This window comes from Dipodomys spectabilis, unplaced genomic scaffold, assembly GCF_019054845.1.
Source record: "Dipodomys spectabilis isolate Male_0828 unplaced genomic scaffold, ASM1905484v1 ptg000063l, whole genome shotgun sequence".
Lineage (NCBI taxonomy): Eukaryota > Metazoa > Chordata > Mammalia > Rodentia > Heteromyidae > Dipodomys > Dipodomys spectabilis.
In genome coordinates this window covers 5487868-5632046 of record NW_024870740.1, presented here as the reverse complement: position 1 = coordinate 5632046, position 144179 = coordinate 5487868, and the positions used below count along the sequence as shown (strand labels likewise).

Below are 144179 nucleotides of genomic sequence, written 5' to 3'. Positions count from 1 at the left end.
ATATAACAAGTAAGTCTAAAGTGTGTTGTCCCAGAACAAAACATTGTATTCAGCCTTTCATGCCTTCAGTCCAGGTGGAAACCAAAATAACATCATTTAAAGTCATCTTGTAATATTTTCAAAGCCCTTTCTCTGAGCCTTGTCTCTATTTTTTTTTTTTTTTTTGATTTCACACTGGATCCAACATTCGTTCAGGAAGTTCTTCATGCCCCCTGAAGTTTGAATTATAAAATAACTATTATTGTTACATTTTGGCATAATGTTGATGATGCTAGGCACATCACTGATTATATGACTGTACAATTTCAAACTAGTAAGTGATGAACAACTTACTTTAAAACTCCATTTACTAAATATACACTGTTCATTGCTGGAAATAAGGAGACTTTATTAAATTAAAGCACTTGACACCCTATAAACATCATGGAGTGAGGCAAAGAAACATGTTTTTAAGTCAAACATGAGCAGCTTTATATCTTCCACTCTATAGTTTCATAGGTTTCCAGCTGTCTCAGACCAAACTGTCTATAAGATGTTCATTTGGAGGTGACCATCTTTACTTTCGTTCTCAAAGCAGCAAAAAAGGGTGGGTCAGATCAGTATTATTATTATCTGCCATCTTTTCTTGGAGAACCCCAAGAGCTTTTATGAGAATTCTTTCTCTGAGGAAAGAAGGGTGACCAGATTATCTTCCACCCTTATCTCATTTCCCTATATATAGGACTATCCATTACTGCTGAACTTGCTTCCACCCACCTCAGCCCTTGACTCCTATGCAGCCTGTTGCTCCATCACCCCAAGGATAAACATACTGAACATACTGTTTGATCATACTGAAGCTGAGGGAAAATGTAAAGAGGAGGCACATGTTACGAGTCCCCGCAGTAAAACCACACAGCACAGCATTTCTTATGGCTAAAAAAAGGTCAGTTGCTAGCATAGCTGCACACAAGAATATCACACTCTACATCCAGTATTTGGAAAATGTGAAGAGAATGGCCTTATTTTTATTAGTTATCTCTTCATTTATCTAGGAAACGAAGTACAGCCAATAGGCCCCTTTGTAAAGTGGCTCCAACTTCCTCTCTTCAGCCCTTATTTTATTCTCTGTTCCCTCTAGCACTTAAAGAGCAATATAGACCTCTAGTTCACAAAGAACTACTAGTAAGTTGGCTGTATTTGAGTCAAATTTAATTGAGGTTTTATTTGTTTATTTATACACTCACAAGATATTTATTGGTAGGATGCCAGAGACTGGTAAAGATAATACCATAAACGTAAGAAAATCCTTGCCTGTAGATCCTCAAGACTCTACATCTCTAGAAGAAAGGAGGCAGTAAGCATTAGTTCTAACCAGCTCTGGTGATGCTGTGCTCTCTCAGGGGTTCCTGACTTTTAGAACATGACTTTCCCTGAAAAAATATGACTTTATCTGACTCTGGAAGGGCAAGTATCAGTGTACAATGCAGTTGGTAGGGTGAGAGGGACTAGGAAACAAGCAATCTGAGCAGAAGAAACAGGGAACAAATGAAAGCTATTGAACATGTCATGAAACAGCTGGTCAGCCAGCACAGTTACAGCTTGTTATGTGGTGGATGATGCTGGGAATGGGAAGTAGAGACTGAAACTACTTTTGGAAGGGACTTAAGAGCCATACTTGGTCTTATAGATAGATTTGATCACTTTACGTTATTTTTAAGAGTACTTATTCTGAATGTATTGTACAGAATAGATGAAGAAGGGGACAGAAGAAGGAAGCCATGGAAAACAGCTGTTGGATCCTAGTGTAGATTTAAAGATTGCATTCAGACTTTCAAGAGAAACAGAGAACAGAAGGAATGATGACTTTAAGGATGGCAGCCAGGTATCTGTTTGGGTAATTGAATAGACAGAAGTGCTGTTTGTGATGACAGAGAGCACAGAGGATGGAGCACTGCTCCCTAGCTGAAGGTGACAGGTTGTGGATTTATGCAATGTAAAGCACTGAAGGGAAGATAAGTACCAGTGGTACCATTGACAGTTGTGCAGCCTGTGGTTATGGATTTCAAGATGGAGGCTGAGCTTAAAATATAGTTTGTGAAGGGCTGGGAAGGTGGCTCAGTGGTAGAGTGCTTGCCTTGCATGCATGAGGCCCTGGGTTCGATTCCTCAGCACCACACAAGCAGGAAAAAAAAAGCTGGAAGTGGCACTGTGGCTCAAGTGGTAGAGTGCTAGCCTTGAGCTGAAGAGCTTACAGTGCCCAGGCCCAGAGTTCAGGCCCCACAATCGGACCAAAAAAAAATATATATATATCTATATATAGTTTGTGAATCCTCTGGGTATTTGAAATTGTTGTGGAGGTTAACAATCTGCTTGGGTCAAAATGAGGCAGAGATAGCCTCACCTTGAGGCCAGAGTGGCAGACCAAAGAAAAGGAGATGGGGTGGTGAGATTGAGAGAAGTTTTTGACAAGTGCTGAACACAAAGTAGCAAAAGGCAGAGGCAAGGCAGAATGAGATGCTTGATTGAACGGGAGCCAAGTGACAAAAAGAATGAAACAGAAAATTTAAAAAAGGAGAGACCAGAGAGTGAAGAGATGGGTCTGACCGTTCCTTGCTTGTATCTGAACAGGTAATGGTGCTTGTTCCCCTTACAGCTTTCAGGTCCTGTCAAGACACATTAAGACATACTGTGAGGAAGGTAGGTAAGAATGAGGTTCAAAGAAAGAAAGAAAATCACTAAGAAAGAATGAACCTTGATTTCAAGGTGTCTGGAGCATTGCTTGTTTTTCTTTTCCATTCATTTTCCCTCTTTCATTGAGAAGAATAGAAGAATCACTTTCTTGCTGCATAAAGTATGTGGGTTTCCAAAGAGGGAAAATCTCTTGAATGAGCACACAAGAAGGAAACATGATGCACAACACACAATTACATTTCCCGAAAAGTGTGCTTTTCTTATTGCCAGAGCATGTTTAGAGGGCTTGTGCCTTTGGACCTATCCTTTTATGTTTATCAATGTGTCTTCTAGCTCACTGCATTATTTGGGGTATGTTGACTACCATATCATATAATTTTCACTTGTCTCATAAAAAGAGACCTCATTGTGTTATAGGCATATTGGAATATTTAGGAATGATGGAAATAATTGCTCTGTATTTTAGTTCCCATCATGCAGTTTAGTCCTCAAAGATTTTGTTTCTTAATTTTGGCCTAAAGAGAATTCTTCCCATTATAGAGACAAGAAAAACTGAGATATAGGGCTCAAGTGACTGAGAGGCAATAACCACCAATAAGTGAGTTAGCTTGCAGAACTTCAAAAGGAGAAGCTCTGACAAAAAAAATTCTGGGTTCATATACTCTATCCTCATGATTAAGTACTAGATAAAAACAAGGACTAGAATGTTTAAGAGTTGGATTTTTTTGAATCAGTCTGTTCAAAATACCCTGTAGATACTGTCTTGTCTAGTGTCTGTATTTGATGGACCATTGGCTATTTATGCAAATACATGATTAAATTAGACCAAAGGAAATCTGGTAGGTTTTTTTTCCTCACAAAATGAACATCTTTTTTTATTATCTGTTCTTATCAGTTAAATTGTTGTTTGCTTTTTATGTTTGTTTGTCAGTTGTGGGGCTTGAACTCAGGGCCTGGGTGCTGTCCCTGAGCTCTTTTGTTCAAGGCTAGTGCTCTACTGCTTTGAGCCACAGCTCCATCCACTTCCGGTTTTTATTGAGTGGTTAATTGAGTGGTTAATTGGAGATAACAGTCTCATGGGGACTCCACACCCCCCCCCCCCTTGCTGGATTCAACCTTCGATCTTCAGATCTTAGATTCCTGAGTAGCTATGGTTACAGGCGTGAGCCACTGGAGTCAGGCTGATGCTGGTTTTTGTTGTTGTTTTTTTTAAAGCATCTTTTTCTGTAGTTAAAATCAATATTTTATTTATTTATTTAATGATCTTTAAGTAGTTGTACAAAGGGGTTTCAATTCAACATGTCAGTTTATAAGTAAAATGCATCTTGATCAGTATCCTTCAATCAGCATTTTCAATAAAAACAATTGTCCAAATTATGTGAGTTTACAAAATTACCTGAACTCTAGTTTTTATGAAACTTAGACTTTCAAAAAATTCATGATGTAAAAAATCCCTTTAGGGGTCAAACTTATAGCACTGGGTTCAATACTCAGGTCTTTCCTACCCCCATGCTCAAAGAAATATATAAGCAGAAAACCAAACCCCAAACCAGAAGCCCTTTTAGTTTACCCATCGAATGGAGTCTAAAAATAATCAGTTCTATTGTCTATTGCACCCTTTCTGTTTCTTGAGAATTTAGCAAGCCTAGGGTCCTGTTTTATTCTTCCTTTGCCCCACTTGCTGTGGATACTGTGATAGTCGAGTACTTTATAGTTTTCTGGTAATGCTTTTGTTGTTGTTGTTGTCAGTTGTGGGGCTTGAACTTGGGTTATCCCTGGGCTGTTTATTTTTCTAAATTTTATTGTAAAAGTGATGTACAGAAGGGTTACTGTTACATAAGTCAGGTTCCTCGAGCTGTTTAGCTTAAGGCTAGCACACTACCACTTTGAGCCACAGTGCCACTTGCAGTTTTCTGGTGGCAGGGTTATTCTTGTTATTAATAAATGCACCCTATACATTAAGTATAGATGTTCTAACTTTTCCTAAATAAACTATAGTTTAAGCATCTTTAACAAATACAAAGATTTTAAAGACTCATTGTTAAGAAATACAAGGATTTAGTATTTCAAACTGTGAAATTATTATAGTTAAAATTGTAGTTTGATGTCTTGCCAAAGCAGCTATTATGTTATCCATTTCAGTGATAAAGTCTTAAAGCATTTGACTTTTTCCTAAATGGTATAAATGATGCAGGATAAATGTAAAGAGCTTATTTTAATTTTACAACTTGGATTTGGGGTCTGGATACTATAAATTTTTGACTTCTCTAATTTGTTATTATTAAAGCAGGTATTAGTTATTATCACACAGTAATGTTAGAATCAGGAATATACCTGGAATATCATAGGTGCTAGAAAAAGTTTATGATGTTGCATTTTTTAATTTCACACACACAAAAGAAATATCTGGGAGGCTGCTAACTGGCACTTTCCAGATGAAAGCAATTTCTAGCAAGCAGCAAAAACTGGCAGTGATGCTTATCCCTAAATCTCAATTTCAAGCTTCACAGGCCAATTTTACATTTTAGCTTCAGTTGAATCTAAAGGAGCTTATACATTTGTGACACTTGGTAGATTGCTCTTTTGTTGGAGGTGCTGACTTTTTACAAGAGCAGTACATTCATAAATTTAAAAAAAAGTTTTACAAAATGTTAGGCAACTACCTTAGTTCTGGTAATTGTCATTACACAAGGTATGGTAATAGCTATCATCATTGTAGTTGAGAAATTGCAATACACGGATGTGAAAATTTAAATAACAATATAAAGTATTATGGTATTTTATATATGATTTCATTTGACTTTATCATGGTATGTTAGGAAATTTAACTGAAGTAAATAAAGATTAATTTGGTCATTTCATGCCTTATATATGTTCCAACTTCATCCAAATGTAAATATGGTAATCCAGGGCATAGAGTTAGATTTCTATTCAGGTGATCTGAAGCTACTATTAATCCCAAGATGAACAATTAAGTTGCATTTTTTACTAGTCTTTCTAGGAGGATATTATATTATACACTTTCTCATTTCTTGAGAAAGAACAGTTAAATTTTCATTACTTCTTTTTTACTTATTCCAACTGGATTTTATTCATACATTTTTATGTCTCTGTGTACTTGACATGATAGGACGTGTCTAAATTAGTCATCTAATTTGAATGCTGTAATTATGTGCACAGAGTTTGAGTGGAGTACTTTTGCATATTATGTATGTATGTGAGTATTTTCTCAGTGGATTTCAGAAGTACATGCTTAATATCTCAGAGCCCAAAACCTACTTCTGTTTACCAATAACACAGAGAGCAGAATATATGTATTTTTAGACCTAATCAATTAAAAATTGACATATAACTATTTACTACAGCTTTTTCCCAGAATAGTGTCAGTTGTTGTGCCTGAATTACTGGTTAGAAGCAAATTGCTTTGTTTTGCTAAATAAAAAATATTGGTGCTTTGAAGTATAGTACTATCATGAAGTCCTATAAATAATTATACATTTGGCCATTTTGCTCTAAATGTACACTTTCAGCTTGAATGTTTTATAGACCATTCAATATCTCCAAAGTAGAATTGAAACTAAGCAGTTTGAAGTTTTAATAAAAGGATGCAATATGGCTAGAGGTGTGACTCAATTGCAGAATACCTGCCTAGCAAGAGTGAGGCCCTGAGTTCAGCTCCCAGTACCACCACAAAGAATGCAATATGGCAACAGCTTTTTAGACTTTGTGTTGGGAAATTTGTAACAGGATTACTTAACAGTGTGAGAAAAATAAAACACTGATGTATTAAGCGTATACTTAATGATTTATGCTTCTGCAGCTCTTAATCTCTCCAACCAGCTGAATTATTGGCTAATAGTAACATGTCAAAACCTGAATTATTATAGATCTTTTAATAAATATTCAGTAGCATTTTCTCAAAACTGTTCTCCTAGATCCAATTTATAATAAGCAGCCCAGTGCTGGTGATGAGCGTGCTACCTTCACACTGTTTGTAGCCACAGGCCGTTTGGCACTTGGACCCTTCTCTCATGTGTTTTCCACAGCTCCACATATCCTGAAAACTGTCAGCCAGGGATAGAAATAAGCCTTTTACATCTCCACAATTACATAGAGAATAAAAGGCACCTCACTCTTTTTCTTTTTCCCCACACATGCCAGTGCCTGTGGTCAGATAATCTTCATTTGTGAGTCATATACCTTTTTATATTGTGTAATACATGAAATAACTCTCCATGGTAAAGAATTTTCTAGTCCAAGATGTCCATGGAGAAATTCTTCTCTAGAAGATGGATAATATCTGTTCAGTTTCTTTGTATGTTTTATGCAAATGGAAATGTGGTATAAGTTGTGGTGAAAGAATTGCTGTGTTCAATACAATTCTATATTCTATATCCTCTAAGTTCTGAGAAGAGTGAACACTATGACACAGTTGTTGCTTCCTGGAGTTTACACTCTCTTGTCAAAAATGACTGGAGAAAGATACTCCTATTCTCTGTATTGCATGTTATAGTTAGAGGAAATAATAGTAGATTTCACTGGCTTAATATTGGGAAATATCTGGATGGCATCATGTTCTCTGTTTAGATGGAATATCAATCTTTTGTGGGTGAAATGTCTCATTTTCTCTTGATAATCAGGAATAGGTCCCATTCACTCTCTTCTTACCTTTCATTTCCACTGGTATTAATTTGAAATGCCAGCAAAGGAGAGGAATTGCCATAAAAGGTATTCGTTTATTTATTTATTTGCTTTTTTGTCTTATTTGCTTTTATACCTTGAGGTATAAAACTATATGCATAAAATCTATATGAACTATACAACCCACTGATGTTTTTCCAGCTTGCAGGAAGCTGTCAGCACAGTGCAGCTTTAGGATTGTTCCCCTTCCAGAAAGACCCCTGGAGCTTGTTTACATTCAGTCCTCCTTCCCACCCTCCAGCCCCAGGCAACTACTAACCTTTAGTTTTGCTTTTTTTGTCTCACTTTCTGTCTCTGTACTTTCCCCTTCTAAAACATCTCTGGTTCACTTTGGGATTTTAAACTTTACCAGCAAAAATGTAGTTAGGTATCTTTTTTTTCAAGGTCAGCTTCACATTGTTCATTTTTTGTATTTCCAGTATTGTGCATGTGCTATACTGCAGGGCTGGATATATGTAAGGTGAAGAGATTGCAGCCAAAGTTTGTAATGTGACTTAGTGCTAGAATGCTTGCCTAGTGTGTATGACGCCATGGGTTTGATTCCTCGATACTACATAAAAAAATAAACAAAAAAAATCTAAAAATATTAAAAAAGAAAATTGCAGCCAAGGAGAAGATAAGCATATATTTCCTGTAGCATCCACATTAAAGAAGGTTCTTTCAGCTTCTTTTCTGTGTTGATGATGTTAGCCACCCTAGTGTACTCCTTATCCCATGAGTCTATGAAAACTGAGGTCACATATATGTCTACATGATATAGAAAATCTACAAAAGGGTCCAATCTGGAGAACTCACCAACTGTCTTCAGGTCAAATGTCTTTCAGAATTCAACTTTTAAAAAAGCAATACAGTTCATATGTTATATTACCAATATCTGGAAATGACACAGTCATCTTCATAGAACAATATTTTACATTTAGGTGTCCAGAGAAAACCTAATTGCATGTTGATTCCAGACAGTTCTTTTTTTAATTTGGAGCAAGTTCATTTGGTAGCAAAATAAACTGAATTTTTTTTTAAAAAAAATTATCTTTAGCTCTTTAAAGGAGTTTCCATTCAAACTTAAATATTATTTAGTGCTTCAAACCTACAGATTAAAAAAAGTTCATGGACCAGTCTCAGTGTATCCTAGGATATTACATTTCAATTAATTGTTCCACTCCCTTTCCAGCTCTCCACCTGTGCATCCTCTCTGCCACATACTTTATGAAGGTAAAGCATAGATGTAATTGTCTTCCTTTCTTCCTTTTATCTTTTCCTTCATTTCTTTTCTTTTCTCCCTTCCTTCCATTCTTTTTTCCTTCCCTTCCCTTTCCTTTCTCCCCCCTTCCCTCTTTCCCCCTTCTCTTTCTTTCCCTCCCTTCCTTTTCTTTCATTCCTTCGTTTGTTTGTTCCTTCCTTCCTTCGTTCCTTCCTTCCTTCCTTCTTTCCTTCTTTCTTTCTTTTTCAAGTTAATTTCTCATTAGCCTTGACAAAATGCCAAATCAGCTATTCAGTTTGGTGGATAAAGGCCAGGTATGGATGTATTCTGCTCAGCCAGGTTTCTAGTTTGTGGTTTCACCTCCCTTCTTTTTGTCAGTCATGGGCCTTGAACTCTGGGCCTGGGTGCTGTCCCTCAGCTTTTCAGCTCAAGGCTAGCACTCTACTACTTGAGCCACAGTGCCACTTCTGGTTTTCTGGTGGTTTATTGAAGATAAGAGTCTCACGGACTTTCCTGCCCGGGCTGGCTTTGAACCTCAACCCTCAGATCTCAGTCTCCTGAGTAGCTAGGATTATAGGCACGAGCCACCTTCACCTGGCTTCATCTCCCTTCTATAGGCCTGGATTGCAGCCATGTAAATATACTTGAGGGCAAGGTCTCTAAAAGAATAAGATAGTTTGTTGGTTCAAATGTATATCCATAAAGAAAAATTCAAAGATAGCAATGTTGGGTATCATTTTAGATAGGGTTACCAAATTTGTGCTTGATAACAAAATCCAATCTTAGTCTGTAAAAATAGTCACAGAAGGAGGCTGGGCTGGGAAGGGAGGTGAAGGGTAAACAAAGGAGGAGGCTGCAATGCTTGGTAAGAAATGTATGCATTATCCTGCCCATGTAATTGTAACCCCTCTGTACAGTATGTTCTCAAATAAAATAAAATAAAATTTAAAAAAAAAAAAAGAAAAATTCAAATAGTATTTTAAATAGTGAAATATATCAAGTAGTGATGTCTGATATTATTCCAAGTGTAAAATAAAAGGACAATGATCATTTTTCTCCAAATGTCTTACATTTGGATTATAAGGAGTCTCTTCTGGATTATAAGGAAAAGAAAGAAAGGAAGGAAGAAAGGAAGGAAGAAAATTTCTTAGGTGAAAGTATTTTTCCTTTTACTGTGATCCCAATTTACTTTTATTATGCCAAAGAATGTATTATAAATATTTCATACACACATGCAATGCAATTTTATCATATCTACTATATCCCTTCCTCTTGTCTCCTTATTGACCCTTGCTTCTCTTTTATGATTATACTTTAGTTTCTTAGCTCTAAATTCTATGTATGAGAGAAAACATATGTTATTTGTCTTTTTTCAGTCCTGCCTATTTTACCAAACATGATGAGCTTCTGTTCCACTATTTTCCTGCAAATGACACAATTTGAATCTTTTGGTTTAAAGACAAACTTACAAAGCAACAAAGAAATCATCTTATAAATATGTTAGAAAGAAAGAAAAAACATTTGAATACTTATTTTGGGGTTCATTTCACCTAACATAAACTTATTTGACCTTTTCTGCTTGTCTCAGACATATACTAGTTATTGCAAATAAGTCCCGTCCCCACGGTATAACCCCTGCTTTCATTGTATTTGATGTTGGTATAATTTGTGGAAGGGAAGGGCAAAAACAAACCGTTTAAGTAGGGATACTGGTGGACCCATGACAACAATGAGATGTACAAGTCGTTATGTTGAAAAACAAACTTTACAACTTTGACTGGGCGGGGGCAAGGTGGGGGCATGGGAAGGGATGGGAAAGGGAAACAAAGGAGGAGGCAACAATGTTTAATAAGAAATGTACTCATTACCTTGCCCATGTAAATGTAACCCCTCTGTACGGTATTTTCACAAGAAAAAAATTTAAAAAATAAATAAATAAAAGACAAAAAAAAAAAATAGTCACAGAAAAGGATGAAAATCAGAAAAGAGAATATTAGAGAAATGTTCCTGAGGTAACTAAAGATGCTTAGGTAGGGACATGATGAAAATGTGTGTTTTCTAGTGGACTTACAATGCAGAAGTAGGGTGCTTGCTCAAGGCAAGGCACTGAAAGGCACAGCTTTCTCTTGTGTCATTTTCTCTCCTACTTCTCAATGTTAGATTGTTGAACTTGTCCTCTTTTGGTGTTGTACCTGTCTTCTCTTGCCAAGTGTCTTCCTAAGTTTGCATACATTTCTTCTTGCTACTACTTTTCCTATTTAATACGCTAACAGGCCACAGGAGCCCATTTTGTTACTATGGTACCCTGTCTTCATCTAAATCACCCTCTACCACCACTTCAATCCATGCTGGTGATGTTCTATAAAGCAGTAGTTCATCATGCTGGCTGCACATAGGCATCTCTAGGGAGGCTTGAAACTTACTGATACTCCACAGTCTATTCCCCTTACCACTCTCCAGCCCAGTAATTCTAACTAAAGTGCCCTCTGATAGGCCATTGACCTTGATTTTTTTTTTAAAAAGCTTGGAGGGATGCAGCCAGTGCTGTTAACCACCAGTTTGGAGGCCATGTCTTTGTGCTATAGGTAGCTATTGTGGGAAGAGGAGCAGGAAAATATTTCCTCATTCCTCTGTTTACTTTTGATTTCAGCTCAGTCTGGTAAGTGGCACCTATTCTCAGCTAGTTGCTGTGATTTCTCCCACCTTGGGCTTGTGTTCTCATCTGTAGATCCCAGGCAACCACGTGATCTCTGCAATGAGCTACAATTCCAGAGGAAGCCTGTACTTAGCTCCTCGGGAGGAACCTTGGCTACCAAGTCATGATTTCTTTCCTTAAGCTTTCTTTCTTACACCCTAGCATCTCCATTTTTCCTTTATATAACTCTCTGAAAACCCACACACACCTGCTGTTAGTCTGCTTGAAATTCAATAAAATGACACAGGGGAAGCAGTTCCAATTCTCAGGGCCAGTTCACTCTTCGTTCATGGAAAGATGGATGGTAGAGACTTTGCTGGGAGCTATTGTATGGAATAGAAGTTTCCAGAATTAGTGGAAGATGGGAGGGCACTATCCTAATTAAACTACAATCTATTCTATTATTTTCTGTTCTTTTCTATACCAATGGTCTCTAACAGCCTTCCTTACACATTACTAACTCTACAGGGTTGGCAGATATTCATTTGGATGGCTACCTTGTAAAGGTCTTTTTTTCCCTGAAATTCTTCTTCTGACTTCTATGGTCACAATGTGTGTATGTTTTCCAAAGAGTAAGACAGGGGCTTCCGGGTGTGCCACACTATCCTACAGTTTATGCAGAAGCTGAGAGTGTAATATGAATAATTTTACAATACCCTCTGGACTCTGTTGCTTTATTACTAAGGTGTGTGTGTGTGTGTGTGTGTGTGTGTGTGTGTGTGTGTGTGTGTATACGTACACACACACACACAAAGCTCATCCCTGGGCATTATTGCTCACTGCTTCAGTCACAGCTCCACTTTCCCACTGGTGGTTAATTGGAGATAAGAGTCTTACAGGCTTTACTTCCAAGCTGGTTTCAAATTCTGATTCTCAGATCTCAGTCTCCTGAATAGCTAGTATTGCAGGCATGAGCCACTGGCACCCAACAAAAGACAATAGTTTTTACTTTCACTAGTGAAAAAATTTATGTGAGGTGAGGTGATTTTGATATCAATAAATATGTTTGTGGGTAAGGTAAGGGAGAGCACAAAAATGGTAGAATGTGGAACCAAGGATGGACAAATGTAGCAGTGATACTCACTAGACACTGTGTTGAAAATGAAGTATATAACTTGGGCTGGGGGTGGTGGGAGGGAAAAACTGGGAAAGAATAATGGAAGATATGACACTGTTGAAAAAGAAATTTACTCATTACCTGACTTATATAACTGTAACCCCTCTCTACATCACCTTTACAATTACAATTTAAAAAGAAAGTACAAAAAAATGAGTGTATAGAGCTATTTTAAGATAATCCAATGTGAAAATTATGTAATAATTCTGTTATCCAAAAGCATAAAGAAATTCTTTACAAACTTCTTTTTGATAAGATTTGCTTCAATGCTGACTTTCTTCAATCTAATGGAATCAATTTATAGAAGTTCAGTTTCTGTGTCAGCTTCCCATGGGCACAGACATTGCCCAAAGCAAACTACGTCCTGCAGTTGTCCTATTGTGTGGTAAGAAATGCAGCTTTTCTGCTTGTCAGGCCTCAATGCCTACAGTATGTGAACATTTCCAAGGCTTCTTGTGGTACAGGCCAATAATGAATTACTGTATTCATCTTGCATGCATTTATTGACTACCTAGTATATGCTAGGCACCAGAATAGGTAGTAAATATAGAAACAAAAAAGTTATCTACTGTTACTGGGCAGAGACACCCACATAAGCAAGTATAGGTTCTAAGCAAAGAACAAAACACATTCAATTCATGTGACTGGGACATTAAGAAGAATCCTCCAGAGAAGGTGGCATTTAAGATGAAATATGTACAAGACAAAGAAGGCTGGCAAGAATTATGACCAGCCTGGATAAAAGAAGACTCAGTCAACAAGAGGCCAGGACAGAGAATTGAATGTGGGTGCTTGTTTTGGTATCTGGTAAACTGGAACCAGAAGGGTGAACCAGAACCAAGTCAGCACAAGCAGCATGATGACTTGATGCTAAATATTGTTCCTGGGCTTCCCTTCTGCCCCTATCCAAACCCAGATTAGGCTTCACAGCCTGTGAGTACAGTCTTAATCCACTGATTAAAATGTTTGTGAATAGTGATTATTTGCAGTCCTAGTCTTCATCTAGTGACATGGAATGAGACCCAAGACTATTAAGCCTCTAGGGGACTTGGATACAGGGAGTTCATTGACCAACCTTTGAGAAAGATTTTATCTAAGGACTGTGCCATTATTTTAATCCCATTTAATTCTCTCAAGAACCCTGTGAGAGAAATTTATTTTTCCTAGATTACTGATTAGGAAGCATGCTCTGTGTAATTAAGCGTTGGGACCAAGGTCACACAGCTGGTTATGGTTGGCAAAATAATTGTCTCCATTTTGTAGCTCATCCTGCTTGTATGTAAATAATAATAATAATAAAAAGCCCTGAAAATTTCAGAAAACCTCTCTACGATAATGTGTCCTATAAATGAAAATAATCCATTTCACAAGTCAAGTGCTTAAGATGTTCCACCCTGGGGTAAAATCGAAGATGCTCATTTTTGCTCACTTTTCTCTTTTCTAAGAAAAATTGAATTTTGTTCCTCAATGCTAGAATTTTAAGTCCTAGGAGAAAATATTTATATTTCAAAAAAAGATACTGTTTTTTTCTGAATCTCCTTTTGCTGTTTTTTTTTCCCCACCAGAAGTTCAGAGGGTTTAGGGGTAGCATATTTTTATCACCCACAGACCTAGAAACCCAACCATTATGCATCACAGAGAATTATCATGCTTTCAGTTACCATGAATCATTTATTTCTTAAGTGGCTCTTGAATGAAGAGTTACAAAATGATGTTGTGGGGGTGGAGGAGAGTTGCTGAATGAAAAGCATACTAATAATTAGGAGTCTTGTTTAAAAGCTGTCTTGAAAATACATGTGCTTCAATAAACTGCCTTTCCCCATCAGAATGTGTGAGGAAGGTTACAGCTTAACTTTCTTCGGTTAATCTGGAAGAAATGGTTTCATTATAAAGTATTGCTTGGTCTGTCTTTGGGAAGGCATTTCCCCTAGATAATAGGTAGAGAGAAAGAACATGTGAAAAAACAAAAAGATTCTCCTAGAGTAGCATATCCACTGTTGGGCCCCTTGCATTTAGCAAGCAAAAAGATTGCAGGGAGCTCTACCCAAGTCCTCCAGAACCCCGCGCTATCACTCATCCTGGGCTCCAGGCTAAGAATGCCTGTCTCTGTCAGGCAAGGAGCTTAAGTAAGATTACCAGAAGTAATGGAGGGGCTGCTTTCCCCCTTGAAGCCTGACTGTTCTGGCCTGTAAAATTACATGGGAGAGCCAGGCCTTTTTGTTTATAGACCCCAGCATGTTTGTCATACTATAGAATGTTGCTTGGATTATTTCAGAACATTCACAGGAATGGTCTTTCCTGAGGTTATTTTCCTCAGCAACAATCAAATTCAATGTGGGGCTGACAGACCTGAGAGGGTGACCTCTTGTGTTCAGATTTTCCCAGGCAGACAGTATGTCGCTCAGTATTGGTGATCAGTCTCATTCTCATCACTTGTGGTGGGCTTAGGGCCTCCTCTGGAGGTACTGCATAAGACAAGGCAGATCATATCATGAGAGCAACATTTCCTCCCATCTGTGCCTATAGTTGATTCATAGAGAAAGAGGAACTTTGGTAACAACCTGAAAGGGAAAAGAAAATGATAAATGGTTAACTACAGTTTCAAGTATGGTCAATTTGTGAGTTGCTTTTTACATTGTCCATAGCCATGAAACATTGATCTGTGCATCCTAAAATAAATTCTGTTCTATAGTAGTATTAATATACCATGTGTTATGGATATGTATCAATTTCTGGACTGTCTCACCACTCTCAGGCCTTCTTTAAATGAAGTGTGCCACATAGTGTTCCTTAAGAGCTACCTACATCCTTGATGCATAGCTGATCAACTAAAGGTAGGAAGGATTTGAGCTAAGTATACAGTCAGTTCTGGTTTTGTGTAGTTAGTATTGATTGTGACAAAATGTTATGTACTGTTTGCGTACTATTTTCTCCACTTGTTGCTTTGAGGACAATGTTTGACGCTGACTGCCTCAAGAGATAGGCAATGGTTTTGAGATCAGTTAGGGGTTAAGAGATCAGTTATTAAATCACATTGCATAGCTATCTAGCCTAGGTAAAATGGGGCATGTCATTGACTTGAAAAATTATTTTCCGTGATTTTTCTGAATGAGGTAGGGGGATTAATTTATGACATTGTTTTAGTTTGTTGGAGCAGTTCTGCAGTGAGATACAATTTTGAACCAAGCCAACATTTCTATATCTACTGAGGAATATCAACAGCTAGTAGTCAGTCAGTTGACATTTTAAAACTCGCTCTCTTTGAGATGTGAATATTCTACAGATTTGTAGACTCTGTCATATTTAACATAATTAGAGATGAAATTATATTTAGAGCGAATATCTTTCTCTGGAGCCTCTTTATAAAAAGTGAAATAGTCGCTTGAATTATCATAAACTGATTAATTTCTTTTCAAACAAGCACCCAAACTAATGCAGTCAAGGTGCTTGCTTTATTCTGTGACCAAGGATACAGCTATAAAAATCTTATCGACCAAGTTTGCTGTTGTTGAGGTTTCATAGAACCCTTCCATTTACCAAGGCCTTCCATGAATTATTCATTCATGTATGTGTATTCTCAACTAGATAATATAGGAAAAGAACTCTACACACATTTTTTGAGTTCCCCTTTGTGCCTGACACAAAGTGAATGTTTTCACAATGATATTCCAACTCTACATGTGTAAATAGTAATCTACTGTCAAGCTCACTGCTTATCTCATCATCTTATCTCTTCCTGTGGTCTTTGCCTTTCTGCTGCCCATTTAGTAAGCCCCAAAAGTAAAACAGGAAATAACTGTGATTTCTCCGCATCCTTTGAGGTCTATACATTTTATCTGTTAAATATTGAATGTGCCTTTTAATTTTAAATCCCTTTGCCATCATCTGGATGACATATGGTCCTATGCTATTTTTTGAACTCTCCTAGCTAGTCTACATTCTTCCAGATTTGGCCAGAACTCTGTTCTTCCCTGGTGCCAGGGAAAGAACTTTCTAATGTGCAGCCTTGCTTTTCCACTCTAAAATATTACATTGGGTTCTTTAAACATGGATTCCAAGAGTTTTAACTCTTAGCATGGGATACCGAAGTCTTTTACTATCTATCTGGTCTCTAATGTGGTCTCTAATGGACAGTCAGCTTAGTTTCTGACACTCTTCCCCATATTCTGTGTTCTACTTGTGCAACTGTATCAGTGTATCAGAGTTCCTCAGGTGTAGAATGAGGCTTTTTGCATTAACTATGCCCTTGAGATTCTCAAAATAAATTAACTCCTGCTGCACTCTTCAGTTATCCCCTGCTCTGAAAAGCTGATCCATACTGCACAACTACCCTTTACCAATCTGACCATGTTATCATCTGCATGACATATGGATATTACCATAAATACCTATCAGAGAGACTTTCATACACTACTATAATTGCCTGGTTAGACTATGAGTTCTTTGATGATAGACATTTCTAAATATTTATTTCCCAAGGTTTAGCATTGAAGTTAGTGTATAATCACCAACAAAATATGTGAGAACTTGAGCAAGTCAAACATCATATTTCTTCCATTGTTCTCATCTAAGTAGTAAAATTTGGTTCATAGAGTTCCTTGTGACATATCACCCAATTACTATATAGAAAACATCAATATAATGCCTGTTACACAATAAGAGCTCCATAGTATTTTCTAGTTTCATTTTTTTAATTGTATTATCTTTAAGTAGAATGAAGAGGAGTTCCACATATCAGTTTATGAGTACACTGCATCTTAATTATTGTCACCCCTGCTTTTACTTAGTTCATATTGGGATTAAAATATGCTGCAGCCAGCAGTAATGTATTTTCATTGCTGAATATAATTATATTGTATCAATATATCAATGTTCCACAATTAAGTCTCCCACTGGTAGATATTTGAATTTTGTCATTCTTCAATTATAAATCTAATACTAAGAATAGGCGAAAACAAAAAATAAGGATTAACAAACTTTTGCTATAAGTGACCAGGTAGTCCAAATTCAGGCTTTGCAGAACATATATGATTCTGTTAGCGTTATTCTTTTTGAAATAATTCTTTAAAAAAGAAAAAACTAACCAGGGGCGCTGATGGCTCATGTCTGTAATTCTAACTACTCAGGAAGCTGAGATCTGAGGAGTGTGGTTCAAAGCCAGCCCAGGCAGGAAAGTCCATGGGACTCTTATCTCTGATTAACCACCAGAAAACCGGAAGTAGTAGTATGGCTCAAGTGGTAGAGTGCTCGCCTTGAGCTGAAGAGCTTAGGGACAGCTCCCAGGCCCAGAGTTCAAACCCTACACCCAACAAAAAAAAGAGAGAGAGAGAGAGAGAGAGAGAGAGAGAGAAAGGTTCTTAGCTTATGCATAGTTTATAGTAAGCCCTGTTCTCAGATATGCACCTAAGAGAGGAATTATTAGACATCAGTTATGAATACGATTCATTTAAGCAGGCAATGGGAAACTATTTTCTGTATCATTATACCAGTTTATCCTCCTATAAACAGTATGAGAGAATTCTCAACATACCTCACCCACATCATAACCTGTTATAATTATGATTTTTTTATTACTTGTCTTGTAGATAAAAAAAGATGGTATCATATTATGGGCCTCAATTTTTATTTCTTCAATTATCGATGAGATGGAGAATCTTTTCCTATAATCATGAGTGTTATGCTTCCTATTCTGTGAAATGCTTATTTGTATTGTTTGCCTATTTTTTGTATTTTTATTATTATAAAAATAGGATCTTTTATATATTTTAGTGACTATTCCACTGTTATTATGTTTCAAATATTTTTCCCTTGCTTTTGTAACCTGTTTTTGTGTCTTTTGTGTTGTGTCTTTTGTCCAAATACCAGTTGACTATTATCCAAAATGCTTGGGACCAGATCTTGGGGTTTTTTGGGATTGGGAATATTTGCATACACTTTCTCAGCTGAAATTTTAAAATCTAAATGTCACATTGGTGCTCAAGAAATTTCAGATTTGGAAGCATTTTGGACTTGAGCTTTTCAGCTAGTGTTATTCAGCTTTATGTGATTACAAATAATATATCCTGATATCCCCAAGTTTACCGTTTTAGAGTATGCAATTCAGGGACTTCTTAAAAATATATTCACAAGGTATATCTTAATTTTAATTTTAGTAGTTGCCTTGCTTATATCTTATTTTCCTTTGTATGGGTTTCTTTTGGTAGGAGGTTAGGGGAGGAAGTATCCATCCTGGGGCTTAAGCTGAGGATTGGAGCACTCTTCTTAGCCTTTTTTGCTCAAGGCTAGAGCTCTACCTTTTGAGACACAGCTGTACTTCCAGCTTTTTTAGTGTTTAATTGGGAGTAAGAGTTTCACAGACTTACCTGCACAGGCTGATTTTGAACTGCAATCCTCAGATCTTAGCCTCCTGAGTAACTGGGATTGCAGACACGAACCAATAGTACTTGCCTCTTTTGTTTTAAGAAATCCTTACTCTGGAAGCTGAGGCTGGAAGATTTCAAATCCAAGGCCACTCTGGGCTACATAGTAAGACCCTGTCCCAAAAAAAAAAGAAAACAAAATAAAGCAAAAAGCCTAACGTTCCTTCTGATTCTAAACTTCTAAGAGGTTTTCCACATTGGTTTCTCAGAGTTTTATGGTTTTACCTTTTAAATCTTAATATTTAGTTTACCTAAAATTAATGTTTATGGATGATTCAAAGTATGATCTAATAATTACATTTCATTAACCAGTTACTCTAGTATTTGTTGATAATGTTCAAGCATTGTAAATGATATTAATTGTTGTTCTCAGTCTAAGATATATGGATACTTGAAAATAGGATTAACATAGTATGTACCAATTATATGCTAAACAAATTAAATAACAAATTAAATAACCATATATAAAATAAATAAATATTTGAACATAACATACATTTGTTTCCTCCTTACATAACTGTGAAAACAAAAACAAGGAAGTGGTGCTGTGGCTCAAGTGGTAGAGCACTAGCCTTGAGCTGAAGAGCTGAGGAACAGCGCCCAGGCCCAGAGTTCAAGCCCCACAACTGACACACACACACAAAAAAAAGTTGGACTGAACTACCTTATAATAATCCCCCCTTAAAATAAGAAAATAAACTAGATGATGTTTCAAAAGTTACTCTAAATTCTGATTTAGAGTTTATATTCATTATTAAATAAGGCAAGATTCTGTTCTCCAATTAATCTATAAAAGCCAACCACAATAAAAATATTATGGACTCATTAGAACCAATAGAATTATATATATAAAAGATCATAAACAAAGAAAAACACCCATAGACCAAAACATATGTCATAATGTTAAACACTCAAGATCTTCAAATACTCAGGTTTGCTTGACTGTATTAACAATTCAGTTTCAAAAATTAGAAACTTATTCCAACCAAACAGGCCTCAAGTTTGTTGCACATCATTCTTCTAGTTTACAGGGAGTTGAGATGGGAATTTTCACCCCACTTCAACTCTGTAAGGATGTCTCATGTGTCCTTTCACATGAAGAGAAAAATAGGTCTTCACATAGTCCCATGTATTCCTCTCTGGTGTTCAACTCCCTCACATAGAGATGAATAGGGTTATTGGTTATTTTCCCTAAGCAGATACCACAGTGGGCCATAGGCTCTTGTGGACTTCCAGACTGAGTGTGGAATGGACTCCTACTCTAGTAATGGGCACTCTTGATCACAGAACACAATGTGTATTTCAATGTACCTTAATGCTTCTAGGAGTTACTTAACTATTTTGTTCTTCTTGTCACTTCACTCTTGTTTTCTTTCTGGGGTGCTTTCTTTTTTTTTTTTTTTTTTTTTTTTCTGTATTGGCCACTAGTCAAGATGGTTGATGAAGCTTAATTTTGTGAAATCTCCAGAATGGCTTGTTAATCCTTACTTTACATTTCACTGAGTACTGTACCGTGTAGTTTCCTTCTGTTCACCCGAGGAAGAGAAAATGGCTACATTAAGCAATAATGTGATGAATTTAGTGTCTAGCCTGAAGAACTACCATTTGCTTCTAATTGGCACATGGAGCACAAAATCAGCCCTGAATTCCTCAGAACTATTCCAAGCAAAGGCCTAGCAGCCATCCCTAAGTTGCTCAGAGATATTCTTAGATTCTTTTAAAGTACCTTTGTCAATGTGAAAATTATTCTCATTTACATATTTCTTGCCAATTACTGTATCTTATTTGACTCTGGCACTTTGAACCAAATTTCTTAAGATTAGCTGTTCACATTGATCTGCAAAAAAAAGAAAAAAGAAGTAGATTTAATTAACAAGTATTTTTGCTAGATTTCCATTTACTTTAGTTGTGCTTTTATCACTGTACATTTCCTTTAACAGAAAGAGTTGATTAAAGGAAAATAATGTCAAAGCCTTGTTTGCACTTGAAAAATGACTCCCATTCCTAGCACACATCTAGTTCTTTTAAATCCTGTGAGCAGGTAGGTCAGTGAGAAGAAAAGCTTTCAAATAATATGATCATACAGAAGTCCAATTGTTACTTCTAACAGACAACTTAGAAAAGAAAGAAACCCTCAACTGATTGCTGAAAAGTACTAAAACTTTCTGCATTCTGGATACTAGTTATGAAATACCGCCCACACAGAAAAAGTCCCTTATTGAAATAAAAAGTTAGCATCACTTGTTTTTTGGAGAATGTTTAAAATTCATTCTTCAAGTTGATTTTTTTCCCTCTTTCTTACTTTCTTTTTTTTTTTTTTGCCAGTCGTGGGGCTTGAACTCTGGGCCTAGGTGCTATCACTTAGCTCTTCAGCTTAAGATTAACACTCTACCACTTGAGCCACAGTGCCACTTCCAGCCTTTTCTGCTTAATGTGGGGCTGAGGAATCTTTATCCAAGGCCTCAAGCATGCAAGGCAAGCATTCTACCACTGAGCCAGCTTCCCAGCCCCAACGATCAGAATTTCAACCTCACATTGAAAGGAAAAACTTACTCTGTCTGCAGGAAGATGGAATAGACATACTTTTCCCTGTCCCTCTTATTAAATACAACTAAAACTGCCACACATTAGATATAAACAAATATGAGATTATGAAAGGTGAAAAATGGCAGCAGACCATCTGGGGAGCTCTAGAAACAATATAATGGTGTGTTAGCTGGATTTCCTTTCTGCCTCATATATCCTAGATTTGGAAACATCAATAAGAGCAGACTGAACAAATAATAGTAAGCAAGCAAGCAACGAAGAAATGAAAATCTGGTTTCTCTAGACACCAGAAATTGCATGGCATGCCATGGCATAGCAAAACAGAAAGCTTTTAAATAAAAATTGATGTGCTCTAATGTACTCAGCACAAGCTCATTGGGAAACCTAGACTCTCGCTTCTCTCAGGCTGCAGTCTCCCCAGCCTTCCTCAATGGATAGAATCACAGAAGGCTGAGTCCTGGGTAGTAACTAACACCTCCATTATCAATTCCCGGTAAGTAAACACCAGCATTTCATAAGCCTGGATTTCAACTCCCACTTCCAGGGCCCACCCACTGGGGTGTTGTCACATAGAAAGCAGTCACATGATTCCTGGCTTAATGTAGACCCAAATTCCTACCTGTTCAGTCGGAATCCTTCCTTAGGTATCTGAAAAGGTACAGACAGGAATCTGATTTTGCCCTTACTTGACAATAACAATATAATCCTTTCTTCCCTTGCTGGAGTTGCTATCAGAAGATACAACTAAAATAAGGTTAAATAATATGCAAAGTCCCATAACATGAGAGAGAAAAAAAATGGCCAGCCCATTGGGTGCCAGTGGCTCACACCTGTAATCCTAGTTACTCAGGAGGCTGAGATATGAGGATCATGGTTCAAAGCCAGCCCGGGCAGGAAAAGCCGTAAAACTCTTATCTCCAATAAGAAAACCAGAAGTGATGCTGTGGTTCAAGTGGTAGAGTGCTAGCCTTGAGCACAGAGAGGCTCGAGGACAGCGTCCAGGCCCTGAGTTTGAGCCCTGGGATGGAAAAAAAAAAAGTCCTCTTATTTTAATAAAAAGATAACTATTCCAAGAACCAGGAAGATCTCAACTTTAATGAGGAAGGAAGGGGATGCAATTAAAAGCAGTCAATGTAAAAAAATGTTTCTTTGAACAACTGATGTTTTGTTGTTGTTGTTTTATGCCAGCTCTGAGGCTTAAACTCAGGGCCTGGGCTGTGTCACTAAGCCTATCTGTGCTCAAGGCTACCACTCTAGCTCTTGAGCCACAGCGCCACTCCTGGCTTTTCTGTTGGAATCAAACCCAGGGCTTCATGCATGCTAGGCAAGCACTCTACCACTAAACCATGTTCCCAGCCCTTCTTTGAACAATTGTGAATGTGGTAGACGCCGACAAAAAGACAGAAACTTCCGCAGATAGAAGAACATAGTAGACACTCTAGAATGAAAAAAAATGCAGTGACCAAAGTAAAAATCTCAATAGGCTGAATGGCAGAATGGAAGAGATAGAGAAAACAATCAGTAAACCTTGGATAGTAAAATCATAGTTGTTCAATTCTGAACAGCAGAGAGAAAAATCTACATATTATTAGAATTCCATAAAGAAGGAGGAAGATGGAGAGGCTGAAATAGTACTTGAGTAAAGCTTAGCACGTTTGATAAAAGACAAGTAGACACAAGAAGTAGAATACAGTAGACTGAATAATATCCCCCAAAGATAGCCACAACCTAATCCCCAATACAGAACGTATTGCCTTGCATGGCAAAGGGACCTTGCAGAGATGATTAACATATAGATTTTGAGATAAAAAGAATACCTGGCTTTATCTTAAAGGGTCCCAGTGTAATCAGAAGAGTATCTTGGCTTATCTAAATGGGTCCTAACATAATCAAAATTCTGATAAAAAGGAACAGAAAGACCAGAAAGCATGAGATATTAGCGGGAGACAAGGCAATATGACTCATGCTTACCAGCCAAGATGCACAGCGAGCTTCTAAAAACTAGAAAAGTCAAGACAATGAATTCTTCTCTAGTGCTTTCAGGTGGGATACAAAGGGCCTTTACACCATCAAATACCCCTTTGTACATCACTTTACAATAAGATTTAAATTAAAAAGAAGGATTTGGTACAAGTTTCAAGTGTTTATAAGAATAGTCTGTTAAGGAAAGTGACAATACCCTCCAAAATGAAGAAGAAATCAAGATACTTTCTGATGAAGACAGTAAAGGAGTTTGTCACAGTGAATTTCTCTAAAGGAATTGCTAAAAGAGATACACTAAACAAGAAGAAAATAATCTTAGAAAATCAAGAAACAAGAAAACACAGTGAATACAAGTATGACTTAAGACAATAGACTTCCCTTCTTGAGTTTTCTAAATTTTACTTGAGAGTTGACACTGTTGTAACTGTTCTGATATAGTTCTAAACAAATGTAGAAGAAAGGTTTAAACAAATCAAATGGAGGAGGAGAAAGAGACAAAAGGGTATTGAGGTTTCTATATTCCACTCACAGTTTTAGCTATGAGAGCTGTAGACAGTGATAAATTTTGTACATACTGAAATACCTAGAGCAGCTTCTAAAAATGTATATTTGGAATCATTATAGATAATTAAATGGAATCTTAAACAATGTTCAAGTTATTTCAGACGCCATCAGAAAATAAAGCAATGAAAAATAGAACCAATAGTAGATAAAACTATAAGAAATGTTTATAAAATACTGAAATTACTTAATGGTAAAGGACCTAATCCTTTCCTAAGGCTGGGAAGAAGAAGATACGGTCTAAGGCTGGAAGAAAGTGTACTCATTCACCCTACCTGAGCACTATTCATCTGGAAGTTCTATCTGACCCAATAAGACAAGAAAAAGAGACAAAAACACAGATTGGAAAAACAAGGATAAAATTATCCTTCTTATCAAATAATTGTCTAAGCACAGAATCCCTGTGATTCTACAAAATAAATCCTAAAACTACGAAGTGGAATTCAGTAGAATCACTAGATTTGAGGCAAACATACAGAAATCAGTAGTAGTCTTGTTTAGTACAATTGAGTACATAAACATAAAATTAAAAATACAGCCGGGCGCTGGTGGCTCACGCCTGTAATCCTAGCTACTCAGGAGGCTGAGATCTGAGGATCGCGGTTCAAAGCCAGCCCGGGCAAGAAAGACCGTGAGACTCCTATCTCCAATAAACCACCAGAAAACCGGAAGTGGCGCTGTAGCTCAAGTGGTAGAGCGCTCGCCTTGAGCTGAAGAGCTGAGGGACAGCACCCAGGCCCAGAGTTCAAGCCCCACGACCGACAAAAAAAAAAAAAAAAAAAATTAAAAATACAATACCAACTCTGAGAGTGAACCCTAATGTAAACTACAACTTTGTTGATAATTATATATCAGTATGTGCTTAACAGTTGTGACAAATGTACTGATGTGGCGTAGGATTTTGAATGAGGTAGATTGTGGGCTGTATGTTGGGAGAGGCCATGGAATATATAAGGAACTATGTTGTTTTTGCTTAATTTTTCTGTGAACCCAAAACTCTGCTTAAACATTCTTAAACCTACTTAAAGGAGAGAAATGCAGTATAGTAACCCTAAAACAATGCGTAGGTGTAAAATTAACAAAAAGGGCTTGTGTTTGAAAAACACAAAAACAAAATTCTGATGAAACTTGGTGCTTTCATGGATGAGTAGACTCAACATAGTAAAAATACTTATTCTTCCAAAGCTGCCCTACTGGTTTAAGACAATTTCTGAAAGTATAAGGAGAAGTAGGAAGAAGAAAGGGAGGAAATATGGTCAATGTACATTATTTATATATATGTATGTATGTATGTATGTGAAAATGCCATAATGAATTCCCTTTGTACAGTCCAACAAATTGCACACATTAAGTAAATAAATAAATACCTATTTGGCTGACCACTAAAAAGAAAATTTCTGTCAAATATCAGCAAGAAGTTTAGGGTTTTTTTTTTGTAAGAATAGTTAAAATTATTCCATAATGCATACAAAAAGATGGGAGGTAGTATAATTTAAACAATTTAGGAACCGGGTGCAATGCCTCATGCCTATAATTCTAATTACTTGGGAGGCAGAAATAGGAGAATTATGGTTCAATCAGCCCAGAAAAAAAAAAATTAGGAAGACACTATCTCAAAGAACAAGTTGGGAATAATGGCTCACATTTGAAATCCCAACTACACAGAAGACATAGATAGGAAGATCATAATCTGAGGTGGGCCTTGAGCTAAAATCATGAGACCCTATCTGAAAATGAGTAAAACAAAAAGAGCTCAAGGTATGGCTCAAGTAGTATACTTCCTACCTAGAAAGCCCAAGGCCTTGGTTCAAACTCTAGTAGCACCAAAAAATATTTTTGAAAAAGAAGGATAAGTGGCAAGAATAAATCTATATGATTACAAAACATATCACTACACCAATCAAGATTCTGTGGCTAACCATCAGATCAGTGGAATAGGATAGATAAAGCAGAATAGATTCACATAAATATGCCCAGACATATTTTTGGCAAAAATACAGAAGTACTTCTATGACAGACTAAAATAGCAAAGGAAATACTGATAAATAGGACTTCATCAAAATGAAATTTATTACTTTGAGAAAGTCCTCTTTATGAGTTTGTGAAGCTAAGCTATAGAGTGGGAGAACATATTTACAAAAACTACATCCAACAAAGGATTAGAAAAAATTCAACTAAAAGCGATTAGAAAATAAGCATGGGTTCAGGATGTAGTTTAGTGTTAGAATGCCTGCCAGGCTCAAGGCCTGAGGTTTGAAACCCTGTACAAAAGAGGGAGGGAGGGAAGAAGTAGGAGAGGATAGGAAGGGAATAGAAAAATGGCATAGATATTTGATTGAGGACCATATACAGATCCTGTGGCATCTCTACATGGCCCACTTAATGTTGAATAGTAGACTACATTTTTTAGTTTATATTCGTATCCTATATTTAAACATTCTCAGATATTTAAAAATGCAGGAGCTTCAATAAATCAGAAAATCTGCCAACATGGGGTTCATGTTTAAGATTTACAAATATTTACAAATTTACAAAATTACAAATTTACAAATTTAAGATTTACAAATATTTGGGACTGCTCTTAGATGAGGCATAATTGCCACAGTCCTAACCAACCATTCCTTACTGTCTCCCAGATACTATAGCCACCCATCAGCTTTGTACCTTTGCACAACACTGTTGTTTTCTCAACACAAAGGGAAATGTTTTTACCTATCTCACCTATCTAACTTCACTTGAGCCAGGGACTCAACCCCTGCCCCCACCAGCATTTGACGTTATGATACTATGAAAGCTGACTTCTGGGACCATTTTCTTCTTCCCACTTGCACAAGCAGGGCTCCTTCAAGGTTCATACGGTCCTTCTGATCTTTTTAGTAACAACCAATTGCTTCAATTTTTGTTTTTAATACAAGCCACATTTATTTCAAATAGCTTTTAGATGCTACTCTTGCTATCTTAGTGCTTTGTATGGATATATTCTTCTTGATCATAAACTACTTAAAGTAATTTCTCTGAGAGCCTCCATTATTAGTGAATTTGCCATTGTTGAGCTTAAGACCTCCATAAAATTAAAGGGACTGAAATCACTAGTCTATTGAAGCTCTTCATTGAAATAATGTAGGCTTACATGAAATTGATTGTCTCCTTTGACATTTCTTAATCTTCCTTCATCATTCTTATAATTACTTTAACATTCCTAACTGAAGACTTTGTAGTTGTTTATATTAGGTGTTAGCTGGGGGCTTCTGGATTCATTTTGTTTCCAGGCATGTAATATGTATAGTAAAAGGAAATGTTTTTCTTCTGCAGCTGGTTTCAATTTTATCACTCAAAGCTGCCTTGGTCTTCTCCTAAGGGATCCAAATTGGAGTCTCTCCTGAGTCTCATAAGCTCAGTCTGAAGTAGTTAACCAAGCAGGAAATGAATGTAAAGGACATCATTGAATGAACTTACTGTGAGGAATAATTATTCATATTTGATATACTTTCTAGTATGTAGCACTGTTACAGAGTACACACTAAAAAGTGAACCCATTATCTTTGAGCTGATGGTATTGTAAACTGTAGTGTTCCAATTAGAAATGGGATTCTTTTTGTGATTATGTAGATAACAGAAGGCTGCCTTGTTTGGACAAGTGTTGAGACTGAAGTATGATTGAAAATTCCACACATAGGAGGACCAAGCCCATAATTGCCTTCCATTTTCTACTTGGCTTTCACATTAGCTTTTAAGCTCATCAAAAGTGAGGGATGAAGTCAAGGAATGGTAAGGCCAGTTAGGATCAAATCTGTGTCCTGCTTTACATGCTACCTGTAGCTATTAATCTGCACTATCTCTGTTAGGAGAGGAGACTTGAGAGGGCCTGAGAACTCAGCTGGGTCTTGACTAAGGTTTCCCTGGATCTAGGGTTTCAGCACTTCGTAGATGAAAGTGCTGCTGTGGGCATAACTCCTGCATTTATACAACAAGAAAGAAGATAAGTGAGTGAGTGAAAGAGTGCAAAATAGAGCAAAGGGTGAGAGTTCAGGAGCTTTGTTCAGCATTCTGTCTCACTGCTCCTACCACTAGCTGTGTTGACCTTGAACAAATAATTCACCATCTAATAAATACTTTAGTATTATAAATTGTAGTGTTACAGTATTCATCATCTGTAATTCATCACTTTAATGTTGTCTCATAGCATTGTTTTTGTATGAAAAGTGTAGGCAGTAGAACCTGGTACATTGTCGAAAGGTGATGGATAAGACAAATACATAAGAAGCTTGCTGTCTCCTGCACCCTACTCATTAGGTACCAACAACTTCACTAAATATCAGTAGCTCCTCATTGTAGGGTTGTTATTTTTAATTTGTCAACTTCTCTTTTTATTTTGTACCTCCATAGTGGTCTGAAACAACCTATTTCTTAGTGTAAGAAATCAGGATCCTGGGAGGCAATCTAGAAGGATATAAAGATAGGCAGTAAGGGCCACATTTGTGTTTGGGACCCTTGCCAACTTGCGTTTTCAGATGGAGAACCTATTTCTATCCTGAGATGTTTAATTCAGCCTTGTCTATGTGTTATACTCAAATAGCTGCTCATTTTCCAACTACATCTGTTCATGAATACAGTAGGAACACTCTCTCTTCTTCCTCAGGCCTGGAGAAGAAAACCTTCCAAGTATAGTGAAATTGATTGACCTCAATTCTTCTTAGATCCTATTTCTTTAAAAAATGTCACTAATAATGGATTTCATTGTTTGGGTTTTGGTGTTTTGGGGGAGGGGTTGCAGTTGATTTAAGTAAATGAAAGTTTAAACCATCTTGTCTCAGGTGCATGGAACATGAGAAATAATATGCAGTTGAATAATTTGGACCCAGAACGTAGAAGCAAACACTTTTTTTTGTTTTTTTCCTGTGTTAAGTGGTTTGTTGAGTGCACTTGTGAATGATCCTGTAAGGAGAAATATTTTTGAGGTCAGCATTTTCTTTGATCCTGTTCTATTCATGTAATAGGATTGTCAAGGGCCAGGTAGGAATGGTAATGCCAAAATCCAACAACAGTGGTCTTACTTTCAAGGTGGTGCACTTTGAGCTCTGACAGGACTCTTCTGACTGGATCTGGAGATGTGGGAGAAGCAGCAGAAGATGCTGTGGGAAGAATGATTGTTGCTGAGGAGGGAAAGTGACAGAATGAGCACAAGACATGGGGGAAAGGCTTAGTGGCTTTAGGAAGAGCAGAATGGTGCATGGATTTATTCTTTCAGCAGCTCCTGACACTGTCTAGTGGAACTTGGATCAAGAAAGTATATTTCTTTGTCCTACTTCTTGAAACCACTGCCTCCTTCATTTTTGTTCAAGGTTCTACCTTGTCACACATACCTGACTTTCTTACCAGCTTGTAAAAGGGAAACTAGGAAAAAGAGTTTAGAAGAGGCAAACTTTACCTTTCACCTTTTCTGATTTCTCTATTTACTTCATTTCTTTTTATCTCTGTGGGGAAGAGAGATCCATGTAGGGAAAATGCAAATCCTTTTGTCTTCTTTATCTTCCTCTCCATCTCCCCCATAAACAAGACTCTTCCTTCCCCATGCTGATGGGATGTGTGTGTGTGTGTGTGTGTGTGTGTGTGTGTGTGTGTGTGTGTGTGTGTGTGTGTGTGTAAAATGGGTGATTCAGACTCTGATAGGTTGAGAAACTGTAGCTGGATGCTTGGGTCTAGATGACCTAAAATTATGATTAGGAAGATCAGAAGATTCCATTGGTCTAAATTACCTGTGTAACTTGAGGGGAATGGTGAGGCTGGAGACTTGAGGAGAGTGACAGAAGGGATGGCAGTGATCATGATGCATTGTACTCAGAAACTGACACATCAAATTGAAACCTGTTTGTAGAATCACCTAAAGATAATAAAAATAAGCAAATAATAAAATAAAATGAGCTGTGGTCTAAAGAACTAGCTTTAGTGTAATAACAAAACAGTAAATACTGACTGAAGAGGTCAGAAAGTCTGCCTAAGTATCAGAAAATGACTCTGAACCAGATAAGTGGGAAAGTGGAAGACATCACGACCCCAGCAGATCTCACAGTTTATTAGCAACCAGAGTACAAATCATAAAATCCTGTGTTAGTGAAATGAACTAGCAGGATCTCAATGCCCTCTCAGATCAATTATTTGATCTGGCAAGGTTTATTTAAGAACTTGTAGAACATAGGTAGGTCTGTCTTTGTCTCTAACAAATGAACACATTTTGCTTTTCAATATAACTTGAACATTTTTTCACATCTATACTCCAGAATTTTGAATTATTGACTCAATTACTCTTTTGTTTATAAGACATTGTCCTCATCAATATGGTGTGTTTTTTATATCCAACACACTCCTTTCTGATTTCTAAATATACAGAAAAGTAAACATCAGTGGTAGATGAAATTAGAATCAATATCTCTTCATACCCAGTTCAATTAATATTTTTCTAGAAAAGACACCACATCCCTATAGAATGTTTATTGCTGTTTGCAGTTCATTTTCTATAATCTCACTGAAGAGTAATGTAAGCAGGAAATCTCCTAAAGGAAAAAGAAGTAGAGAATATTGGAATCTGAAGGTACAAATCCCCAGTCAGGAGATAGTAACCCTTCTTATAAGTCACTCAATTGGCTGAGCCTGATACTTTCTCAACTGACAAATTAACTTGGTATTTCTCAATTGAACTTTTGAAAGTTCTCAAGTCAATGTGTCTCAAACTTGAATGGGCATAGAAATTATCTGGAAATAAAAATATTGTATATGCTGAATCAGTAGATATGGTTTGGAGTCTTGGATTTGCTTTTCTACCAAGATCCTGGGTTGTGTTTCTGGTCCATAGACCACAAGTTGTTTAGCAGGCTCTGCACAATCTCTGTGCTCAACTTCTATTAACTCTACAATTCTTTGACTGTGCAACCATCTGACGTTTCAGAAAATGCAGGCGAGTTTCACCAAACATTTCTACCATGGTATTAGCTAGTTTCATTCTTCATAATCATCTCCATCAAAACCCCTTTAGGTACCTAATTATGCATAACAGTTTCACATGCTTTACAAAAAGAATTAAATCGATTTGGTCCCTGCTTTATCAGACTTGGCAACCTATGATAGAGAAATATTTATAGAGACAGTAATAAATATTGAAGCATTAATAAATACTGACTAACATCCAGACAGAGCACATTAAAATAAAAATGGGTATGTTTTTAGCATGGGCCCTAGGTTATTTATTTTCATGCAGCTTGTGTTCCTTTTAAAATCTAGAGAACTAAAACGTTGTCCTATCATTTTTACAGAAAAAAATGTTTTGTTTCTATTTTATAGGTGGGAGGGGGCTGGTCAGTTTTTGAGGCTGCTTTTGTTGTTGTTTGATTTACTTTGGGTTCACTAATTTCAAAAGAAATGTCAGACTGAGCACTAATGACTCCTAGCTATTCAGGAGACTGAGATCTTAGGATCAAAATTTGAATTCAGCCCAGAAAGATACATTCAAGAGACTCTTTACCTCCAGGTAATCAGCAAAAACGCTAAAAATGGAGCTGTGGCTCAAGCAATAGAGTGCTAGCCTTGAAGGAAAAAAAAAAAAACCTAAGCAAGAATGCAAGTTCAAGCACCAGTACTGGCACAAAAACAAAAACCAAACAAAAAGAGAAATAACAGCCCCATATTCCTGACCCTGTCCTTATACAAGTCCCCTAACCTGACATGGAGGTATGCAGCCATGAGTGTGTATAACAAGCTCAGTAAATTACCCTCAGTGCTTCCTGACCAAGAACTCAGACCATCAGTGACTCTCATGCTATCTTAGGAAGCTGAAGACAGTGAGCTGACCTGTTATCTCTGAGTCATGGGCTGTTGGGTGATGTGTAGGAAGGAACTGATGAGACCAGAGGTTGGAGTTTGGTTCTCTTTCTTCTGTGAATGCTTTCATTTGCTGAACTGACTGACCCAAGGACTTAGCTGTGTGAGTGGAGAAAGAGGTGAGATCAGTGGCCATTGTCATCATTTTCTTCTGACAGCAGATGAGGTTTGGTTCCTGGAGGTGAGGCCACCAACCTGCTGGAGATAGTATTCACCTGCCTCAGTGGTATCCTTGATTATCAGAGTGATATGAGGAGGGCTCCATTTATTGATTTATTCTAACTCAGCAAGAGCTAAAAGAATTGCCACATATCTAGAAAATGTTCATATCTAATCAAGAGTTTCTGATTCAAATATTAACCGTGAAATTAAAGGACCTTGCTTTGCACATTTTTCATCCAGGAGAGCACACATAATTAGTGGTGATTGTATGTGTGCTCAGATATACAGAAATGCAGACAAAGCTATATATTCATGCTATTAGGATATAGCTATGTACATGTGTGAGTGGCACTGTGGAAGCTGGTATACTTGGGTTTAAAACTGCCTTTACCACTTAGTGACTGTTAATTCTCTTTTCTAAGCTTCCTCTTCCTAACTGTGGAAGCAGCATAACAGTTGTGTGGATCCCATGGAATGCTTGGGGGAGAAGGGAGTAGGACACCAGGATAGATGGACTGGGTAAGCCAGTGTTTACCCATAAGTGAGGCCTTGTAACTGACTGATCTTCATTATTATGGTAAAAAGTGGCATACAGAACACACCTGAAATTGTTTGGGTAAAAAAGTAGGGGGAAGGGAGGGCTAGGATTCTGAATTTGCTATTTTTAATGCTACTTCATATGCACGTCTTTGTACGGAAGGTTGTGTCTGGGTTAATGAAATGTCACACCTTGTTTATTAGGAATAAAGCTGTTATGGAGACACAGCTTTTGATTAGGCTCATCCCCATCCTTTCATTCTGTAATTTAGCACCAGCTTTTGTTTTCCTTTTTAATAAAATCATATTTAAGGAGTAAAGACAATCTACTTAAAGGAGATACCAAACCATGAATAATTATTAAAATAGGAAGTTAAACTTGTTTTAAAAGCCACAAATGGCAGTACTATTTTGCATCGGTGTCTCACAATGTATATCCATGGCATATGGAATTTTGTAAGCCGAATTAAACACACTAATCCACTGGGTGCCTTGCAGAGGCAAATGAGAATAAAATGTGTAGTGTGGAGGTTATAATCTGGGAGTAAGGGCACTTACTGGGAGGGAAGCAGTAAATAGAATCTGAAACCTGCTAACTGCATCATAAGAATGCAAGGCCTTACACAGCTGGGAGAAATCTGAAGAAACCAAAACGAGCCATTTACAGTGGGAAGCCAGTTCTATGTGAAAAACCCAAGGGAGATTCTTAACCTCTGAATCCTGTTCACTCTGGCTTTTCACTGAGTTCTGAGACTTCCATGCCAGTGAACAGACACTAAGCCATCTTGGCTTAGATGTAGCAGAGGCTTACCACAGTTATTTCCCAGATATGTGGCACGCACAAATCATCTGGGAATCTTGCAGATTTTCATTTGCAGTTCTCAGACCTGCATTTGTAGCCAGTCTTCAGCGGCATGCAGGTAAAACTGTTGGCCCAGTGAACATAATTTGGGTAATATGTGTATAAAGCACTCTTTCCCCAACTGTGCCTTTTTCTGATTGATACGTCCTGACTTTCTGTCCTCTGTGCCTTAACTCCACTGTACTCACAATCCACTGCTCCTCCTCCCCATTTCCGCTGTCTGTTACCCCCTCTACTTCTCCTTTCCTGCTTACCCAATTTATGTTCCATGATATCTCTTTACAATCACTACTCCTTTGCTCCTTTCTCTCTTTCCTCATTATACTTAACTGGCAAAACCTCCACCCTATAAAACTCACTTCCAGCTACACTCTGTGGCTTCACCTCTGGTGGTAGAAAGGCTGCAGGACCTCTTTAGGCTACCATGCTAACTACTAACTCCCTTGTCCTGTCAGCCCTCCCTCTCCTCTCCTGGAACACTTCATGCTCCTGCTTTGTACATCAAATATCTCTTTCTCCATCCTTACTCAGTGGTAATTTGAGTATTTTCCTCTTTGTGTCACAACTTAGAAGTGAACTTCCTCTGTGGCTTGTCCTGGATCTGCCCACATATCTGTGTGTGCCCAGTGTTCACAGATGCACTGGATTTGCTCTGGCTCCACATCTGGCAATGTTATCATTGGGCACATGACATGCCTCCCTACCTTCACATCTCCACTCAATTAGTGATGTCTTTCCTGGGATCCCACTCAGCAAGCGTAAGGCCCGTAGCCCCACACTGCCTCCAGTTGTTTTCTTCAATGATCATTGAAGCTGCTCTGCCAGATGAGTGATTTGTCTTCCCCTCTACCAGACAGCTTCCTGAGGTCAGGGGATTTTGTCTGGCTTAGTATCAAAAACCCATGTAGAATAGTGATGATCCATGAGGATGCTCCTTGATTGATGATAGAATAAGAAATGTGGTTATATTAGAACAGAACCAGAAATAGACACTTAGGATAAAACTACCTACCAATATAAATACTTTAAAAAACCCCTCTGGTCCTTTTTGAATAGACAGGTCTATTCAAATAGGGAATTCCCTATTTGGGGATTTTTGAAACCTAAATATGCTGAACTAAAGAGGTTGTTGAGCCCACCAGGTCCTTCAGAGATCAGAAGAGAAAATACGCAATATCATATTCATTCAAAAATTCTTGTCCCTTGTCTCATTAAATGCACCCTAGGGAAGTCACTAGTTTAAGCCATGGTTTAACCAACGTACATTGCTCTGGGATCTGGAGTTTTACGATCTTCTTTTGGGACATTGGCAAGAGCTGTAACTTAGTATTTAATAGTTCCCTGGGCTAGGTAAGCTTAAGTCAGAATAATTGTAGGAAAAGAGATGTCTATTATGTGATCTATATCTGATTCCATGTGAGTCTATTGTTATGAAAACAACCACATGGCTTTAAGATGGTGATAAAATATTCTGAGAAGTCACAAAATGGAAGTGGTTGCTTGAGAATGTGCCATGCTGGTTGGTCTCAAGGACACAAAGTTGAGCATTTAGTCCCCTGGACATAATGGAGAAAGTCGAAAATATCTACAGGAAAGTGTAGCTATCTTTATTTTTAGTTTATTCTGAAGAAATTTGCATTTTCTTACATCATCAGGTTCACTAACATTGCCAATCAAGGTTTTGTGCAAGCACTGATCCAGGAGAAGAGCAGAGGGTATTGTTGGTATTAAGTAGGATGACTGACCTTCCACAGGACCAAGAATGCAGCGGATGCTCAATATATGCACGTTTTATCTCTCTCTGCCTCATCTATGTCATCTCTGTGGGTCCCCACTCACTCTGGTGTTTTTAAGCCTAAAATAGAAGTTAGGAAATAAATGTTGTTGTGTTTCACCAAGTCACATTCATTTTAGACTAGCAATTCTAAACCTGGGGGTGGTATTTTGCTGCTTGGGTGACATTTGTCAAATATGGTGACATTTTGGGATTGTCACAATTTAGTGTGAGGGTTGCTAGTCACTTTAACAAAATTATGCAGCCCTAAACAGCATGTTTTAGGACACCAACTTTTCAGTGTTCTTAGAGTTTATTTCTTCATGGACTCTAAATAAAAGAGAGTGTTGGGAAGATGTGACAGACCATGACCATAGTTGGGACAAGAGATTGGCAGCTACAAGTCCTATATAAAATATTAATTTCTATACTCATTGTTTAGTTTCTTTTTAAAAATGCAAAATGGGGGCTGGGAAGGTAGCTCAGTGGTAGAGTGCTTGCCTTGCATGCATGAGGCCCTGGGCTCGATTCCTCAGTACCACATAAACAGAAAAGGTCAGAAGTGGCGCTGTGGCTCAAGTGGTAGAACGCTAGCCTTAAGCTGAAGAGTTGAGGGACAGCACCCAGGCCCAGAGTTCAGGCCCCATGACCAATCAAAAAAAAATGCAATATGGCCAGACATTAGTGGCTCACACCTGTAATCCTAGCTACTCAGAGGCTGGGATATGAGGATCATAGTTTAAAGTCAGCCCAGGCAAAAAAAAAAAAAAAAAAAAAGTCCATAAGACTCTTATCTCTAATCAAGCACCAAAAAAAATGTGGAAGTAGGGCTGTGGCTCAAGTGGTAGAGCATTAGCCTGGAGCAAAAAAATGCTCTGAAACAGGCCTGAGTTCAAGCCCCAGGACCACCCCCACACACAGATATAAAAATGCAATATGGCAGAGACATGGAGTGCTCAATATAGAGGTAAAGATGATGAGTGGTGATGTTGGACATGTTCGAGGTACCTATCAAACTGTGTCAGGGACTTAAGTTTTATTCCAAGAATTGTGCAGAAATACATGGATAGGTCCTTCAGAACAAAGCCATCATGCTTTCTTCTGTACCATGTTCACAACCTGTACAGACTTCTGTTATTCTTTTTCTCTTTGTATAGTATTTATTTGGAACATGGTCTCTGAAACTGGCCTTAACCATTTTTGCCTTTTGTGTATCTTTTGTACTATATATGTAGCTTTATCATCGACTGTTTATTGAACAGACTGAGCAGTGTTCTTTGGTTTTTTGGTTTTTTTTTTTATTGTGAAAATACCATACAGAGCGGTTTACAATTACATGAGTAAGGTAATGAGTACATTTCTTATCAAGCATTGTTGCCTCCTCCTTTGTTTCCCCTTCCCATCCCTTCCCATCCTTCCCCACCTCCCTCATCCCCCCTCCCCCACCCCCGCCACCAAAGTTGTAAAGTTGTTTTTCAACATAACATCTTGTACATCTCATTGTTGCAATGGGTCTACCTGTATCCCTATTTAAACAATTTGTTTTTTCCCTTCCCCTCCACAAATTATACCAACATCAAATACAGTGAAAGCAGCAGTTATACCGTGGAGGAGGGACATACAAAGCAACAAAGAAATCATCTTATAAGTATGTTAGAAACAATTGCAAGAAAGACTCAGCAGTGTTTTGAACACCAGCAACATCTCACCACTGTTATGTCTCCACTTTTGAATTGGTGCCATTCTCAAGTACTTATTTTTGAAGCAGTTGTTTAGAGCTTGAAATTTACCACTTTGGTTTTGTAAATGTTGGGTTTTCTGACTGGTTTGGAGACCTTCCAGAACCCACACTGTAGCTGCTGAGCAGCAGTGCTAAGCAGCTCAGCAGAGGTGGGGTGGTAGGGAGTGGGGTGAGGGGATTCCCAGCCAAAGGCGAAGAGGAGAGAGTTTCCAGTGTCTGGCTACAAGCCCACTTCTAGCAAATGGGATTTTTACCATTTCCTTGTTTCTTCTGTTGTGTAACTTCTCTCACTTTCTACTGCACTTTTCTCTCGGTGCTCCCATCCAAGGGCTCTTGGACCATCTGGGCAGAGTCCATAGGATAGGGTAGATTGGTTTGAAGCCGCATGGTCTTGGAACCCTGGTCTTGCTAACCACTGAGGGGTCCAGCTCAGGGAAGGACTCACTCTGCTTGTTGACAGCTTTACTGTTTCTCATTGCTCTTTCAAACTTTGCTTGTCATTTCTTTTTCTCTAAACTTTGTAAGAAATAAATAAATTGAAAGTTACTTTGGCTTGTCTGACTACATCTTCTAAAAAAATTCAGACCAGGTTTTTGAGTCATTCCTTTACTAGCCACACTTATATACTTTACATAGTATATTTTAAGATGTCTACTTTAGAGACACTATTCTATAAAAGCAGAATTTTAGACTTGAGATTCCATTTCTCCAACTTGAATCACACCTCCTCTTGGAGGAAGTGATCTTTATAAGAGATATAATTTTATTTTTAAGCTTAAGGAATCATGTTAAAAATATGGGAGCTATATTGCCGAATTGAGTCTGACATTTATGACATGGTTTTCTGTGCATCCTCATATTTACTGAAAGGCTATTATCTTCTTAGGTGTGCAGCCATCTTGCTTTGCCTATCTTCAAGGGTCAATATTTGAGGTCTATGGTTGTGGCACTAATAATAATTCATAGTTGTTGACAGACTCTAAAAAAGAAATAGAAGGGAGCAATGACTAATAAGCAAGAGTATCTTTAATTATACCCATATTTCATGCCATCATTTTTCTTTTCCCACATATATAAAATTTAGGATAATATGTAGGTCTATGATTATTTAACTTTGCCTTTAAATATTCTGCTCTCATTATTAAAATGCTAAAGACTAAACAGTTTGGTATCAATTGTTTTCTTTATTTACCAAAACTTAAATAAACAATGAGCTAATAATTTTTTGCTTAATGTTTGCAGTTTTAATTTGGCACAGATTTTCTTATAATGTCTCATTTGTGTTTTCTTTCCAGAGGACATATCTTATTTCGGAAGTGGAGCACAACTTCCTGCCTGGGAACAGCTGATTGTAAGGTAGATCTCTATTATTATCTGTTATTATTATCTATTAATGCTCATCAAAGCAGGATTCTAGCTGAACCTTGTGTACAGCTGTCAGTTTTTCATTTGGGAATACTGAATTGTGGGTCTACAGACACATAGCTGTCAAACTGAATATCCTCCAGTAATGAGCTAGTCCCATTATGAGTTTGATTCTTTTGCCATAAATTCTGCATTAATTTTTCACTGTAGTGACAAACACCTGCAAGAGACCATTTAAGGGGTAAAGACTCATTGGCTTGTGGTTTCAGAGCTTGATTCAGTCCCATATCAGACAGCTCCCACTGGGGGCCCAACGTGAAGTAGAACATTATGACTAAAGAACAAGAGGGAACAAAGCTGCTCACCTAACAACACCCACAAAGCAGAGAGACATGGAAAGGAATGGTTCAGGAACAAGAAATGCCCTTCAAATACATCTCCAAGCCAGGCACTGGTGGTTTATGCTTATGATACTATCTACAACTATCTACTCAGGGAGTTGACATATGGGGATCATGATTTGAAGCCAACCAGGGCAGAAAAGTTCATGAGACTTTTTTTTTGTGGGCAGTGGCTGCTGCTGCTGCTGCTGCTGCTGCTGCTGCTGCTGCTGCTGCTGCTGCTTCTGCTGCTGCTGCTGCTGCTTCTTCTTCTTCTTCTCCTCCTCCTCCTCCTCCTCCTCCTCCTCCCCCTCCTCCTCCTCCTCCTCCTCCTCTTCCTCTTCCTCTTCCTCCTCCTCCTCCTCCTCCTCCTCCTCCTCCTCCTCCTCCTCCTCCTCCTCCTCCTCCTCCTCCTCTTCTTCTTCTTCTTCTTCTTCTTCTTCTTCTTCTTCTTCTTCTTCTTCTTCTTCTTCTTCTTCTTCTTCTTCTCCTTCTCCTTCTCCTTCTCCTTCTCCTTCTCCTTCTCCTTCTCCTTCTCCTTCTCCTTCTCCTCCTCTTCCTTCTCCTCCTCCTCCTCCTCCTCCTCCTCCTCCTTCTCCTCCTCCACCTTCTTCTTCCCCTCTCCTCCTCCTCCTCCTCCTTCTTTTTCTTCTTTCCCTCCTTTCTCTCCTTCCCCTCCTCCCCCTCACCCCCTCCTCCTCATCCTCCTCTTTCTCCTTCTCCTCCTCTTCCTTCAAGAGGACTATTTTCTATTACTAGTTTGATGGCTTTTATGATGTTCTTGACAGTTCTTTATATTTAAGGGTATGTTATTTTGTGCAGATGTCAGTATCTGAATTCTTTTATCTAAAGTCAGAGATTAATATCTTTTATTTATCAATAAGTGTGACATACAGGTACTATATTAAAAGTCATATATCATAATTAGTGGAAGGTTTAATCAATTCAAAAATAACCCAAAACACAATGCAAACATTGAATGGATCTTGTTTTTTTTATTCAGTCTGCTATTCTTTTTTTGATTGGAGAATTGAGTTCATTAATGCTTAGAGAGATATATCATGTTTCCTGCCATTTTCTTGATTTCTTGTGTTTCATTTTTTTCCTCTCCCAGTGTTTACTAAATTGATCTTCTAGTGATTTTTGTCTGATGTGTTTCTTAGATTTTGATTGTTTTCTTCCAATTATATTCCTCCCTTTAGAATTCTTTGAAATGCTGGTTTAGTGCTCATCAATTCCTCCAATTTTTGTTTGTCATAGAAGATTTTGTTTTCACCATCTAATATAAATGATAACTTTGCTGGGTAGATCATCTGGTTGGCAGTTATTGATCTTTAGTGCTTGGATTATACAATTCCAGGCTCTCCTTGCATTAAGGGTTTGTGTGGCGAGGGCTGCAGTGATTCTGATTTCCTTCATATTGTAATATAGCTCCTTCTTTAATTTTGAGACTTTTAAAATCAGTTCCTTGCTATTCACATCTAATGTTTTGACTATGATGGATCTAGAAGTGTTTCTTCTTGGATGAGACTCATTTCTAATTAGCCACCAAAAGCTGGAAATGAGGGTCAAGTGATAGAGCTCAAGCCTTAGGCAAAAATGCTCAAGGACAATGCCCAAGTCCTAAGTTCAAGCCCCAGGACTGGTGCATGTGCGCGCACGCGCACACACACACACACACACACACACACATACACACATACACACACACATTCCCAGGTGACATAGTGTAAGTAAGAGCTATCTCCTAATAGCACATTCTGCTATATATGCATTGATAATGTTAGTACCTTCCTGATTCAATTGCTTCTCACAAATTCTCCCAGTTGGTGACCAAGCCTCTAATACACAAACCTCCAGGGGTGGGGGCAGACATTTCATATTCAGACCATAATAGAGATGAAGACTCTAGCAAGTGTGCCGCCTTACAACATGGTGCCTCCCTCTGGTCAGGGACAGGCACAGAGCTGGCTCTTTTTTTTTTTTTTTAATATTTTTTATTGTAAAGATACTATACAGAGAGTTGCAGTTACATGAGTAAGGTAATGAGTTCATTTCCTATCGAGCATTGTTACCCACTCTTTTGTTTTTCCCCCTACCATCCCTTCCCTCCCCATCTCCCCAACTCTTCCCCCCCCCCCAAGTTGTAAAGTTCATTTTCAACATAGTGTCTTGTATATCTCAATGTTACAATGGGTCAACCTGTATCCTTGTTTCAGCATTTTGTTATTTCCCTTCCCCGCCCCAAATTAGAAAAATGTATATACAAGATGCAGGGTACCAAAATCAAATATAGTGACAACAGGGTTATACCATGGGGGAAGAACATACAAAAGAAATAAAAAAATTATATAATACATTTAAAAACAATAGTGACAGGGCTGGGGTGGTGGCTCAATGGTAGAGTGCTTGCCTTGCATGCATGAGGCCCTGGGTTCGATTCCTCAGCACCACATAAGCAGAAAAAGCCAGAAGTGGTATTGTGGCTCAAGTGGCAAAGCACTAGCCTTGAACTGAAGAGCTGGGGGACAGAACCAGGCCCTGAGTTCAGGCCCATGACCTACCAAAAAAAAAAAAGTGACAAATAAAAAACCTTTTGTGTCCTATCTTTTTTTGTCCCCACCTTGAGGTTCATTTCGCTTGGCATCATCTTATATGGTCACATGTATATAGCTTTGGACTTTCTTTACTGGGTAAATGCTGGCTCTAAGATACCTCTGAGAAACCTGGAGAAATGCCAATCTCTTTCCTTTTCTTTGAGATAAGGATAATAATTGGATATCTCCAAGTTCTAGATGAAGAGATTAATAGAACATACCACCACCACACACACTTACAACCACCACCATCATCAAAAACACAAAGCTATGTTTACTGTTGTAATTATTTATAAAGTTACAGCCTTAATGACCTTGAATCATTTCTGCTGACAGAATCAAACCCTGAAAAAAGTCATCCAGCCTCAATAAGTGACATGTTAACACAAAGACATTCTATATTTGATTTTACCAATTAGATCACTACCAGGTTATCAATTTTTATAATGAATCCTGGACTTTGAAGTGCCACATCCACCCCATTTAAAAGATTTAGAATCTCAAGTGTTCTGGCCTGCCTGACCTGTGCCCATTACACATCATTACCCCATCTCTCCACAGCCTGGAGAGGAAGGAGTCCATCTGGTCTGGATTTTCCCAATCTCTTCACAGAAGGCACCTTGTAAAATAGGGCAGCACTGTCTTTTAATTAAAAATCTTTCCTTCAATGTATGGGGAAATCCTTTCTCTTACTAGAGTAACCCTTTCCTCTTAGGAGAGCAGGAAACAATTTCAGGGTCATTTGGGCTTTTCTTTGAAGTCTAGGCCTTTCCAAATATAACTGCAGATCCTGGAAAACAGCCTGCCTTTTGTTAGTTAACTTAAGCTAAAGAATCAGAGCATTAAGACCTCGGACTATCCATACTCCAAAAATATCTTCCTCTGATTTCCTAACACTGGACTAGAATCTCAATTTAGAAATGAATCCTTGTTTTCTCTAATGCATTTTTCTATTCCACTAGAGCAACTCACCTTGCACATTTCAGTAGGGGCCTGAAGAGCATTTTCTACCTTGGGGGTAATTAAGATCTAACTTGAGGATCTATGTATTTTAGCATAGCTATAGGATACTTCTAAAGTGCATTCACAGGCCTCCCTGCTGTCTATAAAGCACTGTGTTACTCTTTTGTATGTGGCTAGCGTCTACAGTTGGACTGTGAAGATATTTTTCTACCTTCCCCATCCCCCCTTACTTAACTTGAATTTTTAGTTTGTTCTTTGCCAGGCCAACTCCTATCCCCAGTGTTCTGGTTACCTTTATATTAATGCCTTACCCAGGCAGCTCTCAAAATTTAATGTGTATACATAGGAAAACTGTCTTCCCACACCTCCCTCATTCCTCTGCTCACAGATGATTGCTTCTCCCGGAATCAATACTTCAAATTAATGGTATCCTTGTAACTCAGTTCAGAAATTGCAGTCCTGACATTTCCTCATCTTCCTTCATTCCCTCCATACAGGATTCTGTATTTTTAAAAAATCAAAATGGAGATCTGTGCTTAGTGAAGTCACATAACTCACCATCATAGATGTTCAGTGTAGTATCTGACCCTCCTCTCCTCTGCCTCCCACTGGTCACTTCTTTAATGCTGACCCTCCTCACCTCTATTACATACACATCAGTGTCCGAAGCCAGCTCTCTTCCAACAGACTTTCCCACCTGTGGACTCTCTCTGCTCCCAAATTTATAACATGATTTTCCTGTTCAGTCATTTCTGTGGGCCTTTTCAACCTTGAGAAAGACTCCAACACCTTACCATCAGTTCCTAGGCACCATTCCTGCATGATTTCTCCCACTGTCCAGCATCTTCATTAGAACTGAATTGCTTGGGGGTGTTCCAAAACATGCCCCTTTCAGAAACTCAACTTTTCTTAGTGAGTACTGTTCTCTCTTTGGAGAATGCTATTGCCCTTTTTTCCTTAGTAAATGCATCCTGAGATGCCCTCCCTGATTCCCCAGAGATAGTTGGGCTCCCCTACCACTCCTCAACTGTATCTCTAATCACTTATTCACTTGCATTTTGACCTTCCTATATATTCACAGCTTGAAGCCAAGGTTCCAATGTTATTTTTGAACCCACATTAATAAATGCCTGGCACATAGTTACACCCCATGGATGCTCTATTTTCTTTAAGCAGAAGCATCTTTGACACTGTAATAAAGAAGAAAAGTAATAGATCTCAAGCTATGCTTTTTTCCTGACTACCCATAAGCATTTCCTTCAAGAAAATGCTTTGCTTTATTTTGTTTTTGGTATCTGTGTGTTAAAGAAGAGTCACCAGAAGCAACTCGTGGCCTCTTGCCTCCTGTTTCTATTAGTGCCAGCATGAGGGAAACATTGTTTTAGGACTTGTCTTTGGGCGTCATTTCCACTTTGGAGCAGATTCAGCCAATATCTACATCTACTTTTGTGATAGCTACTTCTGGGATATTTTAATTTGGGATTTAAATTTTAAATTGCCCTGACCCATGTTCAGATTTCTAACATGGCTGTGCTTTGACAGTGTTTCAGATTCCCAGGGTCATGCTTTCCAGTTATTAGAAAGACAAGCAATGAGAGAGCACAGCATCTGGGAGACATGGGCTCCAACTCCAAATCAACAAACAAGTGTGTTTCATGAGAGGTCACAGTTAACACAATTAGTGATGAACAGCATCTTTGAGGAGCTAGGAGAAAAGAATGGGATTCATTTTTAATTCAGACCAATTCTATACAAGAGGCTAGGCTTTCTGGAGTGGCTTTATAATCAAAGGTTACCGCAGGGCATGTCAGAACTCAACAACTGTCTCCGCTGTGAAAATAGGCTTAGGTTGTAAGGTGATTGCAGAGCTGAGGAAACAATGGCTTTAGCCAGCTTTTGTCTCACATTTGATCTTTGGCTCATAAAGCTGAGGTTAATTTCAGCATAAGCTGTTAGCTTTATTTTTGAAAGCAGTCCATTTTAATAGCAACCTACTGTGCCCTGAAAAAAAAAATCCAAGAACAGTAAGAAAGAGTTGCTAGGGATATTAATAATTAAATCTTAGCTATATCTGGGCCAATAGTCAACAAAATTCTTTGTGATCAGGTCTTAATATCTTGCCTCCTCTCCCCTTCTCCCTCTCCCTCTCCCTCTCCCTCCCCCCTCTCTCCTCTTGTATATTTATCATATTCTGAATTAAAAGAGCAATGTGCTCATCTACTACAGATGTTGAAAACAAAAAAACTTCCAAGGAAGAAAACCATTTTAAACCATTTCCTAATTGTTCCATTATCCAGATAGAAGCATTGTCAACAATTTGGCTGATAATAGCCTTATAGTTTCCTCTAAGTAAATATACATACTTTTATGATTGTTATGTTAAAAAATGTCACACAGAGGAGTATTATACAGCCACTCCACCTATATTCACAAGCTAGATTCACAGATGAATCATATTTTACCACCATGGTTTTTCTTCTATTGTCCTTTTCTCTTCTTTCTAAGACTACTACTTTAAAGAAAAAAGAATCTGGTATTCAGAGGACTATGGAAAACAATCATTTATCTGATGTTCATATACTCTCACTTTTACTAGGAAGCAAAAGGTACAGTTTACACTCAGAATTGCATTGTGTTTTGAGGAAAAGCAGCCTTAAAGCTCAGTTCTATCACATGCTGGATGGGTATTGATTTTTCCCTCTTAAATCAATGTTTCCCCAGAGCATAGTTTTATTTATTCATAAAGCTGAGATGATGTCTGACAGGAGTTATAGCAGTGTAAATCCGTGGTGCAGGCTCAATAAGAAGAGCTTTTGTAAGATTCAAAAATCAATGAGCTGATGCTAAAGGGTAACCTCATCAGCCTGGAAAAGTGCACTTGCCATGCTTCCATGTGTAAAAGGAAAATTGGTAGCACAGGGCTAACTTCATTCCTCTGTTTTTTTGTTGCACTTTACAAATAGGCCTTCAGTCAGGGCTTGCCCTGACTGCCTGACACGCAACTGGTTGCTGGAATCACAGACTGGAGAGAAACAGGCATCAGCTAAGATCTCTTGATACCATATAGGTTGGTTGGCTCACAAAGGATGTGCTGGCCCTATTATTTGTCCCCTGCCTGTAAGTCTGCCTTATAGTGCAGGGAGCTGCCTGGTGGGGCTTTTTTGCCCAAGAGCCAGTCAACATAAATGGGCTCACTTTGAGATATTTTGTGCACCTGTATATGTGCATGTATAAATGTGTGTGTATGTTGTATGTATATATAACCTGACAGGTGCTGATGGCTCATGCTTGTAATCCTAGCTACTCAAGAGGCTCAGAACTGAGGACTATGATTTTTAGGTAGCCCAGGCAGAAAAGTCTGTGATACTCTTACCTTCTAATAACAGAAAAGGTTGGACAAGTGCAGCTATAGTGCAAGTGATAGAGCACAGGCTTTGAGCCAAAAAAAAAAAAAAAGGAAGAAAACAAAGCTCTGAGTTTAAGCCACAGTGCCAGCACAAAAATAAAATAAAAATTTTAAAAGATAAAATAAAATAAATAACATAAAGTAAGATATAACAAAATAAGTTAGTAGCTCTCTATTAATACTGTATGATCCTGTGTGTTCACCTTTGATTGATACATAAATGTGTAGATAATGTATAGACTATTTTCTTTTGTTTATTTTTTAAGTTTTTTAAATTAAATTAAAAATAAAGGTGATATATAGAGGAGTTACAGTTATATAAGTCAGGCAATGAGTACATTTCTTTTTGGACAGTGTCAACCCATCCCTCTTAAGTGTTTATTATATGAAAATTACTATCATTTTAAAATGCATTAAAGAAGAAATGTTACAGATATTCAATCCAGAACTTTTTATTTTTTAAATATTATTATAAAGGTGATATATAGATGTGTTATAGTTACATTAGTCTCTGGGATTAAGGTTTATGTTTATATGGTTGCTTCATTTACTCACTTAGGAAGCAGTAAATTGGGCTGGGTGCTATTGGCTCACGCCTGTAATCCTAGCTACTTAGGAGGCTGAGATCTGAGGACAGAAGAGTCTCTTGTCTCCAGTTAAGTACAAAGAAAGTACAAGTGGGGCTGTGGCTCAAGTGATAGAGTGCTAGCCTTGAGCAAAAAAAGCTCAAGGAGTACCTAGGTCCTGAGTTCAAGCTCAGGCCCAGCAAGAGGGAAAGAAGGAAAAAGGAAAGAGGGGAGGGAAGGAAGGAAGGAAACAGTAAGTTGGGGTATATGAAATTGGCAGGTATTACTTTCACTTCTTGATTTCGTAGTCCTCCATATGTCTCTCTATTTTCCATTTAAACGCAATTAGTTGATACTTTTAAGGAAGAAAAGAATGAAAAGTGAGATTCCTTCTAGCTTTAAAATTCCAGAACTTTCTTTGAAAAGGGTTTCAAATTATTGGCTTAGCTACCAGTACCCACAATTCCCTTAGCAACTTCACAGCCAGGGACTTCACTGGTTTGAGTCTTCCATGTCTGTTCCCAAGAGCAGCTGGGTGTTCTGCCAGGCCTGTGGTTGCCAGAGTCTCAAGTTCTATTGCCTGAGGTTTAGAAGTGTTTAAGGTACTCTCTTTGGATATTGACTCTTTCCTTTGCATTGATAGTAACAATGGAAGCCTCTTGAGAGGAAGGGGAATTAGAAGGGAAAGAGTTTGAACATCATTTAGCACAGAAGCTGGTCACTGAGAGTCACATTTATTTTCCTTTGCCTCAGTCTTGGACACTAAAAACAACCAGGTTGCATACTGATGTTTTAGAGTTGTTTCTATTAGGGTTCAAGAGCATTGCTATTCATTTCATGAATGAATGTCTTCCTTATCAAAATTGAGAAGATTCTAAGAGCTGCTCTTGGGAAGCCTGGGACTAAGGTCTGTTTCAATGGAAAGCCAAATTATCCACAGGGGCATTCTAGGGGGCCTGTTTGAAGAAAAGAAGGGAGCTCTTAGAAATTATGTTAAGGATTGTGTACTATGTTTCCTAACAAGCTTTAGCTATGTCCCCCAATGTCTTTTTAACATTCCTTAATGCAATTTACTTTATATGATTTCATACTACCCATTTGCTCACTTTTCAAATTAGTTAATGAGGGCCTTCTCTAGGGAGCCAATTAGGAAGTCATTTTCCTCTGCTGCCCTGTGTTTTTTTCCATTAGGGGTTCATCACTTCTCGATCATCCCTGGCCACCAGTTCAGTGACAGGTGGCACAATCAGAAAACCATCATATCCACATTGCTAACATTCAGTGATGTTGAACTCTGGACTTTGGGGATCAGCCACATTTCTAATATTAAAACCACTGTTTTGTTAGTTTACTCACTCTGATACTTTATTTACTTCTCTGTATGGGCCTCATTCATCTCTTCAAGAAACAAGAAACTCTTCTCTTTCCAGTGCTCACCCAGTTCCATCTGCACAAGAGCATCATAAATCCTGAGTTGGAACATACCATACCTTCCTTTCTTTAAGCCCTCTTCCCTTCTGTCAGATCAATTTAGAGCATGTTTGATTCCAAATGTATTAGCTCTTGGGATGGTGACATGGTATCTGGGCAGTGCTTAGAGCTTCAGCCAGATTTTGCACAGTCCACAGAATGACAGTTACATCCTTCACTCATCCTTCAACCTTCTGTGTCCACTTTCTCTTCTAGATCCAGTACCTCTTTTATGGGCAGGTAGCTCCCCTTTTCATGTTTCTCATACTAAAGGTCTCACTCCATCTTTTGGGAACCTCTTTCCCCACCAGTGAAGAAGAAATCTCCTTATTGGTTCTTGGTTCTTGGAATTCAGTGAGGATGCTCAGAGGCTTCTCCTGTGAGCCACACAGGTCCAGGCCAGCCTGTGAGCAAAAGTGAGTTAGAGTTGTTCTTCTTCCAGCCCCTTCTCTCACCTGAGATAGCTGAAACTGCTCCCCATGTTCCTTTTGTACGACTTGGACAATCTCTGATCATTCTGGGAATGAAGACTGCCTTGGAAGCCTTCATCAATATTGTACTAAGGAGGCACCTAACTTCTGCAGGCTGTAGATCATGCGATCTGAATCTGCTTGTACAGAAGAGATTGCACAGGCTGATATGGGTCTGTCCAAGCTTACTGGGAGAGATGGCCCACATCCACATCAAGTTTTTGTGCTAGATTTCAAAGTGTCAAGTCTTTCCATTGTGATTCATGACTAGGAAGAGAGTTCTGGATTGTTCCTCTACTTACATAGTTTCTGTATGGTTTTTTTATTTACATATTTTCTCTCATTTTCTCCATCATCATCCCTTTCTCTCATTCCTTAATAGATTTTTAAATAAATACCTAAGAAGCTGTGACATAGCATTTTGTCAAACAGAATGCTCTCGTACTTTCTTAAGATTTCTCAAATAGATTTTATTATATCCATGAGAGCAGCGCTGGCAAAATTTAACCATGGTGCCAGCATATTTCTAAAGATTCCAAAAAGACAGGTAAATCTGAATGAGGTCTAACTATGAAGAAACCCCAGCAGAGGGGAAGGGTCTGGGAAGAAAAGGAGGGAGGGAATTATTATAATTATATTATTTGGTTTTATAATTCTCTTCATATAATATAGTCTAATATTTGAAAATATGCCTCAAATATACAAAAGAGGTTGAAGCCACTGAATTTGAAGACTACATCACTAATCTGCAATTTGCCTTTTGTTGTTTTTCCCATCTAAGATGGTTTTCATAGGTTGAAAGCTTAAAGGATAGTTTCTTCTTATAGTACAGATATTAGCTTGAATAGTTCCTTCTCAGAGAGACTTTCTCAAGAACTACATCTCAGAAAGTTCCCTAAAATTCTATCACTTTTTTTTTGTCTTTTTCCTTTAAATATACTTTCCCCATCTGACACTTGGGTGTGTTGCTGTGTCCTTTGTCAGTCTCCACTTACGAGGAAGAAATCTATCTTGTTCTCCTGTGTCCTCAGTGCCCAGGCCAGTGCCACAGCAGGAAGACAATTTATTATATGTCCCTTCCAGCCAAACTTTGTTCTCTGGAGTCCATTTCATCCTTATCACCTAGAATGAGGCTTTATTTTTACCTCCCAGGGTGATAGAATGTCTGCAATTCTGTCATTAATCAACAGCTTTTTCCTGGTTATGACATTTTTTTTTGTAAGATGGTAATGCATCACTGTGTGTTAACAGGATAGGCATTTGGAGCAAGTGGGTTTTCTCAAATTTCCAACCTATTTGAGTGAGAAACATACATTGAAGAATTACTTACATGAGTATAAACTATAAGGATCAGTTGGATAAGCATGCTCTGCTCTGATGGCAGATGAGGCCTTTACATCTTCTGTTTAGGTACTATTAATTATTTACCTTAAACAACTTTTTAAGAAGCAGAGGCTTTCTTCTTTTAGGAACACTCCACTTCTTATCCCCAACTCCACACCAGTAGCGTAAAAGACTGATCTTGTTTGTCTAGAAATATAATTACTACATTTTCTGCTAATGGCTGTATTTTACATGATAATGAATCTAGCCTTTTCTACAAAGTCTTCTTTAGTTATGCAAAGCAGATATTTGGAATGTGTATGAATCATCCCATTCTTTCACAGAGCAGAGACACTGTGAAAGAGCCTGAACAATACAATTTTATGGGCTCAATTTTATGACAGAGTAACACAAGGAAATGCTGGTTCTGTGTTCACCCAGGCAGATAATGTTTATTGGACAGTTTTAGGTAAAACAGAACAGAATCTCAGGGCCTTAGTTATTTCCTAATTTAGGAAGATCAACTGGTTTCTCACCATTTTTAACACTTAAAGTAGTGAACTTTGTATACCAGTGACCTGAAAGCATTCATGTGACTCGTGTTTCCTGATTTTTAATAATATAGAACAGGTATTTCAAATTGATCCTGTCTATTAACAAAGGAAAAGCAGAAAATTAAATCAGCAGGGAGACTCAACAAAAGCCTTCTACAAATGCCATAAAGTCTCAAAAAAAAAGTCTAATCCTCAAGAGAATTTTATTTGGTTTTCAGGAGAACAAAATATCTTTTATTCATTAAGAGAATAGATTATTGCCTGTAAGTAGAGTGTCATGCATTAATACTTTAAATTTTCTGTCAACATATCATGGATTACCTCAAATTTTAAAAATCTTGTAAGAATAACTTTTATTCCTGGTCTGCTCTTTGATTTTTAGAGTTAATTCTACAGATTAAAGATAAGGAAAAGATTAAAGATTAAAGATAAGTCAAGCATTTCAGACATGCTTAGCTCTTTGGGGTATTTATTAATTTTTGTCTTTTATTTGAATTTTATTAAAAATACTAAGATCATTGAAAAAAACTGTTTAAAAATTCTAAGCTTGAGTATATGTTCAAAGAATGTAAATCAATATATAGTCATCTTTTGTGTATGTATGTTTTTTAAATTATTATTATATTTTTATGTTTATATGTTTATAGCAGCATAGTTTACAATAGCCAAGCTTCAAACCTGATCCTCTGGATCTCAGCTTCCTGAGTAGCCATAATTATAGATGTGAGCCATCAGTGACAGACTTAAAATAAGCATATTTAATCCATTGCCTGAGTAGGAATAATTCATCCCAGAGTCCATATTCTTTTGGAAAGAAAATATAAACTGACTTTACTTCCATTTTAGCAACAATTGATGGTTAATTTAAATGATAATTGAGTAAGTATTCCATTATGGTTACTTAAGCTTTTCAAATACATTTCAAGCCATGTTACCACTGATAAAATATATGAAATTTATTGTTCTTACTTACAAATTAAATTTCTTTCATTTGTCGTTAATGACTTCTCTTGTACTACTTGTGTAAATCCCATTGCTAGACATTGTTCTAAATAACAAGAAAATTTTTTATTTTGAAATAAATTTTTATACCAGGAACTGGTGGTTCATGTCTATCATCCTAGCTACTCTGGAGGCTGAGATCTGAGGATTGTGGTTCAGAGCCAGGAAAGTCTGGGAGACTTTTATCTGCAATTTAACCACCAAAAAGCTAGAAGTAGATGTGTGGCTCAAGTGCTAGCGTGCCAGCCTCAAACATAAAATAGCTCAGGGATAGCACCCAGCTCAAACCCCAGGACTGGCACAAAAAAAAATTATAACAGTAAATAATGCATCCAGAGGTATCAAAAGTGTATAAGGAGGGCTGGGAGGATGGCTCAGTGGTAGAGTGCTTGCCTTGCATGCCTGAGGCCCTGGGTTCGATTCCTCAGCACCACATAAGCAAAAAGAAAAAAGCCGGAGGTGGCGCTGTGGCTCAAGTGGTAGAGCGCTAGCCTTGAGCTGAAGAGCTGAGGGACAGCGCCCAGGCCCAGAGTTCAGGCCCCACTACCGGACCCAAAAAAATAAAACAAAACAAACAAACAAACAAAAAAAGTGTATAAGGAGCTAGACATGATGGTACATAGCTATAATCCCAGCACTCAGGAGACTAAGGCAGGAGAATTATAAATTCAAGGCCAGCCTGGTGAGATCCTGTCTCCAAAACAAAAGTGTCTATGGTAAATAATGCTGCAATAAACTTGGTTGTGCTGGTAGCTTTGACCTTGTTTGTGATTATTTGAGAAATGCCCAAAATTGGGATTGCTGGGTCATAGGGGAGTTCTATGTGGAATCTTTTTAGGAACCTCCATACTGCTTTCCAGAGCCCAGATACCCCTCAGTAGATGAATGGATCAAGAAAATATGGTATATATACACAACGGAAATCTATGCCTCTGTCAGAAAGAATGACATTGCCTCAATTGTTGGACATGGAAAGATTTGGAAAAAATTACATTAAGTGAAGTAAGCCAGGCCCAAAGAAACATAGATCCCATGGTTTCCCTTGTTTGCAATGACTGGTACATGTCTAGGACAAGCAGAGAAGGTCAAAAGCTATGTAAATATGACCACATGAGATAATGTTAAGCAAAATGTACCCCAAGACAGGGATACAAGTCATTTTTTATTCTTGCTAGTGTTTTTAGTGTACTTACAATACAGTATATGATTCGTTTGTTTCTTTTGTATAACCTGTGTTCTCACTGGATTTGATGCCATTCTTCTGCACCTTGTATATACATTTTTGTAATTTGGGGAGGGGAAGGGATATTGGGGAATGCTTAAATGGGGATACAGGCTGACCCATTGTGACAATGAGATGTACATGACACTGTTGAAAATGAACTTTACAATGTCGGGGTTGGAGGACAGGAGGAGTTGAGGAGGTGGGTAGGAGGAAAACAAAGGAGGAAGTAACAATGCTCACTACGAAATTTACTCACTACCCTACTCATGTAACTGTAACCCCTTTGTACAACATTTTTACAATAAATGAAGTGTCAAGGAAAGTAGAGCTGGAGGGGCCAAGGAGGAAATTAGGGAACTCTCTACAGAGCAGGGAAATTTTGAGTTGGACCTTAGTGGATAAATAGTAGTATGTCGATGAAAGATATTTTTCTGGAAGCTTTCTTTCTTCCTTTCTCTTTTTTCTTCCTCGTTCTCTCTCTCTCTTTCTTTCTTTCTTTCTTTCTCTCTCTTCTTTTCTCTCTCCCTTCCTTCCTTCCTTCCTTCCTTTTTTCCTTCCTTCCTTCCTTTTTTCCTTCCTTCCTTTCTTTCTTCCTTTCTCTCTTTCTCTCCTTCTTTCCTTTTACTTTCTGTTCTTTTTTCCCTCTGAATCCTACTCTAATTTCTTCCAAGAGTAAATGCTTGTTAGTTTTAACTTAGCTTGTTAGTTTTAACTTACCATTTTCCTCCCTCAAAAGCCTGTAGATTATTAAAGGAGGTTTGAGCACTAGCAGGTCAAAAGAAAGGAATCATCTTTTTGAAAATTTCAACGTATGTATATTAAAAGTAAACCCAAATTTACTAGGGATACTTGATAAAAAAAAAAATTACATATATATGGTAATGAAAAGCTGCTACCATTTGCCTTTCTTACACTCCCTCTTCATTGGAAATGAAGATTGAAAAATTAACATTTTAAACTGATGTTAGAAATTGAGTCAAGAGTATCTTGTACCGGGCTGACCTTGGCTTAGTCCTATCATATCCTCAGGCTATTAACATTACTTGAGATGGTCATAATAAATGCTGTACTGGGTTCTTCCTCACTCCTGCTAAAATTAAAGGCTCCTCCCCCCCATCTACTCTTCATCATGACCTTTTGCGGCCTGTCTGTATGACTAAGAGAAAGGGATTTAAGGCCCATTGGTTAGGCCACAACCCTCTTCTACCACCTACTCTGTGCCACTTAGGTAGGCATGTTTTTAGTACCTTCTGCCCTTCCATATTCTCATGTGTAAAAGGGCTAAATCTAATTCTGAGGGTTGCGATTGTTATTAATGTCTTCTTTAACACTGTGCCTATTTTTAGCTGTAGTCAACATTATCATCATTTTGTAGTCAAAGCCAAGAGCATCACAGGTTAAATAACCTGCCCCATTTCACTGACCCAAAGCCAGATATTTTCTATATGAATGGTTGTAAACCTACTATATAGTATATAGAGATCCTTATGGAACTGAATAGAAATTCAGAATTGTGTGCTCTAAAATTTTAAAATACACAAATTTGCCTCATTTTATGTTGTTTCTGAGTAAACTTTTCCATACTGAGGCTTTGTTTGTCATCTAACTAAGGGAATGGCAAACTGTGACCTGTCCACCAAATACATTCTGACACCTGGGTTTTATTGGAACACTAGTATACTCATTCTTCAGCCATTTTGGTTCCTTATATGCTATAGTTGTCAGACTTGGGCAATTGTGAGAATGTATGGCCTGCAATATTTGTTCCTTGTCCCTTTTATAGACAATATTTGTGTTCACTTATCTTGCTTACTACTTTGAATATTTTCCTGAGATCTTGATCCTGCATTTTAGTCACCCACCAAATTTCCCTACCTTATGCCCACATCCACATTTAAATCAACATTTACCAAACTGATCTCTTTGTATGTTCATTTCCCACCCTGAAATCAGTTCTTTCTCCTGAGCTTCCTATCCCAGTTAATGGGATCACTATATATCCAGCTGTGAAGTCTTTGCCATTCATTGTCCTAAATACATACTGTGCTTGAGGGCCCTGAGGAAAGGCTGAAAGTGACTAGCTCCCTTCCCCACAGTTCTCCCCTCTGACCTTAGACTAAAATTTCCTTCATAGTTCCATAATGTTATAAGGTATATTCCATGAGACATTGCTATAGCTTTGCCAAGTAAACAGATGACTTGGTTTAGATTACTGTTTCAGATAAGAATTTAGAAATTATCAAAGGTCAGAAATATTATAAAATTTCCACTTTAATTTGAATATGCAAATAAAAAATATAACTCATTTATTGGGTTGTCACTTTAAACTACTCATCAATAATACTTTGCAATTAAATCTCTGTTCTTTATTGTGAGGTCTCCTTGGCTGGAGGTTGGGAAGTTATGACTTTTACATTAGATTTTAACTTCTTTTCTTTCTCATCCAAATAACCTTGCCAGATAATAAATAAATGCATTTATCTCCTCCCCAGTATTACTTGAATATTTTTCTAAGGCTCATGATATTATTAACTCTGCATGCTCTTTTATGAATTTAAAATTATTCTTTAATAAATGGTGAAGTGCTCAGAATAACACAGTAAAAATAAATAAACTCTGAAATACAAAAGGATTGGTGGGGATAACAAATATCCATCCACTCAGTGTCTTAGCACCTTTGATCTTGGCATTTGTTTTATCCAGCAACTATTTTCATATTACTTTAATTTCAGTTTCTCAATTTGAAAACTTATACCAGAGAAGGTTTGTTTTCTAAGAACAACACAGATGATTATAGCACTGAAGTCAAAAGCAGAGATCATAAATTAATTCTAATCCTCTGAGCAAAGACATTAGCCCTTATGTAACATAGTTTGTCTGTTCACAAAATAATCCCAAGAATAATAGTTCCATTTTAGAAATTAATACTTTTCTTTGGTTAATGGTTACATAATATATTAATAAGGTTTTTTAAATACCTCCTGAAATTTGAATTACCTGTAGACTTTTGGAAGCTATATTTTGATCAGACATGTAAAGAAGTTATATAGCTCAATTACTGTCAAATTAAGGATGATTTTACATTCTGATTGAGAAAAAAATGTAATTCACCATCAGACTTCAGAATAGCTGAAATACTTAAAGGAAGTGGTGAAGATCATTAAACTAAAACAGTGCTTCAACACCCTCCTCCAGACTGATCCCACAATGAGTGCAGCTGCTGCTATTACTGTATCACTATTCATTCTATTGGGGTACCAGTCCCCTTGGAGGGCCTCTTGACTCAGCTAGAATGAGTCATACCTAGTCTTGATTCCAGGTTGTACATAAAAATCCTGCTCAGATCTTAGTTTGCAGGGCAGCTTAAGGCAGTAGCATGCAGTAGCCTTGGATGAGTCATTAACCTCACTTGATGCTTAAAACAGCAATAAGAATGCCTGCTTCACATAATTGTAAAGAGTAGGAATAGTGTTTGTAAAATATATGGCAAGTGGTAGATGCCTAAGACAAAGTAGTGGTTGTTGATTTTATCATCATCATGACATTTTTGAAGTATGACACTCATTAGTATACAAAATATCTGTTTGGTTTTTTGCTGTTGTCCTTGTCAGTCTCAGGTGCTTTGGTTAGCTGAGTAAGGAGGAATAACCTCAACCGTGATAGATAAATGACTTCTCCAGGATGCTAAACTTTTTTTTATCATATGGGATCATGGCTTACTGTCATGAAGAAAAAAATGCAAAAGTCATTCCCAACAGTTCATCTTTGTTAATGAAACTCTGGAAACTACTTGCTTCCACAATGAAGAAGTGAGTGATGATATAAAAATTAATAATGGCTTATAATTTTTAAATAACATATATAGGTGCTATTAGAAACATTTTTAATATCATAGCTGAAAATAATATTTTTTTTACATTTCCGGTCATGGGGCCTGAACTCTGGGCCTGGGCGCTATCCCTCAGCTCTTCAGCTCAAGGCTAGCACTCTACCACTTGAGTCACAGCGCCACTTCCGGCTTTTTTCTTTTTGCTTATGTGGTGCTGAGGAATCGAACCCAGGGCCTCAGGCATGCAAGGCAAGCACTCTACCACTGAGCCACCTTCCCAGCCCCTGAAAATAATACATAATAGTATTTACTTACTGGTAGTAACTTGGTAAATATTTTTATCAGTAAAAAATCAAAGGAAACTTTAGAATACAGTAGAATTTAGTATTTATTGGCTTTTTTCTTTTGTAGTCTTTAACTCCATTGTAACAATGAGATGTACAAGACACTATGTTGAAAATGAACTTTACAACTTTGGGGGAGTTGGAGAAGTAGGGAGAAAAGGGATGGTAGGGGAAAAACAGGGGGGGTAACAATGCTCGATAGGAAATGGACGCATTACCTTGCTCATGTAACTGTAACCCCTCTATACAGTATCTTTACAATAAAAATATATATTTAAAAGTAAAAAACAAAAAAAATTGTTATGATCTATTTGTTTGAAAATATATTTACCTTATTACCTTCATTTTTATTCATTGTTCCTTATGACCAAATTTAAGGTGAATTAAACATTTGTAAATTAGACCTCTTCTCCCATTTTCTTTTCTGTTACCAAAATCTTATATATGTACAATAAGCTGAAAACTGAGAAGGCTAAGCAGAAGATTTAGGTTTCTAATAATCCAACACAAATAAAGAAGTACAGAAGTAGATGCATCCTTCTGTAGTAATTTATGTGGCAATTTGGGGCCTGATGGTTTCAAGAAGCTTAAGTAGTTTGTAAAGGGCACCCAACAGTGATTTCTATAAATCAGAACTTCTCTGTGTTCTCATTTTTCTATTTCCTCTTATCGCATCTAACAGAGGCTCTAATGTGATAGTGCTCATCTTACATGAGAGAGCCGCGCCTCCAGGCACTCTGGATCAGCCTTCACTCTGCTGTGGATAGAACAATCATCATATTACATATCTCAGCACTCACGCAATATCAGAGACTGACCCAGAAAATCATGGACATAAGAAATACTGCTGCATTCACTAAGAGCATTTTTAATATCCACACAAACACACACTTTATTTTATAAAAGTAAATTGGAACCAACCAGATCCTATAGAGACCCTATACAATCCTATGGAGAGAGAAAATGTGGTAGAAAATGATGGAATGCTAAGATTCACATTGGCACTTCTTCTCTGTTTTTCTAGAAGACCAATGACGTGGGAGACATATGGTGGATCTGTTTCTTTTCTCTGAGCACTTCTCTTACAGAGTTTCCCTAGCTTAGCAGCAGCACTAGATGTTATGACTTTGGAGTAGACTGAATCAGGTTCCTCCTTTTCTCCTTTCTCTGCCTATTGGATTTCTTTTTTATAATATTGTAAAGATACTATACAGAGCAGTTAGTTACATGAGTAAGGTAATAAGTACATTTTCTATCAAGCATTGTTACCACCTCCTTGTTTTTCCCCTACCATCCCTTCTCTCCCCCACTCCCTAACTCCTCCCTCCTCCACCCAAAGTTGTAAAGTTCATTTTCAACATAGTGTCTTGTACATCTCATTGTTACAATGGGTCAACCTGTGTCCTTGTTTGGCATATTGTTATTTCCCTTCCCCTCCCCAAATGAGAAAAATTTATATACGAGATACAGGGCACTGGAATCAGAATTTCTTATATTCACTTGTCTGTCAGTTTTCCTACCTAGAAGGAGGTCTGCCTTAAATCCAGTTGTATTTACTACTAATTAATTAACTTGTAGGCAAGAGATAAATAGCCATGTGGGTACCATTCCCTGTCATTTCAGGACAAAGATCAGTTTTCTCTCTCCCATGTTTTATGGAATCATACGACAGTTGCTGGTTTGGAGGGGAAACCTCATATCAGAATCAAAGCATGAGAAATGCAGAGTGACACTGGGAACTTAGACCCCTGAGACTTTAAACCTCTGCATTTCCAAGAGTGTCATCACCAACAATGGTCTTATAACTCTTCTGTAAATGTTTAAATCTAAGTTGATTTTGTTATAGAAACTAGGACATATTGGTATTGTGAATGAAGTACATTAGTTTATATGATCAAGTTCTCAAGCATTTGCTAGAAGATTAAATGCTCCATTGCAAAATGCAAAAGGACATTTTTAAATTTGGAACCTCAGTATTAATTGAAACACCATCAATCTATTTTAAGTATTGAAGAATAATAATGAAATATGTGCTTGAAGTTTTTTAACTGTATTAATTTTATGGCACCATTCTCTAGTTTTATTTTATAGAAGAAATACATTCACATTTATTTCTGTTCTTATCTATGTATAAGTAAAAATAGTACCTAGAGGGCTGAGAAGGCAGTTCAGTGGTAGAGTGCTTGCCTCGCATTCCTCAACACCACATAAAGAGAAAGAGCCAGAAGTGGTTCTGTAGCTCAAGTGGTAGAGTGTTAGCCTTGAGCTGAAGAGCTGAGGGACAGCGCCCAGGCCCAGAGTTCAAGCCCCATGACGAACAAAAAAAAAAAAAAATAGTACCTAGAATTGCCATGTTCATGTTAATGATTTGATTGTGTGTCAAATAAAGTGACTACAGTAGAAACCAGGATAGCAGAGACTTTCTGTACCCCCAGGTCTCAAACAGGGTTTGTTACATGGGGATATGCAACAATTATTTCTTGAACCTGATTAATGATTAGGAGTCAACTTGAGTACACCAGCCCTACTAATCCTTAGGAATATCAACTGAACTTCTGAGTCTTCATTTCTTCATTTCTACACTGAGTATAGCGATCTTTGTCCTGTCATTTTAATGGAAAACAAAAAGTCAAAGGAATTGAAGTCAGAGAATCAAAAGAAAAATGTGTCACATCTTTGATAGCTAGAAAGTGCTCTTATAGGCAATCAGTACTAGCATTATTGTGTTGTATATACTGCTTTTCTTGTCAATACCTCATTAGTACGAGCATCCAGTTAGCTTTCAACAAATCCATACTGAAGTTAGCTAATATGCTGACAATAAAACTGAGGGGAAACAGTCTTATCAATTATTTGCCTGACAACATTCTTTGAAACGCTGAACTCATTTTTAGGCATAATTCAGAATTCTTTTTGTAAGTAATTTACTTTTTGCTTTCTCATGGAAGACCGCATGTAAATAAGAGTCCACAAAGGAAAGTGAACTGTCTATTATGAAGGTTGAAGTGCAGCTAAATACAAACGTGACGAATAGTGGATTGCCACATTCTTGAGTAAATTACATTAGGATATTTTATATGTCATATAAAATTCATTCTTAGATATACTGTCAATTTAATGCAGGATTTTTTAAATGAAATCTTATGTGCTTTGATGAAGAAAATCAATCAGTATTGCCTTATCTGTTGTTCTTTCTTCTTGCCCAATGTGTAATTTGATTTTCTGAAGGATCACGGGGTATAGCATATATTAATTTTGTACTCACACTGCCTGTATTAATTTTATACTCACTGTGCTGAAAAGTGATACCAGAAATGTGCTAATAAAGTCATAATCATTAGCCAGAATTACAAGAGTCCTGGGTTTTGTTTCCTTATACCCTTAATTACATGATGTGTTAATGATTGAGCTTACTTTCACTGTACCTCATGTATTATCAGAGAACACCTGGCTGCAAAGTCTTATAAGACATGACCCCAATTTACTATCCAAGCAGGGAGATGAAACATCATCTCACATCACTTTTTAAAGCCATCTAATTAGTATAGGTATCCACATATAATTACAGTAGAATCTTTTTATAAAACCCACAATATAAAACCCACTCATGGCTTTCATAATGTCTAAGAAAAATTAGGAGTTAGGATAAATAATATACAGATAAGACTCATCCATCACCTTTATTATGAATAAAGGTCAGGTTGGAGGTCAGGATTTATTTGTTCTACTAACAGGAAAGCTCAGGATGAAGACAGGCCACATTGGCTTACATAGACCTCACACTGGGCCCTAAAGATCAACTCAAATTATGGCCTGGAGGCTCACAAGATAACTCATTATTCCTAGATGGAAGGCCATTTTCTGAGAAAGAGCAGCAAGGATGGAGTCCAGGGTATGGCTTCCTCAGATTACTCATTAGAACATCTCCACCTAGATGGAGTAAATGAAGAAATGATATGCGTACATGCTTGAAATGTAGGACAGGTTATAATATATTATATCACATGATCTACATGGAATCTATGGATAGAAAAGAATGAGCGTTATTAAGGATAGCCATGACAGACAGCTAAGTGATCAGGAGAAAGGGAAGAAAATTCTGGTGTGCACAGCACCAGCAAAGTTACATGTGGGGGTAAGCTGAATTTGTGTTGGTGGACCACTTTAGATGATTAGAAAGTAGTGGCCACAGGAACTAGTGAACTACCTCTTTAGTCCCAGAGCTGTCAGCAGTAGCATATTGGATCATTTCTTTATGAATATTTGCAAGAGACATTTTTTTGCTTTATTATATCCTTGCAGAAGGAATCCTGAGAATGCTGTAGATATTTGCATAGTTCTCTCGGTGGTTTATCTTGGGTAATTATGTTTAACTTTAGACGTTCCAATTGTATATAAACTTGGTAACTAATAATCAGATTTCAATAGTAAAGAGCCTGCCATTTTTTGGACAATGTAGGACATGTGGCAGAGGAAAATAATTTCCTACCTATGATAAAATTTTGTCTATGGTTATATTAAAAGCTACCTCTGAAAGAAACTTATGCAGGAGAATTTTTAATATTTGTTGGTCCAGGTGGCTCCAGTGATATCCTGCTCACTGGGTAAGACCAGACACATTCAAAAAGCAATAGCCTATTGATTTTGAAGACATTGGTTTCTTTTGAATTGATGATAGTATGCATTTCATCAAGATCAACTCCTTTGAAATGAGGTCCCAAAGAATAACAATGTTTTTTGGTATAACTTACTATGTAGATTTTTTTGGCAGGGGAGGCGGTTGTGGGGCTTGAACTCTGGGCCTGGACACTGTCCCTCAGCTCTTCAGCTCAAGGCTAGCACTCTACCACTTGAGCCACAGCTCCACTTCCAGTTTTCTGGTAGTTAATTGGAGATAAGAGTCTCTAAAGTGTCACTAATAGGGAAACAAAAGTTTAACACTATTAGACTGTTAGATCTGTCTAAACCCTATAAAACAGTTGTGAACTCTTGGCTGGGTTTGAGTGTGGACTACCGTACAACATTACTGATCCTTAGGAAATGGTGATAAGACAGCCAGGGGGTGGGAAAGAAAAGCCACTAGCCACTTTCCTTGTCATCCAGGAGTTGGAAATTTCCCTAGGGAGATATAACAAAACCAATCACATATAGGTGGTAAAATCAAGACAGAATATGGATGAGCACCAGGATGCCTGCTGTTTAGGTATCCTTTCCCTCATTTATTCAGAAGGTTTCCCAAATATTTCCTTTGTTTAAAACACTGACTGATGCTAAGTATCCTGACCTAACACAGAGGTCATTGTACTCACTGTGAAACTGACATGCCCTCCCTTACTTAAAACCTGGTAGTTTTACGGCTCCCTTTTTATAAAATGAAGGCTTTGGGACCAATAGTTCCTTCCCAGCTCTCAATTAATTGTACGAAGGCTTTCTAATGACAAAGAGAGGGAGAAGAGAGGACACAGTTATCATAAAACAAACATTCTGAGATCTAGTTAGGTAGCTACAACTGGGCACGAGACAGTTGGAGCAAGCAGGTTTGACATGAAATATCCATTTGTCAAGTTTTCTTTTAGAGGTTGTAATCATAACAGACTGTGGCAGTTGTTGTTTTTTCCTTTTAAAGTAGAAAGTATACTTCAGCTTGTCTATGAGGAGTTTAAGTGGTATTAGCAGCAATCTTTGTAAAATGAACTGGATTTAACGAACCATTCTGTAATAAAGAAGCATTATACATACAATACAATGGCTTTGAGTATATACAGAGCTGTGTGACTATCACCTTCTTAGAAAGTTTTCTCAAGAGGAAATCCCTCATACCTCAGCTGTCACCCCACTCCCAATTTCCCCATCATCCTACCTTTCAGCACTAGGTTACCAGTGATTTGTGGTTTGTCTCCAGTGAACCTCTCATAAGTGAAGGAAGCACCTCGTGGGTGTCAGTGTCCACAGCCTGTGTGAAGCTTACCCTTGATGGTTGAGAATATTAGAGTCTTCAGAATCTGATGAAAAAGCCTAATGTTCTTACATGTGACTTATTAAAAGAATGAACCACATCAGAAAAAATATAAATCTAATGTGTAGACAAGTACTCTCCCATCATTACCAAGTGTATGGGTGAGTTATTTCCAGTCAGTCCTGACTTCTTTGCATGAGACTCTTTTCATTGTTAACTATACAACTGGCAAAGCTTAACTTACCTTGAGAAGCCCATGTTTGGAATAGAATAAAAATCTGTGACAAATGGCTTATCGTTTTGTATTTTTGTTTGTTGCACTGATTACTGTTTCCCAGCAAAATTCCATATGGGCATTCACTGTACATGACTTTGCATAAAGAATGACTCTACCTTCAGAGAGTTCACAGTATAGGAGGGGTTGAGTATGTATATACAAGGAACTGCAACATAATGTCACAGAGGGGCCTCATAGGGACAATCAACTCTGAAGAGAAATGGCAAGGGGCTTTCAAACATAAGTCCTAACAAAGGTGGTCTGGGATACTGCTGAGGAACATTTGTAATGCTTGAAAAAGAGAAAAAGGAACTTCTGTGGAGGAACCAGTGTGTTTAAGTGCACAGACATAGGAAGCATCGTAGGGCCTTAAGCAGGTGAGGTGATAGGATGCTAGTAGGAAAGGAAGATAGTGAAGAGGATGGTTAGGGCTATCAGCCAATGTGTGAAGATATTACATGAGGTACCAAGAGGCTAAGCCACACAACTGTACTCATTTCTGTGATGGCTGTAACAAAGTCCTAAAAACTAAATGGATGGCAAAGAACAAGTTTATCTTCTCATAGTTCTCTAGTCTACAGATCAAACTCAAGATGCCAACAGGACCTTGTTATCTCTGAAAGCTATCAGGGAAAGATCTGTCCTTGCCTCTTCCAGCTTCTGGTAGCCTAAAGCATTCCTTGGCTTGTGGCACCAAAATTCTCATTTCTTCCTTGTCTTCACGTGACATTCTCCATGTGTGTCTCCTCCCATTCCCTTTGTGAATATTACTCTCCATGTCCACATTTCCCCTTTTATGAGGATGAAGTCCACTCTAATGACCTGTTTCAATTTGGTTACCACTTTAAAAATCCCAGTTTTTTTTTCATTACCATTCTAAGGGTGGGTTAGGATTTCTCCATGTATTAGTAACTGAGGAAGACAAATCTAAATATTCATCAGTGTGGGAATAATCAAATATACTTTACATGCACCATTTATTGATTGGCTTGTGATTATTGAAAGTAATAAACTATACGGAAAATTCTCTTTGCTATAGCAAATGAATATAGTGGAACTGTTGAACACAGGAGAATATCTGTACATATAACAAAAAAAAGTAGCTTTTAGTTATAAGTAGCCTTTTTAGGTGTTAAACACAACTATGATTGGAGCAATCTGTGAAAAGAAATTTTTATTTTTTAATATAATATATCCTCTATTCTATATACTCCTTTTTTATTGTGAAAATACCATACAGAGGGGTTACAATTACATGGGCAAGGTAATGAGTATATTTCTTATCAAGCATTGTTGCCTCCTCCTTTGTTTCCCCTTCCCCCCCCCCAAAAAAAAGAAGTAAAAGAACCACATTTTAAAGGAAGTGTATTTTAAAATAAAAAAAATAAAGACTGAGGTATGGCTGTTACTTAAATAAAGAACTAGGGTTTGCAGCCTGAGGCCTAGAAGGACTCATGCTCCTCTCACCAGACCTGATAAAGCCCATCAGAGAGAATAGTCAAACAGCACTGTGGATAACAGTTGTAGAACTACTTCTGCTCAAGAGTGTAGAAGACCACCAGCCATTTACCACTAGTGATCTACAGATTGCAAGTTTAAAAAGTTGGTGAAGTTTAAAAAGAAAATCAAGGAACAGTAGATGTTTAGGACATAAGTGGGGACACTTTATCCCTTTTCATTGTTTACCCTGTCTTTGTCTGTTTCCCTTCCATGTCTGACCTTACTTTCTTCTGCCCCTCCCTCACCTCTCATTTTCTTTATACATACTCCTGCCTAACTGATACAGTCTTCTAGCCTACAGAAAGCAAACTCGTAGACGGGAAGGGCATCTAACTCAGATAAGCATCTCCAAATAAGGAGGAAAGAGATGTTCCACCCAAATCATTGACAGTTTTCACAGGCTGCTTGTTTAGTCATCAAAAATGTGAATCAGATAGAGGTGACAGAGCAGAAAACTTGGATAAAAAGTGGAGGTAATGCCTCCTACATGAGCTGGTATATGCCTTGTGTTGTCGCAGATGAACACTTTTACATTGCTCTATCTCATTTGGCCTCATAGCAACCCCTTGAATTAGGAAGAACCCCACCTCTTACTGGAAGAGGACACCAAGTCACAGAAATGGAGATGGGAGGTGGAGTCAGGTCTCAGAGCAATATTCTGAGTGATAATCTCACCTGTCATATTTCTGTGACACTCTGATGCCTTCCTAGCCTCGGAAGAATGTACACTTAGTTCCCTTAGTTCCCCTAAAGATTTGTCCTCCATCCTTAATCCTTTCAGACTGTCTCCCCACATATTCCTCTGTCATGGCTTCACCTTGAAGAATCACAGAAATTAGCAATGTATATTAATCCATGTTATTTATTTGTGAAGTGGTATTAGTCAGTTGATGGATGTAGACTGTGCCCTCAAGGGTGGCTACTAACAATAGCTTACAAACTACAAATAAAGAATTTGATTTAATTGGTCTAGGAATGGTGTTGCATAGGTAGGTATAGGAGGATCATGACCTAAGGAAAAATTGCAGGACCCTACCTTGAAAAGTATACTAAAAGCAGAAAAGGGCTATAGTTCATGGCTCAAGTGGCACAGTACTTGCCTTGCAAGCAGAAGGCTCTGGGTTTAATCTCAGGGACATCTTACCAAAAGAGAACGGGAAAGAAAGAGAAAAAGCAGTAATAATTAGTTCTTCATTTATAACATTAAATCAATGAATGTTGTCACAGTCTGTGAACAATATAGGAAGGGCCAAAGGAATGAAGCTTTAATTCCAACCAGCCTTTAAAGCATTTCCTAGTAGCTGGTCTAGAAACATTTGTGATAATTGTTCGTATGAAAAAGTTACTAATTATCTTACTAATTTGTAGCATACAATCAGTAGCTCCTTTTTCTGAAGGGAGAGATTGTTACTAAATATAGTGTCTGCCAGAGGTAAATACAATAAGGAAGTCATTCAGTGATACGTTTGTTTTCCAGAAGTTTCTAGATATAACATGACATGTGCTATCTCCTCCACATACATAATACCACCACAATCATCAGAGAAATAAAACTATCATTGCGAACAATGATGTAAAGTGACACCTGAAACAAACAGAGGGCCACAACATCCCTGATATTATGCTGGCAGTGACTCCTTCGAGGACCATGCTCCCAGGCTTACAGCCTTTATCCTTGAAACATCCATTTCAAATAACATAAAGACTCCAACAAAATGCCAGCTCAACTACCTGCTTATGCACTCCTTCTCTTACATCTGAGCTTGATTTTATTACAATGTACCTTTCTTTTTTCCTTCCTCCCTCCCTCCCTCCCTCCCTCCTTCCCTTCCCTTCCTTCCTTCCTTCCTTCCTTCCTTCCTTCCTTCCTTCCTTCCTTCCTCCCTCCCTCCCTCCCTTCCTTCCTTCCTTCCTTCCTTCCTTCCTTCCTTCCTTCCTTCCTTCCTTCCTTCCTTTCTTCCCTGCACCCTTGTGATGGTTTTATAGTTTTCCTTATCTCTACTACTTCTTAACCACAGAATAGTTACCATAGCAACACCTGTTGATGGCAGGGCAAGAAAAAAATGTAGTTCTTGAGTGAAGAAACTGCAGCTATTATTTGTTGCCCCTCACTGTCATGGTTGCATTCAGCAGGTATTTTCATTTCTTCCTAGTCTGTCCGTGATGATACTTGTTTTCCCCATTTGGTAGTTAATGTTGAAACTGCTCTTTGCGATTTCAGTTTTTCATGCTAAGATGTTCCTGTGTTAGCCTTTGGAGTACTTATTGTCTGATGATTTTGCCAACTGTAATAAAAAATCATGTCTTTGTCCAAAACAGTACAAAATCTTTGTAAGTTGGTGAGATTTTTTTCCCTCCTTTTCTATCTTTTCTATCTATTTCCTTCTTCCTTTCCATTTTTCCTCTACCACTTTATCTGCAGTAATAGAGGTTGAATCCAGGACCTTACACAAACTAGGCAAGCAATGGGCCACATAATGTCTTTTAGGTCAGTGACAGACCATATGATAGTGATTTCATAAGACTATAATAGATGAAGGTTCTTATTCCCTATTATTTGAATATGTTTAGATATATGAGCACTACTGTCTAGAAATTGCTTATCACACTCAGTATAGCAAAGAACGACACAGACTTACTGCTTATGAGCAGTAGGCTAGACCACAAAACCCAGGTGTGGGTTGTGATTCAATTACTTGAATCACAACCATCATTTTTCCTTCTTCTGAGATCATTTAGACGGGCGTATGTTCTTGGTTTGACAGCCGAAGGGCTGCTGGTGGAAAGCCTGGATTTCATTTTTCTTTAAAATACTGTTAGTCTGGACACTAAAACAACTAAGGAAAACAATCTAGTAACTGTAACCACACTGTACAGCATCTTTACAATAAAATAAAATTTAAAAAAGAATTTTAAGAAATTTTAGAAAACCACCTAATTTATACAAATGCTAATCAGCATTACAGAATTGTTGAAAAAATATGTTCTGGGTGTTGAGTAAATTTCAGCTAAAACAGTTATAGATTGTCAGTTGTTAGCATCATCTTCTTCCTGAAACAGTAGTATCATTCAGAGTAATCTATTTTGAGCTAGTAGGAGATTTAGGGCCTGGACACTGTCCCTTAGCTTGTTTGCTGAAGGCTGGCACTTTACCACTTGAGCCACAGTTCCACTTCCAGCTTTTTGTTGAGTAATTGGAGATAAGAGTCTCATAGACTTCTCTGCTTCAAACCATGATCCTCAGACCACAGTCTCTTGAGTAGCTAGGATTATAGGATTAAGCCATGAAGTTAAGCTAAGTAGTATATATTTATTTAACAGGTATTTTAGCATGCCTGATTTGCATGTGGTATTGTATCATGCAACTCAACAAGAACAAACACAAATAGCTGTGTAAAATATCCAGACCATCACCAGAGAGCTGAAAGCCATGAAAAGTGGTTGGGATTTTGTTTGTGGCTCAGACCCTGAATAGCTGATCCTCACAGTGGGGCCTCTTTTGCTATCACTAGGAGCTGAGCTGAAATACTGTGAGGATTGTTTGTTGTTTTTTACTAGCTATGTGTCTTAATCTAGCTCTGAGATTAGCACAAGTGCCAAACAATAGAAATAGAATCATTATATACTAAGAGAAATGTAAGAGAACCAGCATAGTCTTTGAAGAATGAATTTCAGTGAGTGATCTTTCAAAGAGCAGAATATGGATTATCCAAGAAAAGTCAAAGAAAACAAGTGGACAGAAGTGTAGCTCAGTGGCAAAACACTTTCCTAGCATGAGAGAGGCCCTGGATTTGACCCCCAACACTGTAAAAACAAATTAATGCATCTAACATAACAATATTAATATATTATATACCAAAAACATAAAAAAAGTAAAGAATCCCCAGAAATTTTGGTCAATCCAAATTCTTATGGAATCCTTTCAAAACTTGTCTCATAATTAAAATTCTGCTGTATTTTGTCTTCGTAATTAATCCCTGAAGCTACCACTGAAACAATGTTTAAAAATACTCATTTCATCTTAGAAATTGATGTTACGTGAACCTGTAACTTCAATGTTCATTTGAATATATGTAATTAAGAGATAACAGCATCTGGGGTTGGTATGTTAACATGGGTGACTGAAGACAAATAAGGAGTATTGCTTTCTTCACTTCCTCTTTCTGCCCTAAATCAGGACTGGAGTGTTAGGAAACTTGACCAGTTTCTCATGGGCTGGGTCTGTATTGGTTTCCCTATGGTGACCAAAACAAAGTACTGAAAATTGAGTGGTTCACACGCAAGAATTATCCCTGGAGCTCTGAAATACTGCTATTAGAAGGGCCCATTTTGCCTCCCCGAGTTGTTCTAGCCAGGATCAGTTCCAGGCCTCTCTGCCAAGTACTTGTAGTTCCATAGCTTGTGACAATATAACCTCAGAACAATATAAGGTTCTCCTTCTATGCATGTTTCTGTCCCAATTACCCCTTTACATAAGGACACTGGTCATATTGGATTGGGACCTATCCCAGTCTAGTATAACCTTATCATCTTATATGGCACTATTTCTAAATAAGGTTTTATTCTGACATCCTATGGGTTTTAACTTTAACATACAAATTGGAGGAGGGGGGTAGAATTCAACTTCATGATAGTCTCAAAAAGGTAGCTTACACATATGTGTATTTCACACACACATACACACACACTACAATATTGTGAGTGTGGTCCCCCTACACCCTACAGACATGTAGCTTACTGGTGTCCATCATGTTATCTTCAGTCTGAAAAACACTGGGTTCTACTAATCATGATATAGGAAACAATCACTGAGCTCTTACTATTTGTTGTAAGGCTCCTGTTGGGGTGCTTATGTACACATTCATGGATTATTTGCTTTCGGGTAAATCTAGGTGGTATATCTAAGCATTACATCTCACTGAGTATTTCAGATTTTCTCTGAAATTCAACTCAGGTCATCAAGTAGTTATTTTCCATTAGAGAAATGATTAAAATGTCACACAGTACCATTTCATGGAGCATGTCCTGGGTAAAGAATGCATGTGAGCATTCCATCAGTTACATAGTGCTGGTGCAGCGTTTACAGGCAATGTTGAAAGTTTAAGATTAAAGTGCTTGTGTGTGAGTGTGTGTTTGTAGGACACTGTGGCTCGGGACTGACCAAATCAATATTAAGTTAAATCACCTGCTTAGAGCCGTTGCAGAAGGTACTAAAGCCAGTCAACTGATTGGTTTGTAAATAATTAACTAGTTCAGCCATAACCAATTGATTGTTGATTGACCACTTCTGTTTTCCTATAAATGCTATTGGATCATGTTATTGGTTGGAGTTTCCAGAACCTACTTTGGTTTTTGGAACTGTATACAAATACAGAATCATATTTTTAGTTTGTTTTGCTCAAATAAATTATGTTAATTTAATTGGTCTAAGGAATTTTTCTTTTACCTGTGTGTAGAGATGAAGATAAATATATAGTATATATACACACAGAGAGAGAGACAGAGACATGGGGAGAGAGAGAAAAAAGTTACTCTGCCCTGTATAGTCACCAACCCACCCCTATTCATGCACAGGCGTACATACCTATTGGGAGCTCAGACACTCTACAAACAATAATAATATGGACTGCTGCCAGGAAAACCAACAAGGCTCATACATATCTCTACCTGTGACTCCTCCTTCCAAGCAGCCATACTTTGAGTCCCACAGAACAGAGCTAGTTATGTGGATCCACAAGAACAGTGGGAAAGCCTTTATTATCTTGGAGTGATTCCATGTCTGTGACTTCTAACTATACATAGGTGCTCATGAATTTGCAGGTTCCAAAGGTTATTTGGGCAAACTTACAGTTCCTGACCCCACACTTCCTTGCTTCCTGGGAAGTGGAAGTTGTCCTAGCATATCTCCCTACCTCACCCATATCTAGCTTCTGCTGGGAAAAGCAGCCATCAGCAGCCTTCCATCTCCATCAACCCTAATATTTCAGGAAACAAGCCCGGTACCAGAAGCCCATGCCTATAATCCTAGCTACTCAGGAGGCTGAGATATGGAAGATCACATTTTGAAGCCAGTCTAGGCAGAAATGTTCACTAGAACTCCATCTCCCAAGTAACTGGTAGAGTGGGAGGCACGATGGGTCAAGTGATAGAGCACCAGCCAAACAATCATGAGAACCTTAGTTCACACCCAAGTACTACCAACAAAGCTAGAGGAGTTATTTCTCAACAGGTCATGTCTGAAAGTTGCTCAAGGTTCTGGGACAGACAAGGCCTTGTTCCATGTGGCTTCCCAATGAAGTGTCCATCATCAGGCAAGGCAAGCCAGAGCTAGAAGCTTTCTAAATTACAGGAGATTCTCGGTGCAAGACTGCTTCCTAAATATGCACAGTAAAACAAACCAGAGCATTACTATTATTTTCATTCATAAAGGAATAGCATTAATAAATGAATAAAGAAAATGAATGAATAAATAAATGTCCTCTTGGGTTGTCGTAGTATTAGTCCAAGTTTATTTACATTGTCTGAAGGAGAACGTTCTTAAATATTTTTCTTCTAATTTATAAACCACTCATTACAGAAATCATTTCATATATTTTTGTTCATTAAAACAATATTTAAGTACAAAAGCTAATCTTTTAATGTTAATGTGTATGCTACCTTGCTCTATATTCAGCTCTCTGAGACCATATGTTAAAGAAGTTCATGCCTATTATAAATTATTCTCCTGCTTGCCGGCTAGAAATAAATTTTCTTGTTGAACACTTTATTATTTTTGTTATTTCTCATCTACTGTTGAAAATTCAAGAAATTTCTATTTAAGCCACACTTGGGAAATGTGCTTACAGATAAGGCTTATACCAAATCATGTCATTTTAAGCTTCTTTCCAGGTTGCATACTTATAAATAGGTTTTTGCTAATAAAATGTCACTTGTTAAGAACTCAATATATGTGTTATTACTGTATCTTTCCAACCTGGGTCCTGTAGAAAGTAGATAGTATAATAATACATGTTTAATGATTCATGATTTTTATCATTGGCTCTGTAGAATTCAAGAAAAATATGTTCCTCTTAGTGGGGAGATTAAACTAAAGCTTCAAGAGGATTTTCAGAAATCTGTTTCCCCAGCATCCTAATCTTTTTGATGCTTTAAAAAAAATCTGATCTATTTAAGCCATCTTACCTTCACAGTGGCCTCTCCTTGGCACCTCTGTGGATCATCCTTTTTTTTTTTTTTTTTTTGCCTCTTCCATTTTTCCATCTGCAATGAAAAAAATAAATAAACCAGAAAAAAGAGCTTTTCTTAATGGACTGTTGCTTTGCATACATCAGGGATTTCAGCTGTTCAAGTGTGTGAAAAATGAAGCAGGAGACATCAGATGGCATGAAGACTAGAACTGTTAAACACAGTAAATACCAGGAAGGCTGAATGTGTGAGCCAAAGCAGCTGAGGGAGTAGGGGGTATAGAGGCACAGCTGGGGAAGCCAGCAAGAAAAGACAGCCAGAGAATACTAGGGAGATAAGAAGAGAAGAGCAACTGAGAACAAGCAGACATGGATGAAGGAAGGGGGAATGTTGTTGGATATGTTTGTTTAATATTGCACAGTACACTATGCCTTAGCCACTGCTTTAAATGCTGTACCACTGAACATATTTAATATTATTGTTTTGCATGATACCGTGAAGGACTGAATACTGAAATTTGTGTGTGTGTGTGTGTGTGTGTGTGTGTGTGTGTGTGTGTGTGTGTGTGTGTGTGTGTGTGTGTGTGTGTGTGTGTGTGTGTACTAGGGTGTGAACTCAGGGTCTGGATGTTGTCCTTGAGTTTATATGCTCAAAGCTAGCACTCTACCACTTGAGTCACAGCTCCACTTCTGGCTCACTGGTGGTTCATTGAAGATAAGAATCTTATTGGACTTTCCTGCCCAGCCTGGCTTTGAACTGTGATCCTCAGATGTCCACTTGCAGAGTAGCATTAAAGGTGTGGGGCACTGGTACTGGGCTGGATAGTGAAATTCTATTTCATTGTTAAGTTATTAAATCAGTCATAAACTTCAGATGTACTCATGAAAATTAGCCATACACATTTGTGTATGGATTTTTTTTTTTACCAAAAGGTATATCAAATTGCTGACATTTATCATTTGGACAAACTGTGAATGTGTGTAATTATCTAGATTAATATCTTATTTGGTAGATATACCCCGAGGGACAGATTGATAAATTGCTGTCTTCCTGAAGATATAAAGATTTTTAGATTTTTTATCTTTTTTTTTAGTCTTGCTTGTGTAGAAGAGGAAAGCAGAAAACCCAAGTTCAACCCCAGTAAGACTCTTCCCATCTTCCAGTTCCTTTTGCATGCACCTCCTGCCCTCCCCAAATCTAAATTAGCTCTGACCAAAGCAGGAAATATTTGTAATTCTTAACTGAACCCCACATGCTTGTCATAAGGTTTTTGTGCCTCTCCCATAGTGGAGTCTTGCTCAATATTGGCAGAATTTTTTGGTTGAATTGTAATCTCCCCTGCCAAGATAGCATTACCTTTGTTTGACCTCTGGGATGACCACCACTGGCATCAACGCACCCCAATAGGCCTGTACTGCCATCCAGATGCAGGACCTGGCATCCCAGGAATGACTGTCAGGCTTCTGTAATACTCATGCCTTGTCATTCCAAGTTCCAGATGATTCTATTCCTGTGTATCCAAGTACATTCTTGTGAGTCACAGCACTCAGAATATAGTAATCACTCAATATTTATTTGCCAGATTAAGTGAATTAATTTTTAGTGCAGACAAGGCTATCGCTTTTAATAAAGCCACTGTTACTCAGAACCCTGAATTCATGAAGAAGGGTATAGGATCGCAGATCACTCATACTACCACAGCAGTGCTTCAACAAGCAAACATCATGCATGTAATTGCTCTCCCTTATATAGCAATGGAAAGAAATCAATAACCAAAATGTAGACCAGCCTGTGCCAGATTCCATTCCATAATGATGGGCTTCTTCCATCCCATGGAATTCTTTCTGTTTCTGGGAAGTACTGTTAATGGGAACTAGGAATTAGGAAGTGCTGCCAGCTGGGGCTCAGACCAAGCCATCTGTCAGGTGCATAGCTCATCCCTCAGGGCCCCAGTGTCCCAGAAATTAGACTATTTCAGTTGCTCTGAGTGGCCTTAGTCAGAACAAGCCTTCAGGTTGGTTTGGTAAACACATGGCAAGCTCCCAGAATCCACCTGTTTGGACCTAGTTATGAAAATCATTGTCTGTATTAGGGAAGCTATCATGGAAACTATCAGTGGGTAAGTATAGAAGAAACAGGGTTGAGTTGACATTCTACTAACATAGTATTGGCAGATGTGGGAACAGTCATACTTGTCTAAATAACTGGTTTCAAAAATCCTAAAATTATTTAATACAAAGGAAAATTAAATCAGAATTGTAGGATTTGTTTGAACTAATAGATGTTGGTAGTGCTTAACTACTGCCACAGGTAGGAACAGTCATGAGATGAGAGGAGACCTGAAGAACCACTGAGCCCATGCACCATTATACTCATGTTGCCTCAGTCAGAACTTAATTTGCAATGGAGCTAAACCCCATACCTCAGCACAACTCCCACAATCCAGCTAGAATTAGATTGATACGGAAAATGATTGACAATATAATATTTATGTCTCTTGGAATATTTTACTTTTGGTAAAAGCTTTACCAAGATTCAGCTCATGCACTGTACAATCCAACCATTTGAGTCATGGAATTTAATTTAAGGCATTAGTATATTTAGAGTTGTGTAACCAGCAATTATAGGATTTTATTTATTTATTTAGCACAAGCCCTAGGGCTTGAGCTTAGGGCATGAACACTGTCGCTGAGCTTCTTTTTGTTCAAGGCTAGTTCTCTACCACTTGAGACACAGCTCCACCTCTGGCTGGCTGGCTTTCTTTCTTTCTTTCTTTCTTCCTTCCTTCCTTCCTTTCTTTCTTTCTTTCTTTCTCTCTTTCTTTCTCTCTTTTTGTGGTAGTTTATTGGAGATAAGAGTCTCACAGACTTTGCTGCCCAGGCTGGCTTTAATCCTCAGTTCTCTACTTCCTAAGTAGCTAGGATTACAGAAGTGAGCCACAGTGCCCTGCTCAATTGTAGAACATTTTTTATCACCCCTTAGTTATCATCTCTCTGCCCTTAACTTCCCCTAGCCTTAAACAACCATGAATCGTCTCTCTCTCACATTTTTCTTATAGATGGGATCATATGTTGCCGCATGTTCCACTTTGTGCTCGAATGATATTTTTTATTATTCTTTTTTTTAGTTAACCTTACGTAGTTACACAAAGGAGTTTCATTTCACCATGTCAATTTGTGAGTGCAATAAATCATGATCAGTGTCACCCCTTTCATCATTCGAATAAGATTTTATAACAATATAAGTATGTTGTGTTTATTTACCAGTTGATGGACACTTGTGGTTTCTATTTTGCGACTGTTATGAATATGAACATCTATATGCAAGTTTTGTGTGGACACACAATTTTATTTCTCTTGGTATATACTTAAGAGTCAAAGTTTTGGGTCAAACAATAATTATGTTTGATGTTTGTGAAGGAATTCTATACTATTGTCAGGTGGATGCATCCTTTCATATGCCTAGCAGCAGTGTGAGAGTGCTGATGTCTTCAGATCCTCCTCTGCACTTACTGTCTTTTATTGTAGCTGTGATAGTGGGTGTGAAGTATGTCTGGTTATGGTTTGGGTTTGTACTTCTCTGAAAATGAGGTTGACCATCTTTTCATGTGCTTATTTGCCCTTTTGTATTTTTTTCTGGAGAAATGTCTATTCAGATCTCATTTTTGGTGGGGTTATTTTTCTTGAGTTATAAGAGGCATATATATATATATATATATATATATATGCACATATAATTATATCTATTATATATTCTAAGTAATATTTCTTTTCCTTTTTCTGATATGTTTTACTAGCATCAATTAGTTGTACATGAGCTTTCATTTTGACATGTCCATATTATTCAATGTACCTTAATCAGACACCCTCTCCATCATACTTTCTCATCCTCTCCCATCACTCCCCTTCCCAAACCAGTATCCAAAAGCTTCACTGTTTCGTTTTTCTCATATATGTAAGTATTTTGATCATATTCACTCATTTTTATCCTATTAGTACCCACAGATAGGACCTGTTTTTTATTCCTGTCATTTTTAAGTGCATATTAGTTGTTCAAAGGTGTTTCTATGTTGTAGTTCACTTTAATTAGATTGACCTTGCTTCATTTCGCTTTCTAAATTCTCTTATTATTTGGATTTTTCTTTTTTAACTCTTTTATAATGTCCTTTCTTTCTTTTTTCTTTCCTTCCTTCTTTTCTTCTTTTTTTCTAGTACTGGGATAGGAACACAGGACCTCACATTTGCTTGGCCTTTTTGCTCACTCAACTGCTGTTCTACCATTTGAGCTATGCCAGCTTTTTGCTGATTTATCTTGGAGATGAAGTGTCTTACTTAGACTTTTTTTTTTCCTGGGCTAGTTTCAACCAAGATTCCTCATATCTCAGCTTCCTGAGTACCTGGCATTACAGAAGAGAGTCACTGGCACCTGGCTGGGTAGTGTTTCTTAAAGCCAAAAATATTCCTTGAAGTGGCATTATGGCTCAAAGTGGTAGAGCACCAGCCTTGAACAAAAGGAGCTTAGAGACTGAGTCCAGGCCAAATTTCAAGCCCCACAAGCAACCAAAAAAATCTAAAGCCAAAAATATTCTTATTTGGTTGTTTTTTTTTTTTTTTTTGGGGGGGGGGGGCGGTCCGGTCATAGGGCCTGAACTCTGGGCCTGGGTGCTGTCCCTCAGCTCTTCAGCTCAAGGCTAGCGCTCTTCCACTTGAGCCACAGCACCACTTCCAGCTTTTTTCTTTTTGCTTATGTGGTGCTGAGGAATTGAACCCAGGGCCTCATGTATACAAAGCAAGCACTCTACCACTGAGCCACCTTCCCAGCCCCAAAAATATTCTTATTTGGATAAAGCCCAACTTAGCTTTTTAAACATTTTTGTTGTTTATACATTTGTATCATATCTAAAGCTCTACTGCCAAGTTGGAGCTTATAGAGGTTTGTTTTCTTTTTCTTTTTCTTTTTTTTTGGGGGGGTCCAGTCATGGGGCCTGAATCTGGGCCTGGGCACTGTCTCTCAGCTCTTCAGCTCAAGGCTAGCACTCTACCACTTGAGCCACAGCACCACTTCCGGCTTTTTTCTTTGTGTTTATGTGGTGCTGAGGAATCGAACCCAGGGCCTCATGGATGTAAGGCAAGCACTCTACCAATGAGCCACTTCCCAACCCTAGAGGTCTGTTTTCATAGAGGTCTGTTTTCTTTCAAGAATTTTGTAGTTTTACCTAAACAACTAGGAGTTTTACTCATTTTAACTTACCTTGTATTTATATGTGTAAACGTGTGTGTGTGTGTGTGTGTGTGTGTGTGTGTGTGTGTGTATGTGGTGTGGAGGTGGGTGGGTGTGTGGTCTCACTATGTAGCCCAGGCTGGCCTAAAACTCACACTTTTCCTGCCTACATCTTCCAAGTTCTGGGATTACAGACATATACTACCACACCAGCAAGTTAACTTTTTAACATGGTCTGAGCAGAGGATCCAGCTTCATTCTTTTGCATGGATTTATCTGGATGTCCCAGTATTGGTTGTTGAAGTGATTGTTTTCTTATTGAATAGTCTCAGCTCCTTTGCCAAAAATACTGATTGACCATATTATTAAAGGAATATAAATATACAGGTTTATTTATGTGGATACTAAATTATATTCTATTAATTTGTATGTCCATCTTTATGATAGTATCACTGTTTTGATTGCTTTGTTTTCCTGAAATATTTTTAATTCATGAAATGCCTATCTTGGGAATTCAAAATATGTTCCATTTTTATCTTATTAAACTGTCAAATTGTGTTTAACTTTTGAATCAGGCTCTTTATTCATGTCTAGTAAAAGAGAGGAAATAGTGAAATATTAGTTCTGATACATATTAATCAGAATTTGCATTTTAATAAAAATGTTTTTTAACAGCCATGTGATTTGGATAATCAAATTTTGCTTGTTTGTAACTATTTGAAGAGAGTTCCCTGGCTTGACTTATTGCCATAGAAAAGTGAAAATCCACATCTAAATATCTGGATGTTCAGAGTGTAGGAAAAGGTTTGATTTGAAAGCTAATGAAAGAGAACAATGGCTTGAGAACTCACTTATTTGCCAAGTACTTCACCCAGTGAAGCCCAGCCCTCCCACGATTCATGATTGACAGTGCAAAGACCTCAAATCAGGTTGGAGGAAGACAGCCTGTGATTGTGTGTCTTATTCTGATCTTCTTAACTTATTTTTGAAAAAAGAAAATGACAATGTAGCTGGATGTCATGGCAAACAAAAAGGCAGTCTTTCCTACTTGATAACTGACAGGGAAACAATAGCTATGTTTTAAGATTATATAAATAATCTGCTAATTTTCCAAGGAAAGAAAGCAACACTTAGAGATAATGTAGCAGATGAACATCAGTAGATGCAAATACAAAGTGCATGTTCTGCTTGTGTTTTTGTATTGAAAATCAAGAATTTTGTCTTGGTCTGCTAAAATAATTGAGAGGTTCTGAATCCTAATCAGCAGTCAACATATTCTCCTTAGAGTATAAATGCATTCGTTCATTCATCCCACCCCTCCCCTCTCCTCCCTCTCACACCACTCCCACTATGGTATGTTAATAGATATTGAGATTATAGTGAATCGGCTAACAGAAGATACTTATTAAAGGATGGGAAGAGAAACAGAGAAGAAAGGAGGATGAGGAAGCCTTGGACCAAAACAGATCATAACCACAGACAATATTGGAGAGCTGATGGATCAGGGTAAACTGGAAGGTCCTCTCTATAGCCTCCTCCATGTCTGTTCGTCTTCTCCATTTCCACATGGGAATGATGAAGGATTAGCTATATATCTCTCTCATGTCGTGCTGTCACACTGCACCAGAGACTCCATTCACTAAGAAATCTGCCCAATTGAAACACAGCTTACTTTGTCACAAAAAACAAAGCATAAATGTACTCTCAACTAAATCATGTGTTTCAGCTCAAATTCAGATAACAGTTATTTGATGGTTTTAATTTTACTACAGTGACACAGAAATTGACTTTTCATAAAGTGGGAGAAAATACAAAAAGAGCAAGTAAATTGATTTGTGTTTGATCAGACACTAACTTGGCTTTTATTTTAAAGCAAATCTCATATTTATTCACTGCTGTTTGTAATTGTGCCTGTTTAGAGGTTAAAACTTGGTGGTTTGCTGTGTTTAGGAAGGAATATCAATGTGCCAGCATTTTTACTGGGTAAATGTCTTTCATAGTACAAATCCATCTGCCCTGTTTTTCTCTAACTTTTCTCTAACTTGGTTATAGGCCAAGAAAGAAGAGAGAATCTCACCATAACAACATTTGAAAAGGATACATTGCCAGAATTTGGGATACTTTTTTTTGACTGTCAGCTCTCCAAGGTAAATATTACCATTATACCAATAAGAAGTACATCATTAGAATGTTCAGATGCCAGTGCTACAGTACAAAGCTTTAATTGTTTTAGTCTGATGCAGACCTAGGGTGATGTGAGAGAAGGAGGCGGGGAGAGAGAGAAGAGAGAGAGCAGAGCTGAGCTGTTGGGTATACTGCAGCCTCTGCTAAATGTGTCACCAAGAAAATGCCATCAAACTCTGGGAGCTTGCTGAGCTGGACTGCAAATGTGTGGGAACAGGGAAAGGAAGAGAAAGCTGAACTGTTTTCTTCCTGTTAAAGATCTTCAGGGAGACAAAAGCCAATGTGTGTTGATTATTTTTTTTGAAGGCATTTCTCCATTAAAAAAAAAAAAGGTTGGATGATCCTTTAAAGGTTAGGTAAAACATATACTACATGTGCTTGTTACAAATGGGAGAAACCTTGAATCATATAGTATACCAGCTTTATCTCTAAAAATGCCTACTTAAGTAAGCCTTTTGTTAGTTTATGAGAAATATTTTATGAAGTTCTTGTTTTGGAAAGTCCTTTCCTTGTAAGGGGGAAGTGTGTGTCCATGTATGTGTGTCTGTGTAACAGAGAGAAAAAAATAGAAATAAACCCTGAGACCCAAGAAGAATATGATAGTTTCTTCTCATGTTTCAGAACAGTAGCTCTAGGCTCTTTCTTTAAGAGCTACAATATTTGTAGGAATCGAGGCTTAACAGATGAAGCTGAATCTGTAGTCAGCCTCAGCCCTCCTGAATTAGCTGCCAATATTTTAACACAAATCACTGTGTCATTTCTATGAAGTTCCCCTGTTGCTGCTCAGTTTGTAACAAAAAGCTGTTTTTGCCAAGCCCTGAAATTTCATCTGATGAAATGCTGCTCCTTTCCTTGTGAAGGTGCTTGTATACTCATATATCCAGAAATGCAAAAGTGCATGACCTTATTTAAAAGAAGATACTCGACAAGTTTCTGCTTAGAAGGAATGCATGGGTGGCATTACCCTAATGTTCCGAAAGGCAGTTTCAGAGTGGCCAGGGAGAGAAGCAGGTCTTTCTCATCAGCCCTCATCCTGGCTATTCTCTTCTGAAGGGCTTTGGTTGGGGGGGGGGGGGGGAGTGCAGGCTGTACATTAGAGAATTTTGTGATACTATTCATTCCCTGTCTGACAGAGAGGGCATTGTTTGCTCACTGTAATGGGCTTGGCAGGAATCTGTGCTGTGCATACAGAATGGGAAAATAGCAGAGCAGTGGGAAATCTCAAAATTCTAAGGAATAGATCAGCTTAGGGATTTTCTTTTAAAACATATATTTGAATAGCTTCTCATTACTGAAATGCAAGTCATAATTTGGGGAAATAGTTTTCCTTTCAGTAATTCCTTTTTTCATATTGCATTATGCATGTATTACATGAAAAAGGTCTTTAGGAGAGCACGATGCCTGTCTAAATGCTGTAGTAGCAAGAACTAAAATTAAGGAGGTTTAGAAATACTGTAAGAACACACCAGACCTGCTCTGATACTGCTCCTTATGCATTTACACATCAGTGTAAATGAATATTACCCTATGTTCATTATCTGGTGATTCATAGAAGCAAATGTGTGCTGCTTAAGGTAAGGAAAAAAATTTAAAAGATGTGCATTGAAGTAAGAGGTGAATTGCTAGGGACGATGAGAGGGTGCCACACCCATACCTTTAAAGCAACAACAGCAAGATTGATTCCACTACTGAAAGGGAAGATTCAAAGCATTGTGCAAACCTAGGACTGGAAATGGCATGGGCAGAAATAGAAGCATGACTGAGGCCCAGGGTTTCTGCTTCTGAAAGGCTGTGTTTTCCCACCTCTTCCTCCAGCACTGAGATCTCACAATACAGTGGTCCCTGAGAGTCCTAGATACCTGAGAAGTGTGTGTGTGTGTGTGTGTGTGTGTGTGTGTGTGTGTGTGTGTGTGTTACTAGAGTAGAAAATGTTTTGAGAATGCGGGCTGTTTTGTTCACAGGGTATGTGATCAAGAGAAGAAACTCCAACCCCAGAGCATCCCCAGTGGCAGATGTTTAGGGGTCATTGCCAGGTCCAAGTTTAAGGACCTCTCAGCGTCAAACTTGAAGAGAATTCTTACTCCCCAGTCTTTGCTTGTATGTATGTGTACAAATAAATTCCTGGATATTTTCACAAGTACTGTATAATATAAATTATGAGATTTCTAAAACTATAGTTATAAGACTATCCATATAGAGAGATCATTAGATTTATTATAAATTCTTCTGGGCTTTCTATATAGTTTATGTAAGGATGAGTCTTCAATTACTAAAGCCCATCTTTTACTCCAAGACTACTGGCATGATTAATACATATTATTTGTGGTTTTAAAATTTCTCAATTATTTAAATTGAATATGGCAATCTTTTTGAGCATATATTTTAAGTAGACATAGATATAGGTACTTTAAATGTATGTAATTAATATATATTAATATACATGCATATTAATATTTAATACATACTATACGTTAAATATTTTTAAGATAGAGAGCCAGACATTGTGGTGCATTTGTAATCCCAGCACTTGAGAACTGGAAACAGGGGGATCTTGAGTTCAAGCTCAATATAGTCAATATAGTGAGTTCAAAGTCAGCCTGAACTGCATAGCAAGATCTAGTCTGTATTTGTGTCTCTTTCTACATACATAGATGTATGCAGAAAAAAATATATGAAAATAGATGTGTATATGTATATGTGAATATATTTGTGTACATGTTTATGTGTTTGTCTTAATAGGACTGAGGGTGTAGCTCAGTAGTAGAGTTCCTATCTTGCGAATGTGATGTCCTGGATTTTATTCCCATAAATAATAATAATTATTATTATTATTTATACAAAGAGAAAGAGAGATAAATATATTTATGTGTTTCCAAGTAAATTAAGAAACTAAGAAGATAATGAAGGCTTTGATCAGAGTTTATCTTTTCCTTTATTGCTTCTAGATAGCACATTTTAGTTTGTGTAATTTTGTTTGATTGTGTTTAATAATTGAGTGAGGATGACTGAGAGGAACACAGGACTTAGCTTTGTAAGAGGATGTCATGAAGAGGCTGGCTAGCCTTTCAGCCTTACCAGGGGCTCTGTGTTAGTGCTGCCTGAGGCAGCAGGACTGGTGCCCTGGGAGACAGTGCTGTCTGCCTGGGCACTGCAGGGAAACTTCTGCTAGCTGCCAGGGGCTCTAGTAGCCATATCTCCTGCCCTGCTTGCTCATTCTGGTTTGTTGGAATCCCCAGTAGCTATTATACTCCCGGCTAGATCATTAGCATGGGCTGGTGGAGACTTGGCTCTCCAAAGCCTCAGAGCACAGCTCACCAGAAATGGTGGGAGTTTCACCCCAGTTAGAATGGCTATAATCAGGAACTCTAATAACAACAGATGCTGGAGGGGATGTGGCCAAAAGGGAACCCTACTGCATTGTTGGTGGTAATGTAAATTTGTTCAACCATTTTGGAAAGCAGTATGGAGATTCCTCAAAAGACTCCACATATACTCCCCTATGACCCAGCAATCCCACTTTTGGGCATTTACCCAAATGATCACAAATAAGGCCATACCAAAGCTACCAGCACAAGTAAGTTTATCACAGCATTATTCACCACGCTAAGATATGAAACCAACCCAGATGCCCCTCAGTAGATGAATGGATCAAAAAAATGTGATATATATAAGTACACACACACACACACACACACACACATATAATGGAATTCTATGCCTTCATCAGAAAGAATGACACCACCCTATTTGTTAGGAAATGGAAAGACTTGGAAAAAATTATATTAAGTGAAGTAAGCCAGACTGAAAGAAATGTAGGTGCCATGGTTTCTCATATCTGCAATAACTAGTATATGTCTAGGACAAGCAGAAGAGGTCAAAAACTATGTACGTATGACCATATAACCTGATGCTAAGCAAAATGAAAACCCCAAGATAGGGACACAAGAGATTTTATCTTACTTGTTGTTCTTTTTAATGTAGTATTGATTTTTTTTTGTTTCTTTGTATGTTCATCCCTCATGGTACAATCCCTGTTGTCACTGTATTTGATTTCAGTGCCCTGCATCTTGTGTATTCATTTTTCTAAAATTTGGGAGTTGGGGGAAGGGAAATAACAAAATGCTGAAATAAGTATACAGGATGACCCATTGTAATAATGACATATGCAAGACACTATGTTGAAAACGAACTTTACAACTTTGGTGGGGAGGGAGGACTTGGGGAGGTGGGGAGGGAAGAGATGGTAGGGGACAAACAAAGGAAGGGGTAACAATGCTTGATAGGAAATGTACTCATTACCTTACTCATGTAACTGTACAGCATTTTTACAATAAAAAATATATTTTTAAAAAGAAATGGTGGGAGGTCACAGGCAGCTAAGTCAGGATGCACGCAACCCTTACAGGGATCCTTGCCACTGGCTAGCTGGGGTGGCCACAAAGGGAGGAGGGTAAGAATCTTGTTGAAGCCATTGTTATATAGCATTGTGTTCTAGTATGAAAGATACATATTAAGGGAGTTAGAGTATGTCCCACATGGCATTATTTTACCTTGGATTTAATGTGAAGCAAACACTAGGCCAAATATTTGGCAAATAATCAGTTTTTAATCCACCTGGCTACCTTACTACCTATTTCCATTTTAAACTAGCAAGTATTTCCATTTAACCAAAGAGGAAACCAAAGCTCAGAGAGAGTGAACACTTGCCTGCTGGGTATAGTCAGTCCTCACATTGGTATTGGCTCTGGAATTTGGGTGTTGGACCTTCTGAACCATGCCAACACTTGCTCAGCTGCCACATCCCCTTGGGGTCTGTAAACACACATGCACCCCCACAGAAGCACACACAGGATACTATGTCACTATGTTTGGGAATGTACACCCTTCATCTAATGGTATTTACTTCAATGGAAGAATTTGTAATCCTCCTCCTTTAGTTGGAATCAAAATGCGTACAGGCTAACACCTACCTGGAGAACAGACTTACAGGCCCTAACCCAGCACACCTGTACAGGACTTCAGCAATATTGTGAGAAAGGCTGCAGGTGAGTGCTTTGCCACTTCCTTAACACCCAGTTACCAGCCCATGTTCCTAGGCCAGTGGAGCAACACCATTTTGCCAGGTCAGGAGCAGCGATTATTAAGGCCATTGTGTAGAGAGATGGTCATTTGACAATTCCTCCCTCCCATCTGCTTTCTGGAGTCTTTGTCGGAACCCAGCATCTCCCAAAGTGTGTCCTGAGGGATGCTAAGGGTACAGTTCCTAAAGGAGAAAAGAAAAAAAGATGTACAGGCACACCTATTAGAGAGGTATAAGTTAAACTGAATTAAATCCATTCACTTATTGAAGGATTCCTCAAAAATTTCTTGTGATGTAGAATACATAATTGCCTTAATTTTGCATTCTCTCATGTAGGAGAATGTCTGTTGACATCCCTGGGCAGTGGTGCCTTGAGAAAAGGAAACACAAGAGAATCTCTTGTTGTAGGCAGCAACTAGATACTGGGATCTCTAAATTTCAAACCAGTCTTTAAACCAATAGTCATTGGGCCTTGGAGGCTCTGATTTCTCATCTGTACAATATGGAAGATAGCTAGATTATCTCTAAGTGCTTTTCATCTTTGTTAGCTGGGGACTGTTTATTTACACCCTGCCTTGTTCCAGAAGGGCTTAAAGAATGTAACATAATAAACAACACATTGAAATGAAAAAAAATAGGCAGGGATAAAAGGAAACAGAAAATAAAAGTAAAGAGAGGTGGCAGAGGGAAGCTAGTGCAAAATGAGTTCTGTAAACTCCCTCATGGCAGATGTGATATAATCAAGCTTTATTCTGTGCTTTATAAATGAACAATTTGAAAAAGAAGTATGTTCCTTGTTCCATGGTTAATAAATCCCTAAACCCAAACAATCACATATTCACATGGGAAACAGCTGTTCCAAGTTCTCAGAAGTTTCATGACAAAATTTTTCTTACCATTTTCAATTCTCAGCCTTTTTTCGTCTTTTAGGTAGATATTTTGGCTTAAGATGTACCAAAGAAATATGGGACTTAGCAGATGTGTACCCTAAGTAGATGTGCATACATCGAATTTCTGACCCATTCCATATTATAGACCAGCTTTGGTGTATATGGAGATGCTTATGTCTTAGTTTTGTGGGCTCCAAAGTTTTAACTTTACCTTCACGGCTATGTGACTTGCTCTCCCTGGGAGACAGTGTTCAAAGCAGAGCTTTTTACCCTGACCTTCTTTGTGCCCCCTTCTTGCTTAGTGTTTCCAACATGCTTTGTTTCCGTTTCGTCCATCCTTCTCTAACTTCTTGTCATTTGTCAGAAGAGTCCCAAGAACTGAGACAGGGCTTTCCAACAGCCGCTCTAGAAAACCACTGGGACTCAGAGGTATTGTAGACATTTATTGCATTGTTTAGAGTAGTGAAATTTCAAATCCAATTTCTGTTTTTTAAAGTTGAAATAAAATTAAGATGATTAATATGCTTGAAGTAGAATATTTGCATCTAAGAAAATAGAACAGTGAAAATAGTTGAAATTGTTTGGTTAAGGGGGAATGGGGAGAAGGGAGAATGATACAAGAGATGAGATTGATTGAAATATATTTTAAACACATATAGAAATGTATCAATGAAATCCTACCCACCCATCCACCCTATATAGCTAATTTAAGGTAATAAAAAAATAAAATGACAATAATTAATTATTTAGATGATGCCTAAATATTTGTGATAAAATAATTGGGAGGAGAGTTTCTTAGAAAATGCAAAGCCATTAGGGATATTCAAGTGAGCAAGCCTCCTTATGATTCATGAACAATGTAAGCTCCCATAGTGCTTTTAATTAGTTCTTATCATTACTCATGTCCTGACTTTATACATATAATGGATACCTGGTTCATTGGGTAGTAAGCATAAGGAACATTGCTGAAAGGATATTATAATCTGATCAATGTTCTCACATACTTTTCATGTGTTGGTAGTGTTTTATTTCTTACATGGGGTAGTGGCTAAATGAGTGACTCTGTGTGTATGTGTGTCTATCTATTTGTCTGTCTGTCCATCCATCCTCATTCTCCCTGGTATGCTGACAACATAAACTATTTCTGTGCTTTTTTATTGTAAAAATACTGTACAGAGGAGTTACAGTTGCATGAGCAAGGTAATGAGTACATTTCCTATCCAGCATTGTTGCCTCCTCCTTTGTTTTCCCCCTACCATCCCTTCCCTTCCACCTTCACAACTACACATTCCCCTATCCCCCCTCCGCCTCCAAAGTTGTAAAGTTTGTTTTCAACATAGTGTCTTGTACATCTCATTGTTTTAATAGGTTAACCTGTATCCCTATTTAAGCATTTTTTTTCCCTTCCCTTCCCCGAATTAGAGAAGTGTATATACAAGATGCAAGGCACCCGCATCAAATACAGTGAAAACAGGGGTTATACCATGGGGGGAGGAACATACAAAGAAACAAAAAAAAAAATCACATGGTACATTGTTTTTGAATATCATGGCATATTAGATGCCGTTTGAAACTTACATAGTCCCAGAGTCAAGAATCTATACCATTATGCCAAATCAAAAATTGTCTGCAAGTTATGTGTTTCATTACAAAACAATTTAGCTAGTAGTTGAATTAATGATTAAAGATTGAATTTAAGTGAACTTGAATCTACCTAAAATCATATCATTTTACTCAGGTTACTTCATATGTTACAAAATATATCTCCTCTGAAGGCTTGCAAAAATTTAACTCTTCACAACACTTGAAATCTTTAATGAAGCTAAGGTAAAAGTGTTAGAACAACTTTTTGCATAGAATGTAAAGAGAATCTTACCACTCTTATAAATTAATCATATGCCATTATTTTAAACATACATCCAATAACCAATTAAGAACAGAGCATTGCGCATCATTGTAATTGTGTAACGTGAAATCTTGACAGTTATAGAAGGAAGTCTAAAGGCCAGAAAATGTCACGAAGCCCTTCTTGCCCTTCTTCCCTCTCTATCCATGTCATAGATCTCTTGGCACTTTCTATCCAAGAATCATCTCTTTAAATGTATGCTAACCATAAGAATCTTATGCAAATCCCTATACTATTTATCTTCTCCTTATATGCTATCTAGACTGTTTTGAAATACCAATCGTAAGTCATTGTCATTTTCCCATGTGTTGTTCTTTTGATCACTAAAGTTGATTTCTTAAGACCTCCTATCTTACATTAAAATTTCTTACTTTTTCTTTCCTTGTGTTCTTACAGCAGTAGTTGTCTAACCGTATTCCATTTATTTATTGGCTTTGAAGTCTAACCCTACCATTCATTTGTTTTTATTACACTTGATAAATTTTATATCCATTATTATATTCAAACACAGCTAACAAAATTCAGTAAAATTTACACTAGCATCAGTTTTCCAACACTAATGTTGTTTTGCTGTTCCAGTTCTTAAAAACCCATTGTCATCAGAGCAACTACTTTTTTTATTTTTATTTTTTTTTATTGTGAAAATACTGTACAGATGGGTTACAATTACATGGGTGAGATAATGCGTACATTTCTTATCAAGCATTGTAGCCTCCTCCTTTGTTTCCCCTTCCTATCCCTTAACTTTTTTGTAACAAATATTTAGAGGCATTTCAATGTATACAATCCCAATAAAAAAGAAATATATATGAGTAGAGTATCTTTGACATTTCATTAATTAAAATAAGCAATGACATTTCTCTGACTGTAACTAGCACTCATTTTCAAATTTTGAAAGAATAAGTCATTTGTACTAAGAAATAAATGTTAAGAAAGAATGTTAGCAACTTGGAGAACATTTTTCAGTATTTTAATTTCCCCATTTATAGTACAGCATCAGGCAGAGTAAAATTTTAGTTTGGCATTTCTATAAGGGATGCAAACACTAACATCTTCTGCTGTGATCTAACAATTCATTTCAGAATAAGATAAATCACTCCTGTTTGGGAAATGTTTTACATAAACATTGGCAAGGAAATTATCACTACATCTCTGTGGGCTTTAAAAATGCAAACTTCCTCAAAGTAAATGATGGCAAATTGCACAGTATTACTATGGTTTTATGTAAATGGCTGCTATTACTCTATGTTCTCACACTATTCTGCCTACTAGACTATTAATCCATGTTGAAAACAGAGACCACATGACTCAGTCCTCCCAAATGTCACATTCTTTCTAACCTAATCTTTGTCTTATCCAGTGTATTTCTCATAATTAAAACTCCATGCTACTTCATTAACATATGCCCTTTTCTTTTGTATTAGAGAACATGAGAAAGCAATTTGTAGGATTTTGCCCTTAATTGGCTGAGAGAAGAAAAATAGTCCTCCTCCTCCCTTTTCCCTTTCCCTTCTTTCTTTCCTCTTCCTCGTTCCCTGCCCCCTTCTCTCTTAAGAAGATTATATATAATATGCCATCCTGGTTGGGAACTTGAAACAAAAAAAGGACATTCTTTACAAACTCAGCTAATATAACTTTTGCATTTAATGACTATAGTTGACTTTATCCTGTTTCATAGTAAGAAGAATTGAAGTAGAAAGGGATCATTTTCCTGTTGTCCTACTCTGTTCAATACAGCCATCTATAGTAGAGGTTGGAGGGAAAAAAAAAAAAAAAACCTGCGTATTTGGCAAAGCTAGGAACCAGATCTAGCCCTGCCATTTGATTTTTCTGGGCTAGATCACACTTTGCCATTATCTTCCAGAAACCCCCAGAGAAGTGAGACTCAAAAGCCCTGGGCTACATTCCCAGCATTTGGTTCTAGGCATTGCTTAACTTGTTCATGCTCTCTGTATCTTCTCTCTCCGATATTAACTGTGAAGTCAGAATGTCAAAGCAGATTTTTTTCCTCTTGGAGAGACTGTGACTTAGAAAGAATGCATGTTTCTGGTCCATTTTTGTGATTGCAGTTACAGAATTATTGAGGATAAAGTCTTGACATTAAAGCAATTTGTATACATTATACAGACTAACAAAATCATCATTTTCAACCACTTTACACTCTACAAAAAATAAGTAATGGCTGAAAATAACACTTGAGAAAGAGTCCCTTATGTAGTATGAAGATGAGACTAGTTTTTTAAATACTCATGTTGAGCCTGAGCCTAAAATATTTAATAAGACATTAATTTGTGAAAAATTATTTTATTCATGGGGTAATGTACATTTTTCAGAGAGAAGAATTTTAGACCACTGCATTTTAAGATCGTACATTTAAGTGCAAATTAGATTCAATATATTATTTAAGTGTTTTGTATTATTTAATTTAGGACAATAAAATTTTGAATACTTAATTAAGTTCAAGGCTTTTAAGACATCAAGGACCTTGCCAAGTGTTCATATTATACTTAAGCAGTCAATCATCAGAGAATTGCTCTCCTGAAAATTATTTCTTAATTTTTTTTGAGCTCACCATTGTCTATCCGAAAAATACTGCTTCTCAGGCTGGGTTTTTATAAAAGACGCTTTTAGAACTTCCTTAAAAAGTTAATCCAGTAACAACCATTTCAATGATGGAAGCAGTCCCATGAAAAGTTGAGGATAGGTTCTCAATGAGGATTCAAGTCTCCACTTGCAAGCTGTACCCCCAAACTAGCTAAATCAATCACTGGAGGCATTGTTAAAATCCCCCCCTCCCTGCTCCCCGCCAACAGGCTTCCAGAGTATAGCCAAAGCTATGAAGCACTGGCCTTAATAAGCAAGAGGCCTCTAAGGTGGCCTTTCCATTGTAGGACTTCTGCTCTTTGTGGTGAGGTGGTTGGAGGTAGGAAGCCACAAAAACTGTGTATTCTCAAAAAGAAAGAAGCTTACCCATATCTACAGAAACAAAAACAGCATGTTGCTTGCCCTAAATCTCCATCCTACAGATACCCCAGAGAGATTGCCCTGATTGTAAAAGCATTTAGGGAAATAAAACATCCTGACTATCTCAGTGCATGGTGTTTGCTTTGGCTTTTGTTTGGCATCTGATTTCATACTCAGCATCAGTGGGAGCTAACGTTTATTGAGCACACCTGCTAAGTAGCAGGTCCTGTGCTTAAACATTGCTTTACCTCCCAGCCAGGAAAGAGAAAAGTTAACCACTTCAAAATAAATACCAAAAGCCAGAGGTCTGTTTTGTTAGAAAAGTCTCAACTTAGTGTAGTTGAATATTTAGCCATTCATTCATTCATCCATTTATTTAGTGACATTTATGGAATTCACAGGCTATTTTTTAATGAGTTGAAAAATAAAGAGTACAAAGGCTCTCATATACAAAAAAAGCATAATAGATCTCCTTTATCCATTGCTAAGCAAAAGCTTAGTGGCTTTCAGTGACTTTATTTAGCTTCTAATTCTGGATGGGCATTTCAGGCTGAGCTCAGCTAGACTCCACGTGTATGACAGTGGTCAGTGTGGTTTGGCTTTGCTGACCTTGGCTGGGGTCTGCTCACAACTCTAGGGGCTTCATCTGAGACAGACTGGCTAACTGAGCTCTAGTCCTTATGGTCTCTCTTTCTTTGGCAGGAACAGACCAAAATTTTTTTGAGAAATAGAGTTAGGTTTTCCTAGAGAATATTGGGGAACATGCAAAGGTCCTAAGGCTTCTCAGAACTGACGTACTGTCACTTCTGTTACATTTCTTGCCCAAAGACAGTCACAAGGCAAGTCTAAATTCAGAGGGTGGAGAAATCAATTTCATCTCTTGATCGTAGTTCCTGAAATGTCATATCATGAAGGCAGGGGGATATAGAAAGAAATGAGCAATTGTGATTGCTTTTGCAATCAACTATAAATTAGAAACTTTTATTTCTCTCTTGGGAGATGCCTAAGGAAGATTAAGGGAAATTTCTGAGGAGTAGTTACATTTGAGCAACTTTCAAAGACAGAAGATACATTTCAGATACTACAAATCACATGGCAAGACCATTAAAGGCAGCTAGTGATTGCAAGCTACCTACCTATAGGAAATACTTCTAATCCAACACTGAGCATATACAAAGTATTCCATATGAGGATATTTAAAAAAATAAAAATCAGTCAAGGGCTGGAGGGATGACACCTGCCAAGTGCAAAGTCCTGAGTTCAAACTCCAGGACTGCCCAAAACAAGCAATAAAATAAAAGGGACTTAAAAGTGTGGGCCTTTAAAGAAAATAGGATAACCCAATAGCATTACCACTGACCAGCTAGTGGAGCTGGGATAAATTATGATATCTCTCTTTAGTACAGTTGAGGTTAAGAATGTCTGCAATTGTCAGTTAGCTTTGACTGTGTAACAAGCTACCCTATAGTTTAAGAGCTTCAAACAATTGCATTTCATTAGCTCCTGAATCTGTGGTTTTCTAGACTGCGCTGGCTTATCTTGAGAAATTTTCTGGTCTCAGTTGGGTTTTTCTACCCAACAGTCAACTATCTTTCTCTACCTCTAGAGATTGGATGATTGGGGAAGACAACAAGGACACCTTATGTGTGTCTGCTGTCCCACACACTAGTCTGGGCTTACCACAGAGGTCCAAGATTGAGAGTGGAAGCGTGCACAGCTTGTGAGCAGATGCAGAGTGAACACACAGCTGCTTTTGGTGCCTCTCCAGAGCCACCATGAGCCCCAGATCTGTGCAGAATTGAGAAGGTAGTCAGGCATTTCTGGCTACACGGAGCTACAAAGTCACACTGCAATAAAATGCAAGCTGGCACTAATGGCTTATGACTGAATCTCAGCTATTCAGGAGGCTGAGACCTTGAAGATCAGGGTTCAAAGCCAGCCTGGGCAGACAAATCTACGAGACTTTATCTCTAATTAACCCTCAAAAAGCTGAAAGTGGAGCTGTGGCAAGTGGTAGACCATCAGCCTTGAGCAAAAAAGGTAACGGACAGCTGAGTTGTCATGTACTGAGTGTAAACCTCAGTATTGGCGTGCATACATGCACACACACACACACACACACACACACACTCAGAGTAAAGATACAAGGAAGGAAAGATCATTTGTACCATTTCCTCCACCTATCTGTACCTCACAGAAATCCTTTGGATGACAACTTAAATAGAACTAGATTTTTTTTTCAAATGAGTAGAAAATAGTACTTGGCAAATTGTAGATTTTCAATCTTTGGAAGCTATTAGCTTTTCCTTAGTTATACTAAAAATGTGATTTTTCAGCCAAATTACTTAATTGCTTATTCGTTTAGAGTATAAGATGAGCCTTTGAATGCATTTGGTGTTACTCTTTCTCTGGTGCAGAAGGACAACAGAAGTAGGGAACTTGTTGACTCTTAAGTGCATGTGTGTGTACTTTGGCATGGGATCCACATACTGTCACATGATGAGGCTGACAATTCAGTAATAGCTGTGTGTAACACACAAAAGGTGGACACAAGGAAAGAATCAGAAACAACGACGTGCAATATTAAACTCCAAAACTATTAGAGGCCTTTTATAATGGGTAAGAACCCATTTCAAAACCTAAGCAGAGTGAAAACCTCATAAACCTTCATTGATTTCTTTCACTATTATTAGTATTTTCACAAAACTAGCTAAGCAATAGTTCTAGATTGATCCATAAATTGCTTTTGAATCCCGTAAAATGCATTGGATGGAGATTTATTTATGCGGCAGCTAGAATATCTCTAATAAGTGATATGAGCTGGGTCAAAAAATAAACTTTCTTTTTTGAAATAAATAGATTGTGAAAAGTGAGTGTTCATTGAGGATGATGTCTTATCTTTACAGTAATGGAACTTTTAAGCTTCTAAAAGAGCACTGGGCTCTGCCTTCCAACTCCAACCTGATGCACCCAACCCACTTCCTCCAGAAGCCTCACAACCATTGCTTTATCATGTGGCCACCTACTCATACATCATTGTTTGACACTGGCTTGCCACTTTTATGATTTCAGTCCCTTTTATGATTTCAGAAAGTCCTTGAGGTAGAATGATGAAGAGAATGGCTTGCATCTCATCTCTCTCTTACTTTCTACCTTTCCATGCAACAGGGAAGCCTTTGAATCTATAGCCAAGAGGTTCCCTATCTCATCAATAATAATCACACAGTGGCATTTATGTTTATATAGCTGTTTCATCACCATTACTAGGTTGTCTGTGAGAACACAAAGACTGATTCCTACAAACTTAGATTATTAGGGGAAAAAGAGAGAGACAGACATCAGTTAAACATTCAAGACAACCCAGCACAGAAGTTTGCTTTTGCTTTTAAAGGCTGTAGGTCCCATTTGCATTCACTGCCCTGTCTTGCCAGAACACATGGGTGTACAGACTAGGCATTCTGGAGATGCACCAGTGCCTTTGTGGTGAAGAATAAACAGTTCATTTCGAACATTCAGTGTTTGTTTTTAAAATAGTGTTTTATGGACCATGTAATGAAGTACCTAAAATAATACCGAGCATATAGTAATAAGTATTTGTAGACTTGCTCTGTCTGTACTTGCAAGCCTGATAATGATTTCTAGTTTATGAAATTCATGTTGGCAAGGGAAGCGGTTTTTGTTGCTACTACTGGACCATCTGGGGCTTCATATTCTAAATTTGATTTTATATATATATATATATATGTCTTTAAAGGGATTTCCATATTTTTGACATGTGTTTGACAAAATAGAACATTGGGTACAGATTTAAAATATAGGTAAGAGCATTTTGCCTCTTGGTAAGTCCTGTAGATATTTTAAATTACTCCAACAGTTTTTTTTAACAAATAAAAAAGCAAGCAAGGCTCCAGTGGCTTGCTCACGCCTGTAATCCTAGCTACTCGAGGCTCCAACCAAAGCAGGAAAGTCTATGAGACTCTCTCCAATTAACCATTGAAAAGATGGAAGTGGAGCTGTGGTTCAAGTGGTAGAGCATTAGCCTTGCAAAAATGCTCAAGGACAGTGTCCAAATCCTGAGTGCAAGCCCCATGACAAGTACCAAGGTGGGGGCGAGGAGGGGAGTGAAAGTAGGTATTTGGAACTAGCGCTCAAGAATCCCCAAGCAGTCCAAGGTTTTCAATAATAATACTGTTTTAAAATTATGTTAACACTTCGATATCAAGCATATAAATTAGAATATGTTGAAGAGCTTATACAGATACAAGCCACACATAAGTTTAGTAAGCATAATCTGTTTCATTCTTCACTTTTGAGGTAAGTTATAACACCTAAGTGCTAGTTCTACCTCATAAATCTGGAGCATTCACAAAATCCTCACAGGTGGACACTGAGTAGTAGACCCCAGTCTTCTGTTTTTTGAAACCAAAGAATGTTATCCCTTCTAGACAATGCCATGTCTTTTATAAGAACAGCTAGCAGCACTCAGCATGGGTCATGTGGCATAACAGTTCACCTCCTCTATCAAATTGTAAGTACCAAGTTTCATTAGTTTTGTGCCATGGTTTTCTTAAAGTAGTGTTAAGAAAAAAGCAAAATAGAAGAAAAAACATGTAGTGGTTTATATCTTTGTAGATATATGAGAAAGATGGCATCTCGTTTCATAGGTCAATATCCACCTGACTATCTCACATGTGCCTTACCTATCAGGTCCCTGTGGCACTGGAGTTAGTGATTGTAGCAGCAGTATGGTCTGTATTTTCCTGGTTTACGGTCACAGGCTCACTTTGTAGAAACATATTTTTTCTAAGGGAAAGATATTCTGATGGAAGAATATAGGAGTTCCAGTGGAAGCAGAAAAAGCTTCTGGCTCCTACCTTAGCTGTTGGAGCAAAAGTGGCTACTTTATTCTATTGTTTCCTCCTTACTAAAGCACTCAAAATGATTTAGAAATAAAAACACAACTCCACCTTACACTTTTTCACAAGATTTTTGAACTATACAGGGAAAATTGTGAAAACATTTGATAAACTAAAGTATTACACAAAAGTAAGTTGATTATAGTGGCTATGGATCAGTGGGAAGAGGAAGATGAAGTAGGCTCTTAAATCTGAGATGACATCTCAGAGGAACAAGATGTTGTTTCTGTCTGCTTGACTACTTATCCACTACTATTGATGCTGCTGTTACACCTTTTATATACTCTGCTATAAAAAAGATTACCTGCTAAATCAGTATGATACAATATGCATTTTGCACGTCCCTGTTAGTTTGAGGAACTCAAACTATGCTCTCATGGTTCTATTAAACTTCGAACTTAGAAAGTTCATAATTAAATGATGTCTTACTAAACAATCAGAAACATTAGGCGGTAATTGATAATAGTAAGCTTTCCAACAAATAGTGCAACTGGTCCTCTTTGTAAATCTGACCTCGTACTTTAAAATTGATTATGAAAACAAAAACAAATCAAAACCATATCCTGACAAATATCTCTAGATTAACCATGGACATCAAGATTGTCATGTACCACCAGAGCCAAGGATAGATACAGTAGCCCACCAATTCCTCTTTTGGATTTGATTTGCAGTAGCTTTCCACACTGTGCAGCAGGTATCACACACATGACCAAATATATCACACAAATAAAAGTAAATGAGGTGCTATTAAAAAAAAAAAAAAGCAACACAGTAGCAATAGGCAAGGATCTGATGAACTGAAGACTTGCCGATCTCAGAGGAAGTATAGAACCTAACTGGGGAAAGAAAGTCTGTGGCAAGGTTGAAGAAGTTCCAGAAAAGGAAGAAGTGGCTGGGATGGTAGACAGCAAGGAAGTAGGAAGAGGTGAAAGAGCTAGGTAAAAGGTACAATTTGCAGGAGATTATGGCCTACTTTTTATTATTTCATTTTCTTTGTCCTTTAAACAATAGGAATCCACTAAAGGGTTTTATATAGTTGGTTTGGTGTGATCAGATTTTCTTTCTGGAAAGATCTATCTAGATGGGGTTTGGAAGGAGAGGTTGGAAGGCAGCAGTATGAATGGAGGAAAACCAATAGGCTCTTAGGCGAGATAAGTACTGGTGGGTTAAACCAAGGGACTAGACCTGGGGAGGCAGAGACAGTATAACTCAAGAGATAGATTTTGAAGTCATCTAAAGAGATGCCATTAAGGAGTTCAATGTTAAATTACATGTAGAGAGGAAGGGGAAGTAGAGATTGAGTGACCCATGGGATAACCTGGGATTTAGTCATTTGATTTTTGGTTGTTTCTGTTGTTGTTTTGTTGTTATTGTTCGTTGGTTTTTGTGTTTCTTTGCCAAGTCCTAGGCCTTGAACTCTGGGCCTGGGCACTGTCCCTGAGCTTCTTTTACTCAAGGCAAGCACTCTACCACTTGAGCCATATTGCCACTTCCTGCTTTTTATTGGATATAAGAGTCTCACAGACTTTCCTGCCTAGACTGGCTTGAAACTGTGATCCTCAGATCTCTGCCTCCTGAGTATCTAGGATTACAGGCATGAGCCATAGCTTTCTTCAGTCTGTTGTGACCAGCAGAATGTGACACCACTCATGAAGAGAGGGAGACCTGAAGGATATCCCCTTGGCAGAGGAAGGTGGAGCAATCAGCCTTGTACACAACAAGGCACAGAGCCTGGGAGATGCCAGGCAGAGAGGCCTAAGTGACACCTGAATATGTGGCTTGCTGCTGAGAAAAAAGCCTTTGGTTGGGATACAAATTTGTGGATTAAGGCAAGCTGATGAGATTTGAAGCCATGCTTGTGGATGACATGCCCCATAATACAATAGGAAAAGAACTTAAGACTGAGCCTTCTAAAGCTACAACATCTCACAGCTAGGGAAAGGAACCCAGAGCTAGAAGTGTTTTACCACATGTGCCATAGTGAATCATCTTCCTCTTGATCCTAGCTCTGCCTTTTGAGTTGACACATAGATAACCATTATGGATAACTATACAAGGTAGTTGTAAGAAATTGGCAAAATTTTGTTTTAGGACAGTTAAAAACCTCCAGGAACTTATATACAGACTTCAAAATCTTGTGCATGTGAGTTGACTGGCATAAGTTGACAAAATCCTTAATAGTTATTTGATCATTCAAGTGATAGTACTAATAATTATGAAGTTTTGGCAGATCCAGGGTCCTGATCAGCTCAAGTTCACATTCGTTATATCTTCTGGTTGTTCCAGTATCATGCCAAATGCTGTATCATGCCACACAGTATCTGTACCTGTTTAGGCAATATTACAATTGAACATTCAGTTCAGATACATCTGCTTGTGTGTATGTAGGATGGGGCCAGGGAGTAGAGGGTATCCTGAGCACTGTTTCTGAGCTTTTGTGCTCAAACTTAGCACTCTACCACTTGAGCCATAACTCTATTTCTGGTTTTTTTGGTGGTCATTTGGATATAAAGAGTCCCAAAGACTTTTCTGCCTAGGCTGGCTTTGAACTGCAATCCTCAAATCTCAGCCTCCTGAGTAGTTAGGATTACAGATATGAGCCACAAGTACCCAACTGGCATCTGCTTCCTTTAAAAATTCAACATATATAAAGTATTTATATGCAGCTAATATATGATTATTTCTCTTGTTGGTTGGAGCTATGATAAATTATAAACATAATAGCATCTGTTATATTGAATGGGGTAATGTGTGAATTCTTCTTTTATGTTTCTCAATAAAATACAATTTTGGTAAATCAGCACAGGAATCAGCAGAAAGGGCTAACACATTTATTGGGAGAAGTCTGTACTAGGTAAGGTCACTGGACTATGAATGTTTTACAAGATATAAATATAACTGGTTTTGATAGTACTATCAAATATATTTTTATGTGCTTCAAAAGAAAACTGAAATCATGAAGACACTGAATAGAGCTGACATGCAAACACAGGCACATATTTTGAAAGCTGGCACAGTGTGTTATCAATATGGCTGAAAATGCTAGTCTAGACCAAACAGAAGTGCCTCGAAATAGCGGTAGTGCCCAACTGTCTATGCCATATGTCAGTAGGATTTGTCCTGAAGGTATTCCAGCTGACTTCCTGGACTGAGCCCTATGTATCACATGGTAATAATGGAGAGATAAATTACTGACAAAAGATTTTAGGCTAGTATGATCCCTTTAACACTAAATGGACTTTGTAAAACTAGATATGCAAGAGAATGAACAATAGCAAGAAATCCAAACACTTTTGGCCCTAAGCCAAATAAATATGGTATAGTCTAAAGTGAAGTAGTCTTTTAAAAAATCAACAGAAGATTGGAAGTGGTGTCAAGCAATGTCTAGCTGCTTTCTGCTAGGAATGGGGAGGAAAAGCCAAGATTAAGATTGCAAGATGTACACAGTGAGGAGCTCCTTCTGGCAGAAGCTTAGAGCCAGCCAGAGGTCGGAGAGGCCCAGGATGCAAATTGCCTTCTCTGCAAAAGTAGCTGGCACTGTGGGTCTAATTAAAATCCTAACATGTGCATACTACAGGGAGAACTGTAGGCTAAAATTGCAACTGTGCACACTCATTTATTATCTACTAACCATCAGTGGTTTCCACGTCAAAGAATTGAAGACTGCATTCACCACTGTTCTTGGTAAAACTGCAAAGGTAGGCATTAATTCACTTCCTGTCTGATGGTTGTAGGTGCTGGAGTTGTAGCTGCAGAGATGAACAAGGGGTCTGTGTTCACAGAGGCTATGTTCTATTGGGTGTACATGGAATACTATACACAAGGACCATTGAGGAAGATGCTTTCAGATATGGACAGCAAGAAAAACACAGGGTAATGGATGAAAGGGAGTTGGGAGTAGACAGCAAGTTAGTCAGAGAAGGCTTCTCTGAAAACATGAAAGAAAAAGAAAAACTAAGGAAGAAGCAACTAAGCAATCCTGCAGGATGATCATGCCAGAAACAAACAGCTAGTATAAAAATTCCAGAGTGAAGATAAGTACGTTATGGTCAAGGGTTCAAAAACAAAGGCCCATAGAAGGTCATGGATAGGGAGAATAAAGATCCAGATAAGGCCAGAGGGGTCAGACCAACCTGGACCATCAATGAGTTTCTGTCCATTTAAGCAATAGAAAAGTCAAAATAGCTTCCTAAAATATAAAGGAAAGTTATTGTCATACAAATTTATCAATTAGTTATTAGTTACTATCATACTAGCTATCAGTTTCAATATACTCTAAAAATTCTGGATCACTTTGCAAGTGGATTGATAACTAATGTATTTTAGACTATTTTGACATAGCCTAAAACAGTGGTATGTGGGCTTCTAACCAATAATAGGACAGGAGATTTTATAAATATCTTACTGAATTTTTTATGATAGAACATACTTTTAAGTAATGCTATTTTAATCTCTGATAAATCAGGAATAACCATAACTTTGAGATTTATGGTTTTGAGAGATGGGGAGAAAAATATAGAGAAATAATATAGTAATCAAAGGTGTGGCTCAAAAATCCATACCTTCTGAAACTGCATCTATGTGGTGAGTCTATTTCCTTTTGGAATAGACGATGCAGCCTCTGTTTGGGCCTAGACTTTAAAGATATACTTGTTCCCTGACTTCTAGTGATTCAACGTACAATTATACAACTTTATGATGTTGTGTAATCAATGTTTAGGCAATAGAAGCTATACTTGGAACTTGGAACTTGGAGCTAGTGATATGTGTTGCAAGTTTCTCTTGATGCTGCACAATAGTTGCAGGCCTCAACTCTCAGTCAGCCATGTCATCATGAGTTAACCTGACTGTGTGCTGTGTCTGTATGTAGATCAGGTATATTAGATGCATTTTCATCTTACAATATTTTTAATTTATGATTGGTTTATTGGGATGTAATTCTATCATAAGTCCAGGAACATCTGAGCAAAAAGCTTGGTTTATCCACTTCCCACTGTGGACTTGTGTGGGAAGAAGAGTGATGAGCTGTATCTTCATGAGCTTGTCTTCATTACACCCTTTCCCAATGCCACAGGACAAGTGACTCAGATGAAGTACCATTTGCAATTTAAGAGTTTAGAAATATGAATGGACAGTCCAATACAGTGATTCTCAACCCTAATTATATTTTTAAGTGGCCCCTGGAGACACAGTGATGTCTAGCCCACATCCCTAACCAATTAAGCCAATGTTGGGGGTTTGGCTTAGATATTTGTACAGTATTAAAAGTTTCCCAAGTGATTCTAATATATGGCCACAAATGAAAACCACTAGTCTGTTCAAAGGAATAGATCATCTAAAGACATTTCATAACTCCCGATAGTCTGTAGGATAAAGCTGATTAGATTTTCATCACCTTAATGTATTTCATATCCTATTGTCTGACCCTTCCTTCATTATTTCCTTAAAGATCAGAACTTAATGGCTCTACAGGTTAATTTGGAAGGACTGCTTTTCTCCCTCTTTCATCCATCCTTCCCTATTCCATTCCTCCTTTCCTCCTCTTCTTCCTTCCCTCCTTTTTCTTTTGTGTTTTTCTGTCTTGAAAGCATATTTTCCTTCTAAAGCCTAATCTGGACATTGAGAACTTTTTTAAATCTATAAAGGAATCGTCCATGGTAATTAAATTTAAAGCTGTATATATGCATCATTCAGAAATTAAGATTTGCTTCTAAAAATTGTAAAGACACATATAAGTTTCTTCAAAAAGTGTGAGATTAAAGAAACTTGTAATTGGGGTTGGTGCAGAGAGAGGAAAGAAAGAACTAGACTAAGATAATTGCTATAATTGAAGATAATTACATGCTTTGAGCCTACAGCCAGCCGTGTGAGAGGAAGAGAAAAAAGGAAATGAAGGAAATATGTTTCTGTATGAACAGTTCCGTTTTTATAAAAAGAGGCACGCTTATTCATGGGGACAAAAAAACTTTCCCAGCACTAAAATCTCTTAAGAGATTATTACACAGTCACATAAAGTTTCAGGGACACTACACTAGAACAATGAATGCCATTGTTAATGACAATGTCATTAATAGTTTTATCAAGAATGCAGGTAAACAAACCATAACAGTTTATTATGTTGCTATTGTATGAAAGCAACTTTTGTGACATTAATTACTAGTAGGTTCTGCTGCTGTTTCACATTTCTTACAGCTCATGGCAAAGGACCACACTAGCCACACTCAAGAATGCTGTCGATCTGGTTAGCAAAGGCAGGAGTAGGCCCCTCAGTTCATCCAGTAGTAAAGTAGGGGAAAGGAAGCCATAACACAATTCTCTTATGATATGTGAAAAATTGGATTTTTTTTTGGGGGGGGGGTCGGTCATGGGGCTTGAACTCTGGGCCTGGGCGCTGTCCCTCAGCTCTTCAGCTCAAGGCTAGCACTCTACCACTTGAGGCACTATACCACTTCCCTTTTCTGAGTGGTTTAATGGAGATAAGAGTCTCACAGGCTTTCCTGCCCAGGCTAGCTTTGAATTGCGATCCTCAGATCTCAGCCTCCTGAGTAGCTAGGATTACAGTGGCATGAACCACTGGTGCCCGGCTTAAAATTGGAATTTGATTCTTCTATCTACCCCTAACCCTACTTAATCCTTACAGTCGCTGTATTCTGGTACTATGTTTGGGAGATCATTAATCATTTGAGTGCTAACCTGAAATTATACAGTGTAGAGTCCTAGATATCCCAGCTGTAGAAATGGAGCTTTAGGTTAGATCATTGAGAGTTATAGCACATCTTTACCTTCATTCATGAAGCAGAAAGTGTTGTAGCTGCTAGTATCCCTAAGATCTTCTTGTTCCTCACAAAGTAATATACCAACTTACTAAGAAGCAAAATAGAATCGAATTTTAAATAGCTTGGAGAAAATTCTAAGAAATGTAATCCGGCAAAACCGGAATCATTTTTGTTCAAGGTAGGATGATGTATTATTTTAAAAACAGAAGTGGAATAAAGGCATATAGCTTTGATTATTTAATCTAGTTTATGTAAAATGGTAGGTATGAACTTCTTTCTTAGAGTAGCAAGGACTACCTTTTCCTAGATGCAGTTTGGGGTTTTAGTTTGGGATGTTTTGTTTGTAAGATGTTTTGTTTGTTTGTTGCCCAGGCTGTGCATGAAATCTAGGCTCACTTAGTCCTCTTCCTGCTGCTGCATCCTCCTCAGTGATGGAAGTACAGGCTTGTGCCACTACACCTGACTCCTAAATGAGTGCTGAACACATATTATATCCAATTCTGTAAATATATTTTTTGGAAACTTTTTTATAACAGATCCCTAAGAAACAAGTACAGAGTGACCTTCCCAGGTCAATTCCCACTGTGATATTTCATAGAACATGCATTGGCAAGGCCGCCATGACTACGCAGTGCTCAGCCCACACCTCTAAAAGGGAGCTCAGTACATCCATCTGTGCTCAAACACTGCCAGTCCCACTCACAGCTTCAGACAGAGGAGAATGAACTCCTGATGGCAAGTGAAAAATCTCTTGAGTTCCCATGCTTTTAATGAATTCTCATGCTTTAAAGGTTCTTCATAAAGCCTTTCAATTGACTACGTTGGAACGGAGTGACTTTAATACTGCAGGAAGATGAGGCCAGCATTTCTTTACTGAATTCATATGGCACTCCCAACCTGGGAGGGTTTCTACTTCACCATCTGTCTCCCCCTTCTTCTCAGCAGTGCTGCTAAAATGCCCTTTCTGGAAACAGAGCCAAAACACAGCACAGACCTGTGAGGGCTAGGGGAAAGGGGGAGGTTCCAATTCCTTTCCCTAGTATTAGTTCTCATTGTGCAATTATTAATTCTCCTGATCTTTACTTTCAAAAAGACAATGGAAATTGGGGTGGAGTGACCACATTGCCCAGATACTTTAAATTCAGTAAGGGTGGGGGGGAAGGGACTATCTTAAAGCTTTCAATTTAATGAATCCATCATATTCTAAGCTCTTTCCCCACAACTCTTTAACATTGTGGCCTGTAATGGAATATCCATATGTGATCCTTCTATTCTGAAACCACCGTGACATTCAAACCCTACAACTGTTTCTACTCAAAGACTTTTTATAAACACAGCCTTAATGCATCACCTCCATTTTACTTGTGATTTATAAACAGAGAAAAGGGGAAATCTTTAGGGACAAGATGTGACTTTCATTAGCCATGAAGACGTTCAGAATTGGATTTGTTTCGGTTCATTAGGCCTTATAATCACATTAGCGATGTGGCTTTGTGAGGAGCAGAGTCAGCCTCCATGCTCCCCATGGACTTCCCTGGGCCTTCCCCTCCCCTCTGCCTTCAGCACCCACCATGGGATTCGATTTTCCCTTTCCCCAAATGAACCAACAAAAGCAATACTGCAGCATGGAAGCCATGTTCACACACAAAATACATTTCCTCTCATGCTCTATAGTGATTCCCCTGGCCCAATACTGTGTGGATTTTCAATCATTCTGAAGGTGGGCTAAGACTAGCAACTGTCACCTCCTGGGGTCCCCGCTGGGCAGGTGACAACTAAGAAACCCCTCAGTGAAATGGAAGCTTCTCTGCAGATCCTGGGACAAAGGCCTGTCACAAGTAGAGCTTTGGCTGTTGGGCAGGGATGGCAGGGCAAGAACAGACTCCAGATCCGATAGCTAATACGGGCCCCACATGTGTTTTTCAAAAGGTTTCTGTTGGGTGAACCACTTTGGAATCTCTTGGAATGTCCATTAAAAATATAGATTCTTAACTAGGGTGCCAAGCGCTCATACCTGCAGTCCTAGTTCAGGAGGCTGAGACCTGAAGGACCACAATTCAAAGCTAGCCCAGGCAGAAAAGTCTGTGAGACTCCATTTCCAGTTGGCCAACAACAAAAAAGCTGGACTGGACATGTGGCTCAAGTGGTAGAGCCCCAGCCATAAGCAAGAAATCCAGATGAGAGTTTGAGGCCTATATTTCAAGCCCTGCTACAGGCTGTGTGTGTGTGTGTGTCAGTGTCTGTGTTTGTGTGTCTATGTGTTTGCGTATCTGTGTGTCTGTGTGTGTGTGTGTGTTCTTAGGCCCTACTCTAGTCTTCAGATGATCTGATGAGCAGGTCTGGACATGTTCCAGGTATCATCAGTAGGACTTGGAGGAGATAAGGAAGTAAAGTGTTCTTTAGGGCCCTTTTGCCTGGGAAGCAAGGTAAGCACATCCCCTGAGGTCAAGAGGGAAGGGGTGGGTTTCCATGGAGGGACCCACAGGCCATGCACTCCGATACAAATCCAGGCTGGTTATTCAGTAGGCCCATCCTCAAGACTTCCATATCAGCTGATCTGATGCTCTCTCTGGCTTGCCTCCTCAGAAGTGAGATATTCTCTCCCAGGCATATCTCTCCTTGAGACTCTCCCTATGGGCTTTTCTATTTTCTAGAGACTTTTTTCACTCCCCAAGTTATGAGCAGCCTTTGAGAGAACAAGGACTTTGTTCCAGAGACATGACATATTCCAACTGGTACATACCATGTTCAATCCTGTGAGCTCATGTGAGATGTTACTATGCTGGCACACCTGGCTTCTGTACTTCTGTTGATACAGCATTATCTTCTCCATTGGACAAAGGAAGAGAGGGAAAGCAAAATATTAATGCAGACAGACATGTACATACATTTATGAATCCGTCCCTGCAGGCATGCATTCATACATATGAGTTCATGTACATCATTCTTCACTAAGTTCCCCAGAGATCAAGGCCAGCCACAGTCAAGGTAGAAGCAGAACTGACCTGAAAAAACCCCAAGCTTATTCCCCCATGTCTTGTCTCCCTCAGACCAGCCTGGGCTCTTTTCCTCCTTTGTCCCCTCCTTTTCCTCAGCAGCTGACTTGGTCTGCTGCCAGTGGTTAATGCCTTCGTGTGATTTTCAGTGCTCAAGCTACCCCCTTTTGTGACTATGTGCTCTTTTAAGCTCTAGTCTTAATTGCAAAGGGAGCGCAGTTTTCTGCCCTTCAGAAGGGGGTTTGGTTGTGAGGGAGGTTCTCTTTGCACACACCTCCTCATCCTTGGAACCCGGCCCATCCTCAGAGGCCAGCTGACCCTACCGTGACAGCGTGTACGCATGGGAAACGGGCCTTTTCGCCCTGTGAACATGCGAAGGCTGTCTTTGGAATCTGCAAGACACATTGAGGACAGTTCTCAGCTTGAAACCACATCAGTCCAAGGTCTCTGCAGCTGCCTGAGCTTCCATGAGCCTCAGCCGCCAAGCGAGGCAGCATGGAGCTGCAGCAACCGAGGGAAATGCCAGCTCTGCTGCAGTGTGATGAGAGGGAAAGGACATGCCACCCCATCTGCTAAGTCACATCCATGAAATGCAACCAAGAGCTCTTCTCTGCTTTCAGCCACCATGCATCTTCGTTGTGAACATTTTCACAGCAGACCAGTGTGACCTCATGTTCCAGGTGTGATTAGCTGGAGCGTGCTGAGCACATAGTAGGTACTTAGCAATTATGGAAGAGTAAATCTCATCATCAGTATTAGTCCACAAACCCCACACCAGTAGCTGAGTGTCTTTAGTATTTGACAGAGGTCTCTGCGACATCTGGACCATCTGTATATTTAGGTACTACTCTTGTATTTTGTTGAAAGCTATTCTAAATCTGCACAGCAAACCTGTAAGCATATCAAGTCCCTGTGCTCTATTTGTTTTGTTGTTGTTGTTTTTAAGATAGAGTAACCCAGGCTGGCCTCAGCTTACCATTGTCCTGCCGTACCCTCCCTAGTGCTGAGATTGTAAGCATGCACCCCCATACCTGCCCAAGCTCTATGAGACATAGAGCACCTCTGGGTGAGCTCCTTGGCCTGTGTATATTGATGGCATTGCTAACGTGCTCTCGATGTTCTGTAAGGGCCGTTAGATGACTCCTGGCAAGATGCTGTCTGAAAAAGTTGTCATGATTTGTCCTTATGACATCAATTTAGCTTCTGTGGCTTCAGCAGGGTTCCCCTAGATCAGGAAGATGTTGCTTTCAGAGGAACTGAAATCTACCATCCCATTGAGCATCTAATGTTCTTGCAGGAGCAACATTGCCCTTTGGGGACAAAGTCCTGAATTTTTGTTGCACATTTTGGAAATCACCAGCCATGATTATAAAATGTTAGATGCTGGAGCTGGAAAGTCACTTCAGCAGTGATCACATTTTTCAGAACAAGAAAGTGAGGGGCAGAGAACCTCAGACATGTTTCAAGCCACACAGCGGTTTCATAGAAATGCACAGAGTAGAAGCTGAGTCTGGCCCTGCAGGGGCCACAGTATGGACCACTCTCTGCCATCTTCTCATACTCTGGACTCAGACATCCCTAATATTCATGTTCATTTATAGGAATCAAGAAGGTCTTCAGATGTGTGCCTCTAATCTCAATACTTGGAAGGCTGAGGCAAGCAGATCACAAGTTCAAAGCCAGCCTAGCCTATATAGGGAGACCCTGTCTCAAAACAGCAATAACAGAAGGAATGTTTCTCAGATACAGAAGCTCTGACCTTATGGACACATATAATTCAATCATTCACTTAAGAGGAAGGTCAGGCTTCAGCACCCAAGGATCTGGCTACATATGTCTCCATCTCTCATTGGAAGGAAGACAAACATCTTACTGGTAGGACTCAAGGTGAGGACCCAACAGCCAGTCAGAAATGCAGAACCCTAGGCCTTCTCCAGACTAGCTGAATCTGAATCTACACCTTAGCAGGCACTTAGGATCATCGGTAGGCCTGGTAAAGTGAGAGAAGCACCAGTCTTAGGACAGTCTTCTGTAATTACAGAGTGCATCAGTCACCAGGAAGGTTTGCTACAACAGAGACTGCTGGAGCCTGGTGTCCTTGGCTCATGACACTAATCCTAACTACTCTGGAAGCTGAGATCTGGAGAATCACAGTGCAGACAGTGCACATTCTCTAATCCCCCATCTCCAAAAAAAAATCAGCCAAAAAGAAGGTTTAAAGGTATAGTTCATATGGGAGAGAACAGCCAAGCAAGCATGAAGCCCTGAGTACAAGTCCTAGATGGTAAGAAAAAGGAAGTGGAGGAGCAAGCAACAAACCACAGCCTAGAGTTTCCACATATTCCCATCAATCTAGTCTCTCGAAACATTTCCCCACATCTGCGTAGGCAATTACACCCTTAAGTAACTTGAAGGAATGTGTTCATGTGTTTTGAGGATTTGGGGGTTTGTTTTTGTTTTTGTTCTTTCTTAAGAATGAAGAAGCATTTTTTTCTGGCTCTTTTATAATATAAATAATTGGGGCCAGACATAGAGGCAAATGCCTATAATCTCAGCTACTCAGGAGACAGAGGCAGCAGGAGCTCAAATTCTAGGCCAGCCCAGGCAAAGTTAGTAAAATTCTATCTCAGAAATAAAAGAATGGGTGAGGAGGGAAGCTCAAGTGATAAAATGCTTGCCTAGCATGCAGGAGACCTTAGAGTTCAATCCCAGTACTGGAAAAAAAAAAACAAATATAAGGATAACTATGATGTATTAGGCATTGTGTGATAAATTGAGCTGTATTCTTGCCAGTGCCTGGGTTGAATATTAAATGAGCAGCTCCACAATACAAGCCATTAGGGTGGCGTTGACCTAATTGCCCTGTCACAGAATGAGCGGGTGTTACAAACAGAACACCTCCGCTGACATTCCAGTGTGAATGACTTAACATGTTGTCTGCTCTTAAGCTCTTTCCTGGTCTCAGAGAAGTATTTTTGATACAAAGGCTCCCTGAGTAGCCCAAAATCTTTGCACAGAAAAACTAGATGGAGCACCAGTAGCTCACCCCTGTTAGCTACTCTGGCAACTGAGAGCTAGATGATTGAGGTTTGAAACCAGCCTGGGAAAAAACGTCTTCAAGACTTCATCTCCAGCCAAAACCCAAGCAGGGAACATGGTTCAAGTGGTACAGCACCAGCTGAACAAATTCAAGGCCTTGAGTTCAAACATAGCACTAGCAAAAAAAAAAAAAAAAAAATCCAATGGTGTCAGTGACAGAGTGGAGTATTTGTAGCTATCCCTTTCCAGTGTGTTCAAATACATGTCATCTTTTCAATATCATGAACTGTGAAAGATGGACGTGAAAGGCACTGACATCCAGGAGCACATTTCTGAGCCTCTCTCAGCAAAGAAACCCAAGTTTGTTTTTGGCTGAGTCTTTTGTTATTTTGATAGAGATGTGACTGAATCATTGAGCCACAAAAGCCAAATAAAAACAGCGCAAAGCAATGCTTAGCGGTGTGTGACTGTCAATAGTGCTGGTCTCTGGAAGTGGGCCTGCATGTAAACACCATATCCATCAGCAGCTGCGGACCTGGCCTGTAAATCCTCCCATCCCTTGCAAAGACAGTCGTGATTAATGCACAGCTGGGAGCAATTGTAGGCCAAGCCAACGGGAGCAGCCATTCTGCTCTCTAGCACCAGAACTTGCCATGGAGCAGGGAAGTGGATGCCTCTGGGAAGGTGGAGGGCTCCCCGCTTCTCACCTGTCTGCTGCAGTCCCAGGCCGGTCAGATCCCAGCGGTCATGCACTTCCTGGAAGAGCTGAGTGGTACCATAGAGGAGAAAGTGTTTCATTACTTAAAGCTTTCATTACTGAATCCATAAAACACATTCAGTAATACCTAGAACTATATCAGAGGGTCATGAGAGTAAATAAAGTATTGTGTGAAAAGTGGCTGGCCAGAACTGGAGTCTTGGCCCAAGGGGTAGAGTGCCAGCCTTGAGTGAAAAAGCAAGGCCCTGAGTTCAAGCCCCACTACCAGCACCAAACACAAAAACAAAAAACAGCCCACTCCTTACACTTTGTTGTGCACTAATGGCTCATGCCTGTAATCCTAGCTACTCAGGATCCCAGTTTGAATCCATCCAGCCTGGGCAGAAAAGTGCACGAGAGTCTTATGTTCAATTAACCGGTAAAAAGCCAGAAGTAATGACAATTAGCATTGTGAAGGTTAAAATGTGTTGGTGACTTGAGCTAAATATCACTAGGCCACAATACTGTAAATTTTATGTAATTAATCTCAATAAAGAAAAAAAAAAGAACAACAACAAAGCCAGAAGTAAGATATAGAGTCTTAGCCTTGAGCAAAAGAAGCCAAATAAGAGCATGAGGTCCGGAGTTACACACACACATACACACACACACACACACACACACACATACACACACACACACAGTGACTGGCACATCATATGTGCTCATTTAAGCTTTCTAATATTTTTCATTTCATGGCTGATTTGTAGTTGGCATCTTCAGAATGCTGGGAGGAAACAGTAAAGCAAGGTGGCTGATCATATGTAAGAAGATGCCAGGACCAACAGACTTTTTTGACTCCTGGGTTCCCCAACGAATTTCAACCTACTGAGAAGACTGGGGAAAGCTTGTTCAGACTCTTTACTATCTGGGCAAGGCTGCCCAGCCTTTCCTTCTCTGAACAGTTCATTCAGTGAATAAGCTCACTGTGTGCCACACACTAGGACTACAGCTGTGAACCCAAGTTAGCTTGTAGCGCCTCCCTGGTGGGGCTGTGTCAGGTCCCTGGGTGCAGGAGAGATGGAATCGCCATCTCCTAGAAGAAAGCAGGTCCGGAAGACTGAGCCTGGAGCTGGAGACATTTCTGGCACTGAGAGCACTGCTTGGCTTGCTGATGCCTGTGTGGTGACCCCAATGCTTCCAGCACACTGTGACTTCTCTCCAGAGATGCTCTGCTGCTTTGGTGACGGTGCAGAGAAGCCTGTGTTCATGCCAGAGTTAGGATGCGGCCCTAACTCAACACTAGACTCATTTGTCAATAGTTTGTTTAGTGCACTTCTCTGCCTAAGCATAGAAATTAGAATCTTAACTTGTATTTTGAGAGTCTGCCGGGGAATCCACTCACCATTCTTCCCCTAGACAGACAACCAATTAAAAGTTCCAGCATTTTCAGGTCATGGAATGTAGCTGAAAGTACTCTCAAAGAACTCTGGAATTAAAACATGTGAGCAAACACACAATGTGGGAAGGAGAATCTGAAGCCCAAACTGCACAGCTGAGAACATTGTGTCTCTGCCCACCTGCAAGCAAGTCTCAGACTCTGTCCAGAATGCGTACAATACGTACTTCTAGAAAGATCAAGCTCTTCACTAATTCCCACTAACTCTCCCCACCTTTCTTGAAAACCAAACTTTGGAAATTGGCCTCCAAATCAAAACATGAGGGAAGCAACCTTCGAAGTCATTCCCTTCCCCATGGAGGCCATCGGACTTTTTGGCGTTTCTGGAGCTAAAAACTGGGTTTGATAAACAACTAACTACATGCTTTCTGTGATGCAAATTTAATGTATTCTTGAAGACAAGTGACAGCTACACACATCCCCTTCCCATATGGTCCCGTTTCATGTTTCCTGAGTAGACTGATAGGTTAGTGTGTTGGAAAATAATCAGGTTGTTCTGACAGATGGCTGGGAGGATTTGTGGGACCTCTTAGGACCAGAGTCTGGCTCTGCCCTGAGCAGGGAGTTTTAGTATGTGGCCCTGAGGACTGGCCAAGCTAAGGCCCTCCAGGTGACATGCTTCTCTTAAGCTGCCACAGGAAGCGTTGGCATTGCTCTACAGTGGCATTGTAAAGGCATTATACATAAAATAATCCTGCCTTGGAGTCTCACACCACCTCCTTATCTTTGGATGGTAGTTTTTGTCTTTTTTCTTTTGTTATAAGTAAGAATGGATGAAGGAATTTAGACGTAGTGGGGTGAGAAAGTAGGTAAGAGAATTAGGTGAGAGCCAAACCCTGTAGGGTATTTTAGGCCTTGTTTAGGATTGGGGTCTTTCTTTCCTTGATTCAGGAAAGGAACAACTGGTTACATTCTGGTAATACCCATATGATGTAGGAGGAAAACCTGTGTGCTTTATCAGGGTGGATCTGAAAGCATTTGTTTCTGTTATTCCCTGATTGTACCACAGAATGGTCTCCTCTCATTCAATGAAGCAGGCCTGTCTGTGCATCCCCCAATAAACTCAAAACTGGGCTTCACCAGAGAGAAGATGGCTCCTCAGCCATTGTTAAACATGTTCACTTAATCTGTAGCCCATGAAAGTATCCTTTTACCCCACTGTTCCCACACCTCATAATGACCAGGAAGGAGTAACTGCCATGGGTTAGGGACTTTACCTTCATTTTATCCATGGGGGAGGAGAGGAAGGGGAGGTGTCATGACTATCAGTGGAGGTGTTTTCTATCATCCTTAATTATGGGCTGACTAGGACAGCTGTAAAGTGGTAATGACTATCATTACTAACCTAAACCTGCTTCAAAGGAAGTGCAGAGTGTCTGCCTTACAAGCTCAGCTAGCTAGCTATCCAGCTCTGCCCAGGTGTTATCTGTAGAACTGGCTGTGATCAGAGCACCTACCTGTTCAGGATGTTCGGGTGAGGAAGGAAATAGCTCCCATTTGGTATGCACCTTTCATTAATTTTGTCTGGGGTTTGTTTTCTTTCCTGTTGGAATTGATTTGGGTGGCTGATAGCCCCAGCTAATGAAGACAATTAAAATGCCAAACCTAAGACACAAACAAGAATAATTGAGCACCTTGTCTCAAAAAAAGGGGCCTGCTTGTGGGCCTGAGGCTAGGGTTATACTGCCACCTTGTGGTTAAGTATGGAACCTGCGTTTAAGGAAAAGGGCCAGTGGTTTTACTAATGGTGGTGGTCAATTGAATCACTAACATATTAATATTCTGGAATGAATGCATTTTAAAGAATAAAAATAGATTATGGAGCTTTCTGTTCAAAGTAAGTAACCAAATCCATTTCTGTAAGGATCTCCCAAAGAGGTCATGTAACTGCAAGCACTCACCTTTCTCAGAGTCAGAGGACAAGCTCCCAAGGTAACCCAGTTATATAGACCTGGAGGCCGGAGAGAGCTCCACTGTCTCTTTCCAGCAGTTCCACCCAGTTGTCCTAAAGAGTCTCCAACTGTGATTTCACATCAGGGAAGCCAATAATGAAAACTTGTAAAATGGAAAGAATGGTGTATAATTATTATGCTCCCTTCTGATTGCATTAATATTACTGTCTTCTGCATCTCTTCTTTGTAGAGCATTCAGGTGCCATGGTACAGTAATATTGTCAAGGTACGATAAAAATGAACAGTCCCCCTTTGTCCTGTGTTGAACTCAAAAAAATAATTGTAATTGTGGTCTGAAAACGTGTGTGTGTGTGTGTGTGTGTGTGTGTGTGTGTGTGTGTGTGTGTGTGTGTGTTGGTACTGGGGCTTGAACTGAGTGTCTCACACTCTGACTAGATATTTTTGCTCAAGGTTGGCACTCTACCACTTCAGCCACATCTCCACTTCCAGCTTTTTGTGGTTTATTACAGATAAGAGTCTTACAGACTTTCCTGCCTGGGTGGGCACCATACCACAATTTTCAGATCTCAGCCTCCCGAGTGGATAGGATTACAGGCATGAGCCACCTCACCGTAGCTGGCTAAAAACTGAACTATTTTTAACAATAGAATTTTTTAAAGTTCAAATCCATAATATCCCCCTCCGCCCCCTGGGCTCCACCCTCTTCTCTGCCATGAAGATAAAGCACACGAGCCACACATGTGCACTTACACTGCAGTCCAACTACATTGCAGACAGGGAGATGGCAGAAGACAATTTGGGCTCCATTGTAGGTGAGCCATTTAAAGAGCCATCCAGAGAAGGAAGAGACAGAGAATTTTACAAGCAAATCCAAAGAGAAATAGACAGAGAATAAAATAAGAATCATCCTACCAGGATAGCTGCTTGAGAACTGAAAGTCACCAACAAATCCTTCACACACACACACACACACACACACACACACACACACACACACACACACACACACACACACGCTGCCAGGCCCCTGGGATCTGGCAGGTCATAGCTGCTGTGGATACTTCTGCCCTGTTAGTCCTGGTATCACCCACCCCCATTGCCAGGGCCTTGCTCCTCCCACACAGGGCCACTGTGAGACATCGGAGGTAGATGTCTTCCAAACATGGCAGCACACTGTATCTCACACAGAAACCAGAACCGGAACATTATTCTCTTCATTGTGAGATTTTTGTCTGGGGTGAGAACTTTCTGGAAAAGTATGTCTTTCAGTAGCTCTTCAGAAAGTTCTAATTGAAGGGGAGTAAGCTGGCAGTTTTAACACAATTTTTCCCAACCTCTGTTCAGTACCTTATAATAATCCCCTTTCATGCATTCTCCCAGCACTGTCCTAATAGACTGACACCCGCATGCTTCATTCTATTCCATCAGCCTCCTCACAGTGAGGGAAAGAGGAGAGAGAAAGATGAGAAACGTACTGAGAGACGGGCCAGAGATCCCATGGCAGGCTCGCTGGTGAGCTCTGCCTTTGCCTAATCCACATGGACAGCTGTTTGCCAAGAACTTCACTCTTCATACGTGGGTCTCGCATGATTAATCTGCTATGTGAACACAGGGAATACATCCATACAGAGGATCACTCTTTTGTCTATAATCCCTAAAACATTTCATGATTTGGTCCCAGTCATAAAAACATATTTCACATGTTTTCAAGGGTCGCTAAGATTTAAATGCTTTCTTTTTTTGAAATATTTTGTATTGTAAAGATACTGTACAGAGGGTTACAGTTACATGAGTAAGGTACATTTCTATGGAGCATTGTTACCCCCTCCTTTGTTTTCCCCCTACTATCCCTTCCTTCCCCACCTCCTCAACTCCTCCCGCCTCCCCTTCCCCCCCATCAAGTTGTAAAGTTCATTTTCAACATAGTGTCTTATACGTCTTATTGTTACAATGGGTCAACCTGTATCCTTGTTTCAGCATTTTGTTTTTTTAATGCTTTCTTCAATGTATTTTAATAACTGGTTGTGGTAGCAATTTGTAGAGTCTGAGTGAATGATTCTGTACATCAACAAATCAGAAGACAAGGCTGTCCTCATTCAGTTATAGCTGCAACCAATAGAAACACCACATAAACAGAAAAAGCTGGAAGTGGCACTGTGGCTCAAGTGGTAGGGTGCTAGCCTTGAGCTGAAGAACTGAGGGACCGCGCCCAGGCCCAGAGTTCAGGCCCCACGACCAACAACAACAAAAAAAGAGTCTGATTTGTCTGCCAAGACTGGTTTTGAACAGTGACTCTCAAATCTCAGGCACCTGAGTAGCCTAAGATTATAGACGTGAGCTGCCAGCGCTTGGCTTAGACAATTTCTTCCTTTTTTTTTTCCTTTTTTTTTCCCCTTTTATTTTTTTGTTGGTCCTGCAACTTGAACTGAGAGCCTGGGTACTGTCCCTGAGCTGCTTTTTTCTCAAGGCTAGCGCTCTACCACGTGAGCCACAGCACCACTTCCGGCTTTTTTTTTCTGTTTATATGGTGCTGAGGAAGCAAACCCAGGGCCTCATGCAAGCAAGGCAAGCGCTCTACCACTGAGCCACCTTCCCAGCCCCAGTTTATTTTTTTTTTTAATTTTCAAGTCTTCCTGACATTCTTTTTATCATAAATGTTCTAATTTACATTTCCTTTTTTTAAAATTTTATTGTCAAGGTGATGTGCAGAGGGGTTACAGTTACATACATAAGTAATGAGTGCATTTCTTGCCGAACTTGTTACCCCCTCCCTCATTTAAGAGAGAACATTCTAAACTGAACATTCTCATTTATTAGCATCATAGCTAGAGCAGAGAGCAGTAGTCCCAGCCCCAGCAAGAACTTCCTGTAGGAAATAAGAGCCTGAGTTGGACATGTCTTTCCTGACTGAGCTCTTGTGATGCTTGAGGCAAGTGATTTCTCTGCTGGGTTCAGCCTCCACATCTGTAAAACAGAGACAGGCAGTGCCCGCCACACCATGGCAAATAATTAAATAAGGAAAGCATTTAGAGTTCCTGTCACATACAGGTACTAAAATATCCTAAGTGGTTGTTTATAAATAGCTCTTATGTATTGCTGAGGGTGTATTCGTAGCACATCTTTCCGGCCATTCATTTTAAAATGCATTTATTCAGTACTCACAGGAAACAGCTCAATGAAAACCAGACCTGAAAACAAAATCTCATGGCTAACTGTAGGCAGGTGAATAAAGAAGCTTTCCACTCCATTGTATTGACTTTAAACTTCCTACGAGGAAAATGGGCTTGGAGAGCTGAGGGGATCAAAGATGACAGTAAGGAACAGATGATACATTGCATGTTTGCAGAAGTGATAGAAAAATGTTTTATACTATTTTGGTATTTTTTAAATGAACCTATACAAACATGTATTTATTTGCCTCTGAGTACTTGGGATCCTTATTTGAAGACATTTAGAATCCATCCCCTCACTAGGCATAACAGTTCACCATATGAGTCAAGCCAAACTGAGCAAATATGTTCATGAGACCCTCACCTCAAGGAATAGCCAAGTATACTCGCACATCCTTGTCATCCCAGTTAGTCAGGAAGCTGAGATAAGGAAGGTCGTGGTTCTAGGCAAGCCTGTAGGAAAAAAAAAAAAAAAGTGACAAGACCATATCTCAACAGAAAAGGCTGGGTATGGTGTCACATGCCTGCCATCCTAGCTACAGCCAGAAGTATGAGGATTGCATACTTGGGGATGGCTCGGGGAATAAAGTGAGACCCTATCTCAAAAATAACCAGAACACAAAGGTCTGGCAAAGTAGCTCAAGAAGTAGAGCTCCTGGCTAGCAAACAGGAAACCCTCAGTTTTAACTCCAGTACCATCAAATAAAATAAATAATTTATCCTCCAACACAGCAAAATGATAAGATATGCATTGTTTCAAACACGATGCTAGGCACTGGTGTTTCCCACTTGACATGTTTACACCTGACCATGGAGGGAAACCAGCTACAGAGGAGACTGGCCCAAAGCCAGGTGCTGGATTGCATCTGCTTCCTGCACACACCTCCCTGACTTTGTTCTGAGTCCTCATGCCCCCGGGAATCTAATTACAGGTTGAGCATTTCTTATCCAAAATGCATGAAGACAGAACTAAGCTTAGGGATTGGAATTTTGTCAGATTTTAGAAGCCTTGCAGACCCATAATGAGGTATCTTTGAGAATTCTTAATGACTTTTTTTTTTTTTTTGCTTTGTTTTTGGCCACTGGACAGAAGCATTCGATGGGTCTAATGTCCTAATCACACTGGGGACTACTGGTAGGGGGCAGCCCAAGAGGATGTCTCCTGACTGGCTGAGAAGTGAGTTGACAGCCTTGGGCATGCATTTTGACTGCAGCCTGGCACATGATGTCAGGTGTGGACATTTCGACTTGTGGCATCATGCTAGTGCTCACAAAGTTTAGATTTGGGGGCAATTCAGTTTTTAGGTTTTCAGATTAGGGATACTCACTTAACTTCTTCCAGGTTCTGGCACCTTGGAAGTAATTTGCAATGTTCTTTCCAGGACGACTCAGCCCTCTGCCCCCATGTGGCCACCTTTGAAGGACTGACTTCCTCCACCAGTGGTGCCATTTCCTGCTGTCATCATGGGACCTGCGGAGAGTATGCTGAGCAGTGGGCAAGTGCAGACCATCCTGTGGGCAAGTTTGGCAGCTGTCGCCATGTTCTTCCTCATCACCTTCCTCATCTTCCTGTGCTCAAGTTGTGACAGGTGAGAGACCATCTGTTATAGCCGGAACCCTACTGCACAGATATTTTCAGACTCCTAAATTCAGATTATGTCTCTCTGTTGCAAAAGGTCTCAAGACATTCTTCACTAAGCAAATATGGATTTCTGTTAATTTTGCTGAGAAAGAATTCAAAACGCCCTTCTATATTTTCAACTCAGAATGGATTTTTTTTATAGTGCTAGGGTTTACACTTGCTGGGAAAGTGCCCTACCACTGAGCCATGCTGCCAGACATGTTTTGTGCTGATTGTTTCTGAGATAGAGTCTCCTTCCTGTCCAAACATGCCTAGACCATGATCCTCCTATTTTTCGCCTCCCACCATAATTGTGATGGAAGATACATGCTACCACACTCAGTTTCTTTCAGTTGAGAAAGGAGTCCCATGGATTATTCTTCCAAAGCTGACCTGGAACCAGGATCTTCTCAGTCTCAGCTTCCCAAGTAGCTAGGTATACAAGCAGGAACCACTGGTGGTCAGGATGAAATTATTCCTGCTCTTCTCAGCATATCCTTGTCAATATCCTTACATTGTCTTTTTCCAGCTGTGAACACTTTGAAGTCTAAGTGCTATCTGCACCTGTTTACCACCACTTGGAAGTTACTGAGAATTTCTGTTGCTACATGGCTTTAGAGGGAACATTCCATATCTAAAATGTGTGACTTGTAATCCTGGCTATTAAGGAGGCTGAGATCTGAGAATCACAGTTCAAAACCAGCCTGGGCAGGAAAGACCATGAGACTCTTCCTTCAATTAATCACTAAAGATCTGGATCAGAACTATAGAACAAGTGGTAGAACACTAGCCTGGAGCACAAATGCTCAGCCCCAGGACTGACAGGAAAATTAAAATAAAATGTGTGATTTAAAACTGAAGTTTCAGATTACTTTTCCTAGAAGAGAACAATGTTATGAGAGCAATGTAAAATCATCATCAGTGCCTTTTTTATTTCTTTTGGAATTATACTACCTCTCTCCCCTGTCTCATGCAAAATGTCTTACACCACCTCCCTTTAAAAAAAAAAAAAAGACATCTTTATTCAGAAAGAAAGAAATTCAGGGTTACCGGGAGTGATTTCTTATAACAGTTGTGATTTCAGTCACAGTTGTGTTACATGCAGCCTTCTGGCATGAGCCATGTGGTTTCATGCTAATGTAGACCCGCCTCTATCTAGCTGTCATCTCATCTTCAGAAGTTGACAAGTGTCATTTAAAATCTGCCATGGCTTTCCATCCTAAAAATCTGTCAAGAGAAGAATTCCAGACTCTCTAACCCCAAGTAGCCCCTAATTTCTGCCTAGCATGTAGCCAGGCTTCCATGGCTGGGCAAGTCCAGTGGCCATGAGAAGGAAACAGGTCAGTACTGGGCTGGCCCACCTTGCTGCCATTACTTATAGTCCCACTAGGTGTCACTGTTGTCTCATCCACAGGTAGAATATATTGGTCTACACCCAAAGGCCTTGTGGATTGTCCTGACTAAAAACACTTTCTATTTTTACTTGACTTTTCCATAAACTAGAAGTATATCTGACTCATCCTAAGAGCATGTACTCTTTCTGATGTGCCAAAATTTATATTTTTCTTTGTTCCATTACAGTGTGTGACTTCTAAGTGAGGAGATGAAATAATTGTTTGGATTTCCCCAAAAAACGATAGAAGTCTTTCTAGAATTCTAGGTATAAACAGCTTCTACTCAAGACCCAGCCTTGGTCCTCTCATGTTCACCCCTTGGAGAAGGGTGCTCACCAACAGGGAACAGCCCTTTGTCAGATTTAACTTCTTCAGACCCTAGACACCTAAGATCTACTGACTGTCCAGTCTTTTCTCTTATGTTTCTTAAAACAACAGAGATCTAAAGTTTAGCAAGAGTTAGGATAGGATAGTGTGGGTTTGATTCTAAAGGACACAGTTGACATTTAAATCAATCTCTTATTTTCCATTTCAGAGAAAAGAAGCCAAGGATTCATAGTGGAGACGATGAGAATCTGATGAATGTGGTAAGCCTGTGTCGGCCTGTCTGTCTGTCTGTCTAACCTCTGTCTGTATGCTTTAAAAGCCACCCATCCAGACAAGTCACCATTAATGATCTGACTGGAACGGGAAGAAGAGAATGTGACCTTCTGTCCATCAGTGTCACCCTGGCTTGCAGACTATGGAGTTGGCCAGGTCAGCTGAGGTCTTCTGAAATGGGGGTGCTTGTGCTACTGGCCCCCACCCACCACAGAGATGCTTCTATTTTGCCTGCCCTATGTGAATCTGAGAGGACAAACAGGCAGATTCAATAGCAGTTGTACTCTCTCAGTTCTGGAGGGCAGAAACCTAAAAATCAAGGTATTGGTTCTCTCTGAGGCTGAACTGGCTCCAGGTCTTCCTACATTCGGATGGTTTGCTAATGTCCTTTGACCTTCTTTCTCTATGGATGCGTTAGCCCAGTCTCTGCCTCTGCCCTTCCATGCCTCTCTTCCTTTCAGAGTCTAACTTTCCCCTTTGTAAACAAACTATCCCCTTTGTTTATAAAGATACCAAACATACTGGACTGCCCCATCCTAGTGTGACCTCATCTTCACTAGTGTCATTTAGAGTGATCCTGTTTTCAAGGAAGGTGACACTCTGAGGTTCTAGGAGTCAGGACTTGGGCATGAACAAGAGATGACACACTTCTACCAGACCCAGGACCCTTAATGCCTTAGGTATTAATGCATTTCCTCAGCCTTAACATCATTCAGGGTCCTTATGGGCCCAGGAGCCTAAGGAATCCCTGGTAAGGAGCAGCTGCCGACTCCGGGTCCTGCCTTGTCCTTTGACTCAGTGTCATACCCTTAAATGGCCAAGCACGCCCAGCAGCTGGAACAAGGCTCTGTGCTCAGACTCCTGCCTAAGCTCCAGGACAGTGTGAAAACTAAAGATATTTCCTAGGTAGAACATCATTTCTCAAGGTCAAGCATAGCCTGGTTAAGACACTAGGGTAAATGAATCCAACTGTGTTACAAGAGATCCAGCTAGCCGACGTGTTCAGAGTTCACACACAAGCTAGCTCCAGAATTTTTAAGAGTCTTGATAAAGATTAAGGGGGAAAAAACATATACTCATTCGATTGGCTGCAATCTTGGGTCCATTAGGCATTTAAAGAACTGCATTGAGAACAGTACAGTTCTACCTATATCCGTAGTGATAACTTCACTTGGCACATTGTTCCAGGCAGTGTCTACCCCTTGTAGCCCTTCAGGAAACAAACTGGCAATGCCACCCTTCCCTCTTAGTGTCCTGTGAGTGTTTGGGAGTCTAGGAAAAGTTTGCAATCTATTTTATTTTATCATTTTTTTCATGAACCCTGGTGGCTTGGTGATTCTGAAAGAGTCTCAGACATCAATGGCATGATCTGATCTTTACCGGTTTTGAGTCTGTTCCCTTCAAATGGCAGTGAGTGACACTTGGCCACATTTGTCACACCTATTATTCAATTTTGACTTGTACTGGAACTTCTGGTCCTCTCCCTGGCTTGAGCAGGAATTGGTGGGTTCTTATTTGTTGATGACCAGGTGGGGTGTTGGCTCGTTTCTCTGAGGTTTTAGGGGTTCACTGTCCGATTGGGAAGGGTTGTGTGAGCCCTTAAGTATAGTTACTATTCTTTACTGTACTTCTTATCTTCTTAGAACTGTGGATTGTTTGTTTTTTTGCAGCCATCAGACAAGGAGATGTTCAGCCGTTCGGCAACCAGCCTGGTAACAGACCCCCTTGCAAGCAGTGAACAGAATGGAGTGCTCACCAATGGTGACAGTAAGTTCTGCAAAAATACTGCTTCCCACCTGACCTCGTCACGTACGAAAGTACTCTTTTTAAAAATGTAGTTCAGAAATTGGAAAGTGTGTCCTTGCCCCCTCTTTTGAATGTCCAGTTTTAGCTGATAATCTCATGTACATACGTATCTAGTAATTGGCTCCTGCATTCCAGTCATTGCTTTAAGATGTATATGTGTGTTAAGTCACTCACCCTAACCCTGAAAGATTAGCATTACCCATGGTTATATCTTTACCACCCACCTCTTCATCCATCTTCACATTTCTCTCTGACTCTCTCACTCCCTCTTTCACTTATAAGAAATTTCCTTCATCCTATCTGGAAGATCCAGCATTCTCTTTCCTCACAGTCAGCTGATCCTTGATCTACCTGTAACCTCCCCTTTTCTTGTAGTGTAAGGATGAGCACAGCCTCTGGTGGCAGCAATGGGTGGGGTTAACCTCTCTGCCAGTCACAGAGAGGGGAATAATTTCACCAAGAATTTGCAGTCATTGAGCTCCAGGATCTGGAAGTTAGGTTTAGAGAGGATTTTTTTGTTTGCTTGCTTTTTTTGTTTTGCTGGGCCTGGGACTTAAATTCAAGGCCTAGGTGCTGTCCCTGAGCTTTTGTACTCAAGACTAGTACTCTATCACTTCAGCCACACCTTCACTTCCTTTACTTCCTCTTTTGGTAGTTTTTATTGGAAATAAGAGTCTCATGGACTTTCCTGCCCAGGCTGGCTTCAGACCACAGTGCTCAGATCTCAGCCTCCTGAGTAGCTAAGAATTAGCATGAGCCACTAGCTTCCCACTCAGGATCTAGAATTTGAACTAGGCAGTCAGTGTCTTGGGCACGTGCTCAGAGCATTCTACGTTACAGCCTCTTCACACACACTTTGCTTTCGCTCACAGGAGCGGCAATTACATTTGCTGCATGGTTTACAGCTTATGATACACTTTCACCTGAGTGAAAACAGAGTGTGTGGACAGGAAGGAATCACTTAGCAATGAAAGTGGAAGCACCCTTTGCTCTCTGCCTGGTGTCCCTCCCTCCCCCATACATGCACAGTCACTTGGCAATGAGCTGTAGACAAACCCCAGTGCCTAGAAGGGTGGAAAGGTTTGGGACTCCCCACAGCATCCTCCATTGTCTCCTCAGCCCTCCATCCTCTCCTCCTGTGCTCAGGAAAGCAATCATTTATGGTTTCCTTAGCTGGGCCTTCTAGGCTCTGCCTCGTTTACCCTCTGGGAGTTCCTTTTCTTCCCTCCCCCACCCCCAGTGTTTCCCCCTTTACTGGTAAGAAAACTGAAGTGGTCAGAACTCATTCCTAAGTCCTCTAACACCAGCCCTGATTTTCTGATCCCTGTGACACAATCAGAACCCCAGGGCAGAAGGCCTTCTCCAGGATGAGGAATGTTAACTGATTCAGAGAGTTGACGTACCTGATATCATTTTCCCATGTGCCCTACTATTTCCAGCCCTCACCCCAAATATGAGGAACAGTAATGTAAAAACATGATCACCTCTTTACATACCATAATGGCAGGTTTCTGTTCCAATTGCTGAGGCTTCTCCACCAGCCTCAGGCCATTCTTGACACACAGTAGTCACTCTTTGACAACCATTGACAAGAGGACACTGCTGGCTTCACTTGGCATTATTTCTGTGGTGGTCTGAGAGTTTAACATTTGTCTTTATTTGTTTATATTTGGTAGTTCTGCAGATTGAACTCAAGGCCTTAATCTTAGTAGGCAAGCATTCTGCTACTTGGGCCACACATCCCCATCCTTTTGCTTTTGTTTGGTTTTTCAGATAGAGTCTCATACTTTTGCCCATGCCTCAAATTATGACCCTCCTAATCTCTGCCTCCTGAATAGCTGGAATTTCAAATCTGTTTTCCTGGCTTATTTTTGTCTTTTTTTGTTGTTGTTGTTGCTTTGATTTGTTTGGCACTGAGACTTGACCTCAGCTCTTTTATTGATGGCTAGTGCACTGCCATTTGAGACACACCTCCGCTTCAGACTTTTTGATGGCTACTTGGAGATAAGAATCTCAGACTTTTCTGCCCAGGCTGGCTTCAAACAGTGATCCTCAGATCTCTGCCTCGTTAGTAGCTAGGACTATAGGTATGTCTTATCAGCACCCAACTCCTGCCTTGGTTTTGCTGGCCTCAAACCATTCTCCAATTCCTGAGTAGAAGAATTTCACATTTGGACATAGTAATTTGAGATAGAAATGTAGAAGGCAGGGATGGAATGGAAGAAAAAACAATTTTTAAGCATAGATTTGTGATACTTGCATTTTTACCTTGTTGCTTCCTTATGTCTACCAAACAAAGTAAACTGAGGACAGATGGCTGCCAGCTATTCCTTCCCAGTAGGCCATCACAAACACACATCCTTTTTTGATGTCCAGCCTCCTACAATTTGGCCCCATCAGTCATCACCTGCACCCTCTCTCACAAGACATGGCTTACCTCAGGCTTACTAAGAGTAATGAAAAGAAATGGCAAGCCAAATTATAGCCAGATCATTTATTACATTTTGTACTGAGAGAGATGCGAAAGGCAGTTTTTATTTAAGTACTGATCAAGGCCTGGCACCAATGGCTCAGATCTGAAATCCTGGTTGTTCAGGAGACGACATCTGAAAGATCATGGTTTGAAGCCAGCCTGAAGAAGAAAAGCCCAAAAGATTCCATCTCAAAAGTAGCAAAAAGCTGAGCTAAAGATGTGGTTCAAGTGGTAGAGCACCGACCAATCAAGAAAGCCCTGAGTCTAACCCCAGAACCAGAAATAAATAACATAAAAATAAAATATGATAAAAATGAGAATACCAAATGACTTCAAAATGTGTACCATCTGTAGCCAAATGTCATCTTTTCAAAAGCAAGCATCTGGGTGATGTAACCTAATGTTACGTTATCTGATTGGCTGTGTTCCTTGTTGAAGGAATCATCTTCTACTCTTTCAGTTCTTTCAGAGGACAGCACCCTGACCTGCATGCAGCATTACGAGGAAGTCCAGACCTCAGCTTCCGATCTGCTGGACTCACAGGACAGCACGGGGAAGCCAAAATGTCATCAGAGCCGGGAGCTGCCCAGCCTCCCCCCAGAGAGCACAGTGGACACCATGCTCACCACGAGGAACATGGACGGGGAGCAGGGCCCGGGTGTGGAAGGGCCTTATGAGGTACTCAAGGACAGTTCATCTCAGGAAAACATAGTGGAAGACTGCTTGTATGAGACTGTGAAGGAGATTAAAGAGGTGACTGCTGCTGCGCACCTGGACAAAGGCCACAGCAAGTCCAAGTCTATTTCTGCCTTGAAAGATCTTCCAGGACCTCCAACTGAAGGCAAAGCAGAGTTTGCAGAGTATGCCTCAGTAGACAGGAACAAGAAGTGTCGCCAGAGTGCCAATGCTGAGAGCATCCTTGGAACTTCCTGTGACCCTGAGGAGGAGGCCCCACCCCCTGTTCCCGTGAAACTCTTGGATGAGAATGAAAACCTGCAGGAGAAGGAGGAGGGAGGGGTAGAAGAGCAAGCTGCACAGGGAGCCAGCGAAACCAACAAGGTGGGCTGTGCACTTCCGGTTCCAGAGCTTTTGTCCTGCCAAGGAGTTTGTTGAATGATGAAAGCTGTTTTAGCATAAGCTGTATTTGGCTCTTTCCCTCTCCAAGGAATAGAATACTGAAAACTCGTGTTTATAAAATATTTCTCTCTCTTCACCTTACTTGGATAGTTTCCAGTTCCTACATCATGTCTAATTAGGACCGGCTACTATTTTTACACACTTTGAAGGCTACAAATTATAGAAAGAGACTAGACTCTTGGCCACATACTTTACCTTTTTTACTTATTGCTTTTGCAAGCACTGTTGTGGCTTTGACCCTTCCAGGAGCCCAGAAATCAAATCATAGTGATGTGTACAGAGACAGCCAACACTCATCTGCCTCTGATATTACAGCCAATTGTGTATGTTTTCATATAAACCAATGAAGAGCTTTGTATTCTAAACAATAACATACAACTCTTAAAATGTAAACATTCAGCAAAGCTCTAAAATGTAAATACAGTCCAAAGCTTTCTGTGAATGTATGTGTATAACAATATCCCAGCCACAATAAACTTTGCATCTCTAGTTGTAAAAGCTTCCTTGGAATTTAGCTAAGCCAAGTCTGCTACAAGCAACCTGTACCTAGTTTTTGTTCTTCACATACACACATATGCACACTCACACAAAATCCCCCTCGGGTTCAGATTTTGGTAGGAAGAACAGCATTGGTTGGCCAGTTGTAGCCCTACAACAGTTTTGGAATTCAGAGTGAGGACAGCTGTGGTTGTGTTGATTCCACTAAGGAAGTCTGTTCTGTGACTGCATTCAGCTTCTCCTATCACCCAGGTATCAGCTGTTGAGAGAACCAATGGAAGGGCTTATAACCTTAATCATAAAGTGAAAAATGCAATTTGATATTTTTCCCTTCATATATAGAAAGATAATAAAATCTATTTAAGTTTCTGCTGCCTAACCCAGTGAAGGCATTTTTACCAACAGGCAGGGAAGGTAAAAGGGTCACTTGTCTAACCCTTGCCAATAAGGCATTTTTCAGATTTCATCTTGAAAATGGAAAATGTCCATCTAGGAACCAGATGATCTATTTACAGTGTGAGAAGAATGAATAATCCATCATCTTCCATACAAACAACTCTAGTTTTAAGTAACAAGAATTTGAAAAGTTAAACATCCATGTATTCATCAAAAAGATTTTAATGAGTACCTACTATGTGCCCTATAGTCGTCTAGGAACTAAAAATATATGAATAAACAAAATTCTCTGTCTCTGGGGAGCTTACATTTTAGTGGGAAGTCATCTACATAAAGTTTAAACTTCCTAAAGAAAGTTTAAAGAAAAAGGGCTGGGGATGTGGCTCAAATGATAAAGAACCTGCCTTTGTAAGCTCAAAGCCTTGATTTAAATCCTCAGTACTACCCAAAAAAGGAAGAAAAGGAAGGAAGGAAGGAAGGAAGGAAGGAAGGAAGGAAGGAAGGAAGGAAGGAAGGAAGGAAGGAAGGAAAGGAGGGAAGGAAGAAAAAACTGATGGAAAGAAAAAAGGAAGGAAGGCGTTTGTCTAAAAAAACTTAATAAAAATTCAAATTTAAATTAAAGATTAAATTTGAATTAAATTAAATTTGAATTAAATATAATAACTTTAATTAAAGAAAAATTTCCAATTTATTGTTATTTCAGAGGTGATATAAAGCAGGGTTACCTTTACATACATCTGGAAATAAAGAAAATTTTAATTTAAAGAAAAATAGAATAAGTAAGATTGATAAGATGGGAAGAACAATTTTGTTTTTGTTTTGTGTTCTTTGGTGGTACTGGAGACTGAACTCAAGGCCTTGCACTTGTTAAGCAGGCGCTCTACCACTTGAGTTATACTTGCAGCCCTACAATTTTTAGATGGAGAGGGCCATGGGCAGGGCAGATACAGAGAGAATGCTAGGGACTCGGTACTAGAAATGTTCATTTGACCTCCAATGGACACATCACCTGAGAGCTGGGGAGGTGAATGGAGTCAGAGGAAAGGTCAGGGCTGGGTTTGCACATTTAGGTATTATCACAGAAATAAGGTGTGTAAATCTGTGGGATGACATGTATTCACATGATGGATAAGTGTATTCAATAGGAATTAGAAGAGTTCCAAGAACAGCAGTGTGGAAGAGGAGCCAACAAAAGAGATCAAAGCAGGGAAGGAATTCAGTCAAGTGAGGGGTGCTGGCAGCCCAATAGAAAAAATGTCCATGGCTAAAAGAATGACCTTCAGGGAACATAGCAACAGACAGATCAGGAAGAAGTGTCATTGGGGGCATGAACATCACTGAGGACTGTTACAAAAACCATCTCCTCAGAATACTGAGGTAGAAACTTTACTAAAGTACATGGTGGAAGAGAAAAATTATCCAACTGACAATTCTTAAAGAGATTTTGCTATAAATGAGACAAATGATGGAGCTGAGGGTAGGGTTGGTTTGTTTCTTCTTTGTTTTTAAAATGGGATAAATCACAGCCTGTTTGTGTATGTGAAGCAATCATATAGAAAGAGAAAAACTTGCTATGTCAACAGAGAGGCCTTAGGAGTGTGGCAGGTTTATCTGTGATGTGGGGTAGAGGGAAAATAGTGCACAAGCAAGGAGAATAGAAATTCTTCTACCTTCTTCAGTTTTCTGTAGGAATTGGGAAGCGGTCGTACATAGCTCAAAGCAAGGCTGGGTGAGGAGATGTTGGAGAAAAGAAAAGATACAGCATGGACTGCAGGAGATCTAGAACAGTACCATACAGTATAGAGCAGCTCTGAGAGCTCCCCACAGGAGGTCAAGCTTACCAGTGACCATGGGAGGAGCTGAGCATTTAACCATGATCATGGTGATCTATTCTTGCTTGGTGATGGAGAACAGAAAGATACCAAGGAGAACCGGAAAGATAGAAAAGATGGCTGGATGTGTCCAGTGATAAAAGACTATTGGAATTGGGTTATAGAAAGAAAAAGCCTGAATAATGAGTGTTGTTCTGAAAGGATTTACTGGAAGTGAGGTGGTAGAGAGGGCTGTAGATTTGGGATACACAGACAGAGGGCTGTGTACAGGTGGGAGTGAGATTTGTATGCCATGCACCATCTGTGGTGGAAAAGACAAGAGGAACTGAAGGGCAAGGTTTGGAAGAATACACATTTGTTGAAATCACCAAAACTTGAGACAAGATATGTGTTAGACAATTAGGAAGCAGGGAGACAAATTATTGAAAAGCCACACATGACAGTTGATTCTCCATTAGTTTCAAAGAGTTTCCAGATAACTTTAAGAACCTTTCTGATAATACCTGTAGACATACAACGTGCAGGTATTTGATTAAAAAGCCTTTCCCATCATCAGTTCTTCACAAGTAATCAGTTCCTCGGTGACAGAAATTAAAAAAGTAATCTAAATAATGAGTTTTGTTTATCCGTACCTAAATATGTAAATGTTAAATGTGAAGACATTTCTATGTAATATTGCCAACATAGCCAAAAACCTCATACATAGAATGCATATGTTTATTTCTCAGATACCTCACATAATTATTTTGTGTTCCATAAAAATCACTTGAAAGTGTTTTTGCCTCTGTGTGTGTGTGTGTGTGTGCGCGCGCGTGTGTGTGTGTGTGTGTGTGTGTGTGTGTGTTGTGTGTGCCCGTGCATCTATGTGTCTGTGTGTCTGTTTTAGGGCTTGAACTCAGACCCAAGCACTGTCTGTAAACTTTTTTGTGCTCAAGTCTGGTGCTCTACACCTTCAACCACAGGTCCAGTGCCAGATTTCTGGTAGTTAACTGGAGGTAAGAATTCTCTTGGACTTTTCCTGCTTAGTCTATCTTCAAATCATAATCCTCAGTTCTCAACTTCCTAGTTAGGATTACAAATTGAAACCATTTTTATAGACTGATATATAGAGACATGTAAAAGATAGTTTGGATTTTTGGCATCAAATGACTTTACTTTGTATGTTTGATTGATAGAGATATAGCTCCTTGTCATACAAATCCCGGGAAGAAGACCCTACTCTGACCGAAGAAGAGGTAAGTATTGTTGCTTTCTAAATAACTAGAAGCTCATGACATAGAAAGTAGAAAGTCTCCCTTGGAATAAATGCACTGCAATGGTTCCTTTGGTCTAAAAGAGATGCAATGCTCATTTCAGCCCAAGTTTTTGAAGATTTGGAACCTTGGCACTCACTATATATGGAGAGGGTGACTGGCAGACAGTAAGCCAAAGCTGACAGGATGAACTGGTCAGCAAAGTGCAAGACACTGGCTAAGAAGGAAAGATGCAGCATACATAGTAAGGAGAGATAAGGAGGAGATGGGAATTTTCAGTACAGGAATGTTAGAAGTCAACAGTGAGCTGGAAAATTCCAAACACTGAGACAAGTGGGTGTAGGGAAATTGATCCTGCCTGAGAAATGAAGGAAGAAGGTTTTATGGGGACTTTGAGGTGCAGAGAGCAGACATCTTTAGGAGGTATAATTTCAGGCTAGGGCTATGGTCAGACATTATTGCCAACAAAAACAGTTTTGTATTCTCAAGAACCAGAGCTAAAAATTCACTAGACTATTAAGAAAGATTAAAAGTTACACTCGCATACACACAAAACACACACACACACATATATCAACAAGACAAGATGCCTCATATGTGGCACCAGGCATGCATGAAGCCCAGGGTTCCATTCCTCAGCACCACATAAACAGAAAAAGCCACAAGTGGCACTGTGGCTCAAGTGGTAGAATGCTAACCTTGAGCAAAAGAAGCTCAGGGACAGTGCCCAGGCCCTGAGTTCAAGCCCCAGGACTGAAAAAATAGAAAAGAAAAGAAGAAACAAAACAAACAAACAAAAATTTATGGAAGCTTTATGTGGGCTTTATGTTGTGTGAGCTGGGCTCAGACAAACTGAATACCTTAAATGATCTAGAATCATATCACTAGAATATGCTAGCATAGTAAACTCCATACCTGTGTAAGACCAGTGTGCATCTTTAGCTTCATTAGTGAATTGTTAAAATATGAAGATAATCTCTTGCATTGAAATTGAAGGAACATTTTGCTTCTCCTAGGTGACTTGCCTAGCCCCATCCGTGCTGGAAATGGACTTGCCACGAACCCCTCCTTGCTTCACAGTGCTAGAGGCCATTTTTTGTTACTCCTCTCCCTCACTGTCCCAGCTGTTGCCCTTAGCCAAGTCTCTTTAAATGTATCTCTAACTGTGTCACAAACACCTAAATTCGCTGGGCCACACCTCACTGGAGCACACAATCTCCTCCTGGGCCCCTGGGCAGCTCCTTCAAGTCAGCTTTCTACAGCCAGAGGCACTCTGTTTGGGATTTTAACAAAGGGAAGGATATAAAGGAAACCTGGGAAATAATCCTTTAAGTCAATTCTAAGTTCAAGTATATTTGAGTATGACTGAAAATAATGCCCAATGATACTGATTAAAAAAATTGGAGCCGGGGACCTGTAATGCCTGTAATCCTAGCTACTCAGGAGACTGAGATCTTGAGGATCTCAGTTCAAAGCCAGCCCGGGCAAGAAAGTCCGTGAGCCTCTTATCTCCAATAAACCACTCGAAAACCGGAATTGGCACTGTAGCTCAAGCAGTAGAGCGCTCACCTTGAGCTGAAGAGCTGAGGGACAGCGCCCAAGCCCAGAGTTCAAGCCCCACGACCGACCAAAAAAAAAAATTGGAATATAAAATAAAGAACTGTAATTCTCAACCATTCATGTTAGGAAGACTTAGAGAGAAAAAAGAAGTCTAGAAGTCATTTGTTGCTGTATTATTACAGTGTCAGATAGCTCAGACTAAAACAGAGGTCTGTGCTTTAAATATGATTGTTCTGACTTGCAAGAATGATGAAGAAAAGCTTTAAAAGATAAGAAATGGGAACAAAGCAAAGAATAATTTGTGAAAGTATCATAACAATATACAGAATGACTGATAATGTTCAGATGAAAAAAAAATTTAAAAAGGAAAAACAGAAAAGCAGGAGGCTTGAAGAGAAACCTGTCTGCAAACTAGAAACAGTCACAGAAAATATTCTGAAGGGTTATTAGAAGGGTTGAAAAACTTAGTTTAAAAAGAGAGAGAGAGAGGAATGTCCAGTGATGTCCTCTGATGCTGGGTCCATTCCAAGAGTCAATTTTGTATTGCTAATTAATGCAAATTAAATTGGAAATAAATTTCCAAGTCTGAAATTGTAAGCAGTGGGAACTTTAAAGATTAACAATCTATGAAAAACAGAGCATTTTCTTTTATTCTTTCTAAATTCATAAAATGATCATTCTTAGGTTGAGAGCAAATCTTCCATTGGGACCTGTAAGGTGAGAATGTAAACTTATTTATTATTCGTTACAACAGTCAGAACCACATGGTAAAAGTTTTCTAAAGACTCCTTCTCTGACACAGCCTAGCAAAACTAAGGCACCAGTTGGGAGTGAAAACTTCTCATGCAAATGACCAGTTAACACACAGCAGGCCACCCATCTTTGGAAACTTCTAGGCCAGCTGGAAACCTCATCCACAGTATGTGAGATACGAGAAAGCAGGAAAATGTCCCTCCACACTTGGGAAGCCAGGCATCTGTCAGGAAACATGTTTATTTATTTCCTGGGTTTTAGAATGAATTAATCGCTCTGGTTTTAAAAAAAATACAAGGAAAATAGAGGATATATTTTGTTTGCCATCAGGGTTTCTAACAATAAAATAAAACCCTCCAACTATCTCTTAGTTGGTACATTTAATCTATCATTACCTAAGAGTTAAATCCTGCTTGATGTTAGAGATTGTATGTGATACGTTAGCAAAGCTGTGAAGGTCTTCTCAGAAAAGACCCAGCTCTTCTCCTGGGAAGAAACAACCATCAGTGGACTCCAAATTTCATTTCTGAGTTGACCAGTTGCACATAAAAATAATTGCTTTTCTTGAGCCAGTCATGATGGTACATACCTGTAAGCCCAGCATTTTTAAAGATGGTAGTAGAAAGATCCCCAGTTCAAGGCCAATATAGGCTATATAATGGATTCAGAATTAGCCTAGGCAACATAGTGAGATCCTTTCTCAAAAACAAAAAAAAATGGTGCAGAGCAGTGGTCCACACTTGTAATCCTAGCTGCTCAGGAAGCTGAGATCTGAGGATCTGCTTTTGAAGCCAGAAATGTCATTCCAACATAAAACTCAAATGACACAGGTGCTGCGCTTCCTGAGCTCCACTCCTCCTGCTGTCCTGGGGCCTCCTACAAGTCCCACAGAACTTGCTTCATAAGGAATTAAGTGAATAGATTGATCTGCATACAAAGTAAAAAACAATGTCTGCAGTATTCTCTAGTAATATAGTCCATCATGAGTTCAGATAATAAAGGCAAATCTTCAAGGGACATACACACACACAGATGCCCATAAGTGCTAGGTAAGTAGCTTGTGACCAAAACAGAGACAAGGTGGATTTCTCAGTTTCTCCCTTTGTTTCCTAGATCTCAGCCATGTACTCCTCAGTAAATAAACCGGGACAGTCGGTGCATAAAGCAGGGCAGTCGCTTAAAGCACCCGAGTGCTCCTACAACTCCATTAATGGATCCCCTCAGCGGTCGCCCTCCTCCTGTAATGACCTGTACGCTACGGTTAAAGACTTTGAGAAAACCCCGAACAGCGTCAGCACACTTCCACCAGCAAGGCGACCCAGTGAGGAGCCGGAGCCAGACTATGAAGCAATCCACACTCTAAACAGAGAGGAAGAAAGAGCTCCCCTAGAGACCAATGGTCCCCATGGCCTCGTCCCCAAGGAGAACGACTATGAGAGCATTGGGGACCTGCAGCAATGCAGAGACGTCACCAGGCTCTAGCAACCCAGAGCACGGCTCCAGCTCCACTTCTGTAGAAGACAGGACGTGACACCAGCCTCTCCTTCATATGCTGCTGTAGTGAACTGAAGGCGACTGTGGATGCCACCACTGTTCTCCCAGTTTCTGAGATAATGAGATACAGATCCGACTGCTCCCTGAGGGTGCAACCACTTGCCCCCAGGGACCAGCACCCCCCAGCACACCTCAAAACTTTCCCCAGTCACTTTTGCCCGCCGCAGAAGATTCCATCTATCAGGTTTTATCCCACCAGTGTAAAACACTGATCTGTGAGGAAGCCTGTATATCCAGGACTGCAGTTCCTCCACCGGCCTGAAATACTGCCACTCAAGCCAGGTTCTTCCACTCTTCCATCTTCCCTGCTCCTGATTTAAAATATATGGCATTTTCCACCTTTCACACTTCCAGTGTTTATGGTTCATTCCAAGGAAATTCTTCCACAGGGCTTGGCACTGGCCTTCAACATAGGTGTGTTAGGATGGTGAGAAACTATGCTTACTGGTTTCCACCCAGTTTGCTCATCGTGTTTGTTGTTGTTGTTTGTTTTTCCAGAGCCACCATGTTGGCCCCTGAGAATCCCCAGATTGCACAGGAACAAGGTTGTGGAGAGGAGGGTAGGATGTTCCTGGAGTCTCTTAAGTCTCTGCACCTCCTTATTTTGGCACTGTGCATCAACATCCTTTCCCCAAAGTATTTGAAGTTAGTTTTAAATACTCTGTTTCCTTTTTCTAGTTAAACCCTGTCCCTGAGGCCCTCACCCCAATGTTTAGAAACAACTTGCTAGAACGTTTCAGTATTTTCACTGAAGATTGTGGTACTTCTGTACTTGTTTAAGGCCAGAGCTTATTCTTTCAAACTAAAGAGCCTTAATCTTTATGTTGGAACACGGAACACATGTATGTGCACAGCTGTGGGACCCTTCCCAGGAGGGCTGTGGACACCAATTGTATGGACTTCTGCTGCCCTAAGGTAACTTACCTAAGATGAAAATGTAAACATTTATTTTCTTATATTTTTATTATAAGATGTCTTATGTTTCGTGCTTAATTTCTAGAAAGTGCCAGGAAAAAATCTGTATCACCTATTTTTATTTTATGTACAATGATTTACACTCTCACTTTGAAAAGATATCATGAAGCACATAAACTAGATAATTAAAAGTAGCTCTTATCCTTTTGTTTTTTAACAAGTTTTAAAACGTTGAAGGTTTTTAAGACTCAACTTTTTCAAATGGTACTTGGAATAACGGGTTCAAAATAACTAGACTACTAGGGGTACAGATTCAGAATGCATAAATAACCATTTTCAGTGGTTGTGGTGGGCAATATTGAAATGTTTGGAATGGTAAAAATAGAATAAAATATGCCTAATGAATAATGTACCTCCTAAGAGCATCATACTTATCATTAAACTTTACTTTTTTTTTTCTTTAAGAAAACAGCAGTGACTTCTGTAGTCCACTGCTTGTCCATGAAAATTGCCTACTGGAAGTTTTCCTTCATTTTATAAAAATCAGTGCTAAAGTACCTCAGCTGAAGAGCTTGGCATGGTATGAACTTAATCATCTTTTTAGAGCTTAGAAGGCCAACATTGGAAACTTGTTCACTTTTCATTTTAAAAAAGAGCCTCATTGATGTGCCACTCTGAAGTATGTGCTATGGAAAGTATTTCCTGTACTGATAAGAAAAACAAAATGAGGTCATTCTCCTCTCCCACTGTGGCATCTGTGACTTTGATGATGAGTAATCTTGCTGTCTCCTCTCCTTACCAACTGGGAGGAGGAAACATCTTGTAAGTGGCAGAGACCAGCTTGCTGGCACATCTTCCCATTCCTGTATGTGCATCAGGTCTGTGTCTGCTCTGCACTGCACTTCTGAAGCTGTAAAGTGAGCGGCTGGTTGTCAGTTTTTTTCAGATTAGTCTCTCTGATGAAGATGCCACGTGCATAGGCACAATCACTGTTGATTAGAAAGTAATGGGAGAATACCTTTGGCTCCTCTGAGAGGAGTTTATCAGGAAAGTGCAGGGTACTTCCTCTCTGAGTCCAGATCTTTCATAAGTACTGCTTTACCTGCTAGTTCTCACTGCTTGGTAGTAACGAATTTGACCCAACAACCTCTTAAGTCACAAGGGTCCCTTACTGTGTGGTGATAATCAGGTCACAGGGTTCACCTAGCAGTGTGCATGGCTGGCACTGTCCTCCATGGGCACCTTACAACCAAACATTTTTTCATTTCATTCAAAACTCTTACTTAATACTAGGGAAGTAGGCATGCTCTCTACAGTATAAAACGTTTTCTTTAGAGAGAAGTTCATTATAAACTGAGCATGTCATCTTAAACTCTCGTCAGAATCTCTGCCAGAAGTTTTCAAATATAGATTATACACTTGAGTTGTAAAATAGGCACTAAACTCTCTCTCCTAGTTTGAGAACCAACAGAATAATTAAGTTGTAATAGAAAATATTGTGTTCTTTAAAAGGAACTATAATGCCCTCCAGCAAAAATTCCAAAGAAGAAATAGTAGTCTTCAAGGAGTGGAGGAGGAAGAGCAGAGTAAACTTTAGGAAGGCAGCTCTGTTCTTTACAGTGTTGGGATTGTTATGGAAGAATTGATATATCATCATTTTGAGTTTAGTATACAGCTTTTCATAACTTTCATCCATTTTGCTTTCTTTAAAATCTGTACACACACACACATACCCTATGTATATATGAGTTGGACAGAATTCTGTAGCTCTTCTTTAAAAGTTTAATTTTGTTCTGATTGTCAAATATGTGAAAGGCATTTATCGAAAAAAGAATTTACTGTATGCTTTAAATTTACTATTGGAATCATAGTATGCATTCACTAATAATAACCTACATTGTGTGAAGTTATATTAAAAGATAAAAGAAAATCTTGGGAATTTTTAACTTTTTTCTTTTCTTTTTTTTTTTTACAATTTTCCGTTATTTTCTTGTAAAAGGATCTGCCATGTAAGGAAATTTCCATTCTATAAATTGGAACTTCACATCTATCTCAGTCAGAAGTAGCTTTGTGTTCAGATATTTTGAAAGTGTTTCTCAGGTTTCTTTTAGTATTTTCAAAATAGTGTTATCAGAAAAGTACAACCTGTTATATGTGAAATAAAGACAGATATGAAAAAAATCTACACAAATGTAACCCTCACATATATTGGCTACATGTATTTTTCTAATGTCCTGATCTAAACTATATCAGTAAGTCCATTAAAGCTTTTACGGATACCAATATTGTTTGTGGGGAAAAGGTTAGTCACTGATTTCTGCCCTCAGAATCCCAGAGTCAATTCTAATTAGGTATTAAATTTATACTAGGTAGTCAGAGAACTAAATATGTTGCTATATTTTTCTTATTTGATTTTCATTTTTATAATTAGAGCATTTCCTTAACCTTAACCAGTAATAAATGATATATTCACATGCACGTATACATATGTACATATCTAATGGAAGAATTCTGCCACCTAGTTAAGTAAGCTAAGTTCTAATCCATACTTAGAATATGTATCCTTACTAGAATGATGAACTTTTATGAAAGGCAAAATTAAAAGAAACAGTTCTCCAACAGTTTTCATTTAACAATTAAGGGAAAATCATTTGTCTATCGAATACAGTCAGATTATACATTCAGGCTATAATCATCCTGCTTGAAAACAATAGTAGTTTAAAGTAGTTTTGTTATACATGTGACTTGCTTACATATTCAACCTGAAAGAAGGAAATTAAATAGGTGTACTTCTCATATAAGTGTTGAAGAAGAAATTTGGCCCAAAGCAAACAAGCAAGTAACCCTAGGCCAGGATGCAGAGCTAGCAAGGTGACCCAGAGAGCGCTAGTAGAGCCCAGTTTTCATCATGGCAATCTGCTTTTATTCTCTTTTTAAAAAGTGAGGTTTCATGGCAGAATCAGCAGGTCTATGATTTCCTATGCTGATGCTCTGGCTGCGCTAGAGAGCTCCAGTTCAACGCTGAGCTGGGATTTTTGTAAATGAGTACATGAAATTTTTTCCCAAGATTCCTTGTAATAGTTACTGTGAGTCCGTTGCGTTCTCATGATGCCATTCTTCCAAAAGTATTGATTTCTGGTACCCAGCCAGCCTGGCTGGGGCCTGGGGAAGCACAGTAGGTACTGATGGTTATTTCCTGGAAATCTTGACAGGCGTATTGTACTGTGTAATTGGGAAAAGTTAAAGTGTAATGTTTGCTATTAGTAAGTGACTGGTGTGAAAATAGAAGCGTATCTACAATATCAAATGTGGCTTTATTTGCATCGAAATAGAAATTCTTTATCTTGTGGTATTTTCTTGCTTCATATTGTATACATTATTCCTGAGAGTAGCATTTGACAGATTGAAAACACTTAGACATAACCAGATCAGTCCAGACCCCATAGTATGTTAGAATCTTTGTCTGGAAGTATCAAATTAGATTTTAAAACTGTGGTCCAGAAGAGAATGATTTTATTCTACTGATCATTTTAAGTCTGTTTACATCTAGCCTCTAAATATTTGTAATATATTTCCTTGTTTTTCAAGTTCTTCTTTTGAGACATAATAGTTTTAAGACCGCTTGATATCAGATGAAATAAAAAATGCAATTTTGCTATAAAGATTATTATTTTAAAGTATCCAATTTGGTATTCATTTGTCTTTATACAGAAAGATTTTTCTTTGCTTGCCACTTACATACTACAGTATTTTTCAAAACTGCATTGTTACTGATTGTGTCCTAGCTCATGTATAATGACTTGTAAAGGTTGTTGACTGTCATTCTTCACACTGAAAGATGTTAGATAGGAAACAGTGAAATGTTTTTATGATGTGAACTGCTAAATAATTGTGTTGTGTTAACCTGCCTTGTGTTTGCTAGGGGTGTTTGAAATACAGCTGGACAAGCAGAAGCTAGTTATAAAATAGGAACTGGCATTTCATTGTGTAAGCATTTTTTCCTCATAAAAAATAGTGACCCTCTAAAAGTAGCAGGTCTCTTGAGGGTCCAGATTGGTTTAAAAATACTCTCCTCACCCAAACACAGCCAAAATCGTAGTCATCATCATCATCATCATCATCATGACAACAGCACTTTTACTCATTGTCTTAAAAGGCCTCTGTACAAGCTGAGCAGATTGTCCAATTTGTAAAAGAGGGTTGTTGGTTTTTTTTACTTCATAGTTTTTTGTTTTGTTTTGTTTTTTGTTTTTTGGGGGTTTTTATTTGTCGGTCATGGGGCTTGAACTCTGGGCCTGGGCGCTGTCCCTCAGCTCTTCAGGTTGAGGTGGCACTCTACCACTTGAGCCACAGCATCACTTTCTTCATCGTTTTTATAGTGAGAATTTTTTAATCATAGTTTTCTAAATTCAAAAGTGTCTCATATTAGTTTCAATATCTTTTATTTTTCAACTCACTGACTCTAATCCTTTTACGAAGGAAGTTTAAAAAGTATGGGAGCATGAAGCCACTGTTCCTTCATACCTAATTTTGGCTACTCCTCTCCAAGTGGTTCTCTTGTCCCTCAGTTTAGCACTGCTCTGATTTCTTTCCCACCCAACCTCTTCTGTCTGTGAGGTACCTGTGTACTATTTACATAGTATAACTTATATAATGTATTATTTATACATTTATATAATGTAGTATTTACATACCATTCTACCTTTCCCTAGAGGCAGCCTACCAGGCAGCATAGAATTGTTCTCCATCATGGTTGGCTCTGCCCAACTCCTGTCTCAGAGGCTACCAGGATAAGACCCCCAGATCCACCTAGGAAAGCAGATGTTCTTGTCACTTGTCATGAGTTTTATGAACCTGTGTACCACACACTCCCTACCTCTTTTGTGAGAATGGTAACACTAATAAGGGGCCATAAAGAAGAACTTTCTGAAGAATCAAACTCACAAGTACAGAAATAATGACACCATCTCTCACCAAGAAACAAGTAAGCGCACTGTCCCTCATCAGATTATGTGATTCGCCTAGGGAGAAACAGCCTGGAGTGCTCAATGTAGATTTCTACCAGCAAAATGAGGGAAATCATGTTATTTTGAGGAGGAAAACCCTTCTTCTAAGAGCATATCATTTTTAAAGTAAACCTAGAGTAAGATATTTTCTCCCTGTGGCTGTCGCCCTCCCCCTTCCCTTGGAAAAGGTGCTTTTGGTTATGTTCCTTCCCACAAATTGTTCTACTCCCTCAGTGCTCAGGAAAACAGAATGCTCGAGCATCTAAATGTGGAATTGTCAGACATTGGGAATAATTGGCAAACAATATGGTTGTTGGAATGAGAAACCAGGCAGTTTTTAATTACTAGCACAAGTAGGTGATAGAGTAGTGCAGTTTTTCATTTTCTACATACTTAAGGAAACAGAATGTGTTTAGTTTTAGATTTTTTTTTTAGTTCACTGTAAATCTTCATAGTTAATCTTTGAATGAATATTCTAAAACATCCTTTTTAAAATTTTTTATTAAAAAGATCTTATTAAACAGAAAAGATATAGTTACATAAGTCAGGCAGAGTACATTTCCCTTTGGATAATGTTACCCCTTCCCTTGCTCTCACCCAGTTTTTCCTCCTATCCTACCCACAGGTTGTATAGTTCATTTTCAATATGATGTCCAGTGAGTGCCATTGTTGCATTTGTTCACCATTTGTCCTAGACAAACAAACAAAACAAAAAGAAAACAAAAACAGCTAAAAAGAAAAGATTGGGTGTGTTTGCCCTGGGTATGGGGCTGAAACTGTAATGCCTAAATAAGAATCTGTTTTGGTTCCTTCCAGGATATCTTACTGTGACTGCCCTTCTCTATAACAGAGAAGGGGCTAGCCTACAGCTTCAAATATCCATTCCCCCAGTCTTGCTTTCCTGGCCTGGCTAGAATGATTGAAGGCTCTGTCCAAGCAGGTGGTCTACCATAACCTAGTCATGAGTGTGAGACATCAAGCCCTTTCCTACCTGCTAAGTGGCAGATGAGAGCCTGAAAGTAAAGAGCATTATTTCAGACTAGTGAGGGGGGGAACTAAAATTCAAAATTTAACAAGAAAGATACCTATTCTTTTTTTTTTTCCATATATTGATTTCTCAGAATTCCTAGAGCATACCATTCAAAACTCTCTTGTAGCGTCCTGGTTTTGTTTGGTTTTAAACTCAATAAGGTTAAAAACAGTTCCCTTTTGTTTTGTTTCTTAAGCTAAAGGAGAAAACTTTTGGCCTTTGACTCCCCACTGAGTAGGGCGGGCTTTCTGTAGGACACCGGTATTCTTCCCTGGGTAAAGTGACTTAAATCAAAAGCTGGAGCGAATCTGTGAAGGTGGCTGACATTCCTTTGATGTGTTTCCACATATTTTCCATGTAAAACCACCCATCCCTTCAGCTTGCTTGTATCTTTTCAAGTTTTAGTTGTCTAATATAAGCTTATTTTTTTCCTGAAGTTAATCAAGAAATGTAATTCCTATGAGCTGCTCCATAGTTATTTGCCAATATTTTGAAGCACTTGGTAGAGCTTATATCTTGGGAGAAAGTAATGTTAAAAAAGAAAGAAAGAAAAGAAAGAAAGAAAGGAAGGAAGGATGCTTAGAAGGCTAGATAGTTTAAGCTTAAAAACATCCGGGGTTTTTTTCATGTATATTTTCATGCTTCTTCCTTTTTTTAAATGGTACTGGAGTTTGAACTCAGGGCTTTGTGCTTGCTAGGCACTCTAATCACTTGAACCACACCCCCAGCCCTTTTTGCCTTTTTTTTTTTTGAGGGTCAGGGGGCTCGAACTCTGGGCCTGGGCGCTGTCCCTCAGCTCTTCAGCTCAAGGCTGAGCACTCTACCACTTAAGCCACAGCGCTACTTCCAGCTTTTTTTGTTTATGTGGTACTGAGGCGAACCTAGGGCTTTGTACCTGCGAGGCAAGCACTCTACCACTAAGCCACATTCTTAGCCCCCTTTTTGCTTTTTAGTTATTTTTTAGAAAGGGTCTGCCATGTCCCTCCCACCCCCAGGGATGATCTCAGACTGTGATCCTCAGACTGTGATGCCTTTTGTATAGCTGGAACAACAGGAACACACACCACACCAGGCTTTTTGGTGAGAGGTTAACTTTTTGCCCAGGGTGATCTCAAACCAAAATCTACACAATGCTGTCTCCTGAGTAGCTGGAGTTATAGGCATAGACCACCATACATATCTAGCCTTTTCCTTTCTTCCTTCTTTTCTGTTGTTTCGAATGAGTTCCAACTACACATTTCACTTGGGTGGCGAGGACATAGTTGAAAGGAAATAAGAATTAGAAGCAAAATTTGAACTCAGTGACTTTGGTGACGTCCTTTGTGTCTCCGATTATGTTTCTGGAAAGCATTAGTTCTACTTCTGGTCTATCATTTACAGGCTTTTAAAGAGTAAACAGTACATGTAGGTGGGAGAAAGTATCTTAAATTGATAAGTTATTGTTCAGCTATTCTCTTCTTTTTAAACTCAGGAATAAACCTGGCTTATGAATAATATGGCTATTAAAGCTATACTGTGTAGGTGACTAGAAGCATCCTTTCAAAGACATTTCTTCTAAAGGCATTTAAGTTTGTGTGAACTAAATAAAGAAACTTCCTGAATAAAATTTAAACAAAAATTAAAAGGAAAAAAACCTCTGTCAGCTCTTTCTTGGAGAGTATAGTACCAGACTTTTACCTATCCCCGAGTATTTGTTTCTTGCCTATAGTATTTCATCAATTTTTATGGGTGAAAAAATGCACATTTTTAAATCTTTCTTGGAAAAGTGAATTGAAGTATTGTGTATTAATAGGACAATTTAGTCTAAAGGGAAGCATTGGTTTTAGAGAGACGAACACAGGGTTCATGTCCTGTTCCAGCATTGACTTCATTATGTGATCCTAAAGCAAATGGTTCAACTTCTCTGTGCCTCAGTTTCTCCATATACAAAATGGGGATTATGATACCAACCATTGCCTACCTCATGGGGGGATGGGGACAAACGAGATAATATAGATAAGTACAAATGCTTTCACCTCTTTGGACAAAAGGTGCTATATAAATTGAAGTTCAATTGTTTTTATTGATCCAGTGATCAGTTATATTTTAGGATTTAGGTAATAGCAATACTATTAGTTATGTTACAAATACATTTCAACTTGATGCATATTTCTAATTCTCTTTCTGTGGCCAGATCTTCATCATTTACCCAGTAATGGTACCAAGGAACTGAAAATAGGTCTTGTTTTCTGTATTTCTCACAGTTATATTGCAACTACGAATATTTAGAAAAAAACTACCATTGTAATGTCTTATAGTTTACTTGCAATGAACCTTATTTGAATCGTATATTAAAAGTGTAATTATATGTAAATACAAGGTACGTTGTAATTAAAGGCTCTTAGCAAATTGTCTTTGTTCTTTTTTTCCTTATAATAAAGGTCAGTTTTATATGAAAGTGTGTTAAAATTCATTTGGTATTTGGGAAGGTCAAAATTTTTCTAATTTATATACCCTTAGTACATAGCCAGGCTTGCAGATTCTACTGGCTGATGATCATACCAGCAGTGGTTAGAATCAGAAACTGCAGAAAAGAACCCACACTTGAATCCAGCTCCATGATGACATTGAGGAAGCTGTTGGACTGTTATGTATCCATTACACATTAAAAAAAAAAAAAAAGATAAAGCCAGGTGCCATCACACCTGTAATCCTAGCTACTTTGGAAGCTAAGATCTAAGGATTTAAGTTCAAAGCTAGCCTGGGTAGGAAAGTCTGTGAGACTCTTACTTCCAATTAACTACCAAAAGCCGAAAGTGGAGCTGTGGCTCAAGTGGTAGAGTTCTAACCATGACCACAAAAGCTCAGGGATCATGCCTAGGCCCCAAGTTCAAGCCCAGGACTGGCACAAAAATAAAAATAAATAAGAAGGATAAAAGCATAGAACCTAGTGAAGGATTGTCATGGACACTAAATAAGGTCTTGAGTAATGCACCTAGAAAATACTAAATTCGCCTCAAATACTTATAGACCATCTTCACACGTCTAGGAAATTCAGGGTAGCATCTACACATATGTGCCAAGCACCCAGTCAAGCTTTGTAACCTGGGGACAAGGAATGCCCCCAGAAAACCTATCTACTTGTAGCCTGAAATGTCAAAGCATAGGGCTTTACCTCACAGCTGGCTGGCCCTGGCTGTCTTGCTCTGATCAAGACTGGCCTTGAGGTCAGAAGATGAAGCCATGCATAAGTTCTGAACCTGTCAGTCACCAGCTATTCTATATACAAGATCTGGAGATAAGGAAAGCTTTGAATCTTTGGATCACAGCACCAGATTTCCAACTTAGACTACCTAGGAAAACTGAAGGTCCAGAGCTTAGGGATTAGGGAGCTTTGCTGATACCTGGAGAACACAGCCCTCAAGTCTGTGGCAGCTGCACGGCCCATTCCACCCAGCACGTGATGAACTTAGAAAGTATGCATGGAAGAATGGGAATTCTGATGCTAAACATGTTCCAACTAGTTTTGACATTTTTTTTAAATGTTCATTCATCCACCCACTTTGCTTTCCATTGTGAAGACAATTTGAACTATGCTTCTGTTGATTCTTTAGAAAGATATTCAGGACCTTCCTGTATCAGTGATATCATCATTCTGAGCATTTGCTTTCATCCTAGATGATTCTTCGAAATCTTAAGGCCGGCCCTCAGGGGCTGCAAAGCCAACTGTCTCCCCACAGCACATCTGTTTCCAAGATGTCTCCGTCTGCATGTCCCGATGTCGTCTCAGAATGTGATTCTCTCTCCCAGCTGTCCCATGTGTCCTTTGGGAACATTTCTAGATTGGAAATGTCCTCCCAAATATATAATACAATTTCCTGAATACAACAAGCACTAAGTAAATGTTTGGTCTGGCTGAGATCCTCGTAACTTCTCATCCTCCATATAGTCTAGGAGACTGTCTGGGACTATGTTTATGAAGTCAGGATTTGGAGACTACAGCTTTTCCTCTACAGAAAGCTTCTCTGTGAACTGAGTTTCTGAAGAGATGGCAGGAACAACAAGGTAGGGATGGCCTCCAAATGAGACCAGCCCCAGAAAGTGGTAGGGAGGGAGGAGGGGAAGAAGAGAGGCATCTGACATGGAGATAAATAGTCGCACCACCTGGCAAAGCAGTCTTTTAAAACAGACAAGTGATTCAAAGCAAACAGCTTTCAGAGCTTGGGCCCAAAAGAAGAAAAAGAATACATCATTACAATATCAAAGTAGAAAAACAAGCTAACAGGAAAACAAAAGAAACCACAGGAAAACCATATATTGATTCTATAAATATTTGCCGATCACTTACTGTGTGCCAGATGCTGAAATACAGTGACAGTGACAGACAAGAGTCAAACTCTTGTCTCCTTGAAGCTCAGATTTTAATAGCCTTAGAGCCATTGAGTGTTCTGAATGCACATTTAAATTCCCAGGGAATTCAGTATCTCTGTATCACCAAGTTTCTGAAGAACTATTTTTAATATAAAAGAAGGATCTCAGCCAGGTGCCAGTGGCTCACACCTGTAATCCTAGCTAATCAGGAGGCTGAGATCTGAGGATCATGGTTCAAAGCCGGCCCCGGGGCAGAAAAGTCTGTGAGACTCTGATCTCCAATAAACCACTAGAAAACCAAAAGTGGAGCTGTGGCTCAAGAGGTATTATAGCATTCACCTTGAGCTGAAGAGCACAGGGACAGTGCCCAGGCCCAGAGTTCAAGCTCCTCGACTGACAAAGAAAGAAAGAAAGAAAGAGGAAAAAAGAGAAGGCAGGAAAGAAAGAAAGACAGAAAAAAGAGAAAGAAAAAAATAAAGAAAGAAAAAAAAAAGAAAGAAAGATAGATAGATCTCTGTTGGCAAGTTCAAATAATGGGAGACCAAAAGGGTAATCCAGAAAGAAGTCTTTACAGGTATAGATTTCCGCTAATGCCAAAGCTTTGAGCCAAGAAACCTAACCCTTCTCATTCATGTATACACGAATCAATCCACATGGACCTGCCAGATCTCCCGGGCAGCTCACACCCTATCACGCTTGCCCAGTCCAGCCCTATCCTCACTGTCTGCCACACAGCAAGTCAACCTTCCATACTATCATAGAATTATCCTCCAAAGCAGGTTTGTTTGGGTCAATGATGACTACTATTTCCGACACACTGTTTCAGATGCTGAGGACAGCACCAATAAAATAGGCAAAATTCACTCATTCCAATGGGAGAAAAACAAAAAAGAACCATTTATAAAGAACAGATTATAAGTGTGATTCATAAAGCAAGAGAGAATGAAGTAAATAAAGGAGTTAAATCTGTCTTGGTTTATATAGGGCAGGAAGAGTGACACTTTCTATTGGGTGGTCTGGGAAGTAGCTATTAATAACACTTGGGGAGCAAAACATCCCAAGAAGAGAAAATAGGAATGCAAAGAACTTAAGGAGGAAAAATATCTGATATGTTCTGGGACTTCAAAGGAGCCACAACAAAGGGAGAGGAGACCCCCCAAAAGAGGGACAAGTATGGGGTGTCCCATAGAGCAGAGAAGACCAAAACAAAGACTCTTACCATCATTTTGAAGACAAAAAGAAGTCATCAGAAGATCTTAAACATATTTGGCAGCAATTATCTTTCTACACAAAAGATATCATAAAATTGGACTCAGAGCTTATGCCACAAATGGAAATGAATTTCAGTTAAAGAGCTGATCACAAAGAATGAAGTAGACTAACTGTAATCATACAAGCCTATTATTTATGAGGCACTACTTTCCATGAACCCACCTTTATTATTTAAAACAATGTATGAGGTAAACTGTCTTCCAAGATCAATTAGAAGCAACTAAGCTGCCCAACTTTTACTACCAGAGATGAAATTTTAACT

General features: G+C 39.0%; 1 protein-coding gene across 1 annotated transcript; it reads left to right on the top strand.

Annotated features, from left to right (window-relative positions):
- Window positions 1-78563: 78563 nt before the first annotated feature.
- Window positions 78564-135926, top strand: Pag1 (phosphoprotein membrane anchor with glycosphingolipid microdomains 1). Its single transcript, XM_042680699.1, has 7 exons — window positions 78564-78624; window positions 115850-116056; window positions 118018-118069; window positions 119753-119849; window positions 122822-123420; window positions 127400-127459; window positions 130904-135926. Exons 2-7 carry the CDS (start codon window positions 115932-115934, stop codon window positions 131270-131272), a joined length of 1302 nt encoding a protein of 433 aa, XP_042536633.1. The 5' UTR covers window positions 78564-78624; window positions 115850-115931; the 3' UTR covers window positions 131273-135926.
- The last annotated feature ends 8253 nt before the right edge of the window (window positions 135927-144179 follow it).

Excerpts from the sequence above, each read along its gene's own strand:
- Pag1 (XM_042680699.1), top strand. The coding sequence starts at position 115,932 with ATGGGACCTGCGGAGAGTATGCTGAGCAGTGGGCAAGTGCAGACCATC. Across the intron at positions 119,850-122,821 it reads AGTGCTCACCAATGGTGACA|TTCTTTCAGAGGACAGCACC; the intron begins GTAAGTTCTGCA and ends CTACTCTTTCAG. Across the intron at positions 127,460-130,903 it reads CTACTCTGACCGAAGAAGAG|ATCTCAGCCATGTACTCCTC; the intron begins GTAAGTATTGTT and ends TTTGTTTCCTAG.